General features: G+C 45.9%; 8 protein-coding genes across 18 annotated transcripts; 5 read left to right on the top strand and 3 right to left on the bottom strand.

Annotated features, from left to right (window-relative positions):
* Positions 1 to 1,328: 1,328 nt before the first annotated feature.
* On the top strand, positions 1,329 to 3,123 carry LOC100972442 (growth hormone variant). The gene is made up of 3 exons (XM_063598626.1): positions 1,329 to 2,155; positions 2,366 to 2,485; positions 2,578 to 3,123. Exons 1-3 carry the CDS (start codon positions 1,868 to 1,870, stop codon positions 3,055 to 3,057), a joined length of 888 nt encoding a protein of 295 aa, XP_063454696.1. The 5' UTR covers positions 1,329 to 1,867; the 3' UTR covers positions 3,058 to 3,123.
* Positions 3,124 to 9,262: 6,139 nt separating this feature from the next.
* On the top strand, positions 9,263 to 11,375 carry LOC100983900 (chorionic somatomammotropin hormone 1). 3 transcript variants are annotated; one of them, XM_034942713.3, is made up of 5 exons: positions 9,263 to 9,782; positions 10,048 to 10,208; positions 10,433 to 10,552; positions 10,646 to 10,810; positions 11,064 to 11,371. In XM_034942713.3, exons 1-5 carry the CDS (start codon positions 9,773 to 9,775, stop codon positions 11,259 to 11,261), a joined length of 654 nt encoding a protein of 217 aa, XP_034798604.1. In that variant the 5' UTR covers positions 9,263 to 9,772; the 3' UTR covers positions 11,262 to 11,371. The 3 variants fall into 3 exon arrangements, with proteins under 3 accessions (XP_034798604.1, XP_034798603.1, XP_063454695.1); XM_034942712.3 differs by having other exon boundaries at positions 10,646 to 11,375; XM_063598625.1 differs by lacking the exons at positions 10,433 to 10,552; positions 10,646 to 10,810 and having other exon boundaries at positions 11,064 to 11,375.
* Positions 11,376 to 15,813: 4,438 nt separating this feature from the next.
* On the bottom strand, positions 15,814 to 34,223 carry LOC100981715 (intercellular adhesion molecule 2). Of its 3 annotated transcripts, none has more exons than XM_063599322.1 (7): positions 33,994 to 34,215; positions 28,521 to 28,596; positions 25,977 to 26,243; positions 23,758 to 24,078; positions 23,230 to 23,508; positions 20,853 to 21,095; positions 15,814 to 20,659 (listed from the first exon to the last, which is right to left on the bottom strand). In XM_063599322.1, the coding sequence occupies exons 2-7, from the start codon at positions 28,573 to 28,575 to the stop codon at positions 20,436 to 20,438; spliced, it is 1,389 nt and encodes a 462-aa protein (XP_063455392.1). In that variant the 5' UTR covers positions 28,576 to 28,596; positions 33,994 to 34,215; the 3' UTR covers positions 15,814 to 20,435. The 3 variants fall into 3 exon arrangements, 2 of the variants coding, with proteins under 2 accessions (XP_063455392.1, XP_054958113.1); XR_010110699.1 differs by lacking the exon at positions 15,814 to 20,659 and adding an exon at positions 22,424 to 22,693 and having other exon boundaries at positions 20,972 to 21,095; positions 33,994 to 34,222; XM_055102138.2 differs by lacking the exons at positions 15,814 to 20,659; positions 20,853 to 21,095 and adding an exon at positions 21,108 to 22,693 and having other exon boundaries at positions 33,994 to 34,223.
* A 7,158-nt stretch (positions 34,224 to 41,381) lies between these two features.
* On the top strand, positions 41,382 to 52,259 carry SMARCD2 (SWI/SNF related, matrix associated, actin dependent regulator of chromatin, subfamily d, member 2). Of its 3 annotated transcripts, none has more exons than XM_063599321.1 (13): positions 41,382 to 41,964; positions 46,718 to 46,902; positions 47,106 to 47,148; positions 47,299 to 47,421; positions 48,768 to 48,923; positions 49,536 to 49,631; positions 49,761 to 49,862; positions 50,008 to 50,169; positions 50,332 to 50,429; positions 50,616 to 50,751; positions 50,918 to 51,040; positions 51,168 to 51,269; positions 51,347 to 52,259. In XM_063599321.1, the coding sequence occupies exons 1-13, from the start codon at positions 41,671 to 41,673 to the stop codon at positions 51,398 to 51,400; spliced, it is 1,674 nt and encodes a 557-aa protein (XP_063455391.1). In that variant the 5' UTR covers positions 41,382 to 41,670; the 3' UTR covers positions 51,401 to 52,259. The 3 variants fall into 3 exon arrangements, with proteins under 3 accessions (XP_063455391.1, XP_003811387.2, XP_034798597.1); XM_003811339.8 differs by having other exon boundaries at positions 41,383 to 41,886; XM_034942706.4 differs by lacking the exon at positions 41,382 to 41,964 and adding an exon at positions 42,019 to 45,733.
* Positions 52,260 to 52,320: 61 nt separating this feature from the next.
* On the bottom strand, positions 52,321 to 57,325 carry PSMC5 (proteasome 26S subunit, ATPase 5). Of its 2 annotated transcripts, XM_034942708.3 has the most exons (13): positions 57,252 to 57,325; positions 56,829 to 56,925; positions 56,134 to 56,205; positions 54,780 to 54,849; positions 54,394 to 54,491; positions 54,154 to 54,210; positions 53,842 to 54,072; positions 53,405 to 53,531; positions 53,114 to 53,304; positions 52,915 to 53,013; positions 52,724 to 52,834; positions 52,530 to 52,616; positions 52,321 to 52,424 (listed from the first exon to the last, which is right to left on the bottom strand). In XM_034942708.3, exons 2-13 carry the CDS (start codon positions 56,850 to 56,852, stop codon positions 52,371 to 52,373), a joined length of 1,221 nt encoding a protein of 406 aa, XP_034798599.1. In that variant the 5' UTR covers positions 56,853 to 56,925; positions 57,252 to 57,325; the 3' UTR covers positions 52,321 to 52,370. The 2 variants fall into 2 exon arrangements, with proteins under 2 accessions (XP_034798599.1, XP_003811390.1); XM_003811342.6 differs by lacking the exons at positions 56,829 to 56,925; positions 57,252 to 57,325 and adding an exon at positions 56,420 to 56,559.
* On the top strand, positions 56,388 to 64,922 carry FTSJ3 (FtsJ RNA 2'-O-methyltransferase 3). The gene is made up of 22 exons (XM_003811336.6): positions 56,388 to 56,953; positions 57,119 to 57,292; positions 57,403 to 57,495; positions 57,659 to 57,764; positions 58,027 to 58,073; positions 58,196 to 58,275; positions 58,696 to 58,795; positions 58,895 to 59,089; positions 59,168 to 59,283; positions 59,402 to 59,506; positions 59,594 to 59,694; positions 59,920 to 60,000; positions 60,092 to 60,247; positions 60,381 to 60,516; positions 62,165 to 62,349; positions 62,490 to 62,610; positions 62,690 to 62,976; positions 63,215 to 63,300; positions 63,392 to 63,491; positions 63,913 to 64,096; positions 64,178 to 64,272; positions 64,357 to 64,922. The coding sequence occupies exons 3-22, from the start codon at positions 57,429 to 57,431 to the stop codon at positions 64,547 to 64,549; spliced, it is 2,541 nt and encodes an 846-aa protein (XP_003811384.1). The 5' UTR covers positions 56,388 to 56,953; positions 57,119 to 57,292; positions 57,403 to 57,428; the 3' UTR covers positions 64,550 to 64,922.
* Positions 64,923 to 65,051: 129 nt separating this feature from the next.
* On the bottom strand, positions 65,052 to 109,686 carry DDX42 (DEAD-box helicase 42). Of its 3 annotated transcripts, XM_034942702.4 has the most exons (19): positions 109,477 to 109,649; positions 108,675 to 108,745; positions 97,074 to 97,310; positions 91,789 to 91,939; positions 86,253 to 86,314; positions 84,727 to 84,763; positions 83,735 to 83,884; positions 79,171 to 79,275; positions 77,692 to 77,811; positions 76,445 to 76,621; positions 75,394 to 75,522; positions 74,683 to 74,782; positions 73,778 to 73,825; positions 73,165 to 73,262; positions 72,129 to 72,405; positions 70,882 to 71,108; positions 68,677 to 68,787; positions 67,405 to 67,503; positions 65,052 to 66,677 (listed from the first exon to the last, which is right to left on the bottom strand). In XM_034942702.4, exons 3-19 carry the CDS (start codon positions 97,292 to 97,294, stop codon positions 65,973 to 65,975), a joined length of 2,817 nt encoding a protein of 938 aa, XP_034798593.1. In that variant the 5' UTR covers positions 97,295 to 97,310; positions 108,675 to 108,745; positions 109,477 to 109,649; the 3' UTR covers positions 65,052 to 65,972. The 3 variants fall into 3 exon arrangements, with proteins under 3 accessions (XP_034798593.1, XP_034798592.1, XP_034798595.1); XM_034942701.4 differs by lacking the exon at positions 108,675 to 108,745 and having other exon boundaries at positions 109,477 to 109,686; XM_034942704.3 differs by lacking the exons at positions 84,727 to 84,763; positions 91,789 to 91,939; positions 97,074 to 97,310; positions 108,675 to 108,745; positions 109,477 to 109,649.
* Positions 109,687 to 109,822: 136 nt separating this feature from the next.
* CCDC47 (coiled-coil domain containing 47) lies at positions 109,823 to 137,445 on the top strand. 2 transcript variants are annotated; one of them, XM_003811347.5, is made up of 13 exons: positions 109,823 to 110,468; positions 117,666 to 117,948; positions 119,029 to 119,136; positions 119,687 to 119,861; positions 122,531 to 122,652; positions 122,903 to 122,968; positions 127,288 to 127,389; positions 127,508 to 127,618; positions 129,331 to 129,416; positions 131,049 to 131,107; positions 131,420 to 131,529; positions 131,742 to 131,909; positions 136,887 to 137,445. In XM_003811347.5, the coding sequence occupies exons 2-13, from the start codon at positions 117,685 to 117,687 to the stop codon at positions 136,965 to 136,967; spliced, it is 1,452 nt and encodes a 483-aa protein (XP_003811395.1). In that variant the 5' UTR covers positions 109,823 to 110,468; positions 117,666 to 117,684; the 3' UTR covers positions 136,968 to 137,445. The 2 variants fall into 2 exon arrangements, with proteins under 2 accessions (XP_003811395.1, XP_054958112.1); XM_055102137.2 differs by having other exon boundaries at positions 110,235 to 110,468; positions 117,763 to 117,948.
* Positions 137,446 to 138,390: the final 945 nt, after the last annotated feature.

Raw genomic sequence — 138,390 nt, 5'->3', positions numbered from 1 at the left:
CGGGAGAATCACCGGAACCCAAAGGTGGAGGTTGCTGTGAAGCAACATCATGCCACTGAACTCCAGCCTGGGTGACAGAATGAGACTCCATCTCAAAAAAAAAAAAAAAGAAATGAAGCTAAAATAACTAAATAACTGAGTAGCACCACACTACGTGCTCTGGAGAAAGGATTTTTTTTTTTTTTTTTTTGAGATGTAGACTCGCTCTGTCATCCAGGCTGGAGTGCAGTGGCGCAATCTTGGCTCACAGCAACCTCTGCCTCCTGGGTTTAAGCGATTCTCCTGCCTCAGCCTCCCAAGTAGCTGGGATTACGGGCTCGTGCCACCATGCCCAGCTAATTTTTGTATTTTTAGGAGAGATGGAGTTTTGCCATGTGGGTTAGCCTGGTCTTGCACTCCTGACCTTAAGTGATCCACCCACCTCAGCCTCCCAAAGTGCTGGGATTATAGGCATGAGCCACCGTGCCCGGCCTGGAGAAAGGACTTTAAATGACGCAATGTGGGAAGAGCAAGGTTGTGAAGATCTGCTGCCCTGGCTGAGGTAGCTCATGTAATCAGTCTCTCTGAGCCTCAGTCTCCTGATCTGTGACATGGGATGATAATCATACCTCCTACACAAGACAAGTGGCAGGTCAGACGTGAGAATGCACAGGTAGGCCCTTGGCAACTGGATAAGCTCTACACAGGTCTGGAAAGGAGGAGGAGACAAAAGAGGAGGGACTTCCATGGCTGGATAGGGCGTCTTTTGGCGTGATGTGTTCTGAGTTTTAAAGCTGGGGAAGAGACTCAAATCTTCAAGAGCTCTTCCAACTTTGAGATTCTCTGTTGGTTTCAGGACTATGGGAGGAAGCGCTTGTGGTCCGTGTCTGTTCCCGGGATTTCTGTTTCTTGGTTTGTATCTCTGCTACAGGTCCAAGGAGCTGGGGCAATATCTTGAGTCTGGGTTCTTCGTCCCCAGAGACCTGGGGGAGCCCCACCCCCACCCCCACCCCCACCCCCACCCCTACCCTCACCCCCACGCCCCGCCCCCGCCCCCGCCCCAAGGCTCAGGTAAAGGGGAGAGCAAAGTGTGGAGTTTGTTCCCTCTAGTGGTCAGTATTAGCACTGCATCCAGGCGGGCCTGTCTCAGGCGAGCCCAGGAGGAGTCAGCAAAAGTGGAATTCAGCACTGAATCATGCCCAGAACACCCACAATCTATTGGCTGTGCTTGGCCCCTTTTCCCAACACACACATTCTGTCTGGTGGGTGGAGGGGAAACATGCGGGGAGGAGGAAAGGAATAGGATAGAGAGTGGGATGGGGTCGGTAGGGGTCTCAAGGACTGGCTATCCTGACATCCTTCTCCGCGTTCAGGTTGGCCACCATGGCCTGCTGCCAGAGGGCACCCAGGTGACCCTTAAAGAGAGGACAAGTTGGGTGGTATCTCTGCTGACATTCTGTGCACAACCCTCACAACGCTGGTGACGGTGGGAAGGGAAAGACGACAAGCCAGGGGGCATGATCCCAGCATGTGTGGGAGGAGCTTCTAAATTATCCATTAGCACAAGCCCGTCAGTGGCCCCAGGCCTAAACGTGCAGAGAAACAGGTGAGGAGAAGCAGCGAGAGAGAAGGGGCCAGGTATAAAGAGGGCCCACAAGAGACCAGCTCAAGGATCCCAAGGCCCAACTCCCCGAACCACTCAGGGTCCTGTGGACAGCTCACCTAGCGGCAATGGCTGCAGGTAAGCACCCCTAAAATCCCTTTGGGCACAAGGTGTCCTGAGGGGAGAGGCGGCGTCCTGTAGATGGGACGGGGGCACTAACCCTCAGGTTTGGGGCTTCTGAATGTTAGTATCGCCATCTAAGCCCAGTATTTGGCCAATCTCTGAATGTTCCTGGTCCCTGGAGGGAGGCAGAGAGAGAGAGAGAGAAAAAAAAAAACCCAGCTCCTGGAACAGGGAGAGCACTGGCCTCTTGCTCTCCAGCTCCCTCTGTTGCCCTCCGGTTTCTCCCCAGGCTCCCGGACGTCCCTGCTCCTGGCTTTTGGCCTGCTCTGCCTGCCCTGGCTTCAAGAGGGCAGTGCCTTCCCAACCATTCCCTTATCCAGGCTTTTTGACAATGCTATGCTCCGTGCCCGTCGCCTGTACCAGCTGGCATATGACACCTATCAGGAGTTTGTAAGCTCTTGGGTAATGGGTGCGCTTCAGAGGTGGCAGGAAGGGGTGACTTTCCCCCGCTGGGAAGTAATGGGAGGAGACTAAGGAGCTCAGGGTTGTTTTCTGAAGTGAAAATGCAGGCAGATGAGCACACGCTGAGTGAGGTTCCCAGAAAAGTAACAATGGGAGCTGGTCTCCAGCATAGACCTTGGTGGGCGGTCCTTCTCCTAGGAAGAAGCCTATATCCTGAAGGAGCAGAAGTATTCATTCCTGCAGAACCCCCAGACCTCCCTCTGCTTCTCAGAGTCTATTCCAACACCTTCCAACAGGGTGAAAACGCAGCAGAAATCCGTGAGTGGATGCCTTCTCCCCAGGCGGGGATGGGGGAGACCTGTGGTCAGAGCCCCCGGGCAGCACAGCCACTGCCGGTCCTTCCCCTGCAGAACCTAGAGCTGCTCCGCATCTCCCTGCTGCTCATCCAGTCATGGCTGGAGCCCGTGCAGCTCCTCAGGAGCGTCTTCGCCAACAGCCTGGTGTATGGCGCCTCGGACAGCAACGTCTATCGCCACCTAAAGGACCTAGAGGAAGGCATCCAAACGCTGATGTGGGTGAGGGTGGCACCAGGGATCCCCAATCCTGGGGCCCCACTGGCTTCCAGGGACTGGGGAGAGAAACACTGCTGCCCTCTTTTTAGCAGTCAGGCGCTGACCCAAGAGAACTCACCGTATTCTTCATTTCCCCTCGTGAATCCTCCAGGCCTTTCTCTACAACCTGGAGGGGAGGGAGGAAAATGGATGAATGAGAGAGGGAGGGAACAGTGCCCAAGCGCTTGGCCTCTCCTTCTCTTCCTTCACTTTGCAGAGGCTGGAAGATGGCAGCCCCCGGACTGGGCAGATCTTCAATCAGTCCTACAGCAAGTTTGACACAAACTCGCACAACGATGACGCACTGCTCAAGAACTACGGGCTGCTCTACTGCTTCAGGAAGGACATGGACAAGGTCGAGACATTCCTGCGCATCGTGCAGTGCCGCTCTGTGGAGGACAGCTGTGGCTTCTAGCTGCCCGGGTGGCGTCCCTGTGACCCCTCCCCAGTGCCTCTCCTGGTCGTGGAAGGTGCTACTCCAGTGCCCACCAGCCTTGTCCTAATAAAATTAAGTTGCATCATTTTGTTTGACTAGGTGTCCTTGTATAATATTATGGGGTGGAGGGGGGTGGTATGGAGCAAGGGGCAGGTTGGGAAGACAACCTGTAGGGCCTTCAGGGTCTATTGGGAACCAGGCTGGAGTGCAGTGGCACGATCTTGGCTCGCTGCAATCTTCGCCTCCTGGGTTCAAGCGATTCTCCTGCCTCAGTCTCCTGAATAGTTGGGATTCCAGGCATGCACGACCAGGCTCAGCTAATTTTTGTATTTTTGGTAGAGACGTGGTTTCACCATATTGGCCTGTCTGGTCTCCATCTCCTGACCTCAGGTAATCCACCCGCCTCGGCCTCCCAAATTGCTGGGATTACAGGTATGAGCCACTGGGCCCTTCCCTGTCCTGTGATTTTAAAATAATTATACCAGCAGAAGGACATCCAGACACAGCATGGGCTACCTGGCCATGCCCAGCCGGTTGGACATTTGAGCTGTTTGCTTGGCACTGTCCTCTCATGCATTGGGTCCACTCAGTAGATGCTTGTTGAATTCCTGGGCCTGGGGCTGTGTCAGCTGCCTCGTCCCATCACCTTCTGGCTTATTCTCTCCCTCCGTATCTTAGCTTTTTACTTCATGGGAATGTTTCCAATTCGAAATTTCTATTTTACCGTTATATATTTACTTTTTTGCTGTTATCTCTGCCCCCAGTAGATTGTTAGCTCCAGAAGAGAAAGGATCATGTCTTTTGTTTATCTAGATATGCCCATCTGCCTGGTACAATCTCTGGCACATGTTATAGGCAACAACTACTTGTGGAATTGGTGAATGCACGAATAGAAGAATGAGTGAATGAATGAATAGACGAAAGGCAGAATTCCAGCCTCAGGCAGGGCGCGGTGGCTCACGCCTGTAATCCCAGCACTTTGGGAGGTCGAGGCAGGTGGATCACGAGGTCAGGAGTTCGAGACCATCCTGGCTAACACAGTGAAACCCCGCCTCTAAAAATACAAAAAAATTAGCTGGGCAAGGTGGCGGGCGCCTGTACTCCCAGCTACTCGGGAGGCTGAGGCAGGAGAATGTCATGAACCCCAGGGGGCAGAGCTTGCAGTGAGCCAAGATCGCGCCACTGCACTCCAGCCTGGGTGACAGAGCAAGACTCGGTCTCAAAAAAAAAAAAAAAAGAAAGAAAGAAATCCAGCCTCAAAGAGCATACAGTCTGGTAAGAGGAATAAAATGTCTGCAAATAGCCACAGGACAGGTCAAAGGAAGGAGAGGCTATTTCCAGCTGAGGGCACCCCATCAGGAAAGCACCCCAGACTTCCTACAACTACTAGACACATCTCGATGCTTTTCACTTCTCTATCAATGGATCGTCTCCCTGGAGAATAATCCCCAAAGTGAAATTACTTAGCACGTCTGGTTAGGTAGATCCTTGTGTACTTCTTGGTTGTTCAGAGATCATCAACCAGTGCAAACAATCCCCCCATCAATACACAGCAGTGCCTGCCCCTTGCCTCCCCAGACCTTCCGAGGCCCTTCCTCCATGCCTGAACCCCCTGGACATATCATGTGGCAAACTGAAGGGTCCAACGAGATACAGGAAGTGAAACACGATGTACACTGAAACGTGCAATACAAATATGCAGCATGAAGTGCCTCGGTTCACTAACCCGAGCTACGTTGGGTGCCTCTTTTCTACCACTTTCCTTAATGCCTATGGACACCTCATTCTGTGGCTGAAGTTCCTTGTGTTCAATTCCCCCCATCTTCATTGAACATCCTCTGTGCAGGGACTTGACCCCTGTCCTGCTAGCTTTGCACTGAGGCAAGTTCTGTCCATGCCTAGTAGTGCCACCATCTTTACTAGATGAGGTTTCTAAAGAGCTTGGCATGGAAGGAAAGCCCAGGGGCCTTGGAAGCCATCACTTAGGAACTGGGAGAGCTCCAGGCAAACCACCTTATCTCTTTGGGCCTCAGTATCCTCACTCACATCCCTATGGTCAGTAGAGTGCCAAGCACATGGTGGACACACAGAAGTATTGATCATCTTCCTCACCTCCCCTAGGAGAGCCCTTGGGAATCCTCACATAATATTCTCTGAAGACCTCAATCCAATGAGCCGAGTAATTGACTCAGTAGCAAACTCATAGAAAGGACATTAGAAGCCAAAAGGAGGTAGAGTATATCCCAGTACAATAACCAGCCTCTGATCTCAAGGAAGAAAGAACAGAGCTGCAGGTGATAAGTGTGTGCCTCAAATCACCAAAGTGAGAGTGGAAGGAGCACCCACCTGTCCCTCGGAGGCGATCCCTAAGACCAGTGAGAATGGCTTCGAACAATGTGATTGTCCTCAACCCCACAGTCTTGAACCTAACAGGAGGTCTTGAAGCCTGAAAGACATCACTTTAGGATCAACAGCAGAGCTGTGACTTTCCACAGCAGGCACACAGAACCCTAGAGTTAGTCGAGGTTGGACATAGGAAGGGCTTCCAAACACACAGAGAAATTCATGGATCCTAAATTATAAAGGGAGGTTCCTTAAAAGAAGCAAGATGATTGTGAGATTATCATCAGCTTTTTTTTTTCTCTTGATACAGAGTCTTACTCTGTCACCCAGGCTGGAGTGCAGTGGCATGATCTCGGCTCGCTACAACCTCCACCTCCCGGGTTCAAGCAATTCCCTGCCACAGCCACCTGAGTAGCTCGGACTACACGCGCCTGCCACCACGCGCAGCTAATTTTTGTATTTTTAGTAGAGACGGGATTTCACCATCTTGACCAGGTTGGTCTTAAACTCCTGACCTAATGATCCACCCACCTTGGCCTCCCAAAGTGGTGGGATTACAGGTGTGAGCCAACGCACCCGACCTATCCAGAGCCTTTTGAGGCTGATGCTAGAGGTACAAAGCCCAGCCTCTCCCCACTGGCCATGTAGAGGCTCTTGTTGGGTAGTCTTTCAGCCTGCAGCAGCGAGGGATCTGGCCTCAAGTGATGCCCCAACAGTGGGCAACTTCCCAGTACTGTCAGGAGAATCCCAAATCTAATTCAAAGTTGATTTTTTACTAGCAATGAATGATAGACATGGTCTCCATTGCTCAAGGGAAGATCTAGACTAGAGAAAAGGATCACCAACTTCTATCCACACCTGTGGGGCTCAGTTCTTCCCTCTGGTCCATGGTTGCCATGGTAACCCCTTATAAAGGTGTTTCCCCAGGGGTCCCTAATGTCCTCTGAGTCACTATAACTCTGGGGTCAACAGAAGTGGAGAGGTGAGAGGAGACACTCCCCTGCCCTGGCTGGTCCCACATGTTCCTGGCAGTAACCTGCATGGGGAGCCTCGGCACCCCTGTGCCCACCTGTGGAGTTATGCAGTAGTCCCCAGCTAGAGCCCCTGCCGCCCTCATTCCTAAGGGAGGCTTCCCTTACGAATGGCCGAAAATCCACATCTAAGTCCCCAGCACTGGCTAAAAGGCCCTGTCATGGGGGCTCCCTGTCCCAGCTGACATTGAAGGAAGGATGGTGGGGGAGGCAGGGACCCTCTTCTACTTGGAGCTCAGGGACCCACTTCCATTCCCACCTGGCTCCTCCTCTTTGCTGGTGCTGGGAGGAGCAGGGGAAAGTGGTGACACCACCCTCCCTTGACCCCATATTTCTCAGAGCTGGTATCATTGATGACACCCCTCTTGGATCCTCACACAGGCCTGCCTGAGAACAGCTCACAGCACAGTGCCCTCCCAGCAGGTGATGAGTCTGGGGTGCTGGTCCGGTAATGCTTCAGGAATGATGGCAAAAAAAGGAGCTCTGTCTTCCACTCTGAAAGTGGGGAGATGGCAGGGCCCCAGCATTCACATCCCAGGACACAGGGGTGTGGGTTTTCAATGTTGGTTGCCAACACCACAGCCAACCACTTCTAGAAGCATTTGCTTGTTTGCTTGCTTGTGTTTCTACAGCGTCAAGTGCTACATGCTCTTAAACTCAGGGTGGGGGAAGATTTCACCACTACAGAGGGTGTTCTTTCCTGCTCTCATCTCTGGGGGCATCTGATGCTTGTGACCTCCAGATGGTATGGAAATAGCCCCAACCCTGGGCACCAGGAGACAGGAGGCTCAGTCCTGGCCTTCTCTGTCTTCACCTTGTCCTGCTCTGAGGTTTCCACAAGGCACCCCATGCCACTGGGCCATTCTCACCTGGGAATTGAGAAAGAACAATCTGCCCCTTATGGAAAGACAAAATGAGGCAAAGGGCCCCTTGTGTTGGGGACAGGATCCCTGCACTCAGAGAGATTTAGAAGCTGAAATAACTGGGGTGGGGGCGGTGACTCACGCCAGTAATCTCAGTACTTTGGGAGGCCAGGGAGGGTGGATCACCTAAAGTCAAGAGTTCGAGACCAGCCTGGCCAACATAGTGAAACCCCATCTCTACTGAAAAAGTACAAAACTTAGCCCGGCATAGTGGCAGGCACCTGTAATCCCAGCTACTTGGGAGGCTGAGGCGGGAGAATCACTGGAACCCAGGAGGTGGAGGTTGCAGTGAGGCAAGATCATGCCACTGCACTCCAGCCTGGGAGACAGAATGAGACTCCATCAAAAACAAGAAAGAAAGAAAGAAGGAAGGAAGGAAAGAAGGAAGGAAGGAAGGAAGGAAGGAAGGAAGGAAGGAAGGAAGGAAGGAAATAAAGAGAAAGAAAAAGGAAAGCAAGAAAGAAAGAAAAAGAAAGAAGGAAAGAAAAGAAACTAAAATAACTAAATAACTGAGTAGCACCACACCACCTGCTCTGGAGAAAGGACTTTTGTTGTTGTTGTCGTTGTTGTGGTTGAAATGGAGTCTCACTCTGGCGCCCAGGCTGGAGTGCCGTGGCCCAATCTTGGCTCACGGCAACCTCTGCATCCTGGGTTCAAGCGATTCTACCTCCTCACCCTCCGGAGTAACTGGGATTGCAGGCTTCTGCCACCACACACAGCTACTTTTGTACTTTTAAGAGATGGAGTTTTGCCATGTTGGCTAGTCTGGCCTTGAACTGACCTCAAGTGATCCACCCACCTCAGTCTTCCAAAGTGCTGGGATTACAGGCATGAGCCACCGTGCCCGGCCTGGAGAAAGGACTTTAAATGATGCAATGTGGGAAGAGCAAGGTTGTGGAGATCTGCTGCCCTGGCTGAGGTAGCTCATGCAATCAGTCTCTCTGAGCCTCAGTCTCCTGATCTGTGAAATGGGATGATAATCATAGCTCCTACACAAGATAAGTGGCAGGTCAGACGTGAGAATGCACAGGCAGGCCTTTGACAACTGGATAAGCTCTACACAGGTCTGGAAAGGAGGAAGAGACAAAAGAGGACAGGCTTCCATGGCTGGATAGGGCCTCTTTGGGCATGATGTGTTCTGAGTTCCAAAGCTGGGGAACAAACTCAAATCTTCTTTTTTTTTTCTTTTTTTTTTAATTATTATTATTATTTTACTTTAAGTTTTAGGGTACATGTGCACAATGTGCAGGTTAGTTACATGTGTATACCTGTGCCATGCTGGTGTGCTGCACCCATTAACTTGTCATTTAGCATTAGGTATATCTCCTAAAGCTATCCCTCCCCCCTCCCCCAACCCCACAACAGTCCCCAGAGTGTGATGTTCCCCTGAGACTCAAATCTTCAAGAGCTCTTCCAACCTTGAGATTCTCTGATGGTTTCAGGGCTGTGGGAGGAAGCGCTTGTGGTCCGTATCTGTTCCCGGGATTTCTGTTTCTTGGTTTGTATCTCTGCTAGAGGTCCAAGGAGCTGAGGCAATATCTTGAGTCTGGGTTCTTCGTCCCCAGTGACCTGGGGGAGCCCCACCGCCTCCGCCCCAAGGTTCAGGGAAAGGGGAGAGCAATGTGTGGGGTTGGTTCTCTCTAGTGGTCAGTGTTAGCACTGCATCCAGCTGACTCAGGTGGGCCCAGGAGTCATCAGCAAAAGTGGAATTCAGGACTCAATGGTGCTCAGAACCCCCACAATCTATTGGCTGTGCTTGGCCCCTTTTCCCAACACACACATTCTGTCTGGTGGGTGGAAGTTAAACACGCGGGGAGGAGGAAAGGAATAGGATAGAGAGTGGAATGGGGTCGGTAGGGGTCTCAAGGACTGGCTATCCTGACAGCCTTCCCCGCGTTCAGGTTGACCAACATGGCATGCAGCCAGAGGGCACCCACCTGACCCTTAAAGAGAGGACAAGTTGGGTGGAGTCTGTGGCTGACACTCTGTGCACAATCCTTACAACACTGGTGATGGTGAGAAGGGAAAGACAACAAGCCAGGGGGCATGATCCCAGCATGTGTGGGAGGAGCTTCCAAATTATCCATTAGCACAAGCCCGTCAGTGGCCCCATGCATAAATGTACACAGAAACAGGTGGGGTCAAGCACGGAGAGAGAACTGGCCAGGGTATAAAAAGGGCCCACAAGAGACCAGCTCTAGGATCCCAAGGCCCAACTCCCCGAACCACTCAGGGTCCTGTGGACAGCTCACCTAGCTGCAATGGCTCCAGGTAAGTGCCCCTAAAATCCCTTTGGGCACAATGTGTCCTGAGGGGAGACACAGCACCCTGTAGATGGGACGGGGGCACTAACCCTCAGGTTTGGGGCTTATGAATGTGAGTATCGCCATCTAAGGCCAGATATTTGGCCAATCTCTGAATGTTCCTGGTCTCTGGAGGGATGGAGAGAGAGAAAAAAACAAACAGCTCCTGGAGCAGGGAGAGCGCTGGCCTCTTCCTCTCTGGCTCTCTCCATTGCCCTCCGGTTTCTCCCCAGGCTCCCGGACATCCCTGCTCCTGGCTTTTGCCCTGCTCTGCCTGCCCTGGCTTCAAGAGGCTGGTGCCGTCCAAACCGTTCCGTTATCCAGGCTTTTTGACCACGCTATGCTCCAAGCCCATCGCGCGCACCAGCTGGCCATTGACACCTACCAGGAGTTTGTAAGTTCTTGGGGAATGGGTGGGGGTCAGGGGTGGCAAGAAGGGGTGACTTTCCCCCACTGGGGAAGTAATGGGAGGAGACTAAGGAGCTCAGGGTTGTTTTCTGAAGCGAAAATACAGGCAGATGAGCATAGGCTGAGCCAGGTTCCCAGAAAAGTAACAATGGGAGCTGGTCTCCAGCATAGAAACCAACGGTCCTTCTTGGTGGGGGGTCCTTCTCCTAGGAAGAAGCCTATATCCCAAAGGACCAGAAGTATTCATTCCTGCATGACTCCCAGACCTCCTTCTGCTTCTCAGACTCTATTCCGACACCCTCCAACATGGAGGAAACGCAACAGAAATCCGTGAGTGGATGCCGTCTCCCCTAGGCGGGGATGGGGGAGACCTGTGGTCAGAGCTCCCGGGCAGCACAGCCACTGCCGGTCCTTCCCCTGCAGAATCTAGAGCTGCTCCGCATCTCCCTGCTGCTCATCGAGTCGTGGCTGGAGCCCGTGCGGTTCCTCAGGAGTATGTTCGCCAACAACCTGGTGTATGACACCTCGGACAGCGATGACTATCACCTCCTAAAGGACCTAGAGGAAGGCATCCAAACACTGATGCGGGTGAGGGTGGCGCCAGGGGTCGCCAATCCTGGAACCCCACTGGCTGCGAGGGCTGGGGGAGAGAAACACTGCTGCCCTCTTTTTAGCAGTAAGGCGCTGACCCAAGAGAACTCACCTTATTCTTCATTTCGCCTGGTGAATCCTCCAGGCCCTTCTCTACACCCTGAAGGGGAGGGAGGAAAATGGATGAATGAGAGAGGGAGGGAACAGTGCCCAAGCGCTTGGCCTCTCCTTCTCTTCCTTCACTTTGCAGAGGCTGGAAGACGGCAGCCGCCGGACTGGGCAGATCCTCAAGCAGACCTACAGCAAGTTTGACACAAACTCGCACAACCATGACGCACTGCTCAAGAACTACGGGCTGCTCCACTGCTTCAGGAAGGACATGGACAAGGTCGAGACATTCCTGCGCATGGTGCAGTGCCGCTCTGTAGAGGGTAGCTGTGGCTTCTAGGTGCCCGCGTGGCATCCTGTGACCGACCCCTCCCCAGTGCCTCTCCTGGCCCCGGAAGGTGCCACTCCAGTGCCCACCAGCCTTGTCCTAATAAAATTAAGTTGTATCATTTCATCTGAGTAGGTGTCATTCTATAATATTATGGGGTGGAAGGTGGTGGTATGGAGCAAGGGGTAGGTAGAAAGAAGACCTGGAGGGCCTTCAAGGTCTATTGGGAACTAGGCCGCTGAAATATAAGAGGCTTGGCTGTTCCTGGGCCAGAAAAAGGCTGACACATCACCGCTGTCTATTACTCACTAAGGCCATTCCACCAGCTCACTGGTCCCAGCTTGCTGGTCACAGCTCATTGGTCATCCCAGAGATGACTTGAAGGCATTTCTTCCTCCCCCACCATCACCAGCAACACCAAACATAGCCCCCTAGGAGCGGGAAGAAATGAAAACAAGATGGGCTATTAAGTGCAGAGGTAAAAACTCCCCAACAGGTGAGGGAACAATGGCATAGAATTACTTGGGTTCAGACGAATTTTAGGATGAATATTCCTTAAGCCCAACTACTCTTGGGAAATGAGAACAATGCAAAAATGAGTTTGAGACATACAGAACCAGAGCATTTGGAATCTGAATTAGGGCAAGGGAAGTGGAAGAGAGATTTTATTTGGGATTGTAAATGCAGTGCCAACAGGTGCCAGGTAGATAACAACGTAAGCAATGAGGGCTGGATGGGAGGGGATAAATCCCAGATGACACTCGCTTCCCCTCAGGGGATGCAACACAGAGGGGTGGGAACCAGCACAATCTGCAGAACTCAAGCCCCTGCTGAGGTGGGACCCACCCAGCCTGTCACCATCAGGACTGCAGGGACACGGCTTCCAGACCTTCTGACCCTTTGAGACAGCCAGGACATTCAGACTTTTACAGGAATTCTAACATTTAAACACTGGCAACACATATTGAAAATATTTTAAGGGCAAAAGTTAACCCAAACACAAATGGTCTCCAAGCTGTCTGTGAGCAATTTTGTTCTAAGAGATGTTGATTGGGGTAACTTGGTGTAAGGGAAAGAATCAGAAAGATTTGGGCTGTATGCAATTTAGTGCCGCTGAATAAATTACTTGACCAAGCTGAGATAATAATATATTGCTTTACAAGGATTATGTGAGGATAAATGCAATGGTATTTTTGACATATTATAGTACTCAAGAAATTGTAGTTATTTCTGCATTGAATTTTTGGATGTTTTGTGTTTTCTGATTGAGTGTCTAAATACCTGTAGTGAAATTATATTGTTTTCCTAATGACAATTAGGAAATAGTAAACATCTGAGATGTTTATTATTTCCAAATAAGCACTAAAGAGCGGTGGTTAGTTAAGAGTTTACTCTCCCAAGCACCTTGACTAAGTGACTGGTGACCTATAAATCGATGCTAAGATGCTCACAGGAACTCTAGTATCCAAAAATGATTTCATGAAGTCAGGAATTGTTTTGCAATGCAAATAATCAACCCCCTAATTAATCTTCTTTAGAAGTTCTGATTCTTATGTGCTATCATGAATTTTCTTGATAACGAGAACCACTTGTGTTCATTTTTGGCTATTTTACAGTTAATAATTCAGTCCTTGGGAAGTGGTTGAAAGTTGAAATAATCAGAACTCGAGAGCTGCTGCATTTCTCAGCTCAGAAGACATTTCTTCATCTTACACCATTCTTCTACTATCGGGCTTTAAAATTATGGCATTTTGGAGTTAGAAGGGCCTCATAAGTCAGTCTAGTTTCTTCTACTTTGGGAATCTTATCCTACGGTGTCCATTACAGTCAGTATTCCAATTACGAGTGTGTAGCACTAGAACCAAAGGAATCCCTTTCACAAGGCTCCTCATTCTATTAAACCACTCTCATTGCAAAAAACTATTTCTTGCACAAAGCTGGAATCAATATTCCTGCAACATCCTTCATTTGGCCTTAAAATTATTTAGAAATCTCAGTCTTTAGAAGTCGATGGAATGAGCACAATTATAATTATCTCTCAGCTTGCGTGTTTTAAAAGGAATTGTGAGCCATCTTAATAAGTATTTGTTGAATGCACGTGACAGTGGAATGACAATGTCCAGCGCCTACTTGGGTGGCTAAGAGGGTTCTAAAGTGGGGTGGTGATGACATATAACTGAACTGCAGGGGGAGCCACACTCCAGAGACTGTCCACCCAGCTCCCCTCGGGTGTAGGAGAATCCACTCAACCACTGCTGGTTGAGAATTAGATACTAGCTGACTTTGCACATTTTAGAATATCAAAAGACCTTAAAGACCATCTACTTTAAACTCTTTGATTTACCCACTGTTAGTCTACATTTCAGCTCATCAACTTGGTGTGGACGGCAATTTCTGCTGCAAATTTGAGATGCCTAGGGTGTTTTCTAAACGATGCATACGTGAGCCCTCACTCCCTGAGATTCTGATATAATTAGCCTGGAATGTGGTCCAGGCAAGAGTAGTTTGAAAACTTTCCCAGGTGATTCTATCATGTAAACAAGGTTGAGAACCACTGTGTTAGGGACCACAAAGATGAGACCCATGTGTTCACAGCTGTTGTATTGGTGGAACAGGGAAAAAGGAGAAAAAGGAGATGAGAGGCCTGGGCCAGTTGTGGTGCCACCTGCTCCTAATTCCAACCGGTCATCTAAAAAGTGTTTATCATGAGCCAGTCACAAAAAGACAAATACCCTCCGATTCCAGTCAGATGAGGTACTCAGAGCAGTCAAATTCATAGAGACAAAAAGTAGGATGGTGGCTGCCAGTGGCTGTGGGGAGGGATGGAATAGGGAGCTATTTAATGAGCACAGGGTTTCAGCTGTGCAAGATGAAAAGGGTTCTGGAGATGGATGGTGGTGAGGGTTGCATGACGATGTCAATGTACTTGACATGACTGAACTGTACACGTAAAATGGTTAAGATGGAAACGTTTATATCTTCTCACAACTAAAAATTGTTAATACTTTATTTTTGTTTTTGTTTTTGAGACAGAGGCTGGAGTGCAGTGGTGCGATCTTGGCTCACTGCAACCTCCGCCTCCTCCCGGGTTCAAGTGATTCTCATGCCTCAGCCTCCTGAGTAGCTGGGATTATAAGCATGCACCACCACACAGGGCAGATGTTTGTATTTTTGGTAAAGACAGGGTTTCGCCATGTTGGCCAGGCTGGTCTCAAACTCCTGACCTCAGGTGATCCACCCTCCTTGGCCTCCCAAAATGATAGGATTACAGGCGGGAGCCACCAGGCCTGGCTCTTATTGGTATTTTCTAATGAAAACTCTTCCTGAAGATAAGATTAGCAAGACTCACACAAGGAAGAGTTCAGCAGGCAGAGCTCCAGTCATCCTTGACCCCTGGCATAATGTTTTACTGAGTCTGTCATTTTTTTTGAATTTACCCTAACCTAAAATGACCACTTCTGAATTTCTTCCATGAGCATTGTTGAAATACACATGGTGGGTTTTGTCCCTTTATACACAGTTGAGAGCAGAACTGACCCCTTCTCTTTTCTTCTGAATTATAGGGTCTGGGCTTCTAGGCCAAGACAAGCTGACACTTTGCCTGGATGCTTCTTTAATTCAGAAGGCCCTGGAGTGCTGAGGCACACAATGAGCACCGCTGGGATTAGGGTCACCAACTCGTCCTGGTTTGCAGGAGACTTTCTCAATGTCAACACTGGAAGTCCCACATTCCTTCCAGGAATCCCTCAGCTCAATGCAAACTCAGCTCACAGGACTGGTCACCCTACTAGTAGTCCTAAATCTTAGGGGACCAAACTGGGGGGAAAGTAGGGGAAGGAGCAAGAAAAAGACTAGAAAAATCAGAAAGCTGCGCATGGTGTATATGACTTTTGATGGTGCTCAAGGTTACCATGGATTTCTGATTCTTGCTTTGAGTTTACTGTGATTATAATGATGTGCTTAATTACCACCAGAATTATCAGTGTAATCATAAAAACCAACAAATGTAAACACATGTGTCCAGCAACATGCTAGTTTATTGCAAGTATTATGTCATTTCTTTCTAAGTATAATCTTCTAAGGTAAATACTATTATTAATCCTATGGTAAGAAGTCCCACTAAAGATGTAACTTACTCTTTCTCAGGTCTAAAGACAAAGACGCCAGAATGTCACCCTGACCATCCTTGAGAGGATAAACTGCCAGGCACAGTGGCTCAAGCGAGTAATCTCAGCACTTTGGGAGGCCGAGGCGGGAGGAGATCAGGAGTTCAAGACAAGCCTGGCCAAAATGATGGCACCCCGTCTCTACTAAAAATACAAAAATTAGCCAGGTGTGGTGGTGCACACCTGTATTCCCAGCTACTGAGGCACGAGAATCGCTTGAGCCCGGGAGGCAGAGTTGCGCTGAGCCCATCATGCCACTGCACTCCAGCTGGGTGGCTGAGCAAGATTCTCTCTCAAAAATAATAAGAAAGAGGATAAAATTTTGGAGTATTAAAGGCCACTCTTCCTCTGGAGATAATCAAGATACCTGCAATTTAAGCGTGAGCTGGTTGCTTTAATGTTCAGAAAGAATATGATCAAAATCATTTAGGGGTGGGGCCTCCTCCTATAGACAATGAGGCAGCTACCCTTAGAAGCTCTATTATACTGGAAAAGAGATATGAGACCCTTCCTGCTTTAAGAATCAATGAAGCCAGGCGTGGTGACTCACGCCTGTACTCCTAGCACATTGGGAGGCCAAGGTGGGCAGATCACCTGAGGTCAGGAGTTTGAGACCAGCCTGGCCAACATGATGAAACCCTGTCTCTACTAATAACACAAAAATTAGCCGGGTGTGGTGGCAGACACCTGTAATCCCAGCTACTCTAGAGGTTGAGGCAGGAAAATTGCTTGAAGCCGGGAAGCAGAAGTTGCAGTGAGCCGAGATTGCGCCACTGCACTCCAGCCTGGGAGACAGAGCGAGCCTCTGTCTCCAAAAAAAAAAAAAAAGAAAAGAAAAAAAAAGAATCAATGAGAAGGGGCTGCCTGCCTGACCACTGGTTGTGTGGATCCTTCGGGAAGGAAAGCGAACACAGGTTCCAAGTCTACAAGGGAAATAGCCCAGCCTACTCTGAAGAGCTTTGCGGGACGGCTCATCCAAACTACTGAGCTCTAAGAACTGGAACCCTGGAAACCCCAGCAAGAGGACACCCGCTGCTGGACCAGGCCCCGAAGAAGCAGATCATCCTCCCTCAGAGATCCACAGCAGGTGGGAACCCAGATCTGCAGACCCGCTTGGTTTGAGGGTACTGTGTGGGACCATCTGTCCACACTGACACCCTGTGGCAGTGAGAAGCAAAGGCAGCAGCCGGCTGAGCCTCCAGGCTCGCCCTGCTGGAACTAGAAAGTCCAAGTGGCCCCCTTCTTCCCTCTTTTTTTGGTTTTGTCTTGTTTTTTGTTTGTTTGCTTTTGTTTTTGTTTTCTTCAAGATGGGGTGTCACTCTGTTGCCCAGGCTGGAGTGCAATGGCACGATCTCGGCTCACTGCAACTCTGCCTCCCAGGTTCAAGCGATTCTCCTGCCTCAGCCTCCCCAGTAGCTGGGATTACAGGTGCACACCGGCATGCCTGGTTCATTTTTCCCTTCCTTTTTGGATTCGCTGTGCTTCAAGGCACTGAGGCCATGAGGCAGGGTTTGCAGATACAAGATAACTACAGCCCTGATGCGGCTGATCCTGACACCAAAATGGCTGTGGATCCCTGCATGGGGCAGCTCTATACTCCTGTCTCTTAAACCTGCTTCTTAACTTACTTCCCCAAATGCTCAATTCAGGGAAGGTGGATGATTTATATTAGACTCACATGATGAGAGAGCAGTAGCTCCACCTAGTGGAAACATTGAGGTTGAAAAGGTCATGTTCCGGGATGATGCTATTTTACAAAGTCAAGATATTTCATGTCCCTCCAGGAAGCCTTCCTTGATCCGAGTTATGCTTTCTCTTAACAATCTGTTTTCCCAGTCATAGGAGTTCATGCACAAATGTAATCTCCTACTTGTTTGTCTTGCTTTCCTAATAAATTTGTGGAAGCCAGTAACAATGTTTTGTTCACCACTGTATCCCCACTGCCTTGTATGTGGTGAAACGAAAAGCTTATTATTTTTTTTCTTTTTTCTTTTTTCTTTTTTTGGAGACGGACTCTTGCTCTGTCCCCAGGCTGAAGTGCAGCAGCGCGATCTCGGCTCACTGCAAGCTCTGCCTCCCGGGTTCACGCCATTCTCCTGACTCAGCCTCCCGAGTAGCTGGGACTACAGGTGTCCACCACCATGCCCAGCTAATTTTTTTGTATTTTTAGTAGAGACGGGGTTTCACCGTGTTAGCCAGGCTGGTCTCGATCTCCTAACCTTGTGATCCGCCCCCCGTGGCCTCCGAAAGTGCTGGGATTACAGGCATGAGCCACCGTGCCTGGCCTTCCAAAGGGTTATTTTTATACTTAATCTATAACACCAGACTTAAGGGAGGTCTGGGAAGAATGGAAAAACGTTTTCCCTCTGCTGTCTGATGCCATGGTTTTTTCTAGCTAGTATCTGCAATTTGGAAGGCTATGGACCTCTCTCTATCTGGAAGTCTGAACTTTAGTTTTTGTTTTTGTTTCCTTTGTTTTGTTTTTGAGACAGGGTCTGGCTCTGTCGCCCAGGCTGAAGTGCAGTGCATGATCTCAACTTGCTGCAACCCTCCATCTCCTGCGCTCAAGTGATCCTCCCACCTCAGACTCTCAAGTAGCTGGGAGTACAGGCACGTGCCAGTATACCTGGCCTAGTTTTGTATTTTTTGTAGAAATGGGGTTTTGCCATGTTGCCCAGGCTATTCGCAAACTCCGGGGCTCAAGTGATTCACCTGCCTCAGCCTCCCAAAGTGCTGGGATTACAGGCGTGAGCCACTGCCCCCGACCTGAATTTCAGTTTTGAAAGCAGGTCAAATAGGCTGCTGCCCTGAGCTAATGCACCCCCTGCCCTGAGCTGGTTGTTTATGCTATCAACACAGTATTTTTTTCTTAGAAATTGTACTTAAAGTTATAAAATGCAGCCGAGAGCGGTGGCTCACGCCAGTAATACCAGCACTTTAGAAGGCCAAGGTGGGTGGATCGCGAGGTCAGGACTTCAAGACTAGCCTAGTCAAGATGGTGAAACCCTGTCTCTACTAAAAATACAAAAAATTAGCTGGTCATGGTGGTGGGTGCCTGTAATCCCAGCTACTCGGGAGGCTGAGGCAGAGAATTGCTTGAAACTGGGAGGTGGAGGTTGAAGTGAGCCGAAATCGCGCCACTGCACTCCAGCCTGGGCAACAGAGTGAGACTCCATCTAAAAAAAAAAAAAAGAAAAAGTTATAAAATGCAACCATTTGACATAATAAGAGCTTTCAGCAGCCAGGCACAGTGGCTCACGCCTGTAATCCAGCCACTTTGGGAGGCCAAGGTGGGCGAATCAAGTCAGGAGATCGAGACCATCCTGGCTAACACGGTGAAACCCTGTCTCTGCTAAAAATACAAAAAATTAGCCTGGCATGGTGGCATGTGCCTGTAGTCCCAGCTACTTGGGAGGCTGAGGCAGGAGAATGGTGTGAACCCAGGAGGCGGAGCTTGCAGTGAGCTGAGATCGTGCCACGGCACTCCAGCCTGGGCGACAGAGCAAGACTCTGCCTTAAAATAAATAAATAAATAAATAAATAAATAAATAAATAAATAAATAAATAAGAGGTTTCAGCAATGACACAGAAGGGAAGGGAACTGCATTTGGACATCATAAAACCACTTTTATTTTTACCATAGCAACATTCCAGTGAACATTTCTTGACTGATTTGGGAGAAAAGATCTGGTTTTGTGATTCCTCACGCCTTCTCTGAGGGTGAATATACTCTTTCCCAAGGACAGGGAAGGAAGCAGAATCATAAAATCATATGAACATTTTCACAAGAGGATTCTTCTTGAAGCTTCAAGGAAATTGCTTACAGACAGAAGAAAATATGTCCTTATTGATGAAAAGGGAGAGTAAACATTGCAACTCTAACCTAGACACCCACATGGGTAAAAAAAAAAAACTGACAAATGCGAACTCACAGTTGATCACTCTATGAAAAGGAATTCAGAGATGTTTGGAGCTCTTAACCTATGAGGCCAATTTCATGGAAGAACTCTACCTTCTACTTCAGAGACAGAACACTGGGCTAGATACGATGCTTGTCTGGCCCAAAGTGGAATTTCTTACCATCTGTATACTCCCCCAAGACGCACAACAGTTGGTTACTGAGTTGAAGCTTGCCACTGATCCTTAATGATGTCAACAAGCTCAGCTCTGGGAGCTGGCCCTCCAGAAGCCCAGGTCAGGGGAGCAAGGGAAAGTGGAGATGGGAACAGAGCTCTGATTCCTAGCCCCATATTTGATACTTACTCCCTTCAAAGTCCTGTCCCTGGACTACAAATTTAGTTCCCGGTTAGTCATCAGAAAACCATGAAATATGAGTTGCATTTCTAAGATGTGCCTGACTTTAGTATGATGTTTAAGAGAAAAGGGCAGTGGGAACCATAAAGAAACAGCAGGATCTTTTTTTTGTATCTAAGAGTGGACTGATGAAGCACATGGCAAGGAGCAAGAGGCCTTCTTACAAATCAAACATTGAGACTGAGATTCCTAATGACTAGAGTGAGCTCTAAAGAGAAAGGTGGCTGGGTGCAGAGGCTCACACCTGTAATCCCAGCATTTTGGGAGGCCAAGGTGGGCGGATCACTTGAGGTCAGGAGTTTGAGACCAGCCTGGTCAACATGGTGAAACTCCATCTCTACGAAAAATACAAAAATTAGACAGGCATGGTGGTATGCACCTGTAATCCCAGCTGCTGGGGAGGCTGAGGCAGGAGAATCACCTGAACCCCAGGAAGCTGAAGTTGCAGTGAGCCGAGATCGCATCATTGCACTCCAGCCTAGGCGACAACAGCGAGACTCCATCTCAAAAAAAAAAAAAAAAAAAGAGACAGAGAGAGAAAGGTGAGCTTGTGGACATATTGGACACACAGGACATGGGGTATGGGGGCCTGAAACACCGTTTTACAGGACAGATGTACACAAAGGGGAATGCAGCCTGCCATTGTGTTTCTTCCTTTCTCCTCTATCCCTTCTTCCCTCCCTGGGAAACCACAGTAGCAGAAGTCTCATTCAATCAAATAGCTGTCAATTATATGAGTTGCACTTTTCTCTTCCTGAACAGCAAACTGGCTTTCCTCCTCTTTGTCCTCCTCTTTCTGCCTATAGAGCAATTTCCTCCTGTCCACTTTGCAGGGCCGATAGCTCAAATACAGTGCTATGGTGATGACACCCACTCCAGACGTAACAGTAATAATGACAAAGAGGGTAGAGCTGATTCCTTCATCCAGTCCTGCCCAAGCACAGAAGATAGAGTTAGGAAAGTCTGAGAGTACAAGGATCACCCACCCCAGCCAACCAGGCCCACTTCTGAGTCTCATTCTTCCCAACCTAATTGAATCTTTCTTATTTTCATGCTTGGATAAGAATCCCAAACCCCTGAGGGGTTTCCATCCTGGGCCTGGCAGCAGGGCAGCAAAGGTTACCTTGAACAATGACAGCAATGTCTTTGCTGACAGAGCCCAGCTGGTTAGTGGCTGTGCAGCAGTAGGTTCCAGTGTGGTTCTGGGTTGCCTTCTGTGGCACTTCAAGGTCAAAGACCACTCCATTCCAGGTACACACCAAGGCTGGAGCTGGGTTTCCCTTTGGGATGCAGGCGAGCGTGTGTTCCATCCCTTCCAGCCAGGTCTGTTTGCCAGGGCAACTGGATTCCTCTAACCGTGGCTTGTCTGCAAAAACAGTTTCCCAAAGAGCTGAGTTCAGTGCACCACCTCCCTCCCTACCTTCACCCCCTGCTCCCTCTCCTCCCCTCACCCAAATGCTGTCCCCTCCACCCAACAGCTTTCCTTCCCAAGGGAGCACTAGCAGCTCCCTGCTTTGAGCCAACTCTTCTTTCCCACCTTCTCTATCGGTAGGGAGTCCCAGATGAAACCTAGGGTGTTTTTTTTGTTCGTTTGTTTGTTTTGAGACGGAGTCTTGCTCTGTCGCCAAGCTGGAGTATGTACAGTGGCGCGATCTCAGCTCACTGTAACCTCCACCTCCCAGGTTCAAGCGATTCTCCTGCCTCAGTTTCCAGAGTAGCTGGGACTACAGGCACGTGCCCTCATGCCCAGCTAATTTTTGTATCTGTAGTAGAGATGGTGTTTCACCATGTTGGCCAGGATGGTCTCGATCTCTTGACCTCATGATCCGCCCGCCTTGACCTTCCAAAGTGTTGGGATTACAGGCGTGAGTCACCAGACCCCGCCAAAACCTAGGGTGTTTTTACGGATTCAGACTACATGATAACCCTGCTCTGTCCATGGTGGCCCTGGGGCCCCTGCTTCCCATCTTTGCTTCTCAGTGGGTAAGGAACTAGGTAGTGGTGAACTCAGAGATGAGGATTTTTTCTTTTCTTTTTTTTTTTTTTTTGAGACGAAGTCTCGCTTTGTCATCCAGGCTAGAATGCAGTGGCGTGATCTCAGCTCACTGCCACCTCCGCCTCCCAGGTTTCAAGTAATTCTCCTGCCTCAGCCTCCTGAGTAGCTGGAATTACAGGCACCCACGATCATGCCTGGCTAATATTTGTATTTTTAGTAGAGATAGGGTTTCATCATGTTGATCAGGCTGCTCTTGAACTCCTGACCGCTAGCCATCCACCCGCCTCAGCCTCCCAAAGTGCTGGGATTACAGGCGTGAGCCACCGCACCTGGCCTATTTTCTCTACTCTTCAAAATAGAAATTTGTATATGGAATTTTTGGAAATTTCCCTTTTCAGCATAAACTCCCATTATCACTTCCTTTGTTCTCCTCGGCCATCGACCCTTAATTAATGTTGCCTGATCACTTTAACTCCTTTCCTTTATGTTCCCAATTTCCCCTCATCTGGTTCCCCACTTGCTTTCCCGGGAGTAAGGTAAGCTTGGAAAGCTTTCCTTTTATTTTCTCCTTTGATTTTTTTTTTTTAATGAGAAAAATGTGGCAACTGTAATAATGAAGCACTGCTGGCCAAGAAACTCTCTAGAAATGGGAAAATAATAATCCTTATTTTGACAAGAAAGATCAGGCCTCCACTCACATAGGATATGGAGCTGGATCACAGTGGTTTTCATCAACCGCTGACCCTGCACCACCAAAGAGGCCTCGCAGGAGAAATTTCAGCCATCATCTTCCTCCCTGGCAGTAAGTAGAAGCCAGGCAGGCTCCCCAGGGGCAGGGAGGTCTGGGGCTCCCTGAAGCCGAAGAGTAGGGCTGGGTGATGTTAATACATGCCCTGAGCAGGTCACATTAATGTCGGTCCCTGCCAATGGGTATGATTCTTTTAGCTCCAGGATTGGTGGAGGGAAGCCTGTAAGGAAAGGAAAAGGAGAACCAGGCACATTTCTCAAAACTAGCAGACACTTCTGCACTCTTGCTGCTGGTAAAAGCCCTTGGGAAGGCAGACAACAGGGGAAAGATTTTGGATACCATTGCTTCTTCTGTAAAAGCTGAAGCAAAGAATGAGATGGTTTGGGGATTCAAGAGCTTCTCTTATGCATGCACACATTTAGCTATGCTTCGCTGCAAGGACTGCAAGATGTCTTTTCATCTTACAGCTTTCCTCCTCACCTCAAATAAGTGTTCCTAAGAAGTAGTTCAGGGCATCCACAATCACTCTGTAAGCAGGATAGCCTAAGGAAACTGGGGATGAAGGCTGGAAAGAACTACTGTAGCCCATGTCCCCAATCTGCCTGCATTTACCAGAGAAAGATGAAGACTCATGTTCACTTGAGGGCATACCCAGCAAAGGGCAGCAGGGATGTCTACAGCCGAATCACCAACCCGTTACTCTGTGTTTTCAGCAGCAGAGAACCCGTATGAAAAAGGAAGAGCCAGGTCACTTACTGTAGCTATGCACTAGCTTTCTTGTCTTCTGTTCCATTGGACCCAGAGATGCAAAGCAAGACAGTTCCTGATCACCAGCCTCCATGGTCCGAATGGTAGTATTGGCCCATGCTGTGTCCCCCTCCCAGGAAAGGAAGGAGCTCAGCTCTTGGTCTTCCAGGAACATGTGGAACATAACTTCTTTGGCTGGAAACAACCTAGCCACCTCGCAGCTCACAGTCTCCGCCATCCCAGCCTCCAAAAGGGAAGAGACCCAGATGTGAGGACTCTGAGAGAATTCTGCCAAAAAAATGAGGACAAGAAGAGAAAGGAGAAAAACCATGATAAATCACACGTCATGCAGGACCCTTCAAGGTAGGAAGGGAGTGGGGCTAAAATGTCTCTCTTCCGCAGGGTGAGTTTAAAGCTCAAGCAAAGGTGGAGCTCAGTTACTCTCACATCCTCACCCTAAACCCCGTGAGAACTTAGTCCCAAAGGCCAAGGCAAGATGAGCCCCAGGATTCCTCCTGCACTTGAGTTCTGACTCACCAAAGATCCGGACTATTCTGATGGGTGAGCTGCCTTGAAAGAGCCTCCCACCTTGCAAACTCAAGTCCAGTTCTGCATGGCAGGAAGAATTGCATCTGTCATTCTCCTTTTGGGCTCTGACACTGATGATGACCTCAGCTCTTTGGGAGGCCACAACCAAGCTCGTAAAGTTCTTTCTATGCAGTTCTTGGTTACCCTGGAGAAGGGCAAGGGTGAGACTCTCCAAGGGTGCTACACTGGGTACATGACACTTCACTGTGAAGGCTTCGTCCACGGCCACCCAGGCAGGCTGCAGCTCCAGGATCACTTGCTCTGGTGGCTCTTTAAGACAAAAAGGCAGGACTTGATGAGCATGCCACCCACCTCTCCAGAAAGAAACAGCATAGGACAGAAAGATGAGGTGATACAAATCACAGAAGGTGACTGCCACCCTTAAACCATCTGATCAGCAATATCAGCTTTCTGCCATCCCTGCCCTAGATGGGGTGAGTTAGTATTCTGGCTCTTCTTCTTCGCATCAAAAGTGGCTATGGCCATAGCAAAGAAGAGTGACTGCTGAGGGAGAGTCCCTTGCTTTGACTGTTGCTGCCATTCTGGAAAGCATTGATCTCTTACCAGAGGGGCTTCAGAGGCAAGAGCAGCTTCCGGGGGCTCCTTAGCATCACACAAAATCTATACTGTAGCAGGCCAGGTGCAGTGGCTCACGCCTGTAATCCCAGTACTTTCGGAGGCCAAGGCAAGCGGATCACTTGAGGTCAGGAATTCCAGACCAGCCAGGCCAAGATGGTGAAACCCAGTCTCTACTAAAAATACAAAAATTAGCCAGGTGTGGTGGCAGGCGCCTGTAATCCCAGCTGCTCGGGAGGCTGAGGCAGAGAATTGCTTGAACCCGGGAGGCAGAGGTTGCAGTGAGCCAAGATTGTGCTACTGCACTCCAGCCTAGGCAACAGAGCAAGACTCCATCTCAAAACAAACAAACAAACAAACAAACAAACAAACAAACCAAACTATAGCTAACCAAGTTCTGACCCCACAGAGACCACATTTGCTTTCGTGCCATATCTTTGTCCATGTTATTTGCCCACCTGAAAGGCCTTCCTCACCTGTCCCCTTCAATTCAAACCCTAACTATCCTGGGGGAGGGCAGTGCAGGAGCCTCCTCTACCATGGAGCCTTCTCAGGCTGCCCCAGCTCACAAAGACCCTTCTCTCTCCAATCTCTGTTTATTCCAAGAGCTTGTAGCAAACAATTCAGCATTAATTTCATACTTTTTTTTTTTAAGAGACAGGATCCCACTCTGTTGCCCAGGCTGGAGTGCAGTGGTGTGATCATAGATCACTGCAGGCTTGAACTTCTAGGCTCTGGGGATCCTCCCACCTTAGCCTCTCAAGTAGCTGGGACCACAGGTGCACGCCACTATGCCTGGCTAATTTTAAAAACTTCTTTTGTAGAAACAGAGGTCTCACTGTGTTTCTCAAGCTGGTCTGAAACTCCTGGCCTCAAGTGATCCTCCTGCCTTGGCCTCCCAAAGTGCTGGGATTAAAGCATGAACCACTGTGGCCAGGCTAATCTTATACTTTTTGGTAATTTAAACATAAACATTATTAGCATATGTTTCCTGTATTGAAGATATTTTCAAGCACAGATAATCTGGATGCTCTCTATGGTTTGCTCCTAATTTAAAACTCAGAAGAAAGCCTACATCAAAGGGAAGTAGAAGTGGGCCAGGCTCACTTCTACTTGCTGGACTTGAGGTGGCTCACACCTGTAATCCCAGCACTTTGGGAGGCTGAGGCAGATAGATCACTTCAGGTCAGGAGTTCAAGACCAGCCTGGCCAACATGGTGAAACCCCTGTCTCTACTAAAAAAAATACAAAAATTAGCCAGGCGTGGTGGTGGCTGCCTGTAGTCCCAGCTACTGGGGAGGCTGAGGCAGGAGAATTGCTTGAACCCAGGAGGTGGAGGCTGCAGTTAGCTGAGATCACACCACTGCACTCTAGCCTGAGCAATAGAGCAAGATTCCATCTCAAAAAAAAAAAATAAATGAAAAAGGTGATTGGATCTAGAATCCCTACAGTATGCCAGAAATCTTTATTAAGGGCCTTAATTATCTCCCCTAATTAGAAACATTTGTCCCATCCTTCCCTAAATAAGACATGTTCATGTTTCCCCATTCCTCCTTTCCATCCCCCTGCCCCCAGCCCTCAGCCCTACTCACGATACACAGTGATGCCAAGGCTTGTGTCCTTTTGAATCCCTGCACAAGAGAAGAAGCACTGCAGGATGGAATTCTCTGTGACATCCTCCAGAAGAAACTCTTTCCACTGAGGCCCTTTGCCCACCTGAGTTTTCTTTAAGAAGGTCTCAATTCCACTGGGTCCTGGGTCTGGGCAAGTAGTGCTGCAGTTGACCACTAGGGACTGTCCAAACTCCACCAGGGCCTGACTTGGCCAAATAGAAACCTCAAACAACTCTTCCGGGACCCCTGAAATATGAACCACATCGGTCAGGCGCGGTGGCTCACGCCTGTAATCCCAGCACTTTGGGAGGCCGAGGCGGGCGGATCACAAGGTCAAGAGATCAAGACCATCCTGGCCAACATGATGAAACCCCGTCTCTATTAAAAGTACTAAAATAAGCTGGGTGTAGTGGCGCACGCCTGTAATCCCAGCTACTCGGGAGGCTGAGGCAGGAGAATCGCTTGAACCCAGGAGGCAGAGGTTGCAGTGAGCCGGGATTGTGCCACTGCACTCCAGCCTGGCAACAGAGCAGGACTCCATCTCAAAAAAAAAAAAAAAAATGAACCACATATGCCAATGACTCTGGTGAGGACCACGAGACCCAAATAAATAAGAACCTATTCTATCTAGTTCCAGGTTAGAGAACAGGAAACCTGCCCTGAAAAAAAAGGTTCAGACGACCAGACAGGACAAAAGACCTGTAATTGGCCGGGTGGGGTGGTTCACACCTGTAATCCTCCCCACTTTGGGAGGCCAAGGTGGGCAGATCACCCGAGGTCGGAAGTTAGAGACCAGCCTGACCAATATGGAGAAACCCCGTCTCTACTAAAAATACAAAATTAGCCAGGCATGGTGATGAGTGCCTGTAATCCCAGCTACTCAGGAGGCTGAGGCAGAGAATCACTTGAACCCAGGAGGCAGAGGTTGCAGTGAGTTGAGATTGTGCCATTGCACTCCATCCTGGGCAACAAGAGTGAAACTCCGTCTCAAACAAACAAAAAAAAACTGTAGTTAACAAGTTAGCTCTGATTTCACCACTATTCCCTCCACCTATCATCTTTCTTGAGAACTTGAATTCTCTATTAGTATCACCATGGAAATTATGGAGTTGCTAAAAAAAATTATGCCCAGGAAACCAATATCTTCCTAAACTTTCAGAATTCTTGAAAGCTCCCCATAATAGGCTGCTGTGGACCCTCACAGGATTCGAACTTCATTACTTATCCCTGAAAGCAGTGTCTCTCTCAAATTATGGCTAAGGATTCCCTTTGCCAGAATCATCCTAAATGCTTGTAAACTGCAGACTCCAACTCCACCTCAGAGCGCATGGTTTCAAACCTGTGAAGGTGGGACCTGAAAATATGCTAAGGAATAAAACAAGCCTCCCGGGGACCCTTATGCACACCAAATTCTCAGATCCATTGGCCTGCAGGTAACTCCCAGGGTCACTCATTTTCCATGCCTCTTCTTTATGCCTCTTCTCAGAGTGAGACCATTCCATTTTGATTTGGCGCTAAGGGAATGGATGTTTTGGATGCTTACAAATTTCGTCTGTTCTGGAAATCTTCTCTGATGCAGTGGGAGATGTCAGATGGATTTTTATTTTATTTTACTTTATTTTATTTTATTTTTGAGACAGAGTTTCACTCTTTTTGCCCAGGCTGGAGTGCAATGGCACGATCTCGGCTCACTGCAACCTCCGCCTCCCATGTTCAAGTGATTCTCCTGCCTCAGCCTCCCAAGTAGCTGGGATTACAGGTGCGTGCCACCACGCCCGGCTAATTTTAGTAGAGACGGGGTTTCACCATGTTCGTCAGGCTGGTCTCGAACTCCTGACTTTGGGTGATCCGCCTGCCTCAGCCTCCCAAAGTGCTGGGATTATAGGCGTGAGCCACTGTGCCTGGCCAAGCCACCAGGCCTGGCCTCGGATGGATCTTAGATGCCTGATGTAGGTAAAGGGCACAGAGACTTCAGGAAGTCCTGAAGGCTTCTCTACAGGTCCTCTTTAGCTAGTCCATTATCTACCATCTACTTCACCTCCCAATACCAGTCCCCTCTGGGAATACACAGCTCTTGTAGCAATGTTACCTGCTAAGGCCCCTGTTCCTTTCCTGTCATCAGGAGAACTCACTTTTTGTACCTGAGCTATGTATGGGTCCTGTCCTACCAAGAGCCTATTATTGTTCATCATGACACAAACGGTGGCAACAAAGAAGTAAAAACATTCTCAAGAGGAGAAACACAGGGCAGTCCTGGGGCAGAAGGGAACCAAGCGGAGAAGGCATGTTTCCTAGGGAGAGTCCTCTCTGATAGTCTATTAACTAGTGTTATCCCAGATACAAGCCAGAGACCCTAACGATTCTGTGTCCTAGTGATCCAAGAGACAGGAATCTTTCCCCCGGGTCCAGATGAATGAACACTGAAGTGTCACCCCACTCAGGACTCCCCACCCCCTTCCTCACTGACCAGCTACCTGTGTCCTGACACATACTGGTTTAAAAAGCTTTCCCAAATAGCCTCACCTGGGCAAAGGATCAAGGCCAGCAGGGCCCAGACACCAAACAGAAGCGTTTTCATCCTGATGAGAAGGGCCAAAGGCTGGAGAGAAAAAGACAGCAATGCTGGAGAAAGTGACCAAAAATATATATATAAGGAAAATTACTTATTTGATATTAAAACTCAGTCCCTTTTTCTGAAACCTCACTAGTCTAGAAAAATTACAGCAAAAACATCAGCAGTGAAGGTGTACTAAAAGAATGTCTTATATCTATTTATTTCAGTTTAGCTTATGTGCATAGCAAAAACATAGGGGAAAATATGAAAAAGGATGAGGCGATATTATCAAGATTCCTGTATAAGTTGTATTCTACCTACCTTTTTACTAGTTTGCCTCCATCTATTAGACTGAGTCAATAGAAGGGTGCTGGCATGGAAACATGAAAAACTGAGTTTAGACTGGGCACAGTGGCTCATACTTGTAATCCCAGCACTTTGGGAGGCTGAGGCGGGTGGATCACCTGAGGTAGGAGTTTCAGACCAGCCTGGCCAACATGGCGAAACCCCGTCTCTACTAAAAAAATACAAAATTAGTCGGGCGTGGTGGTGGGTGCCTATAATCCCAGCTACTCGGGAGGCTGAGGCCGGAGAATCACTTGAACTCAGGAGGCGGAGGTTGCAGTGAGCCGAGATCGTGCGACTGCACTCCAGCCTGGGTGACAGAGTGAGACTCCATCTCAAAAAAATAAAACAAAACAAAAACTCATTCCAGCTAATTTCTTCTAAGAAAGGCTTCTTGACTAGCCTTATCCCACTTCACAGTCCCTTACTTGTTATACATGATCTCTACCTCACTTTATGCCAAACAAGATTTCTGAAGTTGCATATATTAGTTCACTTTGGTGAATTATTTCTGTGATGTAATCATCACTATACTAGAAATTCCTTGAGGGTAAGAGGCTCTAGTGTACTTATCTTGTGTCTCCAGCACCTAGCACAGAGCCTATGATATTCTGGGTATTCCATAAATGAAGGACTACCCTCCAATTTTGTATTTAATTTTCATACAGTGGGTTTGGAACAGGTCTAACTCCACTTCTATGCTGGTCTGAAAGAGTTTTTTTTTTTTAATACAGGGATAACAGGCATATGAAAATTTATACTCCCAAGTGAAGGTTACCCTTCAAAATAACCACTTTGGAAGGCTATCATCTTTTTCCAGGATGACACAATTATTCAAAACCTTTTTTGAAATTATTTATTTATATATTGAGACAGGGTCTTGCTTTGTTGCCCAGGCTGAAGTGCAGTGGTATGATCACAGCTTGCTGCAGCCTCAAATTCCTGGGCTCAAGCAATCCTCCCACCTCAGTCTCTTGAGTCGCAGGGACTACAAGCACACACCACCACACCCAGATAATTTTTTTATTAAATGTTTTTGTAGAGACAGGGGTCTCACTATGTTGCCCAGGCTAATCTTGAACTACTGGCCTCCAGTGATCCTTACACCTAAGCCTCCCAAGGTTCTGGGATTACAGGCATAAGCCACCATGCCCAGCCTGAAAGTAATTTAGAACTGGCTTTTAAGCTATATAAGAAAAATTAAGCTGGGTGCAGTGACTCATGCCTATAATCCCAGCATTTTGGGACACCAAAGTGGGAGAATTGCTTGAGCCCACTGGTTTGAGAGCAACCTAGGCAACATAGCAAGACCCCTGTCTCTACAAAAAAATTAAAGAATTAGCCAGGTGTGGTTATGCTCACCTGTAGTGCTAGCTACCTGGGAGGCTGAGGTGGGAGGATCACTTGAGCCAAAGAGTTTGAGGCTGCAGTGAGCCATGACCACACCTCTGTACTCCCAGCCTGGGCAACAGAGGAAGACCTTGTCATAAATAAATAAATAAATAAATAAATAAATAAATAAATAAAGCAAGCTCTCCTCTTTGTTACCGAACCAAACCAGGTCGGTCTGTCCACGTGCAATGTAAAGCCAAACACTGAAGCACCAGACTTTTGTAGAGATAAAAGTTTATTGCAAGGTGGCTGAGCAAGAAGACAGGCTCAAATATGTCTCTTCAATCTGGAGTCTGGAACAAATTTTAAGTGTGAGGGAGGACACGGGCATAGGTGGAAGTGCTGGCAGGACAGGTTTTGGTCCGAAGGACTTCAAACAGTACCACTTATGGTAAGATATGGTAAAGGGTCTTATCACTGGACGTTCCTGGGCTTGGACCCGTTGCTTTTGAAAGTGTTCCTGTGCTCATATTCCAGCCATGTCCCAATCTTTTGGTTCTGTTGAGGGGCAAGACTTTAGTTCCCGGGTTATTTGAGGTTAAAGTCTCCCTTTCTGCACATGCTCTGACTGTATGACTTGCAACTTCTTGGCTCTGTGCCTGTAAAATAACTTGATACGCCATTATTAGCGGAGTAGAACCAGTTAGAACTAATCCAGCAGTTACACTCTCCAATGTGTAGGTCTTATGATGTTTAAATCTATAACATGAATCCAGATTATTTGTGCTTTAATGGGGCCACAGTGTCAAAAACAATTCCTCTTAGAGATTAATCCAAGAACTCCTGTTTTACTCTTCTCTGTAGCTTGCTGATGTTACCTTCTTTTTTTGTTGTTGTTGATGGTTTTTTTTTTTTTTTTTTGAGACGAAGTCTCACTCTGTCGCCCAGGCTGGAGTGCAATGGCGCAATCTCCGCTCACTGCAAGCTCCGCCTCCCGGGTTCACGCCATTCTCCTGCCTCAGCCTCCCAAGTAGCTGGGACTACAGGTGCCCGCCACCACGCCCGGCTAATTTTTTGTATTTTTAGTAGAATGGGGTTTCACGATGTTCGCCAGGATGGTCTTGATCTCCTGACCTTGTGAACGGCCTGCCTCAGCCTCCCAAAGTGCTGGGATTACAGGCGTAAGCCACCGCGCCCGGCCTCTTTTTTTTTTTCCTGAGATGGGGTCTCACTCAGTTACCCAGGCTAGAGTGCAGTGGTGTGATCATAGCTCACCGCAGCCTCAGACTCCTGGGTTCAAGCAATCCTCCCATCTAGGCATTCCAAAATGCTGGGATTACAGGTGTGAGCCACTGCACCTGACCTGATGTTACCTTCTGCTACATAGCCTAGCACTGCTGTCAATTTTTTTTTTTTTTTTTTTGCGACAGAGTCTTGCTCTGTCGCCCAGGCTGGAGTGCAGTGGTGCAATCTCTGCTCACTGCAACCTCCACCTCCCTGGTTCAAGCGATTCTGCCTCAGCCTCCTGAGGAGCTGGGACTACAGGCATGTGCCACCCCGCCCAGCTAATTTTGTTTGTATTTTTAGAGAGATGAGGTTTCCCTGTGTTAGCCAGGATTGTCTCGATCTCCTGACCTCATGATCCACCCACCTCGGCCTCCCAAAGTGCTGGGATTACAGGCGTGAGCCACCATGCCCGGCTGCACTGCTGTCAGTTTATCTCATAGACTATGTTCTGTTTTTACAGTCTTAGCAAAAAAACGAAAAAAAAAATTCCCATTGCTCATTACTATAAGCCAAGCTAATCGGTTTTTCTTTGTAGTTGCTACTAGTATTATCTCTATGCCCGTAAAGAGTCTTAAGAAAAAACAGTCCTGGGTGAGTTGTTTTTGTTTTCATACCCATATACAGACACATACTTTGTTCTTTGTTGTTTCATGCCCTGCCCTCACCCCACTATCCCCATAGCTCCAATCTTTCATCCTTGTTTTCACATAGCACATTATGATCAGGTTCTGAAACACAAAATTTTGTATTTATCTTGCTAAGGAGAAAGAAAGCAGTAACCCCAAGGAGAAATTATTTTTAATTTATTTTGGAATTCCTTTTGCTTATTCTGTGGATTATATCCCAAATTAGAAATTTAAACTGAGGCTGGGAGCGGTGGCTCATGCCTGTAATCCCAGGACTTTGGGAGGCCGAGGCAGGCAGATTACCTGAGGTCAGGAATTCAAGACCAGCCTGGCCAACATGGTGAAACACTGTCTCTACTAAAAATACAAAAATTAGCTGGACGTGGTGGTGGGCGCCTGTAATTCCAGCTACTCAGGAGGCTGAGGCAGGATAATTGCTTGAACCTGGGAGGCAGAGGTTGCAGTGAGCCAAGACTGCGCCACTGCATTCCAGAGCGAAACTCTGTCTCAAAAAAAAAAAAAAAATGGTTTAAACTGTCTGAAAGTCTTGGCCTGCACTCCAGTCACTGGGAGGTCTTTTGCAGGAGAGGGGTAGGCAGTGAGAGGAGGGTGGGGACGCATGCTGTTGGATTGCTTTGGCCGCGCGTGTGAACTAAACTTCGCGTCCAAGTCTGGGATTCTCGCCTTCCGTTCATAGTCAGTGGTTTCTTGCTGCCCTTCCTTCCTCCCTCCCTCCCTCCTCCCTTCCTTCCTTCCTTCCTCCCTCCCTCTCTCCCTCTCCCTTCCCTCCCTGCCTTCCTTCCTTCCCTCCCTCCTTCTTTCTTGCCTTCCATTCATATTTTCATATTCAAGGGTTTCTTGCTGTTTTCTATCTTTTCTTTCTTTCCTTTTTTTTTTTTTTTTTTTTTTTTTTGAGACGGAGTTTGCTCTTGTTGCCCAGACTGGAGTGCAATGGCCCCATCTCCGCTCACTGCAACCTCCGCCTCCCGGATTCAAGCGATTCTCCTGCCTCAGCCTCCCAAGTAGCTGGAATTACAGGCACGCACCACCTCGCCTGGCTAATTTTTGTAGTTTTGGTAGAGATAGGGTTTCATTCACCGTGTTGGCCAGGCTGGTCTCGAACCCCTGACCTCAAGTGATCCGCCCACCTTGGCCTCCCAAAATGCTGGGATTGCAGGCGTGAACCACCATGCCTGTAAGGAACACCGGCCGCTGTTCCTTATAAATACAAGTCACACTGGGCCTCTGCACTCTCTCGTCCATCAGCCTGGAATTATCTTCCTTCTCCCCAAACACTCCTCTATCCAGTTCAGTCTCTTTGTAATGTGGCCTGCGCTGACCACGGGCTTCCCAGCCCTCCCTGCCCACGCCCCTCACTGCAGCACCCCCCGCATGCCTACCGCTTTCCCTTCCGCAGCACGATCGCCCTCTAACACCCTGTCACTTACTGATGAGACCTGAAATCAGCGGCTCTGTCTCCCCTGGACTGTAAGTCCCAGGAAGGCAGGGCCCTTGGTTTTATTCACTCATGGATCCCAAGCACCTGGAACGTTACAGGCGTTCAACGACCACGAAGGAACAAGTGAATGCACGAACCAACGCACTAGATAGATGGGTACCAATCCTTGAATGAGGGCCGCTGCCCCCCACGTGGATACCGGGCACCAGGCCAGCTCTTGCTGGCAAGGGGCCTCGGGTCCAGCGGAGAGAGGGGCGAGGACACCGCGTGGCCATCAAGGCTCTTCCAGGAGGACGATCCCTAACACACGTGAGAACGCGTTCAAAACGCAGTTCCACCCGGCTTCTCCGGGCTTCCGGCGACGGCCAAGGAAAACATGACCGAAATCCTCACCGAGCCGCGGCCGCCCACTCGCACGCCCCTCGCCCTCGCCGGGCCGCTCCCCACGGCTTCAGCCTCCGCTCCTCGGCCTCGCCCGCTCCGCTCTCAGGCGCCCGCCAAGCGCTCAGACCGTTTGTTCTACACCGCCAGGCGGGGGTGCGCGAGGGTGCGGCCGGAGACCGGATTTTCCTGATCTGCCTAGAAACTCGTGACGCCCACGCGAAAGCTCAGCAGGGTTGGCTGAGATGAGAGAGGCGAGCAGGAAGCTACAACGACGGGAGGGGAGCGCGGGGAAGATGAGGGTGGGGAAGGCTGAAACCTGTGGGCAGAAAGCGCGTTTTTGGCGCCGCATAACCACTTCTGAATAATGCAATGTGGAAACAAAAGGAAAGGGATCGTTTGCAGCAAAGCTCGGCTGTATGAGGAAAACAAGAGGTTGTTCTCCCCTGTGGCTGTTGTTTTCGTGGTGCGGCCCGGACACGTGAGCCGGCCCGCGTCTCAGAGAGTTGCGCGCGAAGCCACGTTCCCGCCTTGGACATCCCGGCTTGCTTGGCTGAGCTTGCGGCCTCTGCTGGCTGCTCCCTGGCGGGCTGGGAGATGTATTTGGCGGAGTTTTGACAATGGATAATTTGCAAAAAGTCTTGTTTTTTGGTTTTGAAACAGAGTCTCGCTCTGTCGCCAGGCTGGCCTGCAGTGGCACCATCTCAGCCCACTGCAACCTCTGCCTCCTGGGTTCAAGCGATTCTCCTGCCTCAGCCTCCCGAGTAGCTGGAACTACAGGCATGCGCCACCACCCCCGGCTAATTTTGTATTTTTAGTAGAGATGGAGTATTACCATCTTGGCCAGGCTGGTCTCGAACCTCCTGACCTCAGGTGATCCGCCCTTCCAAAGTGCTGGGATTACCGGCATGAGCCACCGCGCTCAGCCTTTCTTTTTCTTTTCTTTTCTTTTCTTTTTTGCTCATCCTTCCGCGTATCCATACCTTCCCTCCACTTCTTCACTTGCAAATAACACGCTGGAGCCCCCAGCGTCCCTTTCTTGCTTGCCGCCCGATGTGCCTGCGCCCTCTCTCACCCGCGCTGGGAGCTGTGGGTCCAGTTGCAAAAATGGAGTGAGGGAGGAAATGGCCCTCCGTTGCATCTCCTCCCGGGACCCCCTTCCTCAGCTCCCATGCCAAACGTCTTCCTGGAGGGAAGCCTCTGGAGGGCAGTTCCCAAAGCGTTCACCCTGACACCGCATTGAGCTGTTCCCATCTGGTTTCCTGTTGGGCCTTTGGCTCTCCCTCAATCCTTGGCCTGACTGCGAGCCACGGCCTTAGTTTCTTGGTGCAGTGAAATGTGAGGATTTGGGTTTTTTTTTTAATTTTTTTTTTTTTTTTTTTCAGGAGGACAATTATGTGCTTCGACCATCGAATATAGGCACACTCCAGGGGGCCACTGTTACCCACATTTTATGGATCGGGTAACAGACTTGGAGAGGCCTCATTCTTGGGGACGTGGGGGTGGCAGGCAGGGGAATTATTAATATTACTGGCAATTTTAGCGTCCAGTGTGTGTTCTGAGAACTATTTCTTGCCCTGCAAGAATCTTTCATCAACCCGCATCTTTCTTTTTATACTCTGAGCAAGTGGCTTCTTGGGCTAAGGCTGGGCTGTCTAGGGAAACACTGTCACTGCCTTGTTCCCTCCTTCCGTGCTGATAATTTGAGGGAGAAAGTCAGATAGAATCAGAAGCTTTGGAGCCAGAAAAACCTGCCTATGAATCCCTCTTTAATACCTTACCAGCTTTCTGACTACTGGAAAATTACATAACTTGTAGTAATGTCCTCCTCATCTTTTTTTTTTGTTTTTGAGATGGAGTCTCCCTCTGTCACCCAGGCTGGAGTACAGTGCCCCCATCTCAGCTCACTGCAACCTCCAACTCCCGGGTTCAAGCAATTCTCCTGCCTCAGCCTCCCGAGTAGCTGGGATTACAGGTGCCCACCACCACGCCTGGCTAATTATTGTATTTTTAGTAGAGACAGTGTTTCACCATGTTGGCCAGGCTGGTCTTGAACTCCTGGACTCAAGGGATCCGCCCACCTCAGCCTCCCAAAGTACTGGGATTACAGGCATGATCCCCACGCCTCTGCGTGTGATCCCCGCGCCTGGCCCAGCCTCATCTATTTTTATTAGAAATAGCTGTACTGGGTAAAAGCCATTTTTTAAAAGTTCTGGTAATTTTAGGCCGGGCGTGGTGGCTCACACCTGTCATCCCAGCACTTCGGGAAGCTGAGGCGGGTGGATCATCTGAGGTCAGGAGTTCAAGACCAGCCTACTCAACTTGGCGAAACCCGGTCTCTACTAAAAATACAAAAATTAGCCGGGCGTGGTGGCGGGTGCCTGTAATCCCAGCTCCTTGGGAGGCTGGGGCAGGAGAATTGCTTGAACCCGGGAGGCGGAGTTTGTGGTGAGCTGAGATGGCACCATTGCACTCCAGCCTGGGCAACAGAGCAAGACTCTTGTCTCCAAAAAAAAAAGTTCTGGTAATTTTATACATTTGTCACAGCTAAATTTTAGCAAATGGGCTTGCTCCAGCTGACCCATTTCTTTATGTGAAGGCTGTTTTCCTGGAGAAGTGGAGAAATCATTCCTTCAAATGGATAATTGCTCTGCCCCAGGCAGTCATGGCTATGGGGCTGTTAAAGAAGCTGGTTGAACCTGACAAAAGCGGGAGAAATTCTAGCTAGAGAGCTGTTTGCTGTCTGCTTCTGAAGCTGCATCTCTCTCTCTCTCTTTTTTTTTTTTTTTTGGAGACAGTCTTGCTCTGTCGCTCAGGCTGGAGTGCAGTGGCATGATCTTGCCTCACTGCAACCTTCACCTCCTGGGTTCAAGCAACTCTCCCACCTCAGCCTCCTGAGTAGCTGGGACTACAGGTGCCTGCCACCATACCCAGCTAATTTTTGTATTTTTAGTAGAGACACGGTTTCACCATGTTGGCCAGGCTGGTCTTGAACTACTGACCTCAAGTGATCCACCCGCCTCGGCCTCCCAAAGTGCTGGGATTACAGGCGTGAGCCACGGCACCTAGCCTGTATCCCTTTTTGACTGCATTACTTGGTTTATGGGTACCCCAAATCTGCTGCTTCCTGATCCCTCAAGACTTTCTCCCTTACCTGCTGTTTATTCCTGGGGCTGTCAGCATCTGACTCAGGGGCCACTTGTTCATTTCAGAGGCTAAATGGTAAGTTAGGGGCAGTGCAGCTTTAACCAGAGTTAGAACAGGTAGATGAAGGGTCAAAATCCGGAGATAGCACAAAATGAATCAATCTTGGCCACCCCATCTATCAAGGTGAGGATAAATTCTGGGCTAAGGGAATAAACAAAGAATCCAGGTGGAAGGTCACAAATTAATAAGTCCAAGAGAGTGAGAGCATAAAGCTCAAGAATTTGGTAGCCAAAGTTAACTGTTAAGGTTAAGCCGGTTTTGACCTTCTGTCCTGATGGGTTAGCTGCCAATTAGAACCGACTTGGAACAGAGTTTCTGGAGTGGGGAGTGTAGTTAATTTTTATCAGAGTTACTTCCTGAGCAGGCATTGTTTCTGCACAGTCCTTGTCCTCTTTGAGTTCACACTGGAGAGGTATGTGGATGGAGACAGAGTTCCAAACAAAAGCCACAGCACAAAATGATGAATATTCTTGCAGAAACCTAGACCGAGTGTTAGGGAAAACACAAAGGAGAGCAAGAAATTGATGATGGCAGTTGGAGGGTGGGGATTCCTGTCATGGAAAATTCCAGAGACAATGACATTTGAATTGGCCTTGAAAGATAAACAGAGACACTTGCATGGCATGTAACTGGGAAAGAGCAATTAATCATTAATAAATATGTATTTGTGTTCAATTTTATACCAGGTATGGTTCCAGGTAGTTGGGACGCAGCAGCAAATAAGACAAAGCCCTTGCCCTGAGGAACGTCCATCCCAGTGACATCCTGGGCGAAGGAACCACAGTGTGCACGACTTGGCATGTTCAGGGCAGAGTGAGTGCAGTGTGGCTTCATGGTGGAATATATGAGCTGCTTCTGTGAATGTATACATCTCAAAAGAAGAATAAGAATTAGAATCAAAAGAAAATCAATGGGATAATAAGCATTGTTATTTTATTAATAAAACAATTTGGGGTGGTTGGGAGAAAGAAGGCAGGTGAGGCAAGGTGAGGACAGATACTAATTAGGCCATGCTAAGAGGTTTAGCATAGACTGTCCTGTAAGCCATCGGCTTTTCAACATATTAGAGTTCTGGAACCCATTTTTCAAAGGAAATTCTGCATGGTCACTCCATATATAAAACAACAAAAGTAGAGCTGCTTGGTTGAGGGGCAGGGGTGGGCATGGGCAGGGGAAAAACTCCTCACTCTGCACTCCCACCTCATTCTCAGCTCTCCACGACAGCACCTGTGTTTCTGAGAAACTCGAAGGCCCACAGTTTTTGTTTTTTGTTTGTTCGTTTTTTGAGACGGAGTCTAGCCCTGTTGCCCAGGCTGGAGTGCAGTGGGGTCATCTCAGCTCACTTCAACCTCCACTTCCCGGGTTGAAGCGATTCTTCTGCCTCAGCCTCCTGAGTAGCTGGGATTACAGGTGCCCACCACCACACCGGGCTAATTATTGTATTTTTAGTAGAGATGGGGTTTTGCCATGTTGGCCAGGCTGGTCTTGAACTCCTGACCTCAGGTGATCCACCTGCCTCAGCCTGCCAAAGTGCTGGGATTACAGATGTGAGCCACTGTGCCCAGCTGGCCCATGGTTGAAAACCCACTGCTGAAGGTATTGGAGGGCACACAGATGTGGGTAAATGGAGAGATGTGATCAGATTTGCTGTCTTGGGATAAAACTGTCAGAGGGCATGCAGTAGGATGGCCAGTCAGCAGAGAAGCCACTCAGGTGGGTTAGGGAAGAGCTGCTAAGGACCTGACCTCAGGTGGGTGGGCTGGATCCAAGAGAGATCTGGGAGGTAAAACTTGATGACTAAGAGTGGGGGGTAGCGGCTGGGCATGGTGGCTCACGCCTATAATCCCAGCACTTTGGGAGGCCCAGGTGGGTGGATCAAGAAGTCAGGAGTTCAAAACCAGCCTGGTCAGCGTGCTGAAACTCTGACTCTACTAAAAATGCAAAAATTAGCCAGGCATGGTGTTGCGCGCCTGTAATCCCAGCTACTCAGGAGGCTGAGGCAGGAGAATCATTTGAACCCAGGAGGCAGAGTTTGCAGTGAGCCGAAATCGCTCCACTGCACTCCAGCCTGGGCAACAGAGCGAGACTCTGTCTCAAAAAAACCAAAAAAGAATAGGGGTAGCAGGGGAGTGAATCATGATTCCAAATGATAGCAGAATTAAAATCCTTAAGGAGTGAAACCCCATCTCTACAAAAAACACAAAATTATCTGGACACGGTGGCATGCACCTGTAGTCCCAGCCAGTCAGGAGGCTGAGGTGGGAGGATCACTTGAGCCCAAGAGTTCGAGGTTGTAGTGAGCCATGATCCTGCCACTGCACTCCAGCCTGGGCAACAGAGCGAGACTCTGTCTCAAAAAATAATAAAAAAATAAAATCCTTAAGGCTTTACTACTCTCTTTGCTTTTGGCTGTTGGTGCCCTGGGCATCTGGTTGTGTCACTCCATCTTCCTTGGCTTTCACTTCCCTGCAAGACCAGTTTGAATGTCTCAGCAAGTCAGGGCTGGCCCTTTGCCATGTCCTCATACCCTTACCCAAGATAGGTACGGGGAGGAGAGGCAGACTGAGAGGACAGTGAGACATTGATTTTGAACAGATGGGTTTAAGTGACTAATGGAACATCCAGCAGGGAGTTGGAAATACAGATCTGAAGCTCAGTAGAGAGGTGGGATTGGAGTTGGAGATTTAGGGTCATCAGAAAATAGACAGTAATTGAATGATTGGGAGTAGATGAATATGTCTAGGTAAGTCAAGTATAGAGAAAAGATCTAAATATAGAAACTCCAAGAGAAGGACATTTAGGGGCCAGAAGAGGAGTGAGAATAAGTTAGAGATCCTAATGGAGGCCCTTCCCTTACTGTTCTTCTATGGTAGTGGTCTGGTTTTTTGTTTAAAAAAAATTTTTTTTTGAGACAGAGTCTCGCTCTCTCGCCCAGGCTGGAGTGCAGTGGCACGATCTCAGCTCACTGCAACCTCTGCCTCCTGGGTTCAAGCGATTCTCCTGCCTCAGCCTCCCGAGTAACTGGGACTACAGGCATGTGCCACCATGCCCGGCTAATTTTTTGTATTTTTAGTAGAGACAGGATTTCACCGTGTTAGCCAGGATGGTCTCAATCTCCTGACCTTGTGATCCGCCCACCTTGGCCTCCCAAAGTGCTGGGATTACAGGCGTGAGCCACCGCACCCGGCCAAAAATTTTTTATAGAGACAGGGTCTCCTTATGTTGCCCAGGCTGGTCTCAAATTCCTGGTCTCAAGCGATCCTCCTGCCGCAGCCTCCCTGGTCCCCTGTAAGCCTGGGACCATACAAGGGCTCAATAAAAGTTGTTGAATGAAGTCCATGAAAAGTGGGCACTGAGCAGAATAAGTATCAAAGGAGGAAGAGAAACAGACATTCCAAGCTGAGGGAACAAAGGCAGGGGAATATTGCCTCCACTTCAGAGTGTTCCAGGAAACTTCGATTAATCAGGGCCTATCAATCAACTTCTTTTTCTCTGAGTGTCTATGACACTTGCATTTCAGTTTTTTGTTTTTGTGTTTTCCAGACACAACATCTCACTCTGTAGCCCTAGCTGGAGTGCAGTGGCATGATCAGAGCTCACTGCAGCCTCAAACTCCTGGGCTTAAGTGATCCTCCTGCCTCAGCCTCCCAAGTAGCTGGGACCACAGGCACCCACCATCTGCAAATTGAATGAGAAGAACAGTCTCGGCATGGTGGCTGGTCTCGAACTTCTGACCTCAGGGGATCCGCCCGCCTCAGCCTCCCAAAGCGCTGGGATTACAGGCGTGAGCCACAGCTACCGACTCTGAGTTGAGTCTTTAACGCCGAAGATGCAGAAAGGAGACTTGACAAAACTATTTTCGGGGAGTGTGGCCGCGGAATTCGGTGAGGGTGCTATACCGGGAGAGAGTAGTAGCAACGGCTCATTCACTGTGAAGCCCCTAAGTGACCTTAGACCTCTGACCCCGCGCCTCACTCGGCGCTTCCGCGCGCAGCTTCCGCTCCCGCCCCTCCGACGAAGGGCTGGGCCAAAGGTGGGGGGGTGGGGCTCTGAGGTCGGCAGTTAGGGGCGGTGCCCGCTGGGGGCGGGTCTCGCGAGGGGCAGGATTCGAGGAGGCACTCGAGCATTGGGCACCAGGTAGAGGCGGGGCCTAGTGCTGGGCTGGGTTGGGCGGGGCAGGGAGTTCGTAGCCGCCTCTGGGTAACTCGACTCGGGCGGCCAAACCTCCGGAGGCCGGGGACGGAAGGCGGGCCCGCAGCAGATCCTGGATCCGGAATCTCCCGGGCAGGAGCGGAATCTGTCCCGAACCGGGTCTGTGAGGAACTCGCGAACTTGGATTAGCAAATCCCGGAGCCCGGATCGACAAATCCCGGAACCCGGAATTAAGATCGCCAAGTCCCGGATCGCGGAGCACAGAGCACGGAGTGGACTCGACGCGGAGCCCGGAGTCCGGATCGCGGCACCGCGGGACGGGACGGAGCGATGTCGGGCCGAGGCGCGGGCGGGTTCCCGCTGCCCCCGCTAAGCCCTGGCGGCGGCGCCGTGGCCGCGGCCCTGGTAGCGCCGCCTCCCCCCGCGGGACCCGGCATGCTGCCCGGACCGGCGCTCCGGGGACCGGGTCCGGCAGGAGGCGTGGGGGGCCCCGGGGCCGCCGCCTTCCGCCCCATGGGCCCCGCGGGCCCCGCGGCGCAGTACCAGGTGAGCAAGGAGGACGCGAGCGGACGGGGGCGAGTGGCGCTGCGAGGGCGCCCGGGCCGGCGGCTGAAGGGGCCTCGAGTGAGGGCCCTGGGGAATGCATGAGGAACTCCGGGAGACGGTGGAGGGCGGGCCGGGACCCTCGGGCTGCGGCGGGTCGCGGTGGAGAAGTGGGAAGGGGAAGCAGGTTCTGCAGCGGAGGGCTGGAAGCAGCTGGGAGGCCTGGGGGCTTCCGCGGCACAGGGATTCCGAGTGACTGGGAGATGGAGGAGTTTGGGGAGCCAGTGAATTGTGGCGGGTGGGTTGAGAAGTCTAGGGTAGGAGGGCTGGAAAGTGATGAGAAAGTTTGGGAAAGGGCCCTCGCTGAGAAACCGGGGTTACCCTGCATCGGCCTTGGTCCCAGTTCAAGTCTGCCCTGTTTTTTCTGGTTGGGAACTGGCGGAGCTCTAGCGTGTCTGAGATGGCTCCCGGCTGCTAATGAGGAGGAAGGAGCCTGGCTTCCTACGGGCACGGGACGCTGAGGCTAGGGCCAGGGGATTCCAGCTTGTGCACGGGCGGACTTTACTCCTGAGGCAGGGCCAGGCGCCTTCGCTGGGAGGACTTCAGCTTAGACCAGAGACGGTGGTGGCCAGGCCTGAGGGGAGGCCCAGCCCAGTCACTGGCCGGCTCTCTTCTGAGCTTTCTGCCTCCTGTCATCGTGTCCGGGAGTTGATTAGTCTGGACGTGCAGAGTGGAGCCCTGCTGGTCTGGGGCCGGAGGAGTCTGCGAGAGTTGCTTCAAAGAGTGCTGTCCTGACCCCTTTGGGGTTTTGAGAGCTGCTCAGATTGCAGCTTCAAAAGCCCTTGCAAAGCAGCGACTTCTGCTCAGTGTGTGAGGACCTCAGCCTGACCCTGCCAGTGCTCTAGTCTGCTGTTCAGGTTGCCCCAGAGGGCTTGGAAACTGTGCCCATCTGCCTTGTCACCCTCTCTGCATTTTTATTTGGCCTTCAGGTTCTAACTCCACCACGTCCGAAGCCATGTGCCCAAGCATTTGACACTGGCTTCTTGCTCATCTACGGGTTTGCTGTGGGCTTCCTCTGTTTTCGACTCATGTCTCCAGGCAGAGGTCCTTAGGGATCCTCGTGGAGTATACACAGCCTACCTGCCCCACTGGGCCCTCACTTCTAAGGAGATGGCTTAACTAGGGACAGTGACTGGATTTTTTTTTCCTTCTTACTCCTCATTCTTCCTCCTTTCTCAAGAGAAAACAGAGTCTGGGTATGGGCAGAGACAGACCTGGTCCCAGGGATTCCAGCTGGGGCTCATCTCTCCCACCTTGCTGTCCCCCTTGGGGATTCATGGGCCCAGGGTGTTGCTGAGGGCTCCCTGCATCATTCATTGTAGCCCTTGGGCCTGCCCACTGAGACCTGGCCTGGGCACCATCTGTGGGCCTTTGGCCTTGGAAGGACCTGGAACAGACAAGCCGCTCCAGTTTCCTTGGCATGCAAGCCATAGGAAATGTGCCCTTGGGACAGCCCCTGAGAGGATGGATTCCACATGTTTTGGTGGGGGGTGGCCTTGGGCCTGTGGCAAGGCCAAGCTGGCTGGCTGGTTAGGCCTGGGCTGCTAGCTGTGCGGAAGTAGGAGATGGCCCTGAGTCTGGGTTTCCCATCCCACTAGCTTTCCTCCTCCTGGCAGGAGAGGTAGATGGGAAGGAGAACCCAGCCAGCTAACTTTGGCTGAGTTTGAAGAGGATCCTACTTGCCTTCTTTCCAAGTCCAGTTGTATGACTGCCAGGAGAAGGGACTTGAGATCTGGGAAACAAAGGGGTTCCTGTCTGTTAGGGCTCATGAGATGCACTTGAAAAGCGAGAATTTGAGGCCCAAGCTGAGCAAATAGTTGAAAGAAGGGAAGTGATGACCTCCCTTCCTCCAGAGGGTGGTTCTAGCTGTGGATCACAGTTAACAGAGGAACCTAAAAAAAGAAAAAGAAAAGAAAAAAACCTCCAGGGCAGGATGTGGTGGGCTCACACCTGTAATCCTAGCACTTTGGGAGGCCCAGACAGGATTACTTGAGACCAGGAGTTCAAGACCAGCCTAAGCAACATAGTGAGACCATCATCTCTTAAAAAAAAAAAAAAAAAATTTAGCCAAGCGTGGTGGTGTGCGCTTATGGTCCCAGCTACTCAGGATGCTGTGGCAGGAGGATTGCTTGAGTCCAGGAGTTCAAGGCTGCATTGAGCTATGATCCTGCCACTGCACTCCAGCCTGGGCAACAAAATAACAAAAACCTCAGATTGCTGGGTTCACTCCAGAGAGTTCAAAAAGTTCAAAAAAAATTTTTTTTTTTTTCTGATATGGAGTCTCACTCTGTCGCCCAGGCTGGAGTGCAGTGACATGATCTCAGCTCACTGCAACCTCTGCCTCCCAGGTTCAAACAATCCTCTGCCTCAGCCTCCTGAGTAGCTGGGATTACAGGTGCCCACCACCACACCCGGCTAATTTTTTTGTATTTTTAGTAGAGACGAAGTTTCACCATCTTGGCCAGGATGGTCTCGAGCTCCTGACCTTGTGATCCACCCGCCTCGGCCTCCCAAAGTGCTGGGATTATGGGCGTGAGCCACTGCACCCGGCCTCAAAATCCTTTTTACTCATGGGAGAGTGGGTGGTATGTTCCCCAACTGAGGCCCTCAGGCCCAGGTTCCAGGAGCATCAGGGCCACATTTGGGGCAGGGCAAAGCATGCTCACCGGAGCCCTGGATTCCTCATCTGGGGTTCAGGGGATTGATCCAGGCCTACCTGGTCCTGCTGCAGGCAGGGAGTTAGGGAGGCTCAGAGTGCTGGACTGCTTTTTTTTTTTTTCTTGAACTCCTGAGTTGTTTTTTTTTGTTTGTTTTGTTTTGTTTTGTTTTTTGAAGTGGGAGGAGTTGCTAGCGCCTATAAGCCCTATGGAGCTTGGCAAGGTTCAGCTGGGACTTGAACTATAAGCAGCCTTCCCCTGGGGCCCTGAGTGAGCCAGGGGCTCTGGGCCCAGGAAACCTGGAGCAGATGTCTGGGTGGAGCCTATTCCAGACCCTGCCTATGAGGCCTTGTCTTGGGACTTCCTGTTACCGGAGCACCTGCCCAGGAGGGATGGGTAGTGCTGCAGGTTTTGTGAACACTGCAGCAGGGAGCTTCCTGGGGACCACAGGGCCCTCGCTCACCTCTGCAGGACCCACTGCTTCAGTTCTTCCCTGTCTTTGTCTCAGGCACTAGGAAAAACTAGTCTGGGATGTCTGGGCCTGGGCTTACAGCTGTAGCCACACTTAGTTTTTTTCTATAATCTCAGGCCAGAGAAAGAACAATCTTTAAGGCAGAGAAAGAGGCTGTCTTTTGCCTTTCAACAGCTCTGATTAATCTCTTCCTGATGCAGAGAGACTTTGGCAGGACTCCCGAAGCCCCAGAGCCCCCCACTTTGAGCTTTTTATTCTCCCAAACACTTCCCTCCCACCCTGCTCCTCCTCTCCCCATCCTCACGTCTGTGGGTCATGTTTCTTTCCATCTCCGCATCTGGTCAAGAATCTGACCCTCTGTGTTGGGAACATGGGTTTAGTGCGGGATGAAGAGGTTGGGGAAGAATCTCATCTCCATGATGCTGGGGTGGGGGAGGGTCCTTTGATTTGGTACAAGTCTCCACCCTGCCGGGCTTGGTTGGCTGGTTGTGCTCGTTGCATAATCTGGGCCCTGGGGCCAGCCCTGTGAAGCTGCCAGGGACAGTGTGTGCAAGGCAGAGCTGCCAAACAGGCCTTGCAGGCAGCAGCCATGGGGAGGCGGGTGGGGGTGGAGGTGACTCCCAGATGGGCTCCACAGAAATGTCAGGGAGCAAGGCCTCAGGTGGGAAATCCTTCTGCAGGCATCTAAAGAAGCTATTTCTGTCTCCCACTTTCCTGCTGCTCAGCCTGGGCCTCTATCCTTGCCTCCCAGGATAATCTTAGCCCCCTTCTCCAGCTTGGGATTGCCAGGGCTACACGGAGCCAGAGCCAGTCCTGGCTGCCAGGTGGTGCCTGGACCACTGGCAGAGTCCAGGTGCTAGCTGCTGTCTTTCCCACAGGCCACCCAGGAGCCATAGCTTCCCTTCTGGGGTCTTCTGTCATAGGGGTAGTAGTTGGGCAGTAGGGAGGTAAGAGGAGGGTCCAGTTCTGGGCTGTGGGTGGGGGCTATGTGATACCAGACTACAGGGTACAGGGTCCCTGTACCCTGCCCGAGGCCACCCCCACCAGCTGGTACACGTTCCAAGCCATCCTGTTGCAGCCCTGCTCACTTGGGGTGCTGCTGCCTACCAGACCCCTTTCTCCCTCGGCCACAGAGGATGGGGATCGGGGCTCTGCGCCATTGGCCTACTCATACTATAGTACACTCCTCTGCCTGGCAGTGACACTGCCCCTGTGCCTCTCAGCCATGCTTCTTCTTCATGATGGGAGAAAGAGAAGGAGGGCAGGGCTTGGCAGGACTGTCTGAGAGAATAGGGACCAGCTTGTCCAGGGAATAGGGCACAGCATGCTGGGGCTGGAAGGTAGCAATGGGCCCTGAAAAGCTCCCCAAGGCCCTTCCCTCTGCAGGCAGGACCCTCCTCCCAGCCCAGGTTCTGGCAGGCCTCATTCGCTGGCATGGCTGCCAGGGCGGTTGCAGGGGGCGGGGCAGGTGTGGTTTACACTCTGTGCTCAGGCGCCCACTCCCCTTTGTTCCTGGGGCTCCAACAGGGCTCTGGTGTGCTGCTCAGGCCCTACCTGGCTGACGAGAGGGATGGAGGGCATGGGCTATGGGTCCCGGAGGGCCTTGCCCCTGACCTATGCACCCCCATTGGCTCACTTCCCCCAGCGACCTGGCATGTCACCAGGGAACCGGATGCCCATGGCTGGCTTGCAGGTGGGACCCCCTGCTGGCTCCCCATTTGGTGCAGCAGCTCCGCTTCGACCTGGCATGCCACCCACCATGATGGATCCATTCCGAAAACGCCTGCTTGTGCCCCAGGCGCAGCCTCCCATGCCTGCCCAGCGCCGGGGGTAAGAGCATCCTGCTTCTCTCACTCTGCCTAACTCAGCTCTGGTGGTACCAGAGGGTTTCCTTCTATCTTAAGAGCTTTGGTGACTGAGGATGACTCCAGGCTCTCCTGGGGGAGAGGGTCCTGGAGACTGGAGGGGCGTTATGGGAGTGAGTGTCCTTTTTTGGACCATTGACCTCTTAAGTGGGTTTCTGTCCTCCCCAGGTTAAAGAGGAGGAAGATGGCAGATAAGGTTCTACCTCAGCGAGTAAGTGTTAAGAGGACACCTGGGAGGCCTGCCCAGTGGCCACCTTGGGGTGGGTGTCCATCTCTCTCAACGCTGGGCTGCAGCAGGAAGGGAGGAAAGAGCCAGGCTTTGGCTGAAGCAAGCTGATGAGCTTCTGCTACCTTCCTTCAGATCCGGGAGCTTGTTCCAGAGTCTCAGGCGTACATGGATCTCTTGGCTTTTGAGCGGAAGCTGGACCAGACCATTGCTCGCAAGCGGATGGAGATCCAGGAGGCCATCAAAAAGCCTCTGACGGTATGTGTGGCCCTGACCACCTCTAGCCTTCCCAGGTTTCCTTGCCCTCCACCCCCTTGTTTTCCAGGGGCCAAGCAAGTTGGGCTAGAGCCGGGTTTTTCACATGCAGGATGCAGCCCACTAGTAGAGTACGAACTCAGTTGAATGTGTTGGGGCCAGTATGTTTTAAATGAATATATGACAGTAGAAAATCTTAAAATACTTCACAGTAGTACTTACCATAGTAGTAAATGTATTCTTTCATGACATTTTTGTTTCTGATAAATAGATATGCAGACCTTGGATCATAATTGAAAATGTAAATCTTATGGGTGGTGGTCAAAAGTTTGAAAACCACTAGACTAGGGGATAAAGGTAGTTCCTTTCTCCTTCCCCTTCCCCATCCATAGAGAATATTTTCTTTCTTTTTTTTTTTTTCCGAGATGGAGTCTCGCTCTTTCACCTAAGCTGGAGTGCAGTGTTGCGATCTCGGCTCACTGCAACCTTCGCATCCCAGGTTCAAGCAATTCTTGCCTCAGCCTCCCGAGTAACTAGGATTACAGATGCCTGTCACCACGCCCGGCTAATTTTTGTATTTTTAGTATCGCCATGTTACCCAGGCTGGTCTCGAACTCCTGACTGCCTCGGCCTCCCAAAGTGCTGAGATTACAGGCGTGAGCCACTGCACCCAGCCGAGAAGCTTTTCTTAATAATAATGTAGAACAGTCCCGAGTGGTGAAGCCTTTCCAGGGGACTAGGATATTTTGGAGCCGTGATGGGTGTTTGGGTTTCATGTAAGATGTGAGCCAGAGACTGGCTGTGTGTTACTCCGTCATGCCATAGCACCAGTCCCACTGTGCTGGCATTGTTGGTGATGCATCTCTTTCCCCATAAAATGGTGAGTTCCGGCCGGGTGCGGTGGCTCATGCCTGTAATCTCAGCACTTTAGGAGGCCGAAGTGGGCAGATCACCTGAGGTCAGGAGTTTGAGACCAGCATGGCCAACATGTTGAAATACCGTCTTTACCAAAAACACGAAAAATTAGCTGGGCATGGTGGTGCGCACCTGTAGTCCCAGCTACTCGGGAGACTGAGGCAAGAGAATCGCTTGAACCTGGGAGTCAGAGGTTGCAAGTGAGCTGAGATCGCGCCACTGCACTCCAGCCTGGGTGACAGAGTGACCATGTCTAAAAAAAAAAAAGGCTGGGACTGGGACTTACTACTTCTGATTCCCAGTACCTGACAAGGTGCCTGGCTGGCTCATGGTGCTCAGTACTGATTGTTGAATGGTTCATATGAGAAGATGCGGTAGCACTGTGTCCCAGCATCTTGGTCCACCTCCAGTTGTGATTGCCTTTCTCTCTTTAGCAAAAGCGAAAGCTTCGGATCTACATTTCCAATACGTTCAGTCCCAGCAAGGCGGAAGGCGATAGTGCAGGAACTGCAGGGACCCCTGGGGGAACCCCAGCAGGGGACAAGGTGGCTTCCTGGGAACTCCGAGTGGAAGGAAAACTGCTGGATGATGTGAGTTGGGGAGGGAGGTTCTGGAGGGAAGGAGGCCTGTGTGGGTTTAAGACTGAGACCAAGGAGTTTGATACTAGCCTGAGCAGCAGAGCCAGACCCCATCTCTACAAAAAATTTAAAAATTAGCTGGGTGTGGTGGCATGCGCCTGTAGTCCCAGCTACTCATAAGGCTGATGCAGGAGGATGGCTTGAGCCCAGGAGGTCGAGCTTCAGTGAGTTATGATCACACCACTGCACTTCAGCCTGGGTGACAGAGTGAGATTGTGTCTCAGAAAAAAAAAAGACTGGGCCAGACACTTGGGCACTCCCAGAGAAGTCCTGCCATAGGGAGGGGGGCGCTGCTCCAAGCCCGTTGGAGGTTGATTTGTGTGGTTATTACAATGTTCCTGCAGATGGCAGTCGAGTGTCTCGAGGAAGTCCCTCGTGGGCTGCAAGAGGGCACCATTTCCCTGCCTCCAGTCTGCCCAGAGTCCTGCTTCCATCCTTCAGGGCCCAGGAATCTTCAGTACCCGGAGCTCCAGGGCTGAAATGGGGCTTCTCTTTCTTGGGATTTAGCATAGCTTGAGATTTGAGAGCTCAGCAGCACCATCTCACACCCCTTTCCATCCCCAGCCTAGCAAACAGAAGAGGAAGTTTTCTTCATTCTTTAAGAGCCTCGTCATTGAGCTGGACAAGGAGCTGTACGGGCCTGACAATCACCTGGTGGAGGTGAGAGTGGGCCTGGGGCAGAAGCAGGCTGATGTGCAGGTTTGGCAGGGAAATGGCCTCAGGGCCCTTGGGAGGCCCTGTGTTCACGCCCACCCCCTTGGTGATAAGCCATGCTTCCCTCCCTGCCAGTGGCACCGGATGCCCACCACCCAGGAGACAGATGGCTTCCAAGTAAAACGGCCTGGAGACCTCAACGTCAAGTGCACCCTCCTGCTCATGCTGGATCATCAGGTGACAGAGGCCCTGGGGTCATTTCTGGGCCCACAGGGACCCCTCAGGAGGGGAGCTGGTTCCTAGAAACCCTTCCTGTCCCTGCCCTGTTTTCCCACTGTTTTACTATAAGAACCCGTTCTGACTCCCCTCCATCCAACTCCAGCCTCCCCAGTACAAATTGGACCCCCGATTGGCAAGGCTGCTGGGAGTGCACACGCAGACGAGGGCCGCCATCATGCAGGCCCTGTGGCTTTACATCAAGCACAACCAGCTGCAGGATGGGCACGAGCGGGAGTACATCAACTGCAACCGTTACTTCCGCCAGGTTAGCCAGATGCCAGCCCCCCTGTTTTCTCAGCCCTTGCCTTGCCTTGCCTGCTGGGCTACTCCTTGGCCACAGCCTGCAGACTGCTGCCCTCACTGGTCCTGGAATAGTCCACTCCACTGTGCCCACAAGCCAACGCTGAGCCTTTCGTATTTCCTCCAGATCTTCAGTTGTGGCCGACTCCGTTTCTCCGAGATTCCCATGAAGCTGGCAGGGTTACTGCAGCATCCAGACCCCATTGTCATCAACCATGTCATTAGGTAAATGCAAGGAGGGGGACAGGAAGGCTCTTCTAAGAGCGGATTCACCCTTAGCTTGAACTAAAGCCAAAGAAAGCATCAGGTTTCTTTTTCCCTGAGTGTGTGCAGAGAATGGGCCCCAGATTTGGCCCAGGTGGGCAGGATGAAGTCAGCTATGTGCCTTCCCTCCCCATGTGCTGCCTGCAGTGTCGACCCTAACGACCAGAAGAAGACAGCCTGTTACGACATCGATGTGGAGGTGGACGACCCACTGAAGGCCCAAATGAGCAATTTTCTGGCCTCTACCACCAATCAGCAGGAGATCGCCTCCCTTGATGTCAAGGTGGGCCCTCTGGCTCGACAGCTTCCTCTGGGGCCCAGGATTGGGGTGGGCTGGCTCTGTCCAGCATTTCCATACATGTAGCACCTGGAGGACGGGATGGGAACTCTGGCTCAGTTGCTTGCATTTAAGCTTTGGGGGCACAGTCTGACACAGGTACCTTCTCCAGATCCATGAGACCATTGAGTCCATCAACCAGCTGAAGACCCAGAGAGATTTCATGCTCAGTTTTAGCACCGACCCCCAGGACTTCATCCAGGAATGGCTCCGTTCCCAGCGCCGAGACCTCAAGGTGTAGTCCTCTTTCCCGAGGGGACTCCTATGTAAAGCTCTGGGTGATTTTTACCCACAGCAGTTCCCAGGGTGGATTAGCCCAGGGGTGGGGATTATGCTATGGCTTTCCTCCTGGCTCTTTGCAGATCATCACTGATGTGATTGGAAATCCTGAGGAGGAGAGACGAGCTGCTTTCTACCACCAGCCCTGGGCCCAGGAAGCAGTAGGCAGGCACATCTTTGCCAAGGTGGGGCTCTGCCCTGTTTTCCCTCCTTTGGCCGTGAGTAGCAAAGGCCTGAGCCACTTGGTTTCTCCCTTCTCCAGGTGCAGCAGCGAAGGCAGGAACTGGAACAGGTGCTGGGAATTCGCCTGACCTAACTGCTCAGGGATCTTTCTTCCCAGCCCTGGAGCCTGGAGGGAGACCACCCTCTGGGTCCTTGCTGGGGCCGCAGACACGTAGGCTGGGGTGAGGAGTGTCTGCTGTCACCCTCTACTCTCCAGCTTTAGTTTTATAAATGTAGTGATAGGATTCCTTGTTGCTTGGTCCCCAAAGCCTTATACTTTTTGCATTGGCTTTAATTGGGTTCAGCAGATGCCTCCTCTGCCCCCCTGCAGGCAGGCCCAAGTAGGACTGCTGGAGGCTGTGCTTTGACATTGTAACAGACATTTCCGAACCAAAGGCTGCTGGGTTTGCATGTTTACAGACTCCCCCTGGGGCGAGGGTCAGAGCTGGCTCTGGGGAGCTGGGCTAGGAAGAGGAGGTGCAGCCCAGACTCTTCCTAGCCTTTCTAAACCAAAGTTCTTTGCCATTCCTACAAGCCCAGCCTTGCTGCTGGTTTTTTCCTTTCCTTTGGGTATTTGCACTATTTTGGGAGCAAGTTTTCTATGTGGGAGCCACTTTTTTTGTACAGGGGTAAGTTGGGGGTTTTCAGGGAGCCTGTTAGGTGCCTCCTTGTTTTCTTTCCTCAATCTATGCAAGCGGCTCTGGCCGCCATCATCTCCTGGGATGCCAGAGGGCTGCCTCTCCAGCGGCTTGGGCCAGGGAGGGGACACTCCAGTTCTCTAGCATGGCCTGAGGTATGGGGTATGTGCATGTGGAGGCCAGGGTAAGGTGAATGGGGAGGCTGGGAGGACTGGTGTTGCCCTTTGGAGCTTGGTGAGGAGGGTGGGCCTAGGGCTTGGCGAGTGCCACTTCTGGCAGGTTTGGAAATTTCCAAATAAATCCTTTTGTCTATTGGTGGTGCCTGGACCTGGTCCTTGAACAGCACAGCCCTCATTAACAGACTGGAGTCCTAGAGGACTTGGCCCACAGAGCTTTATTGGAGAGATACACACAAAGGCTGTCCACTCACTTCCATAATTTCTTGATGGACATGTTTTTCTCACTGTCCTTCTGCATGACCTAGGGGTGGGAGAGAGAATGAACGTTAAGTTACGAACACACACATGCCCTAGCCCACTGCCCCAGAGCCACCACTGGCAAAGGCACAAAGATGGAGGCCTATACCTTGGCTACTGCCATCTCAAAGTCCTCCTGAGTGACATGGACTCGCCGTTCTCGCAGGGCATACATGCCAGCTTCTGTGCACACGCCCTGAACAGGAAAAGGAAATTGAGGCCCCACTGCTGTGCCCCTCATCTGTGGCCCTTGAGCCCAGAGCTTCCTGCCTCTGCCCTGTTTTCGGTGGGTACTCCAGTTACCTTCACTTCAGCCCCTGATGCTCCTGGCATGAGCTCAGCAATTTTTCTCAGGTTGATCCCCCGGGTCAGGTTCATCTTCCGAGAATGAATCTTCAAAATGTCCAGCCGGGCCTGGAGATGGCAAGGAAAAGCCTGAGCCCCACGCCCCACCCCCACAGCCAGAGCCACTTTGCACAGTGTCCATCACAAACCTCCTCATTGGGGGGTGGGAATTCAATTTTTCTGTCAATGCGCCCTGGGCGAAGCAGTGCCGAGTCCAGGATATCAATCCTATTAGTAGCCATGATAACCTGAGCAGAGAAAGCAGGTGGGGATCAGCTAAACCTCTTCCTCAGCCTGCGTGGCACCCAGGCCTTCCCTGGGCCCATCCCAAGGATGCTACCACCTTACCTTGATGTTCTTGGTGGCCTCAAAACCGTCGAGCTGGTTGAGCAACTCCAGCATCGTGCGCTGCACTTCACTGTCCCCTCCAGAACCCCCCTCCAGCCGCGAGGAGCCGATGGAGTCGATTTCGTCCATGAAGATGATAGACGGAGCATGTTCCCGTGCCATGACAAACAGCTCCCTCACCATTCTTGCCCCTGTGTGGAGGCCGAGCTGGTGTTAGGGAGCTTATTAGCTTATTAGCTCTCTAACCCCCTACCCCTACCTCTTGCTTCTCACATTGCTAGCCATGGTTACCTTCCCCTATGAATTTCTGTACCAATTCAGAGCCAGAGACACGAATAAAGGTACAGTCCGTATGATGAGCCACAGCCCGGGCCAACAGTGTCTTCCCAGTGCCTGGAGGTCCATACAGCAGCACTCCCTACAGGGGAACAGCAGGACTCAGGGCAGAAAGCTACACCCCTCATTTCATTCAGTGAACATTTACCGAGTGCTGGGTCCCTTGCTAGATGTTAGAGATACAAAAAAAAAAAAAAATGAACATCAAGGTCCCTTCTATCCAAACCACCTCACCGCCCTAGGAACACTTCCCCGGCCACTCTTTTCAGGGGGAGGGCCAGCCCAAGCAAGATGCAGCCTATCCCGGTGCCTCCCCAACCCCTGCAGTAGGGCTGGCTGGGGCAGGAGGAGTAAGTACAGCTTGGCCCTCTCAGAGAAGCCCTGCTCCTCACCTTGGGCTGAGCAATGCCCAGTGCTTCGAAGAGCTCAGGATGCTTAACAGGCAGCTCGATCACTTCTTTGATCTCCTTGATCTGTTTGTCCAGTCCACCAATCATCTCATAAGTTGAATCTGGTACTTTCTCCACCATCATCAGTGACACTAATGGGTCTACCTTGTTGGGCAGGATCTTGTGCAGAGTGTAGCTGTCATTCCTTAGAGCCACCCGGCAATTGGGTGTCACCTGGGTGAAGGGGGTGAGTTTCAGAAGTGGTACAGTAAGAGCTGACCCCACCACCACCACCACCTCACCTGCTACACTCACATCATTGATGTCAATGTTTTTGTCCACGTCTACAACAAATTTACCTTCAGGATGTACCTAAAGAAACAAGGGCTCATGACCTTCCTTGACAGCCACCAAATCACTAATCCTACCCAGGAAGACCTATGAGAATCCCACAATACCTTGACAGAACACAGAACCCTGTCTCCCGAGGCTACACACAAAGGGGTGGGAATGCAGTGGAGACCGAGCTGGTCCCTGGGGTCATGCTGCTTTTACCTTGACCAACACTTTCTTCTTATCCATGGCCCGGACTACTTCCCCCACATAGGAGCCCTGCTCCTGCAGCAGCTGTAGCTCCTCCCGCAATAGGCGAACTAGATGGCAAACAGACACGGTGGTCACCTAGCTACTCCTTTGGAGTCTCCAGGACCCAATTCTACGTGCATGAGCTAAGCATCACTCTTATTAAAGGAAGGCCAAAGGTCAAAATGCATGTCTTTAAGGAGGCTACAACAGGGCTCAGGAAAAAGAGATGCATGTGAAACTACTAGATGATGACAGGGAGAAAACAGTAAGCACTGCTGTGAAGACACAGTGCAGGGAGATAAGGACAGACCTCAGACAAACTGCCCACATGCGGCTTCCCATCTTTCTCCACTCACCTTTAGCATTTAGTTCGTTCCTCTGTGCCTGCAGCCTCCGGAGGTTTTGGCTCTTATCATTCACAATCAGCTGTGGCAGACAAGAGACAAATTCCATTATTCAAGGGCAGGAGACAGGAGGAGGTAGGATCTTGGCCAAGACCTCACAGGTCTGAATGAGCTGAGGCAAGGGCACAGGGCACCTGCATGTTGTTTCAGATTCTCCAGTATGATCCTAATGACCCTGCCCTGTCCTCCAAGAGTCCCTCTGGACCTTACAGCAGCCATCAAAGAAGGCTGCTTGTCCAATACTGGTCCAGGAATAACAGAATCTAATGGAGAAAAGTTACAGCTGGCTCATGTAACACCAAATTTCTTGCCGGAAGGCAACAACACCTGGTGGAAAGATTGTTAGGTGAGAAGCCTGAGTTCTAGCCCAGCCGCTGTCAATCAAAAGCAAAGTAAAGGTAAGACAATCTATTTTTAAAAATCCAGATCTGTTACCAAACGGCACATGGGTATAGCATCAGCTACCCTGCTTCAAGACTACTAAGGTGAACGAATAAAAACACATGAAAAAGCATTCAAAAATGGTAAACTAAACATAATACCTGCAAATGCACTTGGAACTCAGAATTGTCTTTTGTGGCTTTCCCCCATCCAATTTATATTACAGTTGACACTTGAACAACGCAGGGGGTTAGGGTGAAATTGAAAATCCATGGACCTGTCCAAAGTTAAACTACTAACAGCCTACCGTAACAGTGTAACGTAACACTAACAGACTACTGTTTATGTTGTCTGTAAGGCTTACTACTGGAAGCCATACCTTACTGCTGGAAGCCTTACTGGTAACACAGACATTTGATTAACAACATAAACGGTCCTTTTTCTATGGTTTAGCGCTTTAGGCTAGGGCTCTGGGTTGCCCAATTTCTTTCATTCAGTCTCTATGGAATTAGCATTGTCCAGATCCCTCAATGATGCCCTTCCTCACATTCTCACTTCACCCTCACCCAACCTCTTGGTGATAAATTTCAACTCCTGAGCTTATGTTTCCCTTTTATAAGAATCCTTTTCATTCGGGCTTCTTCCAAAAGGGTTGACCCTTGGCTAGAGGTACCTTTACTATTAAGATTTGACTCGAAGATGTGTAACAAACTGTGAACACTAAGACCCTCAAAGAGATGGGACTGGAGGAGAACAAGAGATTGCTTACTTCTGATACATACACCCTACTAGCTAAGAAACAAACAAGAAAGGAGAAGCAGCAGCTTCTTCCACTGCACTCCCAAAGGAATTAGATGGATTTGTGGAAGTCCGTTTCCATCCCCCATCATCCCCCTTCCTAGCTCCCTCTGGAGTCCGTCCTCACCTGGAGTTCTTCAATCTTGGACAGATAATATTGGCGGAGTCCGCTGCCTGCCTTCCCCTCCTCCAGCTCCATCTGAAGACACAGAGTGAGTCTTAAACGACAGGTTAAACATCCGAGGGGGTAAAGCCACTTGCAGGGCACTTTGAATAAGGCTTGACACCAGGTAGCTTTGCGTAGTAGAAAAAGTTTGGACTTCGGAGGCTCAGGATCTGGGTTCTAATCCCTCCCTCCCTTGGAACCCTCCATTTTCCCAGGACTAAAATAAAAGAATGGGAACGCCGCCTACCTCATACGACTTTTAGGAGGACCGAGAGGCGATATGATATAGACGGGGGGCGCTTTGCACTGCGTGAAGTGCTCTACAAGCCCGAGGTGTCAGTACTGACGACGGAGCCAGCGGAACGGAGCCAAAGGACTGGCGTCCCGTCTCCTGCGACCCGTGGGCCGGCCATTCCCGCGCCCATCGCTTCCCTCACTCACTCCGCTTCTACCGCGTCTTCCTCTCCCAGCCTTGCCCTGACTCACCGAGGGCGGCGCTGACACAGCAGATCCGGTCGCAGGCAGCGTCCAGCATGGACTGGTCCAGCCACCTCCGACCCACCCGACGCTCCTGCCCCGGCCCGCTCTCCACTCAGATCACGCTCGCTCCGCACCCAGCCCCGTAACCTGCCGGGCCGCCACTGCACCCGCCATACCTGCTCTGGTCCGTCAAGCGCCATCTTCTCTCTTCAGCAGAGACCGCCGGCATCCGAGCCGTCTTGGCGCGCAAGCGCGGAAGCGGAGGATTGGGACCTGAAGACCAGGCAGAGAAGAATTCCGGGTCAATGGGCGGGGTGTGCGGCGAGACCACACTAAGGGAACCATGATGGGAGGGGCGGCTACTCGAGTTCAGGGGCTTTGGAAGGGGATGAGGAAGGAGTAGAACTCCTCCTCAGTGTTGCCTCATTGAAACTTTGTTTATAGTTCTTGTAATATGCCTCCCTAGTCTCAACTTTCAACTTACAAAACCCAAGGACAGAGTATGGAGAACAATCTAGGGCCACACTCAAAATGGCGGAAAACCTCGAGCCAGGGACGCAGGGGACGCAAGCGGAAGCGGAAGTACGTTAGCTGCATACTTGTGCGGTTCCAAGTGTGGAGAAAGCGGCGCTGGGTCTAGGTAGTGTGCGGAGAGGGGGCGCGGGGTGGAATTGCTGCGGGAAGTGGGAAACTGGAAGTGGAATCTGGTGCTCCGGAAAGAGACGTTCCCAACTTCTACTTTCTCCCCAGATTGAGGGATACTCCCCCTTTCCACCATGGGCAAGAAGGGCAAAGTTGGCAAGAGCCGACGAGACAAGTTTTATCACTTGGCGAAGGAGACGGGTGAGTCCGGATTCGCTCAGTCTGCGAGCGAGCGAGCGATCTCTGCCCGGTTCGCCTGCTCTTTGCGACCATTATGTACCTCTCCTGCAGAAGGGGTGGTCGGTTGCGAGGCCGGAGAAATCCTACTAGTGAAGCAGTTTGCGCACTTGGTTGTTTTGTCCAGGTTACCGTTCCCGATCTGCTTTCAAGCTGATCCAGCTCAATCGCCGCTTTCAGTTCCTGCAGAAAGCCCGAGCCTTGCTGGACCTGTGTGCTGCGCCAGGGGGATGGTTCGTAACACTCGCCACAGGTTGCTCCTGGTGGCCGCTTTCTGGATTCTGAGCTGGGATGGCTTCCAGTTTCATTGCGGGAGGGGAACCCGAATCCCGGTCCTCTTGGGGGCCGTTTCCTTTCTTGATTGCAGAGAAAGGGCTTGGAATACGTGCCTATGACATGCTTTGGCCAGTGCACGTAACACCAGGGATGAGAGATCAGTTGCCAAGAGGGGGAAAAAGATGGCTCTAGGTTTTTAAATTTCTGTTCCTTTTATAGGCTGCAGGTAGCTGCCAAGTTTATGCCTGTATCCAGCCTTATTGTGGGTGAGTAACGGACAGCTCTCCTTGGTGTTTTAAGGGGTGGGTGTATAAGGTATTTTGTCCTGTATTTCTCTCCTCCCTGCTTGAGGCAACCTTTTAGAATACTCTGACCTGGTTTCTTCCAGGAGTGGACCTGGTTCCAATCAAGCCTCTCCCCAATGTGGTGACTCTCCAGGAGGACATCACAACAGAACGTTGTAGGCAGGTAATAGGAGTCTCTCTCTTCCTTCCCCCTTTATACGGAAACATCTACATCCCTGAAATCCTCTAAAGGCAAGTTTTTCCTTTTTACCGTGCTTTGAGCACGTTCTTGCCTGACATCTGTACGACAAGACCTATGGCATTCGTAGTGTCCACTCCAGGCTTTATTTAGAGTCAGGGATAAAGGTGTTTGGAATTGGGAGAAGGGCAGAGATCTTTAGTGAAGTCTTCTCCTGTGAACTCAGTGTCAGAGTGTAATCTCCATGAAGGTAGAGACATACTGTTTTTGTTTACTATTGTATCTCCTGTGCCTGGTACTGCATTTGGCCCATGATGGGCACTCAGCAAATGACTAGATGGACAAATGGCTGAACCAGGGCCATTCCCGTGTTTCTGTTTCCATAGTTCCTTTTCTTCTCTTTAGGCCCTGAGGAAGGAGCTGAAGACCTGGAAGGTTGATGTTGTGCTCAATGATGGGGCCCCCAACGTTGGGGCTAGCTGGGTCCATGATGCTTACTCACAAGGTACAGGGAGTGTGGTGCTTGGAGATCAGGTGATGGTGGAGGTGGGCGCATGCCCTCCTGGGCTGCAGAGTGCCTCAACTAATTGTCTCTATCCTACAGCCCATTTGACACTGATGGCTCTACGTTTGGCTTGTGACTTTTTGGCCCGTGGTGGCAGCTTCATCACAAAGGTTTTCCGTTCTCGTGACTATCAGCCTCTGCTATGGATCTTTCAGCAGCTGTTCCGCCGTGTCCAGGCCACCAAGCCCCAAGCCTCTCGCCATGAATCTGCAGAGATCTTTGTAGTCTGCCAAGGTGGGCATTATTTCCTTTCTCTTGATCCAGGCTCCCAACTCCCAAAGCACACTTTTTAATATATCCTGTCATTTTTAGGATTCCTGGCCCCTGACAAGGTTGACAGTAAATTCTTTGACCCCAAATTTGCCTTTAAGGAGGTTGAAGTTCAGGCTAAGACCATTACTGAATTGGTGACTAAGAAGAAGCCAAAGGTGTGTTTTGGGGAATGGGGTCACTCTTGGGTCCTGGAACTCTAGGGAGGTTGGGCCTGGTGGGTCCTACAGGTACCTTAGAAGGGCCTGACCAAGCTTCTTTCTTTTCCTTCCTAAGGCTGAAGGCTATGCTGAGGGTGACCTCACTCTCTATCACCGTACCTCAGTCACTGACTTCCTCCGAGCTGCCAACCCTGTTGACTTCCTCTCCAAGGCCAGCGAAGTGAGTCTCCAGCCTTGAGGGACATGAGGTAGCCCCAGAAACATGGCCTGAGGATCTCCCCTGACACCTTTCCATCCTCCCAAACAGATCATGGTAGACGATGAAGAGTTGGCACAGCATCCAGCTACCACTGAGGACATACGGGTGTGCTGTCAGGACATCAGAGTGTTGGGGCGCAAGGAGCTCAGGTATGGAGTGGGGTGGGCATGGGGGCCAGGAGCCCTGGAGGCAGGGAAAGGCCATGATGTTGGACCTCTGGGAAGAGGATATTGCTGTGCTAAAGGTTTGGGATGGGGGCCTGAGCCTTTTGATTTATGTAGCCGAAGCCCGAAAGGTGGGTAGTGAGCCTAAAACAGAAGGGGGCGGGGACAAAGAGGGAGATGGCAAGATCAGTAATAGTATCTCTGGGGCAGGTCGCTACTAAACTGGAGAACAAAACTTCGGCGATATGTGGCCAAGAAGCTGAAAGAACAAGCAAAGGCACTGGATATCAGGTGAGGAGAGAACGCAGCGAGGCAGGTGTGGACCGGGTGTCCAGGGGAAGAGTCTGGGAAAATAACCCAACTCTTGGGACTGTTTTGCCAGCCTCAGCTCTGGAGAGGAAGATGAAGGTGATGAGGAGGACTCAACAGCTGGAACCACAAAGCAGCCCTCTAAGGAGGAGGAGGAAGAGGAGGAGGAGGAACAACTGAACCAGACCTTGGCAGAAATGAAGGCCCAGGAGGTGGCGGAATTGAAGAGGTGAGAGGAGCTGGGGTAGAGCTTGGAGTTCCCCAACGCAGGGACTGTGTGAAGATGTGAGAAGAAAATGCAAGGCATGGATAGAAACTCTTTGGAGCTGGGCCGGTTTTACTCCCTCAATCCACCCCCTCAGGAAGAAAAAGAAGCTGTTGCGTGAGCAGAGAAAGCAGCGGGAGCGTGTGGAGCTGAAGATGGATCTGCCTGGGGTTTCCATTGCAGACGAGGGGGAGACTGGCATGTTCTCCTTGCGCACCATCCGGGGTCACCAGGTGAGGCGGCATTGGGGGTGCAGGTTTAGGAGACAGAAGGATCTGTTTGGGTGTTTGGAGGTGGGGGGTGTTGAATGTCTTTTTAGGTTGCCGAACGATAGGCTGTGGTTGCTGTCTTCACCACAGGCTGCCTTAGTGAGTATAAGGCCACAAAGAAACATAAACCAAAAAGGATGAGTTAGGTAGATAGATGAGTGTGATAGATTTTTTTTTTTTTTTTTTGAGACGGAGTCTTGCGCTGTCGCCCAGGCTGGAGTGCAGTGGCACGATCTCGGCTCACTGCAAGCTCCGCCTTCCAGGTTCACACCATTCTCCTGCCTCAGCCTCCCGAGTAGCTGGGACTACAGGCACCTACCACCACGCCTGGCTAATTTTTTGTATTTTTAGTAGAGACGGGGTTTCACCGTGTTAGCCAGGATGGTCTCGACCTCCTGACCTCGTGATCTGCCCACCTCGGCCTCCCAAAGTGCTGGGATTACAGGCGTGAGCCACCGTGCCCGGCTGATAGATTTATTCTTGAAGAACTAGAACATCAGAAAATAACTTAGGTTATAGTAGATGCTGCCAGGTTACTTGAGTTTCAAGCACAGATGAATAGAGGATCTCCCTCAGAGGGGAGCAGCATTCTTTAGTTCATTGAGCCCAAGTGAGCACTCGCATTAGGGTACTTCCACTGAATACTGAAGAACATGTTTTTCCTGACAAAATCAGGGTCACAAACAAAATGAACTTTTGTGGCTTATGTGTGGGAGTGTCATAATCAGGTCATCTTTGTTGTACAGGAGGGCAGTAGAGCATGGTGGCCCTAGAGCAGACACAGGCTCAGGTTTCCTTCCCAGCTCTACCACCTGGAGCTTTGTGAAGTGACTGAGCTGACTACCACTTATCCTTGCTGCCTCAGTTTCCTCATCTGTAAAACAATAATAGAACCTACCTACTAGAGTTTTTGGTGAGGAATAAAAAAAGATAGGTGTAATCCCTCATATGTGATAAACACTCAAGAAATAGTAGTTGGAGTTTTTCCTTTGAGACAAGATCTTGTTTTGTCACCCAGGCTGGAGTTCAGTGGTGCCATCATGACTCACTGCAGCCTCAAACTCCTGGCATCAAGCAATCCTCCTGCCTCAGCCTCCCAAAGTGCTGAGATTACAGGTGTGAGCCACCATACCCAGCCTAGTATCTTTACCATGAGGAAAATAAAAGGTTCTGACAATTGGTTTAAGTGGAACAGTTTTGTTGGATGTATGTTGGCTGGGCCCCTTTTATTCAGTGGAAACAAACTGTGTAGACGGTATTCTCAGGAGATGACTGAGATGCTGTCTGAGAATAATTTTTAAAGGAAAACCAGTGTTGTAGAATATGTTAAGATTTGGTGCTATGTGGGCTGTAGGTACCTTCCTTAAGACCTATTTGTGATACCACTGAGACAAGACAGCTGAGTGGGATAGATCAGTAACCCAGCCTAGAACGGGATGTTGTAAACAGGCCATTCACTACCCTGGATCTGAGCTTTCCCATCTGTGAAAGGATAATGGATTTGCCAGTGTTCTTTCTAGTGTTGCTGAGCATAGACTGAGGTGAGGGACACAGAAAAGAAAACAGTGTATTTCCTTTTAAATAGTTTACCTTTGTTTCTGTTACACTTCAGTTATTAGAGGAAGTAACACAAGGGGATATGAGTGCAGCAGACACATTTCTGTCCGATCTGCCAAGGGATGATATCTATGTGTCAGATGTTGAGGACGACGGTGATGACACCTCTCTGGATAGTGACCTGGATCCAGAGGAGCTGGCAGGAGTCAGGGGACATCAGGGTCTAAGGGACCAAAAGCGGTAAGGGGCACGTGTGCACCAAAGGGAATGCTGCCACTCTGAGGAAGTGTTAGGGTGGGTACTACCAGAGCCTGAGTAGGGCAGCAAGGGCTCCAGGCAATCTGGGTCTCTGAGCCCCCTACTTTCCTTTGGGTCTACAGTATGCGACTTACTGAAGTGCAAGATGATAAAGAGGAGGAGGAGGAGGAGAATCCACTGCTGGTACCACTGGAGGAAAAGGCAGTACTGCAGGAAGAACAAGCCAACCTGTGGTTCTCAAAGGTAAGGAGAGGCCGGGGGCAAGACTGCGGGGAGATGAGTCTTCCTTGGGAGAAGGGCAGCTGATGTTCTCCTATCACAGGGCAGCTTTGCTGGGATCGAGGATGATGCCGATGAGGCCCTGGAGATCAGTCAGGCCCAGCTGTTATTTGAGAACCGGCGGAAGGGACGGCAGCAGCAGCAGAAGCAGCAGCTGCCACAGACACCACCTTCCTGTTTGAAGACTGAGATAATGTCTCCCCTGTACCAAGATGAAGCCCCTAAGGAAACAGAGGCTTCTTCGGGGACAGAAGCTGCCACTGGCCTTGAAGGGGAAGAAAAGGATGGCATCTCAGACAGTGATAGCAGTACTAGCAGTGAGGAAGAGAGGTGAGTAGTTGCAGCTGAGAGAAGGGATGGAAAGGAAGCGGTGACTTGAACCATTTCTCTAAATTGGGGGTTCTTAATCTTGGCTGCACATGGGGAGGGTTAAAAATACTGTACTGACGATCCTGATTTAACTGGTCTGGGGTACAGCCTGCATGGCAGGATTTTTGCAAATTCCGTGGGAGTGCGGTCTGAGTAGTACAGAGTGGTGGAATCATTCAGAGTCCTCCCCTCTTCACAGCTGGGAACCCCTCCGTGTTAAGAAGCGAAGCCGTGGGCCTAAGTCAGATGATGACGGGTTTGAGATAGTGCCTATTGAGGACCCAGGTGAGAGCTCTGTATGCAGTGGAATGAGAAAAGACCACTGGAAGTCTCAGTATTGGGAATTGAGCTTTGACCTTTCTCCTTCCCTCTCTAGCGAAACATCGGATACTGGACCCCGAAGGCCTTGCTCTAGGTGCTGTTATTGCCTCTTCCAAAAAGGCCAAGAGAGACCTCATAGATAACTCCTTCAACCGGTAAAGGGGCCGTAAACTCATCAAGAGTGACCCAGGGTCTGGTGGGTAAATGGGTAATTTTTTTTTTTTGAGATGGAGTCTCGCTCTGTTGCCCAGGCTGGAGTGCAATGGCGCGATCTTGGCTCACTGCAGCCTCTGTCTTCCAGGTTCAAGCGATTCTCCTTGAATCGCTTGAGTCAGCCTTCTGAGTAGCTGGGATTACAGGTGCCAACCACCACGCCCAGCTAATTTTTGTATTTTTAGTAGAGATGGGGTTTCGCCATGTTGGCCAGGCTGGTCTCAAACTCCTGACCTCAGGTGATCTGCCCACCTCAGCCTCCCAAAGTGCAGGGATTACAGGCGTGAGCCACCATGCCCAGTCTGGTAATTTCTTTAGAAAGCCTGGAATGTTGGATATTAGGCAGATGTCCTTTCCACTCAGGTACACATTTAATGAGGATGAGGGGGAGCTTCCGGAGTGGTTTGTGCAAGAGGAAAAGCAGCACCGGATACGACAGTTGCCTGTTGGTAAGAAGGAGGTGGAGCATTACCGGAAACGCTGGCGGGAAATCAATGCACGTCCCATCAAGAAGGTGGCTGAGGCTAAGGCTAGAAAGAAAAGGAGGGTAAGTGATGGGGCCTCCAGAGATTGGGTGGGGTGGGGGTGGGGGGATGGGGAAGAGGTCACCTGACAGGTTCCTTTGCAGATGCTGAAGAGGCTGGAGCAGACCAGGAAGAAGGCAGAAGCCGTGGTGAACACAGTGGACATCTCAGAACGAGAGAAAGTGGCACAGCTGCGAAGGTAATGGGAGGACACCACAAAGGTACACAGGGCTAAAAGTGCAGCAGAAAGCAAGCCTCTAACCTCTTCTCTTCCCCACTGTAGTCTCTACAAGAAGGCTGGGCTTGGCAAGGAGAAACGCCATGTCACCTACGTTGTAGCCAAAAAAGGTGTGGGCCGCAAAGTGCGCCGGCCAGCTGGAGTCAGAGGTCATTTCAAGGTGGTGGACTCAAGGATGAAGAAGGACCAAAGAGCACAGCAACGTAAGGAACAAAAGAAAAAACACAAACGGAAGTAAGCAGAGCTGCCAGGCTCCCAGGAGAGCATGGGGACTAGGAGGAAGGGTGTGGCATGGCTCAGTCTGGCCCCCTTGATTACCAGCCTAGCCCCTGCTCACATCACAGCTGTCTGAAGAACAGTGAGGTGGAGTGCCTAGAACTCCCGTGGTGGTCCTGAGCAGAGAGGAGGATGTCCTCCTGCCTGCCTGAAGTAAGGTCTCCCATGAAAGCACTGCTGAACTGTGTTGATACTCATGACCCTTTTTTTAAACCGTTAAAGGGAAGTTCGGTGTTGGAGCGATACTCAATGTAGTCAGTCTACACCTGGACGTGTGGGCCACTTAAGCCCTCCCCACCCCCATCCTATTCCTGAATAAAACCAGGATAATGGAAGAGTTGTCTTTTCTGACAGTTTTAATAAGCACTTCCCTACATCTGTCCCTACACTGTGTGCGGCACTATTCTTAAGTCCCAGCTTAATATGTACCAATTCATAGACAGAAATGACAAACGATCCACAGGTCCCGGTAGTAAAACATTTACTAGAGAGCAAGCAGAAAGGAATGCACATCTTAAAGAAACCTTCACAAAGTCACAAAAGTCAAAGTTTGTGTATTTCTTTTCCTTTTTATAAACAAGATAAACAAAAATCATCAAAATCATTTCAGCAAAAGACTTTTCTATCATTGGGGCAAGTTAAAAAAAATACAATGAAATAGAAGACACTTTAAAAGCTGTTGTTGGGTTTCTTGTTTAATTTTAAATTTAGCAATACCATCTCAAACCTGGAGCAATCCTGGAACAGTTACCAGGATCACCTTTTCCCTTCAATCCTTGTGGCTTCTGGGAATCTTCAGAGCCTGGGTCTGAAAGGTGTTTCCTACATGTCTCAGGGCTGGATGCAAACCTGGCTGGGGACCTGAGCATCAACTCCCATTTAGAATCAGACATCTCCCTTCCCTGCAAATGTCTACAACTACCAAATTGCTCCCCAACAGTTAGCTCAATGGATTGAATTTGCAGAAGCCAACTCCTAAAATGGGGACTGCCTGGCCATACAACTAAGAAAAAGAAGTCAATTTATAGATGCTTATAAGGTGACACCTTAGTAAAAAATATAAGCTACATATAATATAAACCTAGAGTGAGTTTTGTGCCCTAGAAGGCCCTTTATCCCAGGATAACCTCAACTTACCCTCATGACAACTCACCTAGAGCCAAAAGAAGCTTCCCAGCTCTCACTGCTTCCAAGGACCAAAACAGCTTCCCAAGAAAACATCCGAAAATTCCTTCTGATGAAGGGGTAATGTCTCCAAGCTCCAGCTCTCCACTAAGGGCAGGGGGTCCTTACACTTTGGACCCCAACCCAGCCCTGAGACACCTAGTTACCAAAATCTTTCTAAAAATTAAGGACAACTGATTTCACGCTTTAGCACATCCCCTCTAACTGTCCCATCGACTTTTCTTGCGTTTAGGCGGCTCTGGGACAGCAAAGCCGTCAGCTGTCTTATCTGTCTTGCTGTCCACCTTGTCCATCTTGCTGCTGTCCACTTTGGGTTCCATCTTGGGCTCCATCTTGCTCTCACGATTACAAGCTTCTTTCCTGCTTTCCCCATTCCGACCATCATTTGCACCCCGGTTCTCCCCATGCCGGCCTGCGCTTCCTCCATGTCTGTTCTCCCCGTGCCGATGGCCATCAGTATGACGGCTGCTGCTTTCTGGATGGCGGTATCCATCTCCATGGCGACCACCATCTCCGTGACGTGGACTATCGCTATGCCGATTGCCAGTCTCTCCGTGACTGTGACGGCTGCTGCCCCGGTTCTCAGTATATCTCTCTCTTTTCCCGTTGCTGCCCCCAGTCCCTTCTCGGCTGTTATTCCCTGAAGCTGTGTTGTTGACTCCTTGGGCTCCGGCAGACGGGTAGGTCACAGGGGCACCACTGATGTTGCCAGTATTGCCAAAGCCTGGGATGCCCTTGGTGGCACTGGTGACGGGGCTGTCAGGACTGTTATGGCCCTGTTGTGCTGAGTTAGTTGGAACAGAATTCAAGCTCCCTGCACTAGTCCACCCACTTGCCCCAGCAGCAGAGCTTCCAGCCTTCTGATTACTTAAACTGGCTGCAACAAAGTGACTCTTGTACTGTGACTGAAAGAGAAAGAGACATCAGGAGTAGGTAAGATAGCAAGTTCAAGAAACTTGAATATACAACTTGGCAAATGATGAGGTTTACAGAAACTCTATGCTATCCTGGCACTGTGAGTTTAGTGTCCTGATGGCCCCACAGTATGGTCCCTTTTGTTCTTGTGCTATAAAGGAAAACTTGTGGATCTCTGTGGAGAGATGGACCCCCAGTGTTCTGAAATGTACTTTTATAGCCTGATTGGCTAGAATAAAGCATCTATGTATTTAGCACATTTATCTGCATTCAAAACCAAAAAGTTCTGAAAACTTAAAAAAAATTTTCATACTGAAATTTAAGTTTGACAGCAAAACCTGCCTTGAACTCATTCTATCGATTCACCTTAGTGTGACTATCAGTAAATTTTGCTTCAGAAGTGAGTTGGAGGTGGGTGCCTGGGAGGTGGGCAACACTGCAGGCTGTTGGGAAGGGAGGGAACACACACCCTGCTGCAGGACAACAATCCCAGGCCCCGAGTGTGACTCAGAGTAGACCAGCACAAGGGGTTCTCTAGATCAACTTGCATTTCCAACTAAGCTACTGTTAGGTTTATATTCAAAATCCAAGCAGCGTGAAGACCCTAAATCTAGCATCAAGCCTAGGCGCCCAGCTACAACCAGGAAAACTAAGCCCCTCTGTCACTGCCCAAGAGTTACTGCTGAAAGCGCTTTTAATGAAATGCTTATTTCAGACCTGGAAAGCTGCTTTCATTGCCGTTAGTCGATCTCCCATAGCTCCTGTGGAAGGCTTGTAGGCCTCATAATTGCTCATTACATTGTTATTTCCTCGATCCTAAAAAAATAAACACATCTATGAGAATGAAAAAATAAGCAGGAAAGCTCACTGCCATAAACTAGGCCTCATTATGAAAACCCTTGTAGTGGGAGCAACAAAGGAACTGGATACTTTTAGAAAGCTGCTACTGCTTTGTGAGAAAAGACACAGTGACAATCATTTAAAAATGCTTATGCCCTCAACCCAGAAATTCTATTTCTGGAAATTAACCCTATTAAACAGAAATGCAATCATGTATTTACATAAACACTTCCAATTAATTAAGTAAAAATTACGTTAAAGATGAAAAGGCCCTGAATAGCATATTGTGTGACTGCTCAGGCCCTGAATCAAGACCATGAAGGGTCTGAATTTCGGCTTGAACACTTGTCACTGTAACCTTAGGTGCCTCAGCATTGTTATCTGTACTAACTTCCATTCGGTTGTTTTGAAGATTAACTGAGCCAAAACATCTGATTGCTTGGAATGGTCCTGGCACATATAAAGTGCTCAATAAATATTAGCTATTATTATGCATCATCATCATTATTATTCTAATGTGGGAACAGAGTATGTAATTACAAAGATGCCAAGTTTAATGCTCCAGAAAAGTATACTGGCAGCTTTCTTCCCTGGCTTGGAATCAAGGTGACAGAAAACAGGCAGTTAAGAAAGGCCACCAAAAGGGTACATTTGTTACCTGGTTTGTGAGAAAAACTAGCTCCCGACTTGGAAATTCCTGATCCATTCCTGAGTTTAATGACAAGATATGGCTAGACTTTACAGTGACCCTTTGGCAACATTTCCCTAGCAGCAGGCTTTAGGCCAGTGTTGAAGGGCTTATAAAACCAGACTGCTGGGCCCCAACTCCAGAGTTTCTGATTCACAAGGTCTGGGGTTGGGGATGAGTTTGCATGTGCTGCTGGTCCAGGGACCACAGAGTGAGATCACTGCTAATCTAGAATAATTTCCTGAGCAAGCCTAGTCAACCAAGTACACAAAGATGCTTCTTCAATAGAAAGTTACCATAAGAATGAGCACTGCATTGACTCAAATCAGATTAAATACAAATTCCCTTCTAGACAGGGCTTTAAACTCACTGAGGCTTTCCTGGGTAGATGAGAATATTCCTAATGACTTTCAGGACATGAGACCAACTATAAAGGCACTACTGTAGTAGTCTAGACTCACCATGTTCTCAGAGCCCAGGCCAGGCCGCTCCCTGTAGCCTAGGCCTCCTCCACCAATGTTCAGCTTTTTTCCTTTCCCTCCTTTGAATCGAGATTTCCGAAACCAGGCATTCTGCATTGAACAAAATTCAAGGTTAAGTCAAGGGAGGGAGAAAAGACCAGAAGAAGAGAACCAGGACAAAGAGGAAATTAAGTGGGAAGGGGGAACTTTTGCTTAATTTTCAGCCAGCACTACGCTAAGGGAGGAATTTTCACAGGAACCACAGATTGGTTTCTCTTTGGTAGCATAATCCACCAAATTTGAAAAGTGGCTGAGATCCTTATCTAAGGCTTCCTACAGTGCTCCCTCCCTCAAGGCTCTCCTGGAAGGGAAGTTGTTCAGGTAAGCTTCAAACCCAGAGGAGTAACTTTGGCTACTTCTAACTTCCTTGAGGAAAATGAGCTTATATTTTATTTCTCAAACCATGTATTATTGGACGTAAACATTTGGAACTTAAACAACTGGTATGTTCAGAAGCAAAGGAAAAATGCTATGTGAAGTGAGGCTTATCAGAACTGACTACAGGGACAGACTCCCAGAAAGGATGGTAGCCACACAACTGAAAATTTTATTTACCCGCAGAGCGTAAAAGTTTTCATTGAACTTGACCATTGCCACTCAACATATTTACTCACATTCTCTTAAGAATGCAGGGCGGTGGCTCACGCCTATGAATCCCAGCACTCTGGAGGCCGAGGTGGGCGGATCACTTGAGGCCAGGAGTCAAGACCAGCCTGACCAACATGGTGAAACCCCGTCCCTACTAAAAATACAAAAATTAGCCAGGCATGGTGGCACATGCCTCTAATCCCAGCTGCTTGGAGGCTGAGGCAGGAGAACTGTTTGAACCGGAGAGGCAGAGGTTGCAGTGAGCTGAGACTGCGCCACTGCACTCCAGCCTGGGTGATAGAGTGTGACTCCATCTCAGAAAAAAGAAAAAAAAAAAAAAAAGCAAATGTCTCTGGGAAGGTTAAAGTTTTATCTGACAATCACATATTACCAGCAAAATAAAGTGCTTGAGAGGTAGGGCAGCAGGCTTGGACAAAGTCCTGAGCACAGAAAGCCTGAGGTACAAAAAGAAATGGAAGAAAATGCCAAAGACAAAATGTGTCCTGTTTTAAAAGTTTATTTAGGACTAGCTCTCTGTGCTCAGGAGCAGGGGAGGAAACATTATTCTCTTCTCTCCTGCAGTGCAGGTCCTTTACTCCTAGGACCAGAAACTTGGGCACTGCCACACTGCAGCTGAGTTGTACCAGTTGTGTGAGCTGGCCTAGGCATTTGACAAACTCTTAACAGCTTCTGCTCTCAGAAAGTGTTCCGAACCCATTTGTAATTTGGGGACAGCATGGATTCAGATGACTCCAGGTTTGATTTGTTAGAATGCCTCACTTAGCTTTAGACTGGAAGAGGCAATCAGTGTGGTCAGAGGTCTGAGATCTCAGACTGCAAGGAACAGTTAAGAGGCACCATACAGGCTGGGCACGGTGGCTCACGCCTGTAATCCTAGCACTTTGGGAGGCTGAGGCCGAGGCGGGCGGATCACCTGAGGTCAGGAGTTCGAGACCAGCCCGACCAACATGGCAAAACCCCATCTCTACTAAAAATACAAAAATTGGCCAGGCGTGGTGGTGGGCGCCTGTAATCACAACTGCTTGGGAGGCTAAGGCAGGAGAATTGCTTGAACCCAGGAGGCAGAGGTTGCAGTGAGCCGAGATCGCGCCATTGCACTGCAGCCTGGGTGATAGAGTGAGATTCTGTCTCAAAAAAAAAGGGGGGGGGGCACTATACTATACACATATTGTTTTAAAGGCATCACACATTTTTAGCCTCCCAGAAGAAAAATTTTGTGGGGGAAGAGCAGTAAGGAGAATAGTAACCATCTTTGAGATTAAATTTACTCCTAAGTGTGCTATGGGGTAGAAATTACAGCGACAGATTTTAGCACAAAGGAATAGCTTTTCAAAACAGATGCTGCTGAAAGAAGGAGAAGACCAGATAAGACTAGATGAATTTTAGTATCTCACAATTCCTATCTGTACCTCATAAGCCCCACATCCTCCTAGCCACCCAACTTTCTTGTCAAGTTTTTATGTTATCTGCTCCAGGACTGCTAAAATGTCTTGGTCTTATAACCAGGAGCAATTGAAAGTGTGCCCAGCCCCTCACCTGCATTGCCAGATCTAGGAGTTCCTTAGAAACGTGTTGATTGGCTCCTTCCAAGTTCCGGACCAGATCACCAGCAAAATTGCTGTCCTTGGGAGTGAGTAGGGTATAGGCCACACCCTTCTCACCCGCTCTTCCTGTGCGGCCAATCCTATGCGTGTGGGTATCAATGTCTCGTGCCACATCATAGTTAATGACAGTCTTAATTGAAGGAATGTCCAGACCACGGGCTGAAATAAAAAGCAACCAAATTCTTTTATTCTTCATCTGTAGTCAAAAGATCAAAGTAACCAGAAATGCTAGTGCTAATAAGCCACATTTCCTTTATCTAGGCAAAGCGCATGGGTTTGGTGAGCTGAGATACAGGCATGTTAAGTCATCACCACAGATTCTATGATGTTAGGCCTTCTAGTGTAAGGGACTTTTATTTTTTAGAGACGGAGTCTTGCTCTGTTGCCAGACGGGAGTGCAGTGCCATGATCTCAGCTCACTGCAACCTCCGACTCTCCCTGGTTCAAGCAATTCTCCTGCCTCAGCTTTCCAAGTAGCTGGGATTATAGGCACGCGCCACCACACCCAGCTAATTTTTTTATTTTTAGTAGAGACGGGGTTTCACCATGTTGGCCAGGATGGTCTCGATCTCCTGACCTCAGGTGATCTGCCCGCCTCCACCTCCCAAAATGCTGGGATTACAGGTGTGAGCCACCGTGCCCGACTGGGACTTTTATCTTTTGCATCAGTAATCTGCCATGCCCTCTTCTCTTGCACTGGGAATATATATTTAAAATGTGTCATGAAGCTGAGAAGTTCTCTCCTTTCTAGGAAAAAATATCAGTGTTTAAGGGTAGTTATTAAAACTTGACAGAACAAATCCAGAAATTATATTCCAAAAACTGTTCTCATCCTGAGTTAAGTTGCCCAACTAAGCTGTGTATAGTAGATCAATGTAAGGGTAAGGTATCTACTATATTCAGACATACAATAAGGACATTCACTGCCTTTTTTCCCAGAGTGACTTCTAGCTGCAGGATTCTTTGATTAGAGAGAAATACTAAGTGAAAAGTGGTATCTAGAGCTCCAGACTGTGATCCCTGTGCTGAACTGCTGCTTCCTTGGGGGTTTGGGAGGGGATGGCCAGCCAGGCCAACAGTCTTTCCATCAGCCTGCTCAGATATTACAGGTCTTATGTAGTAAGACAGAGTACCCTTATAGCCTAGGAACTTAATGTTGTTGAAAAATTCATACTCTACCTGCAACATCTGTGGCCACCAGGACTGGGATGTCCTTTTTCTTAAAGTCTGAAATGACCTTGTTTCTCTCACTCTGATCCATATCCCCATGGAGCAGCCCAAGATTATGACCCTCCTGTTTAAGGTTATTCGCTAGCTCTTCAGCATTGGCTTTTTTAGTAACAAAGAGGAGGACACTCCCTGAAGAGGTAAATTCTACCAGACGCCGGGTAAGCCAGTTCCATTTACTAGGTCCAGAATGGAGAATCTCCACAATCTGTGTCACATCTTCATTTGCCTGAGAAGGAAGAAATGAAACAGATGACTGTGACATTGGAGCCAGAGGGCACCTGAACAAGGACTAGGCATTATATTTTCTACCTGCATCGAGAAGACCTTGAACAATCCCAGTTCTCCTTGGGCCTTCAGCAAGTCAAGTGCAGCTCAAAACTCACCTCTCCTTTCCAATCACCTTGCTCTCCACCTGGTGTACATACCTAATTTGTACGCCCCACTACTTTGTAGAGCTTTCCTTAACAATAACCATGGCAAGCAACTGAAGGATTCTCTAAGCAGCCATAACTGAATTCCAAGTCCCAATTCAGAGTAATTTTTCACATAGCGCATATGTACAGGTAAGAAATGAAACCTGATTTTTTCCAGGCCTTTCAGGTCACCCTTTCCCTCCTGCGTAGGCCCCTACCATAATAATTAAAACGTCAGTTCCAACCTAATACGCTGATGCTTCCAGGCACATCTTTTTGTCTCTTTGAAGCCTTTTTAAAACAATTATAAGTTTTGAGACATTCAATAAAACAAAAAAAACACAAAATGAACAAAATCAACTCGTACCCATCACCTAGCTTCAATGATTCCCAACATTTTGCCAGTCTTGTTTCGTCTATCCCCACAACTTGCAAAATACCCAATCTCAAGCATGTTGCATCTATAAACATAACATCTTTTTTTTTTATCTCAATAGTGAGAAATTAATTCTGTGCTCCATAATATGAGAAATAAACCCATTAAGGTCCCATCCAGCCCTGCTTAGGGTTACCTCTCCAATATCTCCCTGCACCACTCGAATAGGGTCGATCAGGATGTCTCTGGCCAACTTTTCAATCTTCTTCCGAAAAGTTGCACTAAATAAGAGAGCTAAAAGGTAAGATAAATTCTGTTAGAGAAACAGTATGATATCTTTATGCATACCCATTAAGCTTCTTTGGCATTCAGGATTATTCAGTTTTTTTACATAAGCTCACCTGAACTTTAAATTTAGTTTAGAAATTGATTCACTAGGGAAAGATTTGCTCTTATTCTATTTTTATTACATTTTTAGTTAAGACAAGTTGTCAGTATGGTTCAGAAAAAGACTCTTGATTTCAAATCAGCAGATCTGTACTGTACACTGCTTCTACCCACTGATAAAACTGTATAATTTAGGGCAGCTTATTTAATTTCTGATCCTTGGTTTTATCATCTATAAAAAGGAACAAGTTATATCTAGCGCTAAGATCCTGTCCAGCTCAGATAAACTCATTACCTCCCTCATTATGGTTCTCACCAACAGACACAAGATCATTTTTACTTCCATAACTCTGAGTGCTTATAAAATAAATAAGTGCCCTTTTTAGTACAAATTTGGTTTAACAAAGGTGCTTCATACATACTCTGCCTGTCAGGACGAACATGACTTGCTATGGATCGAACTTGGTACTCTGCAAGAAACAGAACAATAAAATTATTATAACCTGAAATACAGTTTGGGAAGCCTGGAAAAAGCCATATTAGTAAAAGTCTTCATAAGAAGTTGTAAGAATTAAGAAAATTAGAAACCCCAGGCCAGGCGCAGTGGCTCATGCCTGTAATCCTAGCACTTTGGGAGGCCGAAGCAGGAGGATCACTTGAGGTCAGGAGTTTGCAGCCTGGTCAACACAGCTATTTCTACTAAAAATACCAAAAAAAAAAAAAAAAAAAAAAAAAATTAGCCAGGCTGTGGGGTAGGTGCCTATCACCCCAACTACTCAGGAGGCTGAGGCAGAAGAATCGCTTGAAACTGGAAGGAGGAAGTTGCAGTGAGATCGCACCACTGCACTGCAGCCTGGGCAACAAAAGCAAAACTCTGTCTCAAGAAAAAAGAAGCTCCTAAACATCATTCAGCATAAAAGTGAAAAATTTTCCCTCCATCCAACTGGGCTAGGTCTAGCAGTGTTCCAATCAGTAAAGACAGCTACGAGGATAGGAAAGCAAAGGGCCTCGAATGATCTGACATTCATCTACCCAAGAACACAGACCTTAACCTCTACGATCAAAGGCATATGGATAAAAATGAAGACAGAGAAAATATTCCCCTTATATACAAAGGCACTTTGAAATTTCCTCAACCCAATAAAACCTAACATACTTTTCCAGAGAAAACTCCTAAAAATGTTCATCTTAGCTATATTTCTATAGTCTAACCCCATCCAGGAGTATTTTTAGCTTCTCTCATGCTGAAAAAACAGTCTAGAAAGACATGGAAAAAAAACTAGTATCATGAGGATGGGGACAGAAGAAACTGGTATTCAAGGCATACCAAATCCCATGTCAAACATTCGATCTGCTTCATCAAACACAAGGTAAGAGACTCTTTGAAGATTGGTAGCTTTCTTTTTCACATGATCTATCAGTCGACCCTATAAGATCAACAAAATGAACAGTAAGTATAATTAAAGGCATTCACAGGGACTTTCTAAGCAGTTGCACTCCTGGCAAAAGTGCTAATTCTCTAGTCTCAGACTGTAATAGATACTGGTCCAACAGCCACATACCTTATGCACTACTTAGCTCAAAGGAACAGAAATTTTGAAAACTCAATCGGCATCTTCATTTACACTGTGATTTAAATTCTGTGGGAAAGTGGCCAGAAGCAGTTTTTGAGGCATTCTAAAGTGACCTGATTTAAAGCATAATGACAGGTTTCAATGTTTAAACTACACTCTTCTAGGCTATTCTGACCATATGTATCTTTCTGATTCTTGATGAACTTGGCAATCATTTTGTGGGAGAGTATAAGAAAAACTATTTGACATAGAGGGGAATTTGTAGCTACTAGCCTATATGTCACAGAGACTCTCACTGAACTGCTAATTTAGCCACCAATCAAAATTAAAACCACAGCCTGCCGTTCATCAGAATATTTTCAACCCTGCTTTTACCACACTTTAGGGGAAATTCTCTGCAAAACTAATCATGTTTTCCATACCGAGGGAGGCTGAGAAGCCATTTAAACACAAGGCATACTTACTGGGGTACACACAACAATCTCTGCCCCCTCCTGAAGGGCCTTGGCCTGCTCCCACATACTCCCTCCTCCATATACGGCCACTGATCGAAGATTATATGCTTTTCCAAACCGCTTACATTCTGCATGGATCTACAAAGTTGTGAATAATATATTAACAAACTGTGACACTAACAAATACCTGTCACAACCCAAACGAAGTTCTGAAAAACAGAATGTGATGTCATAAAAAATCGAAACCTAGAACATACTTTAAAATCACGATTTTATTCATAAAGGTATAAATGAATGGAATACCATTATTGCATCTCAACAGATTATCTAAAATCTTCTTTTATTCATTTTACCCCCTTCTCTTCCTGATCCTGTCACTGCTTTTCTACCAAGATAAAATGAATTCATCCTACAGAAAAACTGTCAGCTTATAATACAAACAATCCCCATATCACAATAGGCTTTTCCTCTTAAAAAAAGTAGTTCTGGCCGGGCACAGTGGCTCACACCTGTAATCCCAGCACTGTGGGAGGCCAAGGCAAGCAGATCACTTGAGGTCAGGAGTTTGAGACCAGCCTGGCCAACATGGTGAAACCCCGTCTCTACTAAAAATAAAAAAATTAGCCAGGTGTGGTGGCGTGTGCCCGTGATCCCAGCCTCTCGGCTGAGGCAGGAGAATTGCTTGAAACTGGGAGGTGGAGGTTGCAGTGAGCTGAGATCACACCACTGCACTCCAGCCTGGGCAAAAGAGTGAGACTCTGTCTCAAAAAAAGCAAATAAATAAAAATAAATAAAAACAGTAGTTTTTAGGGGAAAATATGTATTTGGTTATATAGAAAATATTTAACACATAATACTTTCCAAAAGTTTCCTGGTAGCACAACACTGTGAATATACTTAATGCCACTGAACTGTACATTAAAAATGGTTAAGATAATCAATTTTGTGTGTATCTTATCACAATTTAAAAAAAAAGTTTCCTGGTCATTCTATCTCACTTGACTGGCTGGTCCCTTGCTAGTCCACATATGGAAGGAGGCATTCTATAGAAAGCACATACCTGCTGGCAAAGCTCCCTGGTAGGACACACAATCACTGCAATTGGTCCATCACCTGGTTCCAACTCCTTCTGGTCCATTATATGAATCAACATGGGCCAAATGAAGGCTGCAGTTTTCCCACTACCTGTTTTGGCAATACCAATCATGTCTCTACCACTTAATGCCACAGGCACACCCTGGAGAAAAAGTAAAATATAACCACTCTAAAATTTCAATTCTAAAGATGTACTGAAGCAAATCCTGGGGAATGATAAATGACTACTAACATTTTTATTTGCAATGGAACAAAACATACCCGGTGCTATGCATACTGGTTGTGAAATAGAAATATCAATATCCAACATTCTCATTAACTTCTTGATTTATAGGAAATGACATCATTCTCATTACGTGGATATCGGCCACGACTTACAGAACAGAAACAACTCCATTTTGTTTAAAATACAGAAATGAAAAATCAAGGCCGGGCAGTGGCTCACGCCTGTAATCCCAGCACTTTGGGAGGCCGAGGTGGGCAGGTTCCCTGAGCTCAGGAGCTTGAGACCAGCCTGGGCAACACGGTGAAACCCTATCTCAACTAAAATACAAAAAATTAGCCAGGTGTGCTGGCGTGCGCCTGTAATCCCACCTACTTGGGAGGCCGAGGCAGGAGAATTGCTTGAACCTGGGAGGCAGAGATTGCAGTGAGCCAAGATTGCGCCACTGCACTCCAGCTTGGACAACAGAGTGAGACTCTGTCCCCAAAAAAAAACAAAAACAAAAACAAAACAGAAAAATTGCAATTTATAATGAAGGGTTGCTAAAATTTTAAAAATTTTCCCCCCTTAAGAAGGTACAGACTATCTCATTCATATACAGAAAATGAGAATTTTCTGCATAAGAATAAATAAATCCCATATATAAATGGGAAAAAGAAGCTAAAACTTTCAGTAATGAATGAGAATTTTCAAGTGACGAACAAAGGAATTCTAGTCATTGACAGTGCTAAATTTGTCTATATACGAACCTTTTTGGTTAGGTTTAGGCCTAATAAATTATTTTCTTCATATCATATTTTCAACATACGTATCAGATACAAAAGAATATTTGTCAGCCATTTAGTGACTTCTTAAGAGTGATAAATACCTCTATCCTTATCAATAAGGTTCTACACTAAACACTGTTTTACTGCTGTGATTTGTTTTTAAACTAATATAGTCATGAAAGACTACCCTACTTTATTTTTCTTTCATTATGTTTTACTTACCTGGCACTGTATTGGAGTGGGCTGTGTGTATTCAGATTTCCGAATCTGGTGCATAAGTTGTTCGTCAAACCCAAAATGAGCAAAGCTACTTCCTGGTCTAGGAGGTGCAGCACCAGAGACCTAGAGATAGAGACAACTCCCCAGAATGACTTGTACTTCAACATTAACAGCATTTGAAGTTCAACAATACTTACCTGGATCTAGCATTTTAGCTGGAGTATGAAGTAAAAATACAAGTCTGTAAGCCAAAATCATACAATGAAAAGGCAAAACCTCAAATGGTAACAAATATAAACCTCATATTAAAAACTCCATGATAAATATTCCCAAGATAATTGTCATACAATTTTAAATGATTAAAAATTTCTTAACTCAAAATTAATTTTCTCATAACAAAAAAAACGGAAAAAAAATTGTTCAATGAATTGGGAAGCCATAACTGTTCTTTTGCCATTTTGCATTAAGTATTAACCAGATGGTAGAAAAAAATTAATGTATCTTACTCTTGAAATGAAAATTCCAAGTGGGCTCCAAATAAGACAAGTCTACACATGCTGGCTACCAAGATATAATCTACTGCCTCCATTTTCAGTTATGCTTGATGAATTAAAGTCTCACTTAGTGATGGTCCAGCCACTGTCAAGCCCTGTTCAAACTGCACCTAGGTGAAGAATGGGGCTTATAATCTCCATTTTGTCCCCCAAAGTGGTAACCTTTCAATGCTTCTCTGGTGATGTTGATATTTCCAATCAGGATTTCAGGGGTTTTACTTAAAAATTTTCTTGGGTCACTGGGGAGATGAGTAACCTCTTGGAAAACAGACAAGTGTACACACACAAATACACACCCCTCCTGGAAAACAGGAGTTTAAACATCGTGTAGCAACTGATAAGGTGCACACAGGCGAGAAAGTTGTCTATATTAGAGTAGATAGCATAGCATATTTTTTCTGTGTGTTTCATTTACCATCTATCAGCACCTTAAACCAATGTAGCCAATGTGCAGCCCAAAACTTTCTGGTAGGCAGTTTAAACCATTCTGAAATTAGTACATGCATATTTTTAAAAGGTATTAGTTTATTCTAATTTTTAAAATAAAGCATACTATATGTAATTTGACAGACAAGTTTATCTTCATTTCAAAATGTTCTAAGATATCATATGTTAACATCTATTCATTTTGTTTCCTCTTCCTTTAGATGGGGACTCCCACCCTTCATCACTAGCCCATCCAGCACAGAACATATAAAACTGACTGAAATATGAAACAAGAAAATGATCCTATCCTAAAACAGCATCTAGAAGACTAAAACAATCAAATTAAGAGACATGAACAGAAGGGATATAATAATTACTCTGGCAAAGACAGTTCAGAGACCACTAGAAAAGAAATTCAAGGTTATTAGTTTAGATAACCAATACTACTAAATCTGGACTAATTAACATTAATATTAAGAATATTGAGCTTAATGATTCTTACCCGAAGATTGAGCTTATGCCGGAGATCTATTAACTGCTGTGGAGTGAGGTTGGTTATCTCTTCATGCTCATTGTAAAAGTTTTTTTCAAATGGTGGATAGTCAATCTGCAGGTCCAATTATTCAAAGTTAGTCTAGAATTCAAGAGTCAATTCTGTAAGTTTGATTTTATTGCAAAATAATCTTTTCCAAATTTTACACAAGTAAAGCCATTCCAGCTAGAGAAAGCAAAAAAATTAATTTATTCTCAACTTAGATCCTAAAAAGTATAGCTAGTTTGTTTTCTGTTCCTATTTTCAATATAAACACCAACCTACTTCTTTTTTTGGTTGAGACAGTCTCGCTCTGTCACCCAGGCTGTAGTGCAGTGGTGCGATCCTGGCTCACTGCAGCCTCCACCTCCCCGGTTCAAACAATTCTCACACCACCTCAGCCTCCCAAGTAGCTGGGATTACAGGCATGAGCCACTGTGCCTAGCCTAACACCAACCTACTTCCTAAAGAGACTCTTAAGGAAACCTCGAATTTGAACAACATTGAAGCAGACTAAGGAATCTCTCTATAATGCCAAAGACCTCAGAGGACAGAGAAGATATTTCACCATATAACATTTAAATATGTTTTGAATAAAGCTGTTTAACCTAGCTCTAAGCATTTAAAAACATTCCTAATATTTATTTTGGAGATAGCTCTGCTTTTAGAGGGAGTTCTATTCTGTTTAAAAACATGGAGTTGTTTATAACTTTTAAAAAATGTATGGCCAAGAATTTCCAATTCCAGAAAGTAGTAGTCACTTCTATTATTCTTTTCATAGCTTAGTGTAGTAGGTATACAAAACATAAGCACATCACCACCTATCAATTTGGCTAAATTATTTTTTATAAACTATTTTTTTTTTCAGAGACAGGGTCTTGCTATGTTGCCCAGGCTAGACTCAAACTCCTGGGCTCAAGTGATTCTCCTGCCTCAGCCTCTCCAGTAGCTGGGACTCCAAGCATGCACCACCATGCCTGGTTCTTAAACTTATTTTTTAAGAAAAATATAAGCATTCTATAGGTAGTTAAAAAAAAATCATAGTTCTGGATACATAAAAAAAATGGGAAGAAGAGTGACACTGTTGTATTTTCACAAATCTCTTTATTAATGTCGACTTAAATAGCTCCTACTATATTCAAATTATTGCAATAGGTTGGTTTTATTTAAGCCTATAAGAAATTCTTGCCTCCAGGCCTGGAGCAGTGGCTCATACCCGTAATCCCAGCACTTTGGGAGGCTGAGGCCGATGGATCACTTGAGGTCAGGAGTTCAAGACCAGCCTGGCCAACATGGTGAAAGCCCGTCTCTACCAAAAATACAAAAATTAGCTGGGCGTAGTGGCAAACACCTGTAGTCCCAGCTACTCGGGAGGCTGAGGCAGGAGAATCTCTTGAGCCCGGGAGGAGGAGGAGGTTGCAGTGAGCCAAGGTTGCGTCACTGCACTCCAGCCTGGGCGACAGAGCAGGACTCCATCTCAAAAAAAGAAAAAAAAGAAAAGGAAAAATACGTAGTTGAAAAAGAGAGGACAGTATTTTAGTAGCCTTTTCAGATACCTTTTTTTTTTTTTTTTTTTTTTTTTGAGATGGAGTCTTGCTCTGTCTCCCAGGCTGGAGTGCAGTGGCACAACCTCAGCTCACTGCAACCTCCTCCTCCAAGGTTTAAGTGATTCCCCTGCCTCAGCCTCCTGAGTAACTGGGATTACTGATGCCTGCCACCAATCCCAAAGACAGGGGTTTCACCATGTTGGCCAGGCTGGTCTCAAACTCCTGCCCTCAAGTGATCTGCCCGCCTTGGCCTCCCAAAGTGCTGGAATTACAGGCATGAGCCACCGCACCCAGCCCTTTTCAGATACTTTTTATTTTACACTAAAACTTGACAAATGGTCATTTCCTAAAAGTTATTTTCGTTGTGTAATCTGAAACCATATTACTGAAGTTTTCACACTCTGTTACATTATAATCCATTTATTTATCATGTATTTTGAGTTGAGCTTTTATTCATGCTTGACTTTGTAATGTCATACATTGATCATTTGGAAAATATTGGTTCACTGAGGTTATATACAGATCATCCAAATGTTAACACATTTCATTATATTAAAAATCAGTTACTAATATCACCATCAATTTTGTCACAATGGTCGTTAAGTACTGAAAAGCTGTCAAGCCTACTGTGGTAGATGTAAGTTTTCCAAATTCTAATTTTTGCTTGAAAGCTTGAATTTTTTTTTTTTTTGAGATGGAGTGTTGTTCTTATTGCCCAGGCTGGAGTGCATGATCTCGGCTCACTGCAACCTCTGCCTCCTGGATTTGAGTGACTCTCCTGCCTCACTCTCCCGAGTAGCTGGGATTACAGGCATGCACCACCACGCCTGGCTAATTCTGTATTTTTAGTAGAGATGGGGTTTCTCCATGTTGGTCAGGCTGGTCTCAAACTGCTGACCTCAGGTGATCCACCCGCCTCGGCCTCCCAAAGTGCTGGGATTACAGGCATGAGCCACCATACCCAGCCTGAATTTTGTTATTAAAAAACAAAATTTAGATGGAGTTTCACCAAGTTGCCCAGGCTTATCTCAAATTCCTGAGCTCAAGCGATCTACCCGCCTCAGCCTCCCAAAGTGTTGAAATTACAGGCGTGAGCCATTGCGTCTGGCCGAAAGTTTGAATGTCTATCATGGGTAATCAACACTTTCAATTGTTTTCCTTGAAATGTCATTGATTTTGTCCAGTGAAAGTGGTGTTCTATGAAAAAAAGTAGCTAGTTCACCTTACAACTCAAACACATAAGTGCTTTTCCTTGAAATGGCTATCATATTTTGGTATGCAACAGAAATGCTTTATGCGTACTTCCCATTTTATCACACAGAATAAAAAGACATGTAGCTCAAGGGTCACGACTTTAATAATTTTTACTGTTCAAGGCATTCTTGAGTGAAACTGGCCTTTTTTTTTCTTTTTAACTGCAATGGTCTGAGAACAGAGAATATGCCTACTAGAACAGTTTGGTGCCACTGCCTTGATTCATGCTAAGGCATCAGCAGTTTTACTTATCACTGCTTTTACACCAACAATGTAAATGTTGATGCAGTAACAAAGGAAAACAATTTTGGTATAATGAAAAGTGTTTGGACTCTGTAGGCTCCCTGAAAGGGGTTCTTGGTCCACACTGAGAACCACTGCTCCAGATCTAGAATCATTAGTGTATGTGAGATCTCGGCTGATATTTAACCTGGATGAAACACTGATATTTTTTCAAGTGGGTATACTGATGTCCTCATTCCTTAAGGATCCTGTAATTACTGGCTCCACTGTGAAGAAACAGCCTCTCATCTGCCCCAGATCTAGGACCAACAGTAAAAATTTATAGCAATTAAAAAAACAAATGTGACCGGGTGCAGTGGCTCACATCTGTAATCCCAGCACTTTGGGAGACCAAGGTGGGTGGATCACTTGGGGTCAGGAGTTCGAGACCAGCCTGGCCAACGTGGTAAAATCCCATCTCTACTAAAAATGAACCTGGGAAGCAGAGGCTGCAGTAAGCCAAGATTGCGCCACTGCACTCCAGCCTGGGCAATAGAGCAAGACTTCGTCTGGAAAAAAAATAAACAAAAAAATAAAGGCATGCTAGGTACAGTGGTGTGCACCTGTAGTCCCAGCTACTCAGGAGGCTGAAGTGAAAGGATCGCTTGAGCCAGGGGATTTGGGGCCAGTCTGGGCAATATAGCAACAACAACAAAAACAGTAAACACAGGCCAAAACGTTCCCAGTTTGAAAGAAAGATGTCACGGCTGGGTGCGGTGGCTCACGCCTGTAATCCCAGCGCTTTGGGAGGCCGAGGCAGGGGGATCACCTGAGGTCAGGAGCTCAAGACCAGCCTGGCCAACATGGCAAAACCCCATCTCTACCAAAAATATTTTTAAAAAATTAGCCAGGCATGGTAGTGGGCGCCTGTAATCCCAGTTACTCAGGAGGCTGAGGCAGGCAGAATTGCTTGAACCCAGGAGTCAGCGTTGCAGAGAGCCGAGACTGTGCCACTGCACTCCAGCCTGGGTGACAGAGAGACAGAGAGAGAGAGAGAGAGAGAAAAAGAAGAAAGAAAATAAAAGAGAAGAAAGAGAAGAGAAGAGAAGAAAGAAAGAAGAAAGAGAGGAAAAAAAGGAAAAAAAGAAAGAGAAAGGGAGAAAGAAAGAAGAAAAGAAAAAGAAAGAAAGAAAGGAAGGAAGGAAAGAAAAGAAAGAAAGAAAAGAAAGAAAAGAAAGAAAAGAAAGAAATATTGGTTCTGAAAAAAACAAGTACAATTACTTGAAAAAAATGTTTTAATTCTAAAGTCAAATGTAAGTGATTTGGTTATACTTTTGAACAAGATAGGCTATAAAGCCTCATGGAATTTGTGGCTCAACCACTTAGTAGAGAAGACAAGATGCATACGCTCATGATGTAAGAGTATTCCACTACTGAGAAAATCTAAATGTTAAAGCTGAAGTAAAGCATCAGCTTGAAACAAGAGTAAAATTCAGCAAGAAACACCATACCTCTGAATGATCAATGGGGGGAAGAGGATCAATGATTTTTTTGGTAGGTGCAATTGGATTTCCGTCACTATCATATTCTAGATTGTCTTCCTCTTCCTCCTGAACCACACCAGCAGTTGGGTTTTCTGCCATGTATCGAAAATAAGCTTCCTGCAGGAAAGCACAAGAACATAATCACACCCAAGTACAATTGAGAATGTTTCTGCTCCTGTAATTAGCGCACATAGTGTACCAGATAATTGCACAGTTAACATACCTACCAAGTAAGGCAAGATCCTTACTAGCAATGATTCCTTTAATAATAGCAATATTCAGAAGAACAATCAGAAGAAATGAATTAAACAGTTAGTACTATTAAATGTTGCAACTTGTTTAATAGAAGACTTACAAATCTGTCTGTTCCACAGCCTTCCTGGAGTGGGGTGTCTATCAACCCTGCCCAGAGCCATAGAACACATGCTGTGGCTTTAACAATCCAAGTTTGGAAGTTAACGCTAATTAGAAAGGTCACAAACCTGGAAACGGCTACCACTCACTCTGATTCTCATCACTCCACAACTGAACAATGGGGGAAAAGAGACTAATGGACAGTAATTAATGTTCCAGCTTGAAATACAAGAACCACAAACAGGACACTTACTAAGAGACAGAGGTTAGATGTTACCAGAGGCCATCAATAGATCCCACACTACTCTACCACTTGATTTATCAGAATAAACATTAATTTTGGATTTAAAAAGAAGCAAGCTGAATAAAGCTCGTATTTGCTTTGGATGTCATAGTTGATCAAAAATTCCATCTTCAATATGGGGGAAAGCCATGTGAATCTATGTATTACCAATTGGTCACACAGGTACAAAAGGAGCAAATCAAATGACATTCCCTGCTGAATGTCAGGAATGGCCATTTTGAGTGAAGGCAAGCTCTAGCTTGTCCCCAGTATAGACTTTGTGGATAAAAATAAAAGATAGAAATACTGCATAGGAACTCACTTGGTCATCTTCCTCTTCAATGTCATCTCGAATACCCCTGGAAAAACAAGCGGAGAAACAAACTTCCCTGCAAATGTTCCACATACCCAGCTCCATACTTACAGCAGATTAGTGTTGAATTCCACACAGCACAGGAACTCTCAACACTAATAATAACAAAGCAGCAATGAGCACACTATAAACTATCCACCCCATTATATATATGTGTAGCTGCACTCTATAATCTGCAGTTTGCATTTCTTTTAAATGGGATGATATGATACCCCTAGAAACAGCGGTTACCAACAAGGATATCAGACGTAAAAACTTTCTGAAGACAGATACCAAATGGTCCTAGTTTTGTGAATCCATACAACAAACAATGCGGTTGTGAAAAGTATTTCATACTAAAAAGAAAAAAAAAATCTTGTATTTGGCATATACTAGAAAGGTCACAACCTTCTTATTGTCCCCAAAGTTTCTAGCTCTAGGGTAAATGGTTTTCAGCCAAAAGCAGTTACCTTAGGGATGGGGACAGAGTGAAAACTACATTAACTCCTTTATGAGTTTGGGAATAAAATGCTTAAACAGTTCACATGGAGAAGGGGACCATCACCACTTGCTGTATGTCTCAGGAGCTATAGAGAAAATATGGTTGCTTAGTTCCCACAACCATCTGTTTCTAATCAGACTTTCTGCCTAACCTAGAGCGCTTGCTATTCCTAAGGCAACCGGCAAGCAACACCACCAGTGTAGGGCAGGTGGAAGGGGATATGACATACAGTGAATACCAAAACCACAGCTAAATCTCCATATGGAACAGAAACCCTGGTAAAGGACTGAAGCACTGACTGCCAAGCACAGGGAGAAAAAAGTCCAATCATGACTGGCAGAAAAAGCCTTAGGAGTTTATTCATCAAGGCAAAGAGACTTCTCTTTCCCAGAAAATAAAGTACTTCAAGTTCTGACTATGGCTGCTACAGCACAATGTCACTCCGGAGCTAAATAAAATTAGGTATTATTACAGCCCTCCTTATACACAGGTTTTTATACTGTGAATATTATTTTTCCACCTGTGTTGGTTGAAAAAAATCCCCATGAGTGGACTCACGCAGTTCAAACCTGTGTTGTTCAAAGGTTCAACTATACATAGTTTTCATGATATAGTTGCCATTACTTCTCATAATCAACCATATAGGCATAAACCTATTTTATATTAATTATGAGACAAACTCAGAACAATGAGCCTAAACTTTAATAATTATGCTCCCCTAAACTCTACTATAATTCATTCCTTGTGTTTACTAAACAACTATTTATAGTCAAAGACCAAATACTATTCTACCAAACTGAATGCTTTTTAATTATTGCAAATGCAAAGACTGTTGCCATCTCTATTCTTAAAGTATTCAAGATACAGGAATAACTTCAAGTAAAGTACACAAGTGTACGTCAATATTTTTTCTCTATAAACTTTGGGGGAATAGACTTTGCAATACTTTAGCAGTTTTCACGTAACCTTTGTGAGGGAGAAGAAAACAACTTACTTTACGTTTTTTCTTTCCTTGTCCTTTTCTTCAAGCCTCTTCATGTCTCTAGCTGCCTGATCCTAATGAAACAAAAGGCTGTATAGAATGACATCAACTAAAAACACTGAAAGAAACAATTTTTAGATTGGAACAAGTGCCATAATAGCTTTAGCTATGTATTTGACAAGTGCATTTTGATGCCATCAAATTGCATTTTGACAATTATTTTTCAAAGAGAAATAACTAAATGCTCTATAAATTGGCTGTATATGGACTGCACAATTTTATCTGTAATAATGTGCCACACATGGAAAAATGAACAAAAATGCTTGCTTCACAAATACATAACCTTAAGTTGCTTTAAGTTAATGATAAAATTACAGATATAAAGTGCTTTCAATTCAGGCAGATCGGCCTTCCTCAAAGTGTAGCTTAAGACCACATACATCTGACTCTGGAAAGGTGGCTCTCAATCTGGGACAATTTTGCCCCTAGGCAACATCTGGCAATGTCTGGAGACATTTTTAATTTTGGGGGTGGTACAGCTGATAGTACTGGTTTCTAGAGGCGGAGGATGGCTACTAAACATTCTACAATACACAGGAAAGCCCCACAACAAATAATTATCCAGCGCCAAATGACAGTAGTCTCAAGGCTGAAAATTCTGTTCTACATCTACTAAATCAGAATCCTTGGGGCTGGAGTGAGTTAAATGTGTGTAGTTTTTACATTTTTCATAGGCAATTCTTTTTCTTTTTTTTTTTTGAGATGGAGTTTTGCTCTCGTTGCCCAGGCTGGAGTGCAATGGCACCATCTTGGCTCACCACAACCTCCTCCTCCCAGGTTCAAGCAATTCTCCTGCCTCAGCCTCCTGAGTAAGCTGCGATTACAGGTATGAGCCACCACATCCAGCTAATTCTGTATTTTTAGTAGAGACGGGGTTTCTCCATGTTGGTCAGGCTGGTCTCGAGCTCGTGACCTCAGGTGATCCACCGCGCCCGGCCTAGGCAATTTTTATATACCGCAAATTGATGATCACTGATCAAAATTAATCATTTGCATTACACATTTGAAAATCAAGGTCAGAAGAGTTAAATGATTTTTCCCAAGGCTTTATACACATTCTGCACAACTTTTTCTCACTATAAAGCACCGTGAGTTTTTCTGGCAATCTCAGATTTTTAAAAATGCCACTATATATACTGTGGCATGATCGGGTGTTCTATCAAACCAAGTGTTCCTGATGAAGAGAAATTGTTTTAAAGAGAAGCAATGCATACAAACAACCTACTTTTCGGAGGACTGAACCAGCTATAAGATATATTTAAGACTATAAACTGAAGATGACATAAGCAATGTAACATAAGAAACAGGTCACCAACAGTGGTAGAACATATTGTTTAAGCCTACATAAATCCTTTTTCAGAACACTGGCTAAAAATAAATCTTCATCTAGTTCAAGCACTAGAAAAGTTTATACTTTCTATAAAATTTGACATCTGGGCCGGGTGCGGTAGCTCACGCCCGTAATCCCAGCACCTTGGGAGGCCAAGGCAGGCAGATCACCTGAGGTCAGGAGTTCGAGGGCAGCCTGACCAATATGGAGAAACCCTGTCTCTACTAAAAATACAAAATTAGCCAAGCATGGTGGCACATGCCTGTAATCTCAGCTACTCGGGAAGCTGAGGCAGGAGAATCGCTTGAACCCGGGACCCGGGAGGCAGAGGTTGTGGTGAGCTGAGACTGAGCCATTGCATTCCAGCCTGGGCAACAAGGGTGAAGCTCCATTCCCCGCTCCAAAAAAAAAAAAAAGGCCAAGCAAAAGAATTTAGCCTATTCTCGGATACTGTCACTCAGAAAGGGCTATGCCAGTTTGTACTACCATAAATCTACATTTAAACCCAGAAAATCAGAGCTAATTTTTCTTTTAATTCATCACTAGGGATCCCTCAAGAAATAACGAGACCAGATTCTCTAGGAAACACAGCCCATTAGGAAATGTTCGTATCTCAAGAAGATGAAGAAAACAACGCATACAAGACATCTCAAAGATGACAATTCATTTATTGCCTTTACTCCTAGGGTAAATCACTTAACATATTAACTAAATACCTACTATGCTGCAAGACACACGTATACCCTGAATAGTCTGGGTGTTTGGTAAGTATCCTGTATAGTTTGTAAGTGGCAGAAATACACAACACTATAAGAACTCAGATACAGAATGATACTGCATAAGGAATATGGGGTTTGGAGGTGAATTTTGGCTCTGCCACCTATTAGGTGTATATTCTTCAGTAAGTAACTTAAGCTGTTATAAATCAAAGATGGCAAATTCAAAGACCAAACTGGAAATAAGTAGGCATATTCTTCTACAGAAATGTACTCTAATTTTTCTTACATCACCCTGAGTCTTTTGTTTTCTGATATCTGATAGAGAACTAAGTTCAGAAAAATAATTCTCCACCCTAAGAAAAATTACAATACAGAGGCTGGGCACAGACCCACACCTGCAATTCCAGCACTCTGAGAGGCCAAGGTGGAAAGACCGCCTGAGGCTAGGAGTTTGAGACCGGCCTGGGAAAAAATATTTTTTAAAAATTAGCCAAGTGTGGTGGCGTGGTGCTGTGCACCTGTAGTTCCAGCTACTTGGGAGGCTGAGGCAGGAGGATCACTTGAGCCTAGGAATTTGAGGTTACAGTGACTGTAATAGTGCCACTGCACTCTGGCTTGGGTGAGAGATCCTGTCTCAAAAGAAAAAAATTACAGTGCAAGAGAAATGACAAATGGTGCTATAAACGGTGGCCTCAAGGTTAAGAAGAAAACAGGGATTGATGTAACTATGGTGAGCAAGGAAAAGCATGCCTTGTCCAATGTAGGCAGCCATTTGCTCAGCAATAGCCTCTTTCTGCCACACAAAAACACAGCCTTAGTATATTGCCAGATCTTCCTTTTTTCAACAGTCTGAACTATTAGACAAGATCCCCTGATACTAAAAATGTTGGCTCACATTTTAAAAAAGCAATGTCTAGGCCAAACAAAAACACATTAATCTTGGATTATTTATTTCCCTACTTCCTTGGAGGAGAGGTGTATTCTGGCTCAAGACAAGTAACTAAGGAATCTGAAAGGATTTTATTTCATAACTAATTAAGTGACAATTTTTCTTTTTTTTTGAGATGGAGTCTCACTCTATTGCCCAGGCTGGAGTGCAATGGCGCCATCTCGGTTCACTATAACCTCTGCCTCCCAGGTTCAAGCGATTCTCCTGCCTCAGCCTCCCGAGTAGCAGGGATTACAGGCGTGCACCACCATGCCTGGCTAATTTTTTTTGTATTTTTAGTAGAGATGGGGTTTCACCATGTTGGCCAGGCTGGTCTCAAACTGTTGATCAGCCCACCTCGGCCTCCCAAAGTGGTGGGATTACAAATGTAAGCCGTGAGCCACTGTGCCCGGCCAAATTTTTTTTTTTTTTTTTATAGACAGGGTCTCACTATGCTGCCCAACCTCAAGCGATTCTCCCACCTTGGCCCCGCAAAATACTGGGGGTTACAGGTGTGAGCTACGGCACATAGTCTAAAGTGATAGTTTTTGGTTTCATTTTGTTGAGAAAGGGTCTCACTTTTGTCATCCAGGCTGAGTAGTGGCGTGATCATGGCTCACTACAACCTCAGCCTCCCAAGTAGCTGGAACTACAGCAGCATGCCACCAAGCCTGGCTAAATTTTATTTTTTGTAGAGACAGGGACTCGCTATGCTGCCTAGGCTGATCTTGAACTCCTAGACTCGAGGGATCCTCCTGCCTCAGCCTCCCGAAATGCTGGGATTGTAGGTATGAGCCACCATGTCCAGCCATCTAAAGTGACAGTTTTTAAGTATGGAGAATAACATGAAAAGAAACATATTTTGGTCTAATTAACCTGTAGCTGTATACTACCTAATAAGACAGCAGAGAGCCTAAAGCAGGGAGAGAATTTACGAGAGTGTAAAGTAGGATGGCTACAATGGCAACAGAAAGGAAAGAACAAATGCAAGGGCTATTATAAAGATTGACAGATTTTGGCCAATGAGAAGAGGAAAGGCAGCATGATGTATGGGAAACAGCTAGACCTTCAGGACTACTAAGCAAGCAAAATTAGATTTGAGTTCCAGGTCTGCCACATTAAGTACCAATATGATTTGGGGCAAGTGATTTGAATTATCTTGGGGCTCGGTTTTGTTACCAGTTAAAAAATTTTATATATATATATATATAAATTTTTCTGCCTATTTCCCACCATTATTTTGAGAATTAAATTAAATAATGAACATTCTTAATGATCTGCTATATAATAATCAATATAGAGAGCTGTAAAAGGACCTCTGTATGTGAAAAATTGGAGGAAGATGGCAAGAAGGATCACAAATAACAGATGGATATTTAATGATTTGTTTTTTGGGTGCGACAATAACATGGTGGTTGTAATTTGTAAGAGTGTTCTCAGAGAAATACTGATGGATAAAATTATATGTCTGAGATTTTAAAATAATCCAAAACAGAATTGGATTGGGCACAGTGGCTTATGCCTGTGGTCCAAGCGCTTTGGGAGGCTGAGGCTAGAGGATCACTTGAGGCTAGAAGTTCAAAACCAGCCTGGTTAACAAAGCAAGACCTCACCTCTATAAAAACTTTAAAAATTAGCAGGTATGGTGGTGCACACCTGCAATCTCAGCTATTCAGGAGGCTGAGGCAGGAGGATCATTTGAGCCCAGGAGTTTGAGGCTGCAGTGAGCCATGATCATACTACTACACTCTAGCCAGCCCACATCAGAGCAAGACTTTGTCTCAAAAAAATAAAAGAAAGAAAGAAAGAAAAAAGAGAAAGGAAAAGAAAGAATCAGAGGTGGGAGAGATTGGATAAAACAAGAGTGGCCAAAAGTTGTTAACTAATAAAGTTGGTTAAAGGTACATGAAGGTTCATTTTATTATTCTATCTTTGTATGTGTTTAAATTTTTCCACAATAAAAATAACAAGAAAACAAAAACAAACAGAAAACAGTCAGAAAGATGAAAAAGGAAAATAACACAAAATCACAAAAGCCTAGTGAGAAGAGTTTCAAGGAGGTGGTCATGAGGTTAAATTTCTACAGGGAGGTCATGAATGTTGATGAAGAAATAACATTTAAAACTACAGAATACAGAATTTATAATTTTGGCAAGTTCCTTAAGTTTAATTACCTTACATAAATATGTACTTAACAAATGCTAGATTGAATATTAATTCCATTTAAGAATATGCTAAGATTATTAAAATAAACTACATACACACATATACGTCTAGAGCTACCATGTTCATGGGTTACAGTTCAAATTTCTAGCCACCAATCATTGCAAAAGTACTACAGGGCAAGTGGAAGTAGATATATGCAACTATAGACTACTGGAGCAAAATTCTCAAAAAAAAAAAAAATAATAATAAGACTAGAAAACAAATTTTGAATAAGATTTGAAGTACTAAGTTAACTTGATCTATTTCTAACTGCTAAATATTTTAATGAAACATGTTGATACTTGCCTCCACTTCAGCCATGAATGCCTCCAAGGGATCATCATCGCTGTCAGAATCTACTGGCTTGGAATGGAATTGCTGGCGAGTTGGTGAGTTTTCAGCAGGAATGTAAGGTAAATCAACGTTGCTAGAATCTTCTTCCTCATCTTCAAAATAGCTGAGAATTAGAAAGCAAACTGGTAAAGTGAATGCTTACTTTGGGGTCAGTAAATCTTTCATTTAACAAAATTTTTATTATGGTATATCTTATTATTAGGAGATGTAATGCAGATCAAATTAGAGACCTCCAAGGCTTTGGCTAATGACCTAATTATTAAGTACTACTTAATACATGCAAAATTTCAATATTACAAAAAAGTAATCACAAGAGATTCTCCATTTCAATAGTGTATAGTCAAATCATGCTCCCAGTTCTGTTAAAAGGGAAGAGTTTTCAGTACAAACTTACTGACCATTGTTAGATAAATATGACAAATATTAAAGAGCTGTGCTATGTGAAAAAAGAAAACTTTTTTTTTTTTTTGAGACGGAGTTTTCCTCATCGCCCAGACTGGAGTGCAGTGGCACAATCTGGGCTCCCTGCAACCCCCGCCTTCTGGGTTCAAGCTATTCTCCTGCCTTGCCCTCCCTAGTAGCTGGGATCACAGGCACCTGCCACCACGCCTGGCTAATTTTTGTATTTTTAGTAGAGACAGGGGTTTCACCATGTTGGCCAGGCTGGTCTCGAACTCCTTACCTTATGTGATCTGCCCTCCTCAGCCTCCAAAGTACTGAGATTACAGGCGAGAGCCACTGTGCACAGCCAAAAGGAAACTTACTGAAACATTAGAAATTCAGTTTATTCTTTATAACCCTTAATAAAAACTTGAGATATTCTTTTAAGACCAAAAACCTCAGAAATTCTGGGCTATTTTCTGGGGACCAACAGAAAACTTCCGGAATTGAAAATAAATGTTCAGGCCAGGCGTGGTGGCTCACACCTCTAATCCCAGCACTTTGGGAGGCCGAGACAGGTGCATCACTTGATGTCAAGAGTTTGAGACCAGCCCAGCCAACATGGTGAAACCCTGTGTCTACTAAAAATACAAAATTAGCCAGGCATGGTTGCACATGCCCGTAATCCCAGCTACTTGGGAGGCTGAGGCAAGAGAACTGCTTGAACCCAGGAGGTGGAGGTTGCAGTGAACTGAGATTGTGCCACTGCACTCCAGCCTGGGTGACAGAGCAAGACTCTCTCAAAAAATGAGGAAAAAAACAAGAAAATAAATGCTCAATCCAAAATAATTTAAGATACTACTTAAGTATTCAGAAAGGACATCTTCAAAGGCTGGTTAAGGTATCACTTTCTCTTTAACAAACATTTCAGAAAAGGATGTCAATACAGCTCTTTATAAACTAAACCACTGTTTAGACTTTAATTCAAACTCAAATAGTAATATAACCAAATATTAATTTAAATAAATAACTGCAGTTTAAAAAGTTAAAGCATTTCAAGTCTTCCTAGGAATTATTTTAAAAGCTTTAACTGTTATGCTATATACACACATGCATACATATATATACACACTAATGTAACACTGACTATATGTAACAATAATATAGGCTAAACTATATAGTATATATGCTTTTTTGTTTTTGAGACAGCCTCGCCCTGTCGCCCAGGCTGCAGTGCAGCGGCGTGATCTCTGTGCTCACTGCAACCTCCACCACCCAGGTTCAAGCAATTCTCCTGCCTCAGTCTCCCAAATAGCTGGCATTACAGGTGCACGCCACTGCACCCAGTTAATTTTTGTGGTCTTTTTGTTTTTGAGATGGAGTCTTGCTCTGTCGCCCAGGCTGGAGTGCAGTGGCACGATCTCAACTCAGTGCAGCCTCTGCCTCCCAGGTTCCAGTGATTCTCCTGCCTCAGCCTCCCAAGTAGCTGGGATTATATGCGCCGCCACCACACCCAGCTAATTTTTGTATTTTTAGTAGAGATGGGGTTTTGCCATGTTGTCCAGGCTGGTCTCTAACTCCTGACCTCAGGCGATCCGCCCGCCTTGGCCTTCCAAAGTGCTGGGATTACAGGTTTGAGCCACCATGCCCAGACCAATTTTTGTATTTTTAGTAGAGACGGGGTTTCACCATGTTGTCCAGGCTGGTCTCAAACTTCTGACCTCAAGTGATACACCCACCTCGGCCTCCCAAAGTGCTGGGATTACAGACGTGAGCGATTGTGCCTGGCCTAAAATATATAGTCTATATGCTTATGCTAACTCCTTTATATAGTAACTGTTATGTATACTAATGTAGCAATAGCATATTCACACTATATACTATACGATGCAATATATATGCAATATATAGCATACATATATACACATATTTACTCATGCATATTCATTCATATAGTAGGTTTTTAGTTTTTTGTTTGTTTTTTTAGAGACAGAGTCTCACTCTGACATACAGGCTGATGTGCAGTGACGCAAACATAGCTATCTGCAGCCTCAGACTCCTGGGCTCAAGCAGTCTTTCCACCTCTGCCTCCTGTATATAGTGTGTTCTATTTAACTAATGAAAAAGTAGCCTGAACTGGTTAACTGCTGTTTAGAATAATGATCTCTGACTTTGCTAAAACTTAAACACTACTTGTATATTTGACTCCTAAATAACATGTCAGCTTTCTAAAATATTACTGTGTACTTTCAAAATATTTTGGCCAGGTGCAGTGGCTCACGCTTGTAATCCCAGCACTTTGGGAGGCCGAGGCAGGCAGATCACCTGAGGTTACGAGTTTGAAACCAGCCTGGCCAACACGGAGAATCCCTGTCTCTACTAAAAATACAAAATTAGCCAGGCATGGTGGCACATGTCTGTAATCCCAGCTACTAAGGAGGCTGAGACAGGAGAATTGCTTGAACCCAGGAGGCAGAGGTTGCTGTGAGCCTAGATCACGCCATTGCACTCCAGCCTGGGCAACAAGAGCGAAACTCTGTCTCAAAAAAAAAAAAAAAAAAAAAAATTAAACGTCTTTTAGAAGCTTTTTTTCCCAATTAAAATCTGCTGGGTGCAGTAGCTCACGCCTATAATCCCAGCACTTTGGGAGGCCAAGGCGGGAGGATCACTTGAGCCCAGGAGTTTCAGACCAGCCTGGGCAACAAAGCAAGACCCTGTCTCTACAAAAGAATAAAAAATTGGCCAGGCATGGTGGCTCAGGCCTTTAATTCCAGCATTTTGGGAGGCTGAGGCAGGTGGATCACCTGAGGTCAGGAGTTCGAGGCCAGCCTGGCCAACCTGGTGAAACCGCATTTCTACTAAAAATACAAAAATCAGCTGGGTGTGGTGGCAGGCACCTGTAATCCCAGCTACATGGGAGGCTGAGGCGTGAGAATCACTTGAACCCAGGAAGTGGAGGTTGCTGTGAGCCTAGATCACTCCACTGCACTCTAACCTGGGTGAGACAGTGAGACTCCATCTCAAAAAAGAAAAAAAAAATGAATAAAAAATTAGCAGGGTGTGGTTGCATGTTCCTATGGTCCTAGCTACTCAGGAGGCTGAGGTGGGAGAACTGCTTAACTGCTTTAGCCTGGGAGGTCGAGACTGCAGTGAGCCTTGATCGCACCACTCCACTCCAGCCTGGGTGACAGAGTGAGACCCTATCTCAAAACAACAACAACAAAAACAAAACAAAACAAAAAAAACCTCAAGCAGTGAAGCAGTGTCACAATCAGCTTGGAAATAACAGCAACAAGAGATTTCTTCAGATTCAGCAAAGAGAGATATTTTGTATAGAAATTAGAACTCAACCCCTTAAATCCCAGCCTTTTCTAACCACATTATTATATCAGCAAGTTAAAAACGGTAATTGGTAAAAAGCATTTACCAATTATGAGAACTATAGAAAAAATGTGAGTAGATTTTTCTACCACTATCAGATGTTCCAACATACTAGTTTTGCAGACTTAGATGTAGCCCGGGCCCGGTGGCTCACGCCTGTATAATCCCAGCAGTTTGGGAGGCTGAGGCGGGCGGATCACGAGGTCAGGAGATCGAGACCATTGTGGCTAACACAGTGAAACCCCGTCTGTACTAAAAATACAAAAAATTAGCTGGGCATGGTGGCACGCGCCTGTAGTCCCAGTTACTTGGGAGGCTGAGGGAGGAGAATCGCTTGAACCTGGGAGGCGGAGGTTGCAGTGAGCCAAGATCGCGCTACTGCATTCCAGCCTGGGTGAGAGAGACTCCATCTCAAAAAAAAAAAAAAAAAAAAAAAAAAAGACTCAGATGTTGAAGCAAACTTGTATTTCCATCAGTTCTGACAACGGCCTGTGTTTACTAAACAATTTATATGGTGTCAGTAAAAGACTGCAGTAAAGACCACCAGGCCAGGCGCAGTAGCTCATGCATGTAATCCCAGCACTTTGGGAGGCCGAGGCGGGCGGTTCACCTGAGGTCAGGAGTTTGAGACCAGCCTGGCCAACATGGTGAAACCCCGTCTCTACTAATAATACAAAAATTAGCCCAGCATGGTGGTGCATGCCCGTAATCCCACCTACACAGGAGGGTGAGGCTGGAGAATCACTTGAACTCGAGAGGTGGAAGTTGCGGTGAGCCGAGATTGCGCCATTATACTCCAGCCTGGGTGACGAGCAAAACTCTGCCTCCAAAAAAAAAAAACCACATGAATTATATAAAACTCTTCAGCCATATTTATGTTTCAATGGCTTTTTGGTTTTTTTCTGAGATGGGAGTCTTGCTCTGTCGCCCAGGTTGGAGTGCAATGGCACCATCTTGGCTCACGGCAACCTGTGCCTCCCGGGTTCAAGCGATTCTCCTGCCTCAGCCTCCTCCTGAGTAGCTGGGATTACAGGCGTGCACCACCATGCCTGGCTAATGTTTTGTATTTTTAGTAGACAGGGTTTCACCATATTGGCCAGGCTGTTCTCGAACTCCTGACGTCAGATGATCCATCTGTCTCGGCCTCCCAGAGTGCTGGGATTACAGGTGTGAGCCACCACGCCCAGCTACCACGCCCAGCCTGTTTCAATGGCTTCTAATCCCACATTGAGCAACAGCCCAGTAGGACGTAACACTGAATGAGTAAAGGTATAAGTAACACCACAGGTATTACATTCCTTACAAATGAGTAAACCTGATAATTTAACTTATTAGGAACAATGGAATTCAGCGAGACACATAATTTAAGAAGTCAGTATTATTTGAGAAACAAAGTTTCTTTGCCTCAATTTCTGCTGATAGAATGAATATATCAAAGTCCAAACTTTGCTACACTACCAGGAATTACCACTTACGCATTTTCTTCATCAAAGTTGGCCCGCTTAGATCCAATTTTGTAGAAAGAAGGAAGCTGTGGTGGAGCTGACTTTCCAAATCCAGAAGAAGAGCTGGTTGCCCCAAAGGCACTGTGGGACTGCTGTGGGAGTTTGGGTTCCTCCTTTTTCCCAGCACTGATGGCAAAACCTCCAAAGCCAAATCCTCGCTTAGTGCCAGGACCACCTTTATTCCAGTTCATGGTGCCAATGACTGACCTGTTAGGAATAAGATACACAAATATAAATTAAACTTAAAAAAGTGTATAGCCCCAAGGGCCGGGCGCGGTGGGTCACGCCTGTAATCCCAGCACTTTGGGAGGCCAAGGCAGGTGGACCATGAGGTCAGGAGTTCAAGACCAGCCTGGCCAATATGGTGAAAACCCTTCTCTACTAAAAATACAAAAATTGGCCAGGCGTGGTGGCACATGCCTGTGGTCCCAGCTACTTGGGAGGCTGAGGCATAAGAATCACTTGAATCCGAGAAGCGGAGGTTGCAGTGAGCTGAGATCATGCCACTGCACTCCAGCCTGGGCGACACAGCGAGACTCTGTCTCAAAAACAAAAAAGAAGTATATAGCCCCACTGAGTTGTATGTCTCTTCCAACCTCCACCTAAAATTTTATTTTAAATTTTAGCTTCTCAATTAAAACTATAACACTGTAGTCAGGAGAGTGGCCCAGGCCAGTAATGCCAACTACTTGGGAGGCTTAGGCAGGAAGACTACTTGAACCCAGGAGTTCCAGATTACACTGAGCTATGATCACGCCACTGCACTCAAGCCTGGGTGACAGAGATTGTCTCTTTTTATATTAAAAAAGAAAAGACAAGAAAAGAAAATCCATCTCATTAAGAGATTCATTTCCAGCCCAGCTATTCAGAAGGCTGAGGCAGGTAAACTGCTTGAGCCCAGGAGTTCAAGGTTACAGTGTGCTATGATCCTGCCTGTGAATAGCCACTGTATTCCAGCCTGGGCAACATAGTGAAATCCTGTCTCTTAAAAAAACAAAAACAAAACCCACAAAAGTTGACATTGTATTTCAGATACACACCATGCTAGCCTCAACAAATGATTACATTTTCTAAAACACTGAAGAAATTGTTTTAATTTTATTGGGATCTCAATATAAACCAGAATGCAGTATTTAATATCATCCCCTCCAAAAGGATTTGCCTGCTAATTAACATCTTATTAAGCTGACAAAAATACTCATAAAAAGAAATATTTTGGGGAATCTGATATGTGCAAGGCCACTGGAGATATGAAAAGACTAAATATCTTCATCCTTATATGAAAGACTGAGGTGCTATCAGCCAAAACTCTCCGAAAACTAGAGGTTATCCTCTGGTAATGACATCTGGAAGAATCAAAGAATCAAAACTTAAAAGATCAGTTATTTGTAGACAGTATCTATGTATTCATGTCTGAAGGAAAGGTACTATGAACCATGTATTTATTGAACAACTGCCCAATAGAAACACTATCCAGGAAGAAACTATGATTCACTGACATGTTGCCTGAAGTATTCAGTTAGCCTGTGGTTAAGAGTTACAAAGAAATTTCTTGTGCATTCATAAAATCAATTTACAAACAATACCTTACATTAGTCTTGGCTCCAAAAACCTTTTTTTTTTTTTTTTTTTTTTTTTTTAAGGAACAGGGTCTTGTGATGTTGTCCAGGCTGGTCTCAAACTCCTAGCCTCAAGAGACCCCCCTCTCACATCTGCCTCCCTAAGTGCTGGGATTACAGGCATGAGCCACTGCACCTGGCCCAAAAAAAATTTTTTTGTTTTTTGTTTTTTGAGACAGAGCCTTGATCTATCGCCCAGGCTGGAGTGCAGTGGCCCGATCTCGGCTTGCTGCAACCTCTGTCGCCTGGGTTCAAGTGATTCTCATGCCTCAGCCTCCTGGGTAGCTGGGATTACAAGTGTGCACCACCACATCCAGCTAATATTTTGTATTTTTAGTAGAGATGGGCTGGTCCAGAACTCCTGGCCTCAAGTGATCCACCCACCTCAGCCTCCCAAAGTGCTGGGATTACAGGCATGAGCCCCTGCACCTGGCCCCCCAAAATCCTTTTTAATGATACAACTTACCTAAGTTTTACAGAAAAGCAGAAAGCAAAAAAGAACAAAATTTAAAACTACCTGAAATTTCCTCTCCCAGATATGTAGTTTTGTTCTATTTTTTGCTACTTGTATGCATATGTGTATATACACACAAATTAAAAATTGAAACCATACTGTACATATTGTCTTAGTGATTTCTTCACCTAATGATATACTGTGATATTGTTTAATGTCAATAGATATCTATTTCTTCACTACTTGACAGTATAATACTGGTAACACAATGTTGCAAAACACATCATTATAGCTACATCTTTGTGCCTACCTTCAATTATTTCCTTAGGAACAAGTTTTAAAATGCAATTGCTCAAAGGAAAATGCATTCTGAGTTTAAAAAAAAATTTTTTTTAAGACAAGTTCTTGCTGTCACCCAGGCTGCATTACAGTGGTCTGATTGCAGCTCACTGCAGCCATGAACTCCTGGGCTCAAGTGATCCTCCCACCTCAGCCTCCTGAGTAGCTGGAACTACAAACATGAGCCACCATGCCTGGGTTTTTATTTTAATTTTTTGTGGTCTCACTATGTTGCCTAGGCTGGTCTCGAAATCCTGGCCTCAACCAGTCCTCCCACCTCAGTCTCCCAAAGTGCTGGAATTAACAGACATGACTCACACCACCTTGCCTGGCCTAAAAATTTTAACTACTACTTACATTTATGAAAAAGTATCCATTACACATTGAGTAAAATAAGGGCATAAAACAAGGTGGGTAGTATGATTTAATTTATGTAAAAACCATAAGTTATATATACAGAGACAGCTGACAGGCTGTTTATCAAAATGTTAACAGCAGCTATTTGATTTTTATTTTGTTTACCATTAGTAAGAAAAATTAAAATGTTTACTTTAATTCTAATTTCCACTAGCTTTGAAGCCAGGGTGGAAAAAAATTCCAAAAACTGTTTATTATAGTAACATTGTCGAAGAGATCAGAAACATGCACTGTTCTATACCCCTTGTCTATATATACTTCATAGGTTTTGTTCAACTGCTATTATACACAGCACTTAGTTGTTTGCTTAGTTTTAAGGTTTTTGTTTGTCTGTTTGTTTTTTTGGGAGACAGAGTTTCACTCTGCCTCCCAGGCTGGAGTGCAGTGGTACAATCTTACCTCACTGCAACCTCTGCCTCCATGGTTCAAGTGATTATCCTGTCTCAGCCTCCCGAGTAGCTGGGATTACAGGCGTGTGCCACCAGGCTCAGCTAATTTTTTGTATTTTTAGTAGAGATGGGGTTTCGTTATGTTAGGCAGGCTGGTCTTGAACTCCCGACCTCAATCAATCCAACCACCTTGGCCTCCCAAAGTGCTGGGATTACAGGTGTGAGCCACGGCACCCAGGCTGCTTAGTATTAAACTTGAATTACACCACATCAATCTCTACTTAGACCCTTAACTCCAGATAGAAAATGTCTTTACTCATTTTGGACCTCCTTCTCTAACAGTGAGAATGACTAAGGTATGTATTTAGTAAGTACTAATTTACCTGAACTTCATCTCCTGCTGTCTTTAGGAATCCCATAAGGGGATTCCTTCAATCAAGGAATCAACATAATTCCAGTGCGATGAAATTTAGTAAGAATCTTTACAAGCAAGAAAATTTCAGCATCTGACATTTTTAAACTAATCTATAAGCTATCTTTACAAGAGCTGTTCCCAAGCAACAAAAAGGATGGGCTCAATTTTAATTTCATTTTTCCTAGTGTATACAATGTATAACAAGGAGCTAATAAGCCATAAGGATGAGAAGGCAAAGAAAGGATAGTGGAAAGACATTTACGTTCAGGTGGATTTTAAGAATCACACAATCTCCTAGCAGGAAAACTTTCAATGGTTTACTGAAAGCTTGCTGAGAAGGTCAGATGGTATATGATGTGCTAGGCATTCATACATGAAAGATACAGTCCCTGTTCTCAAGGAGTAGACAGTGCAGTCTGAGGCAGCTGAAAACAACATGATGCGTTCTAACAGACGTACTATACAGAGTGCATTCACTGGTGGTCCATGAGTGGGAGCAAAGGCATAGAAGTATTCTGAGAGATGACATGTTAAATTTTGAAACCTCAAGAGGCATTAGATCAAAGAGGCATTAAAGAAGGGCATTTCAGATGGAAGGATCTGTTAAGTGCTACCACAGAGAACAAGAAATAGTTCAGTGCAGCTAGAGTTCAGTAGCACATTTGGGAAATTTGCAGGACACATGTTCAGAAAGACAGGTAGGGCCAAGATGAACAGCTTAGAAGGCTATGCTAACAACGTACCATACAAAACTGTATTCTGCCAGCTACAAAGAATCGTTAATTTTACACAGAAGGGAAATTTTCAGATCAGTGTTTCTGAAAGACAGAATGAGAGATACTCATGGTAGAGGCAAGGAAAGTAGAAGGCTGTTGCAGCAACGCAGGTATAAAGCGACAAAATTCTGAACTAAGAAAGCACCTGTGGGAAAGGAGAAACGGGGGATGGATCTGAGTTATTTATTTAGATATCTGAGGAAAGATCAATTAGGATTGTGTGACCAGTAATTGGTGTGGAAGCTAAGGAAGAAGAGTCTAGAATAACTTCAGAAGTTTCTGGCTTTAAAGACTGGGTGAACTGTGGAGCCACTAATGGAGATGGAAACCTTAAAGAGCCAGGCTTGCAAAATCAGGCAGAAGGTGAGTTCAGTATCTATGAGAGAGCTGAGTAGAGATGCCAAGCAGGGGCAGTAATTGCAGAGAGGGGTCCGGAGTGAGCTATAGATTTGATGTAAGCCATTTGCATTTGAGGTTACTGATGTAAATAAGCTAGCAGAGAGACGATGCAGAGTGAGAAAAGAAGTAAGACAATTCTTTCTTTTCTCCCCAAGACGGAGTCTTGCTCTGTCGCCCAGAGCTGGAGGGCAATGGCATGATCTTGGCTCACTGCAACCTCCGCCTCCTGAGTTCAAGCAATTCTCCTGCCTCAGCCTCCCGAGTAGCTGGGATTACAAGCACGCACCACCGTGCCCGGCTAATTTTTGTATTTTTAGTAGAGACAGGTTTCACCATGTTGGCCAGGCTGGTCTCAAACTCCTGACCTCGTGATCCACTGTGCCCAGCTGGTAAGACAATTCTTTTTTTATTTTTATTTTTTGAGACGTAGTCTCACTCTGTCGCCCAGGCTGGAGTGCAGTGGCACGATCTCGGCTCACTGCAAGCTCCGCCTCCCGGGTTCACACCATTCTCCTGCCTCAGCCTCCCCAGTAGCTGGGACTACAGGCACCTGCCACCAGGCCCGGCTAATTTTTTGTATTTTTAGTAGAGACGGGGTTTCACCATGTTAGCCAGGATGGTCTCGATCTCCTGGCCTCGTGATCCACCTGCCTCAGCCTCCCAAAGTGCTAGGATTACAGGCGTGAGCCACCACGTCCGGCCCAGTAAGACAATTCTTAACATATATCACTATTTAGGAATGGGCAGAAAAAGAGAAGCTTACATGGAAACTTCAGATGGAACAGGGATTGGGGAAGGGAAAGAAAGAAGAGGGGGAAAGAAGGAAGGGGAGACAAGGAGGAACACGGGTGAGGAGAAAGAAGCTCTACAGGCAGAAAACTAAAGAGAAGTTAGGTAAGTTAAGAACTAAAATGTGCCAGGCACAGTGGCTCACGCCTGTAATCCCAGCACTTTGGGAGGCCAAGGCAGGCGGATCACAAGGTCAGGAGATCAAGACCATCCTGGCTAACACGGTGAAACCCCGTCTCTACTAAAAATACAAAAAATTAGCCGGACGTGGTGGTGGGCACCTGTAGTTCCGGCTACTCAGGAGGCTGAGGCAGGAGAAAGGCATGAACCTGGGAGGTGGAGCTTGCAGTGAGCCAAGATCCGGCTACTACACTCCAGCCTGGGCGAGAGTGCGAGACTCTGTCTCAAAAAAACAAAACAAAAAGAACTAAAATGCTTCTGTTGTATAGGCAACCAGGAGTCATCAGTGAAAGCAGTTTCAATGGAGCAGTAGGGACAGGGTTGAGGAGTACCTGGCAAGTAAGTGGTAGAAGATGAAGACTAGGTCAAGAGGAGTCAAGAGTACTTTGTAGGCTGTTTATCAATGATAGGAAGGAGAAAGTGAAGCATTAACTACAGAAATTTTATTTTTTAAAGAAACATAGGCATGTTTATATGCTAAAGGGGAAAAACCAGTAAAGTCTGAAAAACTGAAGATGCAAAATGACAGAAAAAAGTCATAGGATTTCCAGAGAAGACCAGACACAATCAAAACTTTTAACAACAGGAGTAACTCACTCTTCCCTCAAAGCTAGAGGGAAGGAGTGAAAAGAACAAACATGACTATGAATCAGCCCTATTAAATAATCAAAAGGTTCATATTACAAAAGCAGCAAATCAACTCCTGCCACAAACAGGCAGGCAGTGAGACCTTGGGCAGGTGAGGGTTGCTTACTGGCTCTCAAGACTTAGCAAGTTGGAAAAGCGATCCTTTCCCTAGCTCATCTAGGACACACAGCTCATTGTCCCTCAATTACTGACTCTAGGAAGGCCAAGGAACTGTGCTTTCTATATACCCTGAGTAGAATGTTAGCTCTATGAGGGCATAGACTTCACTCAATTTGTCCAGCACTATATCCTTGGTGTCTGCATAGTACTCAAAAAATTTTGCTGTATGAATAAATGTAATGTATTCAGGCTCTCCAAAATTCATGCCAGTATTTATGAAAACTGTATTTTATTACTACAAACCTTGTTATCTAGCTAACCACCCTTCCTGATTAAATCTAAGCCAGATCATCCTCAATGGATCATTACTTAAGTCTCTTGACAACAGTTTTTCCTACTTTTTTTTTTTTTTTTTTTTGAGACAGTTTCGCTCTTGTTGCCCAGGCTGGCGCAATCTCAGCTCACCACAACCTCTGCCTCCCAGGTTGAAGTGATTCTCCTGCCTCAGCCTCCCAAGTAGATGGAATTACAGGCATGTGCCACCATGCCTGGCTAATTTTGTATTTTTAGGAGAGATGGGGTTTCTCCATGTTGGTCAGGCTGGTCTCAAACTCCCGACTGCCGGTGATCTGCCTGCCTCGGCCTCCCAAAGTGCTGGGATTACAGGCGTGAGCCACCGTGCCCAGCAGTTTTTCCTACTATTAAACCATGTAGTGTATATGGCTACTGAACCTTGACAATCACAGAGGTTTGTGGGAGTATAGCTGACACAAGAAGCAAAAGATAGCCACCCAAATTTCTATTTGGTTACTAAAAAAATAAAGAGGCAGATGCAGTGGCTTACGCCTATATTCCCAATACTCTGGGAAGCAGGAGGATGGCTTGAGGCCAGGAGTTTGAGACCAGCCTGGGCAACACAGCGAGACCCCATCTCTACAAAGAAAAAAAAAAGAGATACCTAGAATAGTCAAACTCAGAGACACAGAGTAGAAGAGTGGTTGCCAGGGGCTGCGAGGAGGGGAGAATAGGGTGTTATTGTTTAATGGGTACAGAATTTCAGTTTTACAAGATGAAAAGTGTTCTGTGGCTAGATTGTGGTGATAGTAGCAAAAGAAGAAAACAAAATGAGGTGGGCACAGTGGCTCACAACTGCAATCCCAGCACTTTGGGGAGCCAAGGCAGGAGGATGGCTCGAGCTCAGGAGTTAGAGGTCAGCCTGGACAACAATGCAAGACCTGATTTCTACAAAAAATACAAAAATTACCCAGGTGTGGTGGCGTGCACCTGTAGCCCCAGCTACTCGGGAGGTTGAGGTGGGAGGATGGCCTGAACCCAGGAGTTGGAGGTTGCAGTGGGCCGAGATCATGCCAATGCACTCTAGCCTGGGTGACAGAGTGAGACTGCGTCTCAAAAAAACAAAACCAAAACAAACAAAAAAAACACACTTGGGGAAATTCAACTGCATTTTTGTATTTTTTCTCTTAAAAAAGATTTCTTCATTTCCTGCTGGGGTGCCAAAAAATAAAAATTTAAAAAAGAACCCTTTTGAAATACCTAATTTGAAAAGAATTAGCTGAATAGAGCCATAAACAAAGTTTAATGAGTATTTGCTTAAAAAAGAACAACCCTAAGTGGTTCTTAGTAATAACATCCATTGTTTTATACTGACCAATAACCACTGATGATTTTGTTATGTGCCCAGTACTATGAGGGACATCCCATCTCCACCTCCACTATTGCAATTATTTCCTTTAAAAAAATTTCTGATTATTGGGAGGCCGAGGTGGACGGATCACAAGGTCAGGAGATCAAGACCATCCTGGCCAACATGGTGAAACCCCATCTCTACTAAAAATACAAAAATTAGCCAGGCGTGATGGCGCGCACCCATAGTTCCAGCTACTTAGGAGGCTGAGGCAGGAGAATCTCTTGAACCCAGGACACAGAGGCTGCAGTGAGCCGAGATCGCGCCACTGCACTCCAGCCTGGACAACAGAGCGAGATGCTGTCTTAAAAAAAAAAAAAAAAACTTTATTATCAAGCTCTCACAGCACTACTAGAGTGATCACTAAGTCAAAATATACTGAGTGCCTATTTTGTGCCAGTAACTGCTCTAAGGTGCTAAGGATACAGTAATGGAATCAGATGCAGCCATACTCAGAGTTCACAGTCTGGCTCAGGAGAAAGAAAAACTAAATCATGTAATTCCAGGTAGCAAAAGTGCTATGAAAAGCAAGCAAGAGGGTAAGAGGCAAGCTATTGCAGACTTAAGTCAGGCAAGGCCTCTCTGAGATGAATGACATTTGACAGGTAATCCTCCCCTGACTACTGTCCCAAGAATGTCTGTTTTATTGGAAAAGTAATGGTGATGTACATCCAGATGCTTCATCTAAAACCAGCAAATCTTCCATAGTCTATGAGAAGTGATTCTGTTTAGTAAAGCATAAAATGATGAAGTAATAGTGAGACACACAGTGAAAAGAGAAAAGCAAGTTTTACCTCCTTTGGTAGAGTAGCATAGTGTGTGTTAATACCGTGGAACCAGAAAAAGTCTCACAGAAGGGAGGTCAGTATTCAGATGCTTATCGAAAACCCTTTCCAGGTTCTTCCAGAACACACATTTCTGATTATGTCACTCTCCTCAATTCCATAGCTCTCCACAGTTAATCATGCTGGAATGAGACCCTCCATTGTGGCATCAAACTACTTTACCATTCATATTTCCCAGGGTCTCTCCACACGTACTCAGTTTTCCAGGAAAACAAGCACTCTAGTGAATCCTCTTCCCTCTAACTGGATCCCCTTCACATCAAATCTCTTTCCTATAAACTGTGAGTACCTACCAAAGTCCTATCCTTCAAAGCATATCTCAAATACCAACTCCTAAAGACATGAATATGATATCCCCAAAGAAATGGCATCTGCTGGCTGGGCACGGTGGCTCACGCCTGTAATCTCAGCACTTTGGGAGGCCGAGACGGGTGGATCACGAAGTCAGGAGATCGAGACAATCCTGGCTAACATGCTGAAACCCCATCTCTACTAAAGATACAAAAAAATTAGCCAGGCGTGGTGGTGGGCACCTGTAGTCCCAGCTACTCCGGAGGCTGAGGCAGGAGAATCACTTGAACCCGGGAGACGGAGCCTGCAGTGAGCCAAGATCACGCCACTGCACTCCAGCCTGGGCGACAGAGTGAGACTCCGTCTCAAAAAAAAAAAAAAAAAAGAAAGAAAAAGAAATGGCATCTCCTTCCTCAAACTCCCTTTCCAGTCCAACTCCGTATTATAGGATTCATGGCTGAAGAAACAGGCTTATTCACTTTTCTCTTATAGCATGTTTTCAATATTAGATACTCATTTATTCAATATGTAAAAGACTAAAGGAGATCTACAACTAGGCTGAGGAGAAATAGTCAAGATGGCATCAAGTCCTATTTGGTATGGTTCTAGGCACTAAATCCTATGGCTGGCTGGGCAAGGTGGCTCACACCTGTAATCCTCGCCCTTTGGGAGGCCAAGGTGGGAGGATCACTTAAGGCCAGGAGTTCAAGACCAGCCTGGGCAACACAGCCAGACACCATCTCAAAAAAAAAAAAAAAAAGATGAGACTATCACCTTTCTCAAGAGTTGGCGTGAAAAATTAAGTTCCTACACAAAAATGTACTTGTTCAATATGTCAGCTACCATCGTGTTTTTCATTATTACATTATTAAGAACCAATTTCTTCATCGGTAAATTGAGACTATCAGACTTCTTTCAACTCAGGTATTTCATACATAAGTGCCACAAGAACACTGAAGATGTCAGAGATCACCATGAGCTAACAAGCAAGGGCAAGTGTCATAACAGAGTCAGAAGCCAGGCTAGGCACAGAAAGATGAAAGCTGGCTAGAGACGTGCAGACGAAGACATTCCAGGGAGAAAGACTGAACTAGCAAAGGCTAGGAAGTGAGAATAAATGTGGAACACACTTATAAAGGAAGACAATTTAGCTAGTTTGTGTTTTCGGCAATGGTGGAAAATAAGATATGATCTAAATGACTTTAAATATAGTGGACTAAAAACAACTGATTATATAAGCCACATTACTTTATCACTTGTATTTTTGGAGGTGGAAGGAAGAGTTCTAGTGACAGTGATTAGCATCTACTCTACATATACTTTGAGAGTACCTCACACACTATATACAGGTCAGTTCTTTGATGAGAATCTATATAAAAACTCAAGAACGTAATCACATTCTTCTAAACCAAATACAAGTAAATGCTAGGTTATGGTTATTTTAGAAGCATCCCTTCTCCTGTCAGCTTAAAGCAACTAAGAGCTGATTATATGACTATCGATGTAACAAAACAAATTTAAATAACTGCACTCCTCTCTTATATTAAATTGTTACAATATAAATCAGATATTATCATTCCTCTGATCGAAACCCTCAGATCCTTCCTAAGAAACAGCCTAAAAGGCTTTGGTTGTTCCGCTCACTCCCTTCCCCCAATTCTTCCCTGACCTTATCTCCTAATACTCCCTCAGCTCACAGTGCTCCAAACGCGTTGGTCTTCACACTCTTAACGGGCCAGCTTTGTCCTCCTCAAGGCTTTTATGTTTGTTATTCTCTAGCTTGGAACGTTCCTTTCCCCAGATAAACATAGGCTCACTCCACCTTCTAGTCCGCTTAAATATCAGCTTGTCTGTATGGACTTCCCTGACCACTTTATTGCAAATTCCAACACCACCTCCCCAACCCCCTTTCCAGCTTTCTTTTCCCTAAGATACTGATCATCTTCTAACATTCAGTATAATATATGTATCTGTTTGCCTCTCCTCCCGCTACTAGAAAGTTAAGTTTCCCAAAGGCAGGGGTCTAACACATATCCCTATCACCTAGAACGGCGCTAAAGAATAGGCACCAATAAAAATACCCCTTGAATGAACGAATTGCACATTAGGCTACACAATGCTTCTTCCAGGTACAGGAAGATATATTTTCTTTTCCCAGCTGTCAAAATATAAACATTAATTTTTGTACGAAACACTCATTGCTCACCTCTTATGTGCCAGAAATGAGCTTGGCTCTGCAAAGTGCCTTAAGACATAGTCCCTGCGCTTGAGGAAGTCCTGGGTGTGTATACGAGAGAGGACAGACATAGAAACATCACTGACAAAAAGAAAACACAGGGAAGCCACAAGAAATTGGATAACTGCCTATAGGAGTGGGGGCAAGAGGGAAATTCTCAGTGATGAGAATGTAATTCCCCAAAACTCTCGACAGCTTCTCCTGTTTTTGATGCATATGTTTGCAATTCCATGTAAATTATTTATTCACATCAGATAGGCTCTCAAGTAGGCCGCAAAAAAGTTTGTGTGACTACAGTGATGCTAATAATCGACCTACTCAAGGCTGCACAAAGATCATCGCCTTTATCTTTTCACTCCTCTCATTTGGCAGCTTTTGCCTATCAGGACCCCAAATTCGGAGGCCTGCATCTCCCAAGCGCTGCCTCCTTGGGTCAGAATTCTCCCCGCGCTATTCCTGCCCTGGAGCCGGGCACCCTGCAAATCCTTTTCCTAGGCGAGGGGGCGCCGCCTCCGGAAAGCCGCCAACTGGGCCTCGGTAAGACTTGTGAGGGAAGCGGGAGCTGTGGGAGGGCGACGCGGCTAGGAAGGAACCCTAGAGGCCTCAGCCCGCACTCCCACCCCTTCCCGGCACGCCGGCCGCCGGTGCCCCGAGGCTCTGCCGACTCTTTGTTAAGCGAGGCCGCGGTTCCTCCGCCCTCGCTAGGCCCAGCAGTTGCCTCCACTGCCCCCAAGGACTGGCGGCCTTGCGTCCAGAACCCCCACGCACAAACCTGCTGCTATGGCTGCAGCGGCAGCTGCTACAACCGCAGGCGCGGAGCGAATCCCGGAGCCCAAAGTACGCGCTGTCCCGGCCCGGTCCCGCCGCGCTCCTTCCTCTCCGCCCCCTTCGCCGCCGCCGCCACCACCACCACCGCCACCGCCACCGCCACCACCGCCACCGCCACCGCCGCCGCCGCCGCCACCGCCACCGCCTCACGGCCCGTTGCTGAAGGGGGGAGGGGAACAAAAACGCGACATGCGCAGTGAGGAACGCGCGGGCAGAAGGGCGGGGCCGGGGCTACGGCTCCCGGAAGGCGCCTGACCTTAAAGCTCCAGAACGCCTCACAGGCTCCTCAGATACTCTGACGGGAAACTGCAGTTGGGTGGACAGTGTTCATGACCCATCTAGAAAGTGGGTCTGCGAATGAAGAAAAAGTGGCGTCAAGGGGCTAGCCAAAAATCCCAAGAGAAAACGGGTTGGACAGAAACCATATTTACATGAACATGCCTATAGTTTAAACTGTTGCATATACTACTAGAGCGACACTCTTGCCTCTGGCCACGTGGTCCCACACAGCATGGCCACCTTTAGCTTCCGGAGCACCGGTTCCGTGTGACGTCAACTTGACGGAATCCTAGGTAGGAGGATTGGGATAGGCGAGGGCAGTTCCGGCCCAGGGGCGGGGATTATGTAATTTTCCCAAAAGCCCCACCTCGCCTCAGCCGGGCGGGGGAGAGGGAGGTCTCAGGCTTTCCCCGGGGTTACGTCCCGCCCCGCAGGCTGCGCGCAGGCGCTGACGAGCCGCTCGCATTCTACGTAACGGACGGCGGAGGCTACGTGAAGAGAGGCGCGGCGTGACTGAGCTACGGTTCTGGCTGCGTCCTAGAGGCATCCGGGGCAGTAAAACCGCTGCGATCGCGGAGGCGGCGGCCAGGCCGAGAGGCAGGCGGGGCAGGGGTGTCGGACGCAGGGCGCTGGGCCGGGTTTCGGCTTCGGCCACAGGTAAGGAGCGGGCCAGGACGCGCTCGTCGGCGTGGCGGGGCCAGGCCGAGCGGTGACTCCGAGTTGCTTGGCCTGTAGCCCGGTCCGGTTGAGATAATTGTAATGGTTTGGGGGAACTTTCCCACGGAGCTGTGAGCAAATGATAGCCAAAAGGGCAGCGTTAGAGGAAATGTACAGTGTGTGCCGGAGGATGACATTAGGATGTATTGATTCTCTTGGGTGGGGAGAAACTAGGCAAAGGGGTTTAATAGAAGCAAAAACCTCTGTGGCCAGTCTCTTCTGGAGGTTTCTAAAATGAAACGTGTTTGTATCCAACACATATAAAGAGACAGAGGAAAGTCTGCATGATTCCCAGAATACTCGTTTTGGCCGTTGTCAGAAAGACCTAATCTAAAATGACAACAAGGAATGATGGCCTCACTCAGTCCTCTTTCCTCAAGTCTAGACTCAGTCGCTGAGGAACTATTGGATGAGCTTGCAGAAAATAATCAAACCAGACTTGTTAGCGCTTGTGTGAATTTTCCTTGGTCCTGTGTTGCTTGCTTCAGGAGTCATAGAGGCTGGGTGGTCTGGCAAGGACTTGTGCATTTGAGAACTGACAGGTGCAGCGGAGACTTCTAAGAGGGAAAGCCAAGGTAAAAATGGCTTGGATGATTGTAACCTAAATAACCTTGAAGGATCTCCATTATAGTGCTGAGTTATCTCAGAAGTGTTTCTATGGTGTGAATATTCTAATTGGAAATTCAATTTGAAATGATCGGATCTTTTGGCAGGCTGTTAATCGAGTTGACTGTTCCGGTGTTAACTTTTAGTTGCTTCTATTTGAAAAAAAAGTTTTAAGAGTAGGATTTGAAAAGGAGGCTGGGCGCGGTGGCCCACGTCTGTAATCCCAGCACTTTGGGAGGCCGAGACGGGGGGATCACGAGGTCAGGAGATGCAGACCATCCTGGCTAACACAGTGAAACCCCGTCTCTACTAAAAATACAAAAAATTAGCCCTGCGTGGTGGCGAGCGCCTGTAGTCCCAGCTACTTGGGAGGCTGAGGCAGAAGAATGGCGTGAACCCGGGAAGCGGAGCTTGCAGTGAGCCGAGATCGTGCCACTGCACTCCAGCCTGGGCGACAGAGTCAGACTCCGTCTCAAAAAAAAAAAAAAAAAAAAAAAAAAAAACCTTGGTATATATCTCCCGTAATACCCACTGCAGCCCTAACAGGCAAGTAGCAAATGGTATCCCTTTTTTGTATGTGGAGAACAGGGAATTTTAAGTAATTAGGCTAAGATCATATTGCTGGTAAATGGTAGAGCTGACATTTTATTTTATTATTTATTTATTTTTTTGAGACAGAGTCTCACCCTGTTGCCCAGGCTGGAGTGCAGTGGCGCAATCTTGGCTCTCTACAACCTCCATCTCTCGGGTTCAAGCGATTCTCCTGCCTCAGCGTACCGAGTAGCTGGGATTACAGGTGCCTGCCACCACGCCCGGCTAATTTTTGTATTTTTAGTAGAGGTGGGGTTTCACTATTTTGGCCAAGCTGGTCTCGAACTCCTGACCTCAAATGATCCACCCACCTCGGCCTCCCAAAGTGCTGGGATTACAGACGTGGACCACCACGCCTGGCCTAGAGCTGACATTTTAAACCAAGTTTAATTTCACCAAAGTATGTGCTGTTTTTCTATATTTCTTCCACTTTTGACCAAATATCACAACATGAGAACTAGAGGGAAAGCCTAGAAAAACTAGAAGAGAAACTTTAACAGGTAGTAATTTAGAGGACTGAAGACCCTTAGGCCTAGTGGAAGTGGAAAATATACATTCCAGAGTTTAAAAACACTCATTAGTAACTAAAGATGGTTAAAGGAAGCTAGGGATGTTTAGAGACACATCCCATACCTCTTTGAGGCTGGCATTGACAAAGTGGCATGCTTTCCCATAGATTGTCCCTTGATACTAACCTGAAGGATCAACTAGTATAAAAAGGATGTTTAGTCTTCCCTTGATATCTATGGGGGATTGGTTCCAGGACCCCTTGAGAATACCAAAATCCATGGATACTCAAGTCCCTTATATAAAATGGTGTAGTATTTACGTATAACCTATGCACCTCCTACCATATACTTATATATGTATATGTATATACACTATATAATTATCTCTAGATTACTTACAATACCTAATTTAATTGTATTTTTTTTAATTGTTCTTGCCTCCAAATCTGTTCCATCTGTGGTTGGTTGAATCCACAGATGTGGAACCCATGGGTAGGGCCTACTGTACTGTTGGCCTATCCTTTATGGCATTTCTCAAAATCATTTGTACCTTTCAAATTTTATGAACTTTAATTCTAAGAACATTTAATTTCTTTCTTTCTTTCTTCCTTCCTTCCTTCCTTCCTTTTTTTTTTTTTTTTTTTTTTGACACAGTCTCGCTCTGTCACCCAGGCTGGAGTGCAGTGGCATGATCTTGGCTCACTGCAATCTCCGTCTCCCAAGTTTAAGCAATTTTCCTGCCTCAGCCTCCCAAGTAGCTGGGATTACAGGTGTGTGCCACCATGCCTGGCTAATTTTTTGGTATTTTTAGTCGAGACGGGATTTCATCATGTTGACCAGGCTGCTCTCGAACTCCTGACCTCCGCTGATCTGCCCGTATTGGCCTCCCAAAGTGCTGGGATTACAGGTGTGAGCCACTGTGCCCAGCCTTTAAGAGCATTTAATTTCTTGAGCATCCATGGATTGCAAGGCATTTGACAATAACCTTCGATATTAAACTGATTTCTTTAAGAAGTTTCAGTGCTATAAATGAGATTTAGAATATTCTCCATCTCAGAGCACCTTGAAAGAGTAGTACATATTTCCCTTTGCCATACTCTCACTTCCGTTAATACTCAATTGCTTGCATTATGGCTTCCATCCTTACCACTTCCCTGCAGTTGCCAGTAATGATTTCATCATGACCTGGCCCCTGAGGGCCTTTCCAGCCTCCTTTCTCCCACTTGAGTCTACAAACCCAATGTCCTATCATACCAGGCTCCTAAAATATGCTATTTCAGGCCTCCATGCCAAACCTGTTCCGCAGTCTGCAATGCCTCTTCTCTAGTGACAAAAGTACACTACAGAAGAAAAAAAAAATTAGTCCAGGCACGGTGGCTCATGCCTGTAAATGCCTGTAATCCCAGCACTTTGGGAGGCCGAGGCAGGTGGATCACCTGAGGTCAGGAGTTCGAGACCAACCTGGCCAACATGGTGAAACCCCATCTGTACTTAAACTACAAAAAAAATTAGCCAGGCATGATGGTGAGCGCCTATAACCCAGCTACTCAGGAGGCTGAGACAGAAGAATCGCTTGAACCCAGGAGGCAGAGGTTGCAGTGACCCGAGATCACGCCACTACACTCCAACCTGGGCTACAGAGTGAGACTCTGCCTCAAAAAAAAAAAAAGAAAGAAAGAAAAAGAAAGACAAAATATCCAGAATTCTACCATACAAGCTAACTAATATTTGTATGTAAATGTATGTTTTTCTAAACTAAGCTTGTCCAACCCATGGCCTGCAGGCTGCATGTGACCCAGGACAGCTTTGAATGTGGCCTAATACAAATTCACAAACTTTCTTAAAACATTATGAGATATTTTTTAGCTTATTGGCTATCATTAGTGTTAGTGTATTTTATGTGTGGCCCAAGACAATTATTCTTCTTCCGTTGTGGCTCAGGGAAACCAAAAAATTTGACATCCCTGTTAAACTTTTTTGTTTTCTTTTTCTTTTCTTTTTTTTTTTTTTGAGATGGAGTTTCACTCTTGTTGCCCAGGCTGGACTGCAATGGCACTGTCTCGGCTCACTGCAACCTCCACCTCCTGATTCAAGCGATCCTCCTGCCTCAGCCTCCCAAGTAGCTGGGATTACAGGCGCCTGTCACCATGCCCGGCTAATTTTTGTATTTTTAGCAGAGACGAGGTTTCACCATGTTGGTCAGGCTGGCCTCAAACTCCTGACCTCAGGTGATCTGCCCACCTCAGCCTCCCAAAGTGCTGGGATTACAGGTGTGAGCCATCGCACACAGCCAAACCTTTTTCTTTATGTGCATTTGCTTCTAAAATGATCTGGGTTTCGACTTCATTTGTAACATTTTGGTTTTTTTTTTTTCTTTTAAACAGCCTTGCTCTGTTGCCCAGGCTGTAGTGCAGTGGCGCAGTCATGGCTCACTGAAGCCTCAACCTTCTGGGCTCAGGTGATTCTCCCACCTCAGCCACCAGAATAGCTGGACTACAGGTGCACACCACCAGACTTGGCTAATTTTTTTTTTTTTTTTTTTGAGACAGAGTCTCCCTGTGTCACCCGGGCTAGAGTGCAGTGGTGCAGTCTCAGCTCACAGCAACCTCTGCCTCCCAGGTTCAAGTGATTCTCATACCTCAGCCTCCCAAGTAGCTGGGATTACAAGTCACGCCACACGCTGGCTAATTTTTTAAATATTTTTAGTAGAGACAGGGTTTTACCATGTTGGCCAGGCTGGTCTCAAACTCCTGACCTCAAGTGATCTGCCTACCTTGGCCTCCCAAACTGCTGGGATTACAGGAATGAGCGTGAGACTTGGCTAATTTTTAAAAGCTTTTTTGTAGAGAGGAAGTCTCACTGTGTTTCCCAGGCTGTGTAACAATTTTTTTTTAATTACTTGGGGGTTTTTCTTTTGTTATTTGTGTTTTGTTTTGAGGCACGTTTCACTGTCACCCAGGCTGGAATGCATTAGCATGATCACAGTTGACTGCAGCCTCGGCCTGCCTCGTGAGCTCAAGCAATTTTCTCACCTCAGTCCCCCGAGTAGCTGGGACTACAGGCACATGCCACCAAACCCAGCTAATTTTTCTATTTTGTTTGTAGAGGTGGGTTTTCGCCATGTTGCCAAGGCTGGTCTCCAACTCTTGGGCTCGAGCAGTTCACTCACCCCAGTCTCCCACAGTGCTGGGATTACAGGGGAGAGCCACCACCCTATGTAACAATTTTTAATGGACAACAGTAGCTTTGGTTTTTGATACATCCATAGTTTAACCAAAGAGTTTAACCAAATTTCACCATCATAAATAATATTGTAGCACATGTCCTTGAAGCTGAATTCCTGTGCAAATTTATGTTCAGTTCAGGAATTGTGCTTTATCTTGGCATAGTACCTACTGTGGCGATATGCTTAGTGAAGGTACATTTAATTACAGTAGGATCATTGTGAAAAGCAGTGAATGCCAAAGGAGTTTTTATATTACTTTGCAATAATTGGTTAGCCTTTGATGATTATTGAATCCTTATATGTAACAAAAGTTCTGTTTTAGACAGATGCTGGTGGTTTTTAGGGAGGAAAAGTAGGGAGTGGGGAGAGCATTAAGACGATACCATTTAAAATAATATGGTGGCTCTTCAGCAGGTGGGGGTAACTTGTAGTGGCTGTAGGAATCAAAGAAGGAAACACCAGGATTTGATGGCTGATAGATTTCAAAGGAAAAAGAAGGCAAAACATTAGATATCTTGTTCTTTTCAACAAGCAAGACTGGAAAAATGTGATTGATATTAATATACGAATAGAGAAATTCAGATACCTGATGATTTTGAGATGACTATAGGCAGGGATTGGGTCAGCCTGAGGGGAGGCCTGTGAAGTAAGAATGGTCTTTATATTGTTTTAAAGTTTTTTTTAAAAAAAGAACAATATGCGGCAGAGACCAGTATGTACCCCATGAAGCCTAAAATATTTACTATCTTACTAGATACACGAAAAGTTTGTAGGGCATCAAAACAGATATGTCTTCAAGGTTACAGTGAGTTATGACATAGGGCTGGTGTTTAGATGAGGGACAGGACTGGAAATACAGCCTAAATGGGTTTGATGGTTGAAATATACTTTTCAAATTTCAGCTCAAATGGTCTCCCCACTTTTTTTTTTGTAAAGCCTTACCTATTTGGTAAAATGGTTACATTGTCGTCCATGTTTTCATATAATTTGGCACATATTTTGTCACAGATATGATATCATTATATTTGTTAATGCAGAAGCTTTTTTCACGTATTAGAAAACTTAATGTTCTTCAAAAAGCTATAAAATGATGATACATTGAATTCCATCATACACACTAAGAACAATTGGTTAGCAAAAAATTACTGCTTCTAAGCAAGTAATATGAAAGCACAGCCACCTACCACATTTGAGACGCAGCCTGAGAAGTGGTTCATAGCATGGACTCTGGAGGCAAAACTCTGGGATTAAATCACAGCTCTTTGTCACTTGGTAGTTGTACTACTTAGCATCTCTCTGCCCCATTTTCCTTATTAGTGAAATGGGGATGTTAATGTTGCAGCTTTCCTTAGAGGGTTGTTATGAGGATTAAATTAGTTGCTTTTTGTAAAGTCTTTGGAACAGTGTCTAGCACATAGTGATTTAAGTGTTTGCTCTTACGATAATTATGTTCATGCATGAACACAAATCAATCTAAGGGTGAATGGCTTTTTTATTCATGGATTATTCTTGTTACCACTAACAGATAAATAGCTACATCTTATTCCTTCATTTTTACCTCCTTCTCATTTTCTATAGAAAGCTTTTTAATAGGCCCTCAAAAAATGCTTATTGAATACTCTATGTAAATGGACAGAGTTTTAGAAAACCCAACCTAAAGAAATTAAATGACTTGGGTTGGGCACAGTGGCTCACACCTGTAATCCCAGCACTTTGGGAGGCCGAGACAGATGGATCACCCTGAGGTCAGGAGTTCACAACTAGCCTGGCCAACATGGTGAAACCCCATCTCTACTAAAAATACAAAAATTAGCCAGGCGTGGTGGCACATGCCTGTAATCCCAGCTACTCGGGAGGCTGAGGCAGGAGAATCGCTTGAACCCAGGAGGCAGAGGTTGCAGTGAGCCGAGATCGCACCATTGTGCTCCAACCTGGGCGACAAGAGCAAAACTCTGTCTCAAAAAAAAAGAAATTAAATAAATGACTTGATGACTTGTTGAAGATTTTACAGATATGTAGTGCCAGGATCCAGACTAGAACCCAAGCCTCTTGACCTTACTTCATTGTTCTTTATATAATGTGGTCTGAATCTAATAGTACCAAATAAGAGAAAAGCAGGAGAGGTTTATAGATTTTTACTGTTTATAAAATCTGATCAGTATGTATAGAATGGCAATCCATTTTGGGGTTCTCTTTTTTTTTAAGCTTTTTTTCTCAAGGTGCAATGAAAGCCTTCCACACTTTCTGTGTTGTCCTTCTGGTGTTTGGGAGTGTCTCTGAAGCCAAGTTTGATGATTTTGAGGATGAAGAGGACATAGTAGAGTATGATGATAATGACTTCGCTGAATTTGAGGATGTCATGGAAGACTCTGTTACTGAATCTCCTCAACGGGTCATAATCACTGAAGATGATGAAGATGAGACCACTGTGGAGTTGGAAGGGCAGGATGAAAACCAAGAAGGAGATTTTGAAGATGCAGATACCCAGGTGAGGCTCTTTTTATTAATTTCTTGGAAAAATTTGTAACTAGCACCTTTCCCAAACATTAAAATTAATCCTTAGGCTCAAGAGACCTTTACTGTCTGGAGTCTTCATTTTCATTCACTAGGTAGAGCTCTTCTAAATGTTTTGTGGTAAGTTTCCACCTTTTACATTAACAGAATGAATTGTGTTCTTCTATTGAAACCCTGACTGGAAGAGGGGTTAGAGAATAGATACTGTTTGTGGGTGAGAATTGTATTATTTAGAACTTTGCAATTGGCTGGGCACGGTGGCTCATGCCTGTAATCCCAGCACTTTGGGAGGCCAAGGCAGGCAGATCACCCAAGGTCAGGAGTTTGAGACCAGCCTGGCCAACATGGTGAAACCCTGTCTCTACTAAAAATACAAAATTAGCTGGGCGTGGTGGTGCGTGCCTGTCATGTCAGCTACTTGGGAGGCTGAGCCAAGAGAATCGCTTGAACCTGGGAGGTGGAGGTTGCAGTGAGCTGAGATTGAGCCACTGCACTTCAGCCTGGGTGATAGAGCAAGACCTTGTCTCCAAAAAAAAAAAAGAAAAGAAAAAACTTTGTCATCAAAAGCATGGGGACTCATGATTTTGGTGTTTTGGGTGCCCCCCAGCTTTATTGAGGTGTAACTGACAAAAATTGTATATATTTAAGGTGCACAACATAGTGTTTTGGTATACCTATACATACAATATGAAGTGCTTACCACAATCAAGGTAATTAACATAGTTGCCTCCGTGTGTGTGTGTGTGTGTGTGTGTGTGTGTGTGTGTGTGTGTGGGTGTGTGGTGAGAATACTTACAATATATTCTCTTAGCAGATTTCAAGTCTACAATACATTATTATTAACTGTAGTCACCATGCTGCACATTAGGTCTTCAGAACTTTTTCATTTTAAGCTGAAATTTGTACCCAATCGTTTTGTTAGAAACATGTAACATCTGTTTTCTGTGCTTGCTGCTTACACGTTCTGTTTTCCCCAACAAATGTTGCCAACAAAATGAGACACAGCTGCTGGTGACATTTGTAGAGGAAAACAGATGATGCCTCATTTTTGTAGGAGGGAGATACTGAGAGTGAACCATATGATGATGAAGAATTTGAAGGTTATGAAGACAAACCAGATACTTCTTCTAGCAAAAATAAAGACCCAATAACGATTGTTGATGTAGGTATCCAGGATTCTGAATTCCCAACTAAACAACAAAATGTCTTGTCATCAATCCCAGAAATAAAATTAATGATGTATAGCTGCTGTTAATGCAATAGTGGGAGCTGAGAAGGAGCTTGACATCAATTTTTCTGATAAAAATCAACACCTCTCCGTCTCAAAAAAAAAAAAAATCAACACCTACAGAAGCAACCCCTATTCATCATTGTAGCACTTCTAGTTTTACTACTTATCAGGGAATAAGTAAAATTTATTCCTTGGTGATGTACAGTACATTGAATTTATTTGGGGGTTAAGGACCAAGTGTAATACAAAGGGCTTTCCAGCTTTTCATCCCATTTGATTGTCCTTATATTTCCTTAAAGAATCTTTTATAAAGCTAGCCTAGAAAAGTAAAATGGACCTATTTTTCAAAGTATAACCTTATTCAATGACAGATATCTGAAGTATCCCTTCTGTTTATGGATTTTCTCATTCTTCCTGCCATGAGGTAGATTTCATTCTTCAGTCTCAGCCAACATTTAATGGAATGATTTTGCTTTTTTAGGTTCCTGCACACCTCCAGAACAGCTGGGAGAGTTATTATCTAGAAATTTTGATGGTGACTGGTCTGCTTGCTTATATCATGAATTACATCATTGGGAAGAATAAAAACAGTCGCCTTGCACAGGCCTGGTTTAACACTCATAGGGAGCTTTTGGAGAGCAACTTTACTTTAGTGGGTAAGTGAGGCCAATGTCAGCCCAGCTTCTTGCTTGAAAACAATCTGGTAAGGATGATGTATTCCCCTCAGTATAAACATCTAACTGCTTTCATGGAATACCAAAGAGGGTGCATTGTTTTTTCTCTCAAGGATTCCCCCTGCTCTTTTTTTTTTAATTTAATTTAATTTTATTATTATTATTACTATTTTTGAGATGGAGTCTCACTCTGTCACCAGGCTGGAGTGCAGTGGCGCGATCTCGGCTCACTGCAACCTCCACCTCCTGGGTTCAAGCGATTCTTCTGCCTCAGCCTCCCAAGTAGCTGGGACTACAGGCATGCACCACCATGCCCTGCTCATTTTTGTATTTTTAGTAGAGTCGGGGTTTCACCATGTTGGCCAGGATGGTCTCAATCTCTTGACCTCATGGTCCACCCACCTCGGCCTCCCGGATTGCAGGGATTACAGGCATGAGCCACCGCACCCGGCCTTTTTATTTTTATTTTTTTGAGGCAAGGTCTCACTCTGTTACCCAGGCTTATGTGCAGTGGTGATTACAGTTCACTGCAGCCTCGACCTCCCAGGTTCAAGAGATCCTTCCATCTTAGCCTTCTGAGTAGACAGGACTACAGGCACATGCTACCACACCCAGCTAATTTTTGTATTTTTTTTGTAGAGACAGAGTTTCATCATATTGCGCAGGCTGGTCTCGAACTCCTGGGCTCAAGCAATCTGCCTGCCTTGGCCTCCCAAATTGCTGGGATTACAGACGTGAGCTACTGCATCCAGCCTCGAGGATCCTGTTTTTTGGCCTGGTGCGGTGGCTCACACGTGTAATTCCAGTGCTTTGGGAGGCCAAGGTGGGAGGATTACTTGGGGCCAGGAGTTTAAGACCAGTCTGGGCAACATAGTGAGACCTTGTCTCTACAAATAAAATAAAATAAAAATTGGCCAGTCACAGTGGTGTGCTTCTGTGGTCCCAACTACTTGGGAGGATGAGGTGGGAGAATTGAGCTCAGGAGTTTGAGGCTGCAGTGGTACAGAATCATGCTCCCGCACTCCAGCCTGGGTGACAGAATGAGACCCTGTTTCTAAAAATAAGAATATATTGTATTTAATAATTTTCTCATCTTTCAAGAGTCAGCAGTAAAATTGCTAAACAGCTTCTGATTAGTATAATGTAATTGATGTTTTCAAAACACGTTGATAAAATTCTGACGGAAACCAAGAAAGTTTGACATTTTAGGTAGCTTGATAAATGCTCTCAATTCATCTTTTAGAAATTGAAAGTCCCTCAAAATTCCCTTAGAATCTGACACTTGAGTTTTGGATCCACTGCTGAAATATACATTGAAGGACTTCAAGGAACCTCTGTAGTTGTGCAATGTAGGGAATGAGGTGGACTAACCTCACATTCACCTATTTGGCATTTAGCACCTTATTTCTCTTTAATAGTAAGCATGTATCCACCTGCTGTGCAACACAGTAGTGTTTATATATTATGCTAGATACTTTGCATACAGTGTTTCTTATTTACTTTTTGTAACAATACTGTCAATTGGCTATAGTTGCTGTTTTCCTAAGGAGGAAACTGAAGGGCAGAAATGTTAAAACTTATCTAAGCTGTTAAATTGCAACCAAGATATCAGAACTTATCTACCTGTTTGCAAAGTCCACCTTGTCTCCACTATACCATAGTATTTCAGAGTATGTTTTGACCAGGAAATTCGAAAAAAAATAAATGAGCAGCTTTGGCTCCTTCTACTTCCCCTTGCTTGTTTTCATTTGGTGTATCAGTCCGTTTTCCCTTGTGAGGTTGAGCAATTTCTTTTGTATACTTAATGAATTAAATGAAGAGAGAAAGTATTGGAATTTGAGCTTTTTTCTAGAGTTAAAATACAACTCTTAATACCATTAGTAAGACCCAGTTATCATTTTGCATTGGAAAAGAAAGCTTGGTTAAAGTTAATTCATAGGAGACATAGTGAGAAATTGTTGAGTAGTTTGTATTAATGGTATTTTTTATTCACTCCATAGGAGTTTTTAACTTTTGGCAGAGATATTTCAACTGATTTTTTTCCCATTTTGTATGTACTCTGAGAGACTTATACTCTAAGCTGATCATCGTTAAACTGACAAGCATGTGCTTAGAATCCATATTTCTTCTAATACAGACAATAGTTTTAAAAGTAAAACGAACAGTGGTAATCTATTTTAGTCCCTGTCCAAACAGTTCTATAAGACAGCAAAGTATTGCTACTCTGAAGCTGTGATCATTTTGTGGTCAGGGTAGAGGAACGTGAGGTATTCGGCCTTGTTTCCTTTTTTTTTTTTTTTTTTGAGACAGAGTCTTGCTCTGTCATCCAGGCTGGAGTACAATGGTGCGATTTCAGCTCACTGCAACCTCCGCCTGCCGGGTTCAAGCTATTCTCCTGCCTCAGCCTCCTGAGTAGCTGGGACTACAGGTACGCGCCACCATGCCCGGCTAATTTTTTATAATTTTTTTTTTTTTTTTTTTTTTTAGTAGGGACAGGGTTTCACCATGCTGGCCAGGCTGGTCTCGAACTCCTGACCTCGTGATCCACTCACCTCAGCCTCCCAAAGTGCTGGGATTATAGGCGTGAGCCACCACCCCCGGCCCGGCCTTGACATTTTCTGCTGAGTCACATTAAGTGGTTTTACCCCTAGGGGATGATGGAACTAACAAAGAAGCCACAAGCACAGGAAAGTTGAACCAGGAGAATGAGCACATCTATAACCTGTGGTGTTCTGGTCGAGTGTGCTGTGAGGGCATGCTTATCCAGCTGAGGGTAAGTAGGAAACTTCTTGTACGATATATATCTTCCCTTAATTTTGTCCAGCTGTGATTCCCAGCCCCCCAATTCAGCATCTTATCCCTTCATGTTTGACTTAAAATGAGGTCTAAAAGTGATATTTATACTAACTGGCAAATGTGTCGTAAAGTATATTTGATGAAGCATTTGATTCTCCTTCAAGGCCTTTTTTTTATACTAAGTAGGAGTTGCAGTTGGATTTACTTACTTCTCTCATTTTTTTCAGTTCCTCAAGAGACAAGACTTACTGAATGTCCTGGCCCGGATGATGAGGCCAGTGAGTGATCAAGTGGTATGTATTCTTCCCGCTGGTTTTCTGTGTACAGACTGAATTATTTGTTTTCTTTCTTTCTTTTTTTTTTTTTTTTTTTTTTTTTGATGGAGTCTCACTCTGTTGCTCAGGCTGGAGTGCAATGGCATGATCTTGGCTCACTGCAACCTCTGCCTCCCGTATTCAAGCAATTCTCCTGCCTCAGCCTCCCAAGTAGCTGAGATTACAGATGCCCACCACCACGCCTGGCCAATTTTTGTATTTTTAGTAGAGTCAGGGTTTCACCATGTTGGCCAGGCCAGTCTCGAACTCCTGACCTCAAGTGATCCATCCACTCTGGCCTCCCAAAGTGCTGGGATTATAGACGTGAGCCATCACGCTTGCCCCAGACTGAATTATTTCCTAGAGCTTTTTCCATTTCTGCCTGGATTGTGTTTGGAGTTTCTGGCAATTTATGTCCCTTGACAAAAAATGGACCCTTTTTCTCCTTGGACAGAGCATCATCTTCCACTCTGTGCAACTGTCAGGGGGCCTTCATGGGCCTTTTGGTAGGAAAGAGGTGATACTCTGTCACCACATAGATCAATGGAGTTAGCCTTGACAATAGAGGGCAAAGCAATTGTGAAAGGTAATGGCCCTCATGGGTAACTTGGCTCCTTGTATATGTTTTTATCTTTGGCAGATAGCTGGGTTTCTTCTCAAATATGTTTTGCTTCAAATAATACGTTTCTGGCCGAATAAGCTCCAGTCATGATCTGAGGACCTTATGTTTGGTGTATCTTCTTTCCTTTATTAAATCAATATGTTTATCTGCAAATTGTGTCCTTTGTCACAAATACCACATTCCTTCTTCATTGTTTCTTTTTTTTTTTTTTTTTTTTTTTGAGACGGAGTCTTGCTCTGTTGCCAAGCTGGAGTGGAGTGGTGCAATCTCGGCTCACTGCAATCTCTGCCTCCTGGATTCAAGTAATTCTCCTGCCTCAGCCTCCCGAGTAGCTGGGACTACAGGCGCCCGCCACCACTCCCAGCCAATTTTTTGTATTTTAGTAGAGATGGGGTTTCACCATGTTGGCCAGGATGGTCTCGATCTCCTGACCTCGTGATCCGCCCGTGTTGGCCTCCCAGAGTGCTGGGATTACAGGCATGAGCCCACTGCACCCGGCCTCTTCATTCTTTCAATAAATAATTATGCTGGCTCCCACTGCTACAAGAAACAAAAATATAGAAGACAGTTTTTTTCTTTCCTATAATAGAATAAGAGATAGATATGTATATATGTGAAAGTGTGAAATAGTATTTGGTTAGTAAGTGCTTTGTTAGTGATGTAAATTGGGTACTTTCAAATGTTATTGGATTGAAAATCATTGTTTTTTATATATATATATATATATATAATTTTTTTTTTTTTGGAGACAGAATCTCACTCTATCACCCAGGCTGGAGTGCAATGGCTTGACCTTGGCTCACTGCAACCTCCGCCTCCCGGGTTCAAGCGATTTTCCTGCCTCAGCCTCCCAAGTAGTTGAGATTACAGGCGCCTGCCACCATGCCCAGCTAATTTTTGTATTTTTAGTAGAGACGGGGTTTCACCATGTTGGTCAGGCTGGTCTCGAACTTCTGACCTCAGGTGATCCACCCGCCTCAGCCTCCCAAAGTGCTGGGATTACAGGCAAGAGTCACTGCACCCAGCCCCACTGTTATATTTTAAAGATCTCATTTTTACTTGTAAACCTGTATTTTTATTTCAATTTTTCTAACATGGCCATGATGACTTAGTCCACTAAAATTTAGAACCCTATCAGTTAATATTTCTGTCATCCTTTCTCCCACAAACTGCCATCTTATTAGGAGGAAAGTTTGCTGTATCCTCAGCCATCTTTTTGTAGAAATTATTCTTTAAAAGTGTTTTAATCATTTTCAGTTCTCATTCCCTCTCTCTCTCGCTCCTCCTGCTAAGAGAAATTGCTTCAACAAATATGTGGCTCTTTATATTTTATTTGCCCCTTTTTTTGGAATTCTGTTTAAGGTTTGCTTTGTGTAATTTCCCATCAACGATGGAAGAGCAGAAAACGTTTTCTTTTACAGCTGCCATCTTACCAGTTCTTTTCCTATATTAACATTTTCCTTCTTCCATATACTAAAAATTATTTCACCCAAGCATTTAAAGATGTAATTAATATAACAAATATATCATATCAGACTCTTTTAGGCTTATAATTTTTTATCTTTCTGGCCCAGAGTACTAGTAACTGTTTACTTGTCTGGGCTGTTTTCCAATACAAACAGCCAATTCTCAGATTCTCTGTATACCAACTGGGTATCCCACAATTGAATTCAATAATAATAATAATTCTTTTTAATTTTGTAAATTTAAATTTTTTTTTTTTTTTCTAGAGACCGAGATTTGCTATGTTGCCCAGGCAGTTCATGTTGCCCTGTCCTTAAGTGATCCTCTCACCTGGGCCTCCCAAAGTGCTGGGATTACAGGCATGAGCCACTGTGCCCAGCCTCAATTCAGTTCTGACACTATCTACCTGGAGTTAGCTTCAAATCCTACAGATTAAAGGGCTCAGCCCCACAAGACTGCCCCACTTCAGATGCAGTTGAATGTCCCAGGTTACCCATACTACCATCTGGACTTCTGACCAACTAACTATTAATCAGGGGTTCCTATGACCTCCCCTCTCAACCAATAATTTGTTAGAATGGCTCATAGAACTTGAAAAGACACTTATATTTACTGGTTTATTATAAGGGATAAAACTCAGGAGTAGCCAAATGAAAGAAAGACACAGGAAGAAACAGGGTTGGGAGTCGTTCGGAGCTTTCATGCCCTCCCTGAGCACACCACCCTCCCAGCAGGTTGATGTGTTCACCAGCTTGGAAGCTCTCTAAATCTTGTTCAAGAGTTTTTGTAGAACTCAATTTCGTCCTCCCTCTCTTTCACGGAGGTAAGGGCAAGGCTGAAGGTCTCTACCCTCTAAGCACTTGGTTTTTCTGGTTATCGGCACCATCCTGAGGCTAACTAGGGTCTATGTTAAGTCACCCCATTAGAATAAACTCAGGTGTGATTAAAAGGGGCTCAGTATAAGTAACAAAAGATACTCTTGTTATTCAGGAAATTCAAAGGGCTTTAGGAGCTCTGTGCCTGAAACCTGGGATAAAAACCAAATATATTTCAGTTTATTCCACATTATTCCATTTAGGTTTTGTTTATTTTTTATTTTTGGACTTGAGTGCTCCTGTGTGAAGTATTGAGTGTATTCGTGTTCTATTACTACGTAGCAAATTACCCAAGTGTAGCAGCTTAAAACAACCCTCATTTATTATGTTACAGTTTCTGCAGGTCAGAAGTGCAGCATGTATTGAGTGGGTCCTCTAGGGTTTTAACAGGCTGAAATCAAGATGTCATTCAGGTTAGAGTTCTCTGAAGCTTAGGGTCCTCTTAATGTCATTTGGGTTGTTGGCAGAATTCAGTTCCTTGTGGGTGTAGGTTCCTGTTTTCTTTTCCTTTTTTTTTTTTTTTTTTTTTAATTCTTTTTGAGACAGGGTCTTGCTCTGTCACCTAGCATGGAGTGCACGATCATCACTTACTACAGCCTCCAGCTTCTGGGGCTCAATCGATCCTCCTGCCTCAGCCTCTTGAGTAGCTGGGACTACAGGCATGCATCACAATGCCTGGCTAATTTTTCTTTCTTTTTTTTTTTTTTTTTGTACAGATGGGGTCCCATTACGTTGCCTAGGCTGGTCTTGAACTCCTGGGCTCAAGCAGTCTTCCTCCTTTTGCCTCCTAAAGTGCTAGGATTACAGGTGTGAGCCACCATGCCTGGCCTTTTCTTTCTTTTTTAGAGATCGGGTCTGGTCTCAAACTCCTGGCATCAAGCAGTCATGCCTCAGCCTCCCAGGTAGCTAGGCTTAAAGGCACGAACTACTGTAGTCCCTATTTTCTTGCTAGCTGTCAACTGGGAACCACTCAGTTCCTAAAGGCCACCCTTAGGTCTTTACCATATGTGCCCTACCACCAACCTTCCCATAAGCCCTTTCATATTTTGACTTTCTTCTTCAAGTAGGGCTATAGTCCCTTTTAAGGACTTGCTTAATTAGGTTGGATACACCCAAGATAATGTCCCTTTTGGTTAATTCACAGTCAGCTGATTAGGGACCTTCTGCCATAAAACAGCCTGATTATGGGGGTAATATTCCATCATATTTGCAAATCCCAATCACTTAAAGGGAGAGTATATGCACCAGCGGGGAGGGAATCTTAAGGGTCATTTAGAAATCTGCCTATCACAGAACCTAACAGGTGAATTTTGTTGTTTTTTACATTTTTTTAAAAGCAAATAAAAGTAACCATGAATGATGAAGACATGGATACCTACGTATTTGCTGTTGGCACACGGAAAGCCTTGGTGCGACTACAGAAAGAGATGCAGGATTTGGTATGTCAGGTTGCTCCAACTCAAATATACGTAGAACTGTGTCTCCTTAGCACACACATATTCAGCTTCATTGCATAATAAAAGGTCATATCTTACTTTCAATTACTTCTTCCTCTAGAGTGAGTTTTGTAGTGATAAACCTAAGTCTGGAGCAAAGTATGGACTGCCGGACTCTTTGGCCATCCTGTCAGAGATGGGAGAAGTCACAGACGGAATGATGGATACAAAGGTAAATGCGACAGAAGACATACATTTGCCAGGCCTTGGCATTTACAGGACACTCTCCCTAAAAGTCTCATTGTACAAGTTCATCATTTTATGGCAATGTATTAGTTTTACATTCCTTTCCCACACAAATATTAAAATACCTTCTTTAAGCAATAAATTAGCTTGTCAAAAGGACAATTTGATTAGTCAAGAAGTTCTCTAAATCAAGAGCAAATTGTTCCTGGGATTGCTAATGACTTTCAGGTTTTTTTTTGAAAAAGGAATATAGCTTCTAATCTTTTTCGTCATGTCATTTAGTCTTTTTTTTTTTTGAGCTCCAGTTTGTGTGGGAGGAGAGGGATGTGTAGAGAGCCCTCCTCCTTTGTTTTTAAAAAGATGGGGTCTTGAGATGTTGCCCAGGCTGGAGTGCAGTGGCTATTCATGTGTGTGATAGATCTCACTGCAGCATCAAACTTCTGGGCTCAAGTGTTCTTCCTGCCTCAGCAAGAGCCCACCATTGTGCCTGGCTGAGAGAGCCATTTCTTTCTATTGGTTGTGTAATGGTAACAGATCTTAGTATCATAAGAATACAGGATAACTCAGAGATGGTTATAAATGTAAGTTCAAGGTGACATGTTTATAAAGGATCCCCTGAAATTATTTTAGGTGTTATCTTTATGCTTTCATTCTTGTTTCGACCATTATTTTGAGAAATATTTTTAGCTGCTCGAAAAGAATCTTAATCATTGGTATGACTAAAAAGGAGTACTACTTTTTTTTTTTTTTTTTTTCTTAGTAGAGATGGGGTTTCGCTGTGTTGGCCAGGCTGGTCTGGAATTCCTGGCCTCAAGTGATCCACCCACCTTGGCCTCCCAAAGCTCTTGGATTACAGGCATGAGCCACTGCACCCAGCCTGGAGTACTACTTTAATTCTAAAGAGATTCCCTATCTTATTGAAATTTAATTTTTAAAAAGCTTTAGCCTTGTCCGCGCGCTGTGGTTCACACTTGTAATCTCAACACTTTGGGTGGCGGAGGCAGGAGAATCACTTGAGTCCAGGGATTCAGGACTAGCCTGGGCAACATAGTGAGACCCTGTCTCTACAGTAAAAAAATTAGCCAGGTGTGGTGGTGTGTTCCTTTAGTCCCAGCTACTCAGGAGGCTGAGGCAGGAAGATCACTTGAGCCCAGGAGATTAAGGCTATGGTAAGCTATGATTGTGCCACTGCACTCTAGCCTGGGCAAGAGAGCAACACCTTGTCACAAAAAATAAATAAAAAGCAATGAACACGCTTTGGTCTTAATGAATGACATTGTATAAAAGTAAGGATTGAAAGGTGAATTTCTTTTTTTTTTTTTCTTCTTTTTTTTGAGACAGAGTGTTGCTCTGTCGCCCAGACCGGAGTACAGTGGCGTGGTCTCTGCTCATGGCAACCTCTACCTCCCGGGTTCAAACGCTTCTCGTGCCTCAGCCTCTTGGATAGCTGGGGTTACAGGCACATGCCACCATGCCCGGCTAATTTTTTTGTATTTTTAGTAGAGATGGTGTTTCACTGTGTTGGCCAGGCTGATCTCAAATTCTCAAACTCCTTGCCTCAAGTGATCCACCTGCCTCCCAAAGTGCGGGGATTACTGGCGTGAGCCGTTGCACCATCTCAAAGAGTGAATATCTTTAGGAAAAAAAGGGAAATGCATTAAACCTTGCTTTTAAAAAATATTATTTTCTTTTTTTCAGATGGTTCACTTTCTTACACACTATGCTGACAAGATTGAATCTGTTCATTTTTCAGACCAGTTCTCTGGTCCAAAAATTATGCAAGAGTACGTATAAGATAAAATTGTTGAAATTAATTTTCCTCACTAGCTTTCTGTGTTGAAACACCTGTAAGGTGCTTCTGCAATATCCCTTACCAAATGTGTGAAGGAAGTTGGTGACAGGCCTCCACATTTTCCTTTGCTTTGACTGCATGCATCATAAGAGGTCATTGTAAACCTATGGGAGAGAAATGAGCCTCCCCTATCCCAGTTTGTATGTGTCCCTGCATGTTTGTGCCACTGACTCAGTGAGATGGTTGGGAATCTTACAGAATGGCTGGTACTAATAAAATGCAGTGGGTTTTTTTGTTTTGTTTTGTTTTTTGTTTGTTTGAGACGCTGTCTCACTCTGTTGCCTAGGCTGGAGTGCGGTGGCGCAATCTTGGTTCACTGCAACCTCCGCCTCCCGGGTTCAAGCAATTCTCCTGTCTCAGCCTCCTGAGTAGCTGGGATTACAGGCGTGCACCACCACACTCGGCTAATTTTTGTATTTTTAGTAGAGATGGGGTTTCACCATGTTGGTCAGGCTGGTCTCGAACTCCTGACCTCGTGATCCACCTGCCTTGGCCTCCCAAAGTGCTGGAATTATAAGCGTGAGCCACCATGCCCCAGTCCATAGGTTCTTTTTTTTATGATAATAATTTGTGTGTGATGTTTGACTTATGTCTGATTACAAATCTGTGTGTTTTGTAATTTATGGCCTTTTCTGGCTTCCCTCTTTGAATAGTTAGGTGATTGTATCCTTTCCTAGCATAGAAGCCCACAATGTCCATAGGGTTTCTAGCTTTATAGTAATACTGTTCAGGAGTACATATTCAGGACTTGGATTTGTTCTTTGAATTCACAGCCTGTCTCAGGAGAGCGTATTTATTTACCTTTATGCTCGGTTTCAAACTGGTTCTGACTAAATTTTTAGTTGAAGACTACCCTCTGATAGGCTGTGGAGTTGAGCACAATTCAAGCCAATCTGGATTTTAGTTGTATACTAAGATTACTCAGGTCCTTATGCCTCTAGATAGTGCTGCATCATCCTTGTCTTGCTCAACTCAGTGGCACTGAGGACAGTGTTTCACATTGTAGCGTTCATCATGCCTTTTAAATATGAGATGGAGGGCAATTGATAGTCAAAGGATTCATATAGGCAGAGATTACAAAGGAATCTTCAATGACAGAACTAAATTATATATGCTATAGTAGATTATCCCTAAATTTATTCTGGGCCTAACTCAAAAATAAGATAATAAGATGCCTTGTTATAGGAAGATAGAATAGGAGTTGGAAATAAAACATAAAAATCCATCAAAATAAGCAAAAATGTATCTAAAATATGGGCCTCATACTTAAATATAGGCTCATTTCTGGCTCCCCAGGTGAGATGGAATATACCCTTGCCTGGAGGGAACATCACTGGAGGTGTTCAAATATAGGATAAAGATCACTTGAGAATGCATCCATCAGATAGACGAGTGGACCAGATGACCTGTAAAGCTCCTTCATTATATTTGACTTGGGTATGCCAAGCCAAATACTGTGCTGATTATGTGCAGGTATCTGTTCATCTAAGTGTATTGGGTGACTTGTGTACATGGAAAACATCTTTCTTGTATTCCTTCTTAATTGCCTTTTCTTTTATGACAGGGAAGGTCAGCCTTTAAAGCTACCTGACACTAAGAGGACACTGTTGTTTACATTTAATGGTAAGTATTCTGGGTCCTTTCTGGGTTCTTAGTCTTCTCTGAGATGACCTTAAGGAGAGTATTGTTTCCTCCTAAATGATAGCTTTAAAACTACGTCAAAACTATAAGCCTATGCTTGCTTACTGATTTCCAGATTTCTTCAAGAAGAAATTACCTATTATATATTTTAATTTATATTTTCTGCTGCATTTTAACTGCCTAACAAACTTAGAGAAATGAGTCTCTTAAGATTAAAAAAAAAAAAAGAGTTGGGTGACCTGGAAATATTAATGCTACCATTAACTCAGTAGGAAAAATGGCTTTGTTTTCCAGTGCCTGGCTCAGGTAACACTTACCCAAAGGATATGGAGGCACTGCTACCCCTGATGAACATGGTGATTTATTCTATTGATAAAGCCAAAAAGTTCCGACTCAACAGAGAAGTAAGACCCAATGCCTGTATTATATAAATTGACACCTTTTTTTGTTTCTTCTCAAGGGGGAGGGCAGCTATCAATGATTTCAGTGACTGAATTTTTGCTAGTTGATTTAGAAGTGCCAAATGGGAGTAGTTTTATGAAAGAATGCTAAACGGGATTTTGTTGCTGTTGACTAGAAGTGGATTTCTTATGAAATACTTTGTTTCTTGGGGAAGGGCAAACAAAAAGCAGATAAGAACCGTGCCCGAGTAGAAGAGAACTTCTTGAAACTGACACATGTGCAAAGACAGGAAGCAGCACAGTCTCGGCGGGAGGAGAAAAAAAGAGCAGAGAAGGAGCGAATCATGAATGAGGAAGATCCTGAGAAACAGCGCAGGCTGGAGGTTAGACAAACTTATCACTGGGGTAAAACTACGATTTGTAAGGATGACTGCTTGTGTTCTGTTGGTTGTTAAGGTAATCTTTGTAGGCTAAAAGTTTAGCATTTTCTCAACATTTGGGACATTGTATCAATTGATAACACTATAAAGAAGAATAAATAATCCTTCCTGTTCAAGTCGTGCCACACTGAGTCTGTGAACGTGAAAAATTATCAGTATTATCCTGTTCCCCCAGCACAATTTCATTTTGAAAATTCCATTATCAGTTTTCAAGCCAAACACTTTGGTAGAAAGAAGTTAGAAATTTTAATAGAAGGCAGCACATGCGCCCTATTATCTAAATAAACTTGTTATGTAAAATTTAAAATCTGATTATAGAATTAGAGATTTCCAATATTTTTGTTTGTATTTTTGTTTTCTGTTTTTTACCTAACTAGAATCTCAAACTCAAAAGCTTTTTGGGTATAGTATGTTATATTTGAAAGCTCGGTATGATCTGATGTGTTTCTGAAATAAGATGCCATAGTCCAGCTCTAAATTTTTTTTTTTTTTTTTTTTTTTTGAGATGGAGTCTCACTCTGTCACCCAGGCTGGAGTGCAATGGCGCAATATTGGCTCAGTGCAGTCTCCGCCTCCCGGGTTCAAGCCATTCTCCTGCCTCAGCCTCCCAAGTAGCTGGGACTACAGGTGTGCGCCACTCAGCTCTAAAATTTTAGACCTTGTAAATGCTGGTCAAGAAAGAGAACAAAGGCCAGGTGCAGTGGCTCACGCTTGTAATCCCAGCACTTTGGGAGGCTAAGGCAAGCAGATTGCTTGAGCCCAGGAGTTCAAAACAAGCCTGGGCAACATCATGAGACCTTGTCTCTACTAGTAAAAAAAAAAAAAAAATTAGCTGTGCATAGTGGTGCACACCTGTAGTCCCAACTACTTGGGAGACTGAGGTGGAAGGATTACTTGAACCTGGGAGATTGAGGCTGCAGTGAGCTATGATCACACCACTGCACTCTAGCCTGGGCAGCCAAAAAAAAAAGAGGGAGAGGACAGGCCGGGCGTGGTGGCTCACACCTGTAATCCCAGCACTTTGGGAGGCTGAGGCGGGAGGATCACAAGGTCAGGAGTTCGAGACCAGCCTGACCAACATGCTGAAACCCCGTCTCTACTAAAAACAAAAAAAAAATCAGCTGGGCGTGGTGGCGCGTGCCTGTAATCCCAGCTACTCAGGAGGCTGAGACAGGAGAATTGCTTGAACCCGAGAGGCAGAGGTTGCAGTGAGCAGGGATCGAGCCACTGCACTCCAGCCTGGGTGACAGAGGGAGACCCTGTCTCAAAAAAAAAAGAGGGAGAGGACAAAGTTCTGAAAGATGTGAATTTTAGTAAGAATAATCTTGAGATAATTGAAGAATATTCTTAGGAGCAAAGGGGTCACGTGTCCAAGAAAATGTGAGCTGCTGTGCGGGCCTGCATTTGACAGCAGTGTCATTAATGCTGTTGAGTGAACTGCCCAGGATACTACAGGCCTGTCATCATCATCTTACCCCTTTTATCATTTTTTTGTTTTATTTGACTTGGTTTAGTGATAGGTATTTTTCCCCTGAAAATGTAGCTCTGTGTTTATGCAGTCTTCTTTATAAATAAATATGGCTTTTTATGTACATGTGAAGAATCTACATAGGAATCATTAATAGGTAATGCCTTTCATTTTTCTATAAAAGGAAGTTCTACATTTCTTTCTAAGGTTTGAAACTATAATGAGTTAAAGGAAGAGGGGGCCTGAAACTTAACCTGAGTCAGATTGTAAGCTTCTTGTCGATGTAAATCATTTAATTTTTTTGAACCACCACTTTATAGTATCTGGTCTGGGCACCTTGTAAAAAGATCTGGTGAACTCAATAGAACAACCCACCCAAACCCCTCTACCAGTGTATGATATGAAAGCTCCTTTTTTTCTTTTAATTTATTTTTATTTTTATTTTTGAGACAGGGTCTCACTCTGTTGCCCAGGCTAGAGTACAGTGGCAAAATCGTAGCTCGCTGCAGCTTCGAACTCCTGGGCTCAAGCCATCCTCCCGCTTCGGCCTCCCAATATGCTGGGAATACAGGTGTGAGCCACTGTGCCCAGCCAGAGAGCTCCACTTCACTCACATCTTTTCAAAAACTAGTTATTAATTTTTTTTTTTTTTTTGAGACAGAGTCTCGCTCTTTCACCAGGCTGGAGTGCAGTGGCGCGATCTCAGCTCGCTGCAGCCTCCACCTCCCGGGTTCAAGCGATTCTTCTGCCTCAGCCTCCCTAGTAGCTAGGACTACAGGCACATGCCACCATGCTCAGCTAATTTTTGTATTTTTAGTAGAGATGGGGTTTCACCATGTTGATCAGGATAGTTTCAATCTCTTGACCTCGTGATCTGCCTGCTTCAGCCTCCCAAAGTGCTGGGATTACAGGCGTGAGCCACCGTGCCAGGTCTTTTTTTTTTTTTTTTTTTTCCTTATTCTGGTAGTGGGGAAATGGTATCCCACTTGTTTTGTTTTGTTTTGTTTTGTTTTGTTTGAGACATAGTCTTGCTGTGTTGCCCAGGCAGAGTGCAATGGCGTGATCTCAGCTTACTGCAACCTCTGCCTCCTGGGTTCAAGCGATTCTCCTGCCTCAGCTGGGATTACAGGTGCCTGCCTCCATGCCCGGCTAATTTTTGTATTTTTTAGTAGAAATGGGGTTTCACCATGTTGGTCAGGCTGGTCTCGAACTCCTGACCTCAGGTGATCCACCCACCTCAGCCTCTCAAAGTGCTGGGATTACAGGCGTGAGCCACTACGCCCAGCTATTTTTTGAATTATTATTGAAGTTGAACATTTTTCATGTGTATTGACTTAACATAAATATCTCTTAAATGTGCTAGCATAAATATATTTATCTTTTTTTTTTTTTTTTTTTTCTTTGAGACAGACTCACTCTGTCGCCCAGGCTGGAATGCAGTGGCACAATCTTGGCTCACTGCAACCTCCGCCTCCCAGGTTCAAGTGATTCTCGTGCCTCAGCCCCCCAAGTAGCTGGGATTACAGGTGCCCGCCACCACACCTGGCTAATTTTTGTATTTTTAGTAGAGATGAGGTTTCACCACATTGGCCAGGCTGATCTTGAACTCCTGATCTCTCAAGTAATCCACCCACCTCAGCCTCCCAAAGTGTAGGCGTGGTTTCACCACATTAGCCAGGCTGGTCTCGAACTCCTGACCTCTCAAGAGGCCCACCAGCCTCAGCCACTGCGCCCGGCCAATATTTCTTATACATGATATCGTATTCTGTGTATCATTAGTTTTACACATGTGTGTAATATGTAATATGGGAGATAGGGATAGATAGTGCTGGGAAAAGAGTGAATGTGGTGAAGGTAGGGGTTGGGACAATGGGAAGAGGACATTGGGATCGAACCTGGGAGGCAGAGGTTGCAGTGAGTCGGGATTGCGCCATTGCACTCCAGCCTGGGGAACAAGAGCGAAACTCCACCTCAAAAAAAAATTGAAAAGAAACCTAAGATAGGCCGGGCGCGGTGGCTTATGCCTATAATCCTAACACTTTGGGAGGCCGAGGCAGGTAGATCACTTGAGGTCAGGAGTTCAACACCAGCCTGGCCAATATGGTGAAACCCCATCTCTACTAAGAATACAAAAATTAGCTGGGCATGATGGCACACACCTGTAATCCCACCTACTCCGGGGGCTGAGGCAGGAGAGTCATCCCAGGCAACAGAGCAAGAATTCTGTCTCAAAAACAAACACAAACAAAAAAAAAACCTGGCCAGGCACATTGGCTCACGCCTGTAATCCCAGCACGTTGGGAGGCCATAGTGGGTGAATTGCCTGAGGTCAGGAGTTTGAGACCAGCCTGGCCAACATGGTGAAACCCCGTCTCTGCTAAAAATACAAAAATCAGCTGGGTGTGGTGGCACGTGCCTGTAATCCCAGCTACTCGGGAGGCTAAGGCAGGAGAATGGCTTGAACCCGGAAGGCAGAGGCTACAATGACCCGAGATTGTGCCACTGCACTCCAGCCTGGGTGACACAGCAAGACCCTATCTCAAAAAAAAATAAAGAAAAAACCTAAGACAGTCATTAGTTCCCAAACCAGGAATTTACAAATCACCCTTTGAAACCTAATTTGTTGCACTATGAAGAACTATATATGCTTTGCGCTTCTTCTTTTCTTCCCTATTTTCTCCATCCTGTACCAGTTGAGTATATTTCTGAGCACATTTTTACCCCAGTACCCTAAAAATAAGAAGTTTGAGATTGTAGCTGAAATAAACTTTTAATCAGGTGTGAGCACTAGTGGCCAACAGTGAAGTCATACTTTGACTTGACCTCTAAGGCTTCTATCAGTCCACATAATAATAACCTGAACCTTCTTACTCTTCTATGTAACTTCCTAATTCCTAAATAAAAATATGATAAATTTGATAATTTTTATCACATTTGATAAATATGATGTCTCAAATAGAGCATTATGAATTTAAGTATTATGTGCAGGTATGGTGTCTGTGCTAATAAGAAATTTGCAATGAATAACCTGATGGAACAAGATTCTTAAAATTTATTGAACTGAAGTAGAATGTATCTTCTGGCAGTTATACATTTATGATATAATCCCATCATGAATGGTATGGTGAACATCAGGCTAAGTGTTCCCTGGGTACAGAAAAAAATCAAACCAGAATAACAAAGGCTGGTTAATTATAGTAGTTTCTTTCAAAACTGAGATTTTAGTTTACCTTTGCTTCATTTGAAGTTGATTTAATTTTCATTCACTAATGTAGATATTGGCAATTATTTTTATAACTATCTTCTAGAATGTTATGGTGCAAGCCTAAGTTTTTGAATAATACTATAGGCAGTATTCTAATTTGGATTTTTTTTTAACATATGTTTCAAGCTTAATTTGAATTCTCTTGTCCCCACTCCCTTTCTCTATTTATTACCCCTTCTTTCTCTAGGAGGCTGCATTGAGGCGTGAGCAAAAGAAGTTGGAAAAGAAGCAAATGAAAATGAAACAAATCAAAGTGAAAGCCATGTAAAGCCATCCCAGAGATTTGAGTTCTGATGCCACCTATAAGCTCTGAATTCACAGGAAACATGAAAAACGCCAGTCCATTTCTCAACCTTAAATTTCAGACAGTCTTGGGCAACTGAGAAATCCTTATTTCATCATCTACTCTGTTTGGGGTTTGGGGTTTTACAGAGATTGAAGATACCTGGAAAGGGCTCTGTTTCAAGAATTTTTTTTTCCAGATAATCAAATTATTTTGATTATTTTATAAAAGGAATGATCTATGAAATCTGTGTAGGTTTTAAATATTTTAAAAATTATAATACAAATCATCAGTGCTTTTAGTACTTCAGTGTTTAAAGAAATACCATGAAATTTATAGGTAGATAACCAGATTGTTGCTTTTTGTTTAAACCAAGCAGTTGAAATGGCTATAAAGACTGACTCTAAACCAAGATTCTGCAAATAATGATTGGAATTGCACAATAAACATTGCTTGATGTTTTCTTGTATGTCTACATTAAACTTGAGAAAAAGTAAAAATTAGAACACTGTATGTAGTAATGAAATTTCAGGGACCCAGAACATAATGTAGTATATGTTTTTAGGTGGGAGATGCTGATAACAAAATTAATAGGAAGTCTGTAGGCATTAGGATACTGACATGTACATGGAAAATTCTAGGGACAGGAGCATCATTTTTTCCTTACCTGATACCACGAACCAGTGACAACGTGAATGCTGTATTTTAAGTGGTTGTATGTTTATTTTCTTGAGTAACAAATGCATGAAAAATTAATGCTTCACCTAGGTAAGATCATTGGTCTATGTGAAATTACAAATGTTTTTTCCTTCTTGGTTGCTGCAGCCTGGTGGATGTTCATGGAGAAGCTCTGTTCTCTATATTATGGCTGTGTGCCGTTGCTTCTCCCTCTGCTTTTATCTTTTCCATAGTTGAGGCTGGGTATGTTCTTTCAAAGAAATGGCCATGAATATGTGTAAGTATACTTTTGAAAATGAGCTTTCCTAAACTATTGAGAGTTCTTTCCGCCTCTTGCGGAAGCAACTCTTGGAGGAGAGGCCCATGTATCTGCACGAGCACTTAGCTTGTTCAGATCTCTGCATTTTATAAATGCTTCTTACCAAGAAAGCATTTTTAGGTCATTGCTTGTACCAGGTAATTTTTGCCGGGGATGGGTAAGGGTTGGGTTTTCTGGTGGGAGTGGGGTGGTGGGTATTTTTTGTTGATGCTTTAGTGCAGGCCTGTTCTGAGGCAATAACAAGTTGCTGTGAAAACAGCATGTGCTGCTGCCTTTGTAACTGCATGGAAACTTTTCACATGGGTTTTTCTCCAAGTTAATACAGAAATATGTAAACTGAGAGATGCAAATGTAATATTTTTAACAGTTCATGAAGTTAAGTTATTAAAATAACAATAACATAAAACTTAA

This window comes from Pan paniscus, chromosome 19 (assembly GCF_029289425.2).
Source record: "Pan paniscus chromosome 19, NHGRI_mPanPan1-v2.0_pri, whole genome shotgun sequence".
In the NCBI taxonomy this organism is placed as follows: domain Eukaryota; kingdom Metazoa; phylum Chordata; class Mammalia; order Primates; family Hominidae; genus Pan; species Pan paniscus.
This window is presented reverse-complemented; position numbering and strand designations above follow the sequence as displayed.

Coding starts and splice junctions, on each gene's coding strand:
- LOC100972442 (XM_063598626.1), top strand. CDS start 1,868: ATGTTCCTGGTCCCTGGAGGGAGGCAGAGAGAGAGAGAGAGAAAAAAA. Junction 2,156..2,365: donor ATGACACCTATCAGGAGTTT/GTAAGCTCTTGG, acceptor TCCTTCTCCTAG/GAAGAAGCCTATATCCTGAA. Junction 2,486..2,577: donor TGAAAACGCAGCAGAAATCC/GTGAGTGGATGC, acceptor CTTCCCCTGCAG/AACCTAGAGCTGCTCCGCAT.
- LOC100983900 (XM_034942712.3), top strand. Junction 10,209..10,432: donor TTGACACCTACCAGGAGTTT/GTAAGTTCTTGG, acceptor TCCTTCTCCTAG/GAAGAAGCCTATATCCCAAA. Junction 10,553..10,645: donor AGGAAACGCAACAGAAATCC/GTGAGTGGATGC, acceptor CTTCCCCTGCAG/AATCTAGAGCTGCTCCGCAT.
- LOC100981715 (XM_063599322.1), bottom strand. CDS start 28,575: ATGAAAACGCTTCTGTTTGGTGTCTGGGCCCTGCTGGCCTTGATCCTT. Junction 24,079..25,976: donor CCTTGGCATCACTGTGTATC/GTGAGTAGGGCT, acceptor TTTGTCTTAAAG/AGCCACCAGAGCAAGTGATC. Junction 20,660..20,852: donor CATTGCTGTCATTGTTCAAG/GTAACCTTTGCT, acceptor GTGCTTGGGCAG/GACTGGATGAAGGAATCAGC.
- SMARCD2 (XM_063599321.1), top strand. CDS start 41,671: ATGTCGGGCCGAGGCGCGGGCGGGTTCCCGCTGCCCCCGCTAAGCCCT. Junction 47,149..47,298: donor ATAAGGTTCTACCTCAGCGA/GTAAGTGTTAAG, acceptor ACCTTCCTTCAG/ATCCGGGAGCTTGTTCCAGA. Junction 50,752..50,917: donor TCGCCTCCCTTGATGTCAAG/GTGGGCCCTCTG, acceptor TACCTTCTCCAG/ATCCATGAGACCATTGAGTC.
- PSMC5 (XM_034942708.3), bottom strand. CDS start 56,852: ATGGCGCTTGACGGACCAGAGCAG. Junction 53,305..53,404: donor ACAGAAATTCATAGGGGAAG/GTAACCATGGCT, acceptor GCCTCCACACAG/GGGCAAGAATGGTGAGGGAG. Junction 53,014..53,113: donor AGGCCACCAAGAACATCAAG/GTAAGGTGGTAG, acceptor TTCTCTGCTCAG/GTTATCATGGCTACTAATAG.
- FTSJ3 (XM_003811336.6), top strand. CDS start 57,429: ATGGGCAAGAAGGGCAAAGTTGGCAAGAGCCGACGAGACAAGTTTTAT. Junction 59,090..59,167: donor GATCTTTGTAGTCTGCCAAG/GTGGGCATTATT, acceptor TGTCATTTTTAG/GATTCCTGGCCCCTGACAAG. Junction 59,695..59,919: donor TTGGGGCGCAAGGAGCTCAG/GTATGGAGTGGG, acceptor TCTCTGGGGCAG/GTCGCTACTAAACTGGAGAA.
- DDX42 (XM_034942701.4), bottom strand. CDS start 97,294: ATGAACTGGAATAAAGGTGGTCCTGGCACTAAGCGAGGATTTGGCTTT. Junction 74,783..75,393: donor AGATTGTTGTGTGTACCCCA/GTAAGTATGCCT, acceptor TTGATCTTATAG/GGTCGACTGATAGATCATGT. Junction 72,406..73,164: donor TGCAGGGAGATATTGGAGAG/GTAACCCTAAGC, acceptor CTTCCTTCTCAG/GCAAATGAAGATGTGACACA.
- CCDC47 (XM_003811347.5), top strand. CDS start 117,685: ATGAAAGCCTTCCACACTTTCTGTGTTGTCCTTCTGGTGTTTGGGAGT. Junction 127,390..127,507: donor AGAAAGAGATGCAGGATTTG/GTATGTCAGGTT, acceptor TTCTTCCTCTAG/AGTGAGTTTTGTAGTGATAA. Junction 131,530..131,741: donor AGTTCCGACTCAACAGAGAA/GTAAGACCCAAT, acceptor TTCTTGGGGAAG/GGCAAACAAAAAGCAGATAA.